Raw genomic sequence first — 134222 nt, forward strand, 5'->3', positions numbered from 1 at the left:
TCAATTCCAAAATCAAAGATGACTGGTGTGTTGAGATGAGTTATGGAGAAGCTGAGGTAGCATGTCTTCTTGATATTCACCTTAAGAGCATTTGCTTCACACCAATGTGGATGCCATCTACTACCTGTTCTCCTCGATGTTGTAACTCCTGATTAGTATCTCCTATAATGAGGAAATTGGCATCGTCGGCGAACATAACACTGCTGGCTCCTTCTATATTGCTTGGGAGATCGTTGATGTATAATGAGAACAATATCGGGGCAATAATTGTTCCCTGCGGCACTCCTCTCTTCAACTTTCCAAATTTAGATCTGTATCTATAATTTTTTACTTGCTGATTTTCTGCTTCAATTTCAACGACCTGTGATCTTTCTGTTATGAATGACCTCAACCAATCAAATGCTGATCCTCTGACCCCATAGTAGTGAATCTTTTCCATTAAGATATTGTGATCCAGGCTATCATAGGCTTTTTGAAGGTCAATGAACAATCCTAACGCCTTTTTATTATCATCTAGAGCCTCATATATTCTAAACAGGAACTCATTTACGGCATCAGTGGTGGATTTTCCTTGCTGAAATCCAAATTGGTATGGAGAAAGAACTTTATTCGATTTAAGGTTCTCTGTTACTGTTCTTTCTGCTAGTTTTTCTAATAACTTTGAGAAGCAACTTGTAATTTGTATTGGTCGGAAGTTGCAAACCTCCTCAATTTCTCCCTTTTTATGGATAGGAATCACTCTGCCAAGTTTCAGTTGGTGAGGAAAGGTTCCTGTGCTGAATGACAAATTTATTAATGTTGTTATAGGTGCACATATTGGGCCAAAGCATTCCTTTAATATCCTACAAGGTACATCATCTAATCTGCTTGTCATTTTGCTCTTTATTTGTTGTACCGCACAAGATACGTCGTGGTCCAAAAATACAGGGAATCTTTCCAATACATTATTGACATGTTCCACATTTGCTAGCTGCTCTTTAAAGGATAGCTGAGAGCTGGGTTGACTATCTGTGACATTTAAGAAGTACTCATTACATTTATTTGTAATATCATGCACTGAATTCATTCTAACTCCATCTACTGCTACTGGGTACTTCTTTTTTGTAGTATTGGCAACCGTTTCCCTTTTTATTAAATTCCATATTGATTTGGATTTATTTTCTGAAGAGGCTAGCATCTTTCCTGCATGAGCTTTTTTTGAGTGATTTATCAAATGACGAATCAGTTGAGACAGGTTAGCAAGTCTATCTTTGATTGCCTTATTGTTTGGAAACATTTTTTTAAACAGTAGGAGGTCTTTTTTGTCATCACAAGCATGTTTCAGTAGAGGAGAAGCCCATTCAATATTTTTCTTCCTTGTCTTTCTTTTCCTGTAAACAATAGGGAAAGATTCATTGAAAGCTTTGCAGTACATCTCGAGAAATTTATCAAACTTTCCATCCAGGGAACCCTCAAAATCGATAGCCTCTGACCAATCCCAATTCTGCAACTTTCTCTGGAATTTCTGTTTAGCATAGTCCGAGAATACTCTTGTTGAAAATAGCTTGCCTTCATTACAATCTGCTTCCGTCATGGTATATTTGATTACCTGGGCGTAATGATCAGATAGTCCCAGCTCTATTACATCCACATCCTTAGTCTCTATCAGTTTTGAAACAAAACATACGTCAATCAAGGTTGACGACGTCTCAGTGACCCTAGTACATTCCCTGACAATGCCTCTCATACCAAAAGCCTCAAACAATGATTCAAGTATCTTTCTTCTGGTTGATTGCTCCATGAAATCCACGTTCAGGTCTCCCATCACCATGTATCCTTCAAATTTGTTTGCCAACCTTGACAAGATCACCTCCAAGTCGTCAATAAAATGGTTAAAATCACTATTAGGTGATCTATATATGCATACTATTGCATATTTCTTGTGCTGCACTAGGGCCACTTCTAAGCTGCCTGTGTCAATTTGTTCGAACTCCAGTATATTCGCCTCTATCCCCTCTCTAGCATAAATCGCCACTCCACCTCCCTCTCTGTTGCTTCTATTGCAAAAGGAAATGAGGTTGAAATTGTGAACTTTAATTGTACTTTCATTTTGGAGCCAAGTTTCTGTCAGGCACAAAAAATCAATCCTGTTATCAAATTCATTCTCTTGAATTTTCTCCAGCTGAATTGCTAACTCATCAGATTTGTTTCTTAGGCTTCTAATATTGAAGTGAACTAAATTGAAGTAATGTTTATTCCTAGGTTTATTTTTGTAATTGTTTATAACAATTAAGTTCTCATAGTTTTGGGCATTCCTACTTCTAAAAAAACGTCATGTCTTCTCTCCATTTCATATCCTTTGGCCGCAATACCTCTTTCTTCAGTTGTTTGTGTCGTGATTGGGAAATTTTCATAATCAGATTCAGTAGTCTATTTCTATGATGTGTTGATTTTTCTGAATTATCATCCCCTACGCATTTTCGAAAACGATTTGATACTTCCAAGTGCTGTTGTTCTTTCATCTCATTCATTACAGTTAAGAAAGTGTTGGGTTCTACTTGTTCTACTATTTCGACATTTCTCTCTCTTAGTTGTTGTATAGTTTCAATTAGTTTTTTCCAAATCCTCTCCGCCCCGCTCTACTCAATTTCAATCCGTGTCTTGTATGCCAGAATCTAGGTACTGTCCACATCTCTATAAAAATAACTCTCTGGTCATATTCTCTGCAAAATGTTCGAATGGCTTTATTGACTGTTTTTATTATTTTGTTTTCTCTGCTGTTTTCTGGAATGTCATATCTATACGGAATAGTTGTTAAGATAAGGTTTGTGTGCGCGCACATTGCTGACAGCTTCATAATAGAACCCAGATATTCGGCAATTGATTCATTATTTGAGCTTGCATTGAAGTTGTCTATTCCCGCACTAACAATAAGACAGTCAGTAGAAGTTAATTTGGATATATCATGCATATTATTTTCAATGACTGATCGAGTTGAAGCACCAGCATAAATACTACCTGTGACTTTCACATTGTAAAGACCCTCATGCAGTGTTTTAATTATTCCCTCACCCTGACTGTCAGAAATAAAGACAACCCTGTCAAATGACTCCGTCAAATTCTCTTCAATATTTCTATTTGTGGCCTCATTTGTTTCAGTCTGCTGAGCTGACAAACTCTGATTATCTGAAGCAGAGAATTTCTTGAGTAGGATGTTATATTCAGTTTCTAAATCCATATATGATCTGGCGCAGCGTGACAGGCGAGGACATCCTGCGGATTGCATCTGGGATCAAGAGTTCTACAAGCAAAGACATTTTAATCGCTTATTTATGAAAGGCCTCATGTCACATTTTCAGCCATTTTTAAAAAGTGACAAAAATCAATTCTCAATGCAAAGCTGCATCGTTTACTTATGAAAGGTCTCTTGTCTCATGTCTGTTTGCTTAGTAACACAGCCGTTAACTCTCACAAATAATAATATCATGAGTTTGTTTGTGAGAGTTCCAAAAGAGGATGCATTGCAGTATCTGAGTTCATTAATGGGATCAATGAAAGACATTTCAATTTATTGAACAATCAATCAGCTGCTGTATCAATGCCCACCAAACAGGCATATGATAACAAGCGGTTAATCAATGAAGAAAAATTGCATGATTAAAAAAAACACTTCAATACATCCCTGTTGAATTCAGACCATTCTATAACAATATACAAAATTGGCCAACGAAAAAAGGCAAAATGCAAGAAGTTTGATTCAACTTTTGTACACTTTGCTAGATTACTTTAATCAGTTCAAATGAAATAGTTTATCAGTATCAATTTGTATTATTCATTATTTCTATTGGATTGTACTATTTCACAGTTCTATTTGCTTTATCTTGTATTTTTGATGGTTGATACAGAAAATTGAAATGTCTTCTATCGATTAAGGAGTGTTATGATTTCACAATGTTGCAATGTCTTGATTTCCAATGATCAATGAACTAAAAATATTTCCAATCTTTTATTGAAATTATGTTTTATAATTATATGAGTGATTATTCAACAAAATATGTGTATTATTCCAACAACAAAACACTTCCAGTTGTGATAAAAAGTTGAGCTTTATTTTTGAAAGGCTCTTATCACACATTAATTTATGAAAGGCCTCATGTCAGTATTTTATATTGTTAATAATTATGTGAGAAACTGATTTGACATTTTGTGAGCAGAATATATGTATGTGAATGTGATTGAAATAATAATTGGAATTGAAAAAACTGGAATTATCAACAATGGATTAATATAAGAGACATTTTTTTAGCTGCTGAAAAATTGACTTTAAGTGACAAGAGGCCTTTCATAAATAAGTGATTCATTTACTTTATGTCCAGTAGGTTTTTAAAAGGTATAATTAAGCTTATTCTAGTTCCCTTGACTCAGTGTATAAACGAGTGTCTGGCTCAGAATATTTTTCCTGAGGAGCTGAAACTGGCAAAAGTTGTGCCAATTCTCAAAAAGGGTTGCAAAATGGACCCCAATAATTATAGGCCCATCTCAATATTGCCTATACTAAGTAAGATTCTGGAAATTGTTATGGCTAGCCAATTGTATGAGTTCTGTGAGCTGAACGGTCTGTTTGCCGCCACCCAGTTTGGTTTCAGGTCGGGGAGGTCGGCTGATGGGGCTGTAGATTTAATTGTTAGAAAAATTTTTGAAAGCTTTGAGAGCGGTGACCTTGCTGGGTTGACCCTCTGTGATCTCAGCAAGGCTTTTGATACCCTCAACCATGAGATTTTACTAACAAAGCTTTCCATGTATGGTATTACTGGTGGTCCCTTGCAGCTTCTCCATTCCTACCTGGAGGGCCGCAGGCAGGCCGTTTTGGCAAACGGGGCCCTGTCACGGGTGAGGTGTGTGGATTGTGGAGTGCCGCAGGGCTCAATTCTGGGTCCTCTGCTTTTCTTGCTCATGATCAATGATGTAGCTCTTTCTAGGGACAGAATGGTGGTGTGTTATGCAGATGACACCTCCCTCCTGGATGTTGGCAGGAGTCTGGATGATGTGAGCACACTAATGCAGGCCTCCATGGAGATGGCGGCTGACTGGTTCTCTGCAAACAGGTTTCTCCTAAATGCAGAAAAGACACAGACGATTGTTTTCAGCCTCAAGAATGGTAAGCAGCACGATTGTCCTCCAGTAAAGCTCCTGGGTTTTATGTTGGATAGGAGACTTTCCTGGGAGGAGCATATTCAAGGTGTCTGTTGCAGGCTGAGCAGGATCCTGTTCCTACTGAAGGGTCTGAAGAGGTGCGTTCCCGCGGCCTATCTACAGATGTGCTATTTTGCTTTCTTCCAGAGTGTGATGGCTTATGGTATCACACTTTGGGGCAGTTCCACCCATGTGAGGAGGGTCCTGCTTTTGCAGAAGAGGGCACTTAGAATCTTATGCAATGCTGAACACCTTGCCCATTGCCGCCAACTGTTTATACAAGAGGGTCTTCTAACTGTTTATGGCCTTTATATTTTCAGATCTGCTGTGAATGCATTTGGTGACCTGGAGGTCCAGCCTGTCAGGGGAGACTCCCATGAGTACGGCACTCGTAACAGATTATGGCTGGATCTCCCATACTGCAGGTTGGGGAGGACGCAATCCAGTGTGGTCTACCTGCCGGGAAAGATTATAAATAAGCTGCCCATTTCAGTGAGGAGTCTACCTGTGGCTGCCCTAAAGCGAAGGTTGAAGCACTTCCTGCAGGAGAATCCTTTCTACTCACTTAACGAATTCTTGAATGTGACAGTGCACTGGTGAGTAGATATTTTTGACTTTTTTGGCGCTGTGATGTCCGCTGCTGGTTTTGCCTTTTTGGCTTTTATGTTTTCTCCTGACTTGTCTCTTGTGAGCATGCCCTGCATGGTCACTTTATGGACAGAAAGTTTATTATTATTATTAACAAATTTATCGCAAAACAAATGAAGGGTTCCATAGTTAACCTAAAATAAATTCAACAACACATCAACAGTCGTCAGTCTTGTTTGTTAAAACAGATAACAGAGTTTTGAAAGCTTGCATAATACGTATAAATATATCGAATATAATGAATATAATTGAAAAAGAACGACAGACCAGGTCCAAAAGTATTCTATTCCCAAATTTTGATAATGAAAAACAAGTCCAAAAAGATCAGCCAAGTTGTTTCTACTGTTTAAAGTTCAAGTCCAATATTTCCATTCAAAATTAATATATAATGAGCTATGAATCACCCTAAGTGGGCTAATTAGTCCATATCATTCCAGAAAATAAGTCAGACTTGAACCATTTCTCAATAACAAACACATTACCAGTACTCCCACTTTGGCACTGATATTCCGAGTTCCATATATTTCCAATTCTGCCATCTGACAAACAAATAATTCGAGTTCCAGATACTCCCAATTCCGCCTAGCAACATATTTCGAGTTCCGGATATTCCAATTCCACTGTCTGACAAATTTTCGGAGTTCCACCCAGCAACAGTTTTCAAGCATAGGACATTTAACATTGACATTTTGAGTTCCAGATATTTCCAATTCCGCGACCCCATTCAAAATGTTGACATAAAATGTAAAAAAAATCGTACCCCCCCTCAAAAATGTTGATGGCGAAAATTGCGCCATGCCCCCCCAATTTTGCTGTAATCTTAACATATTGCCATAATTTGTTAAAAACTTTGAATGACAACTCTAATGTAAAAGCTCAAGTTTCTAGCTTGGCGTTGCGTGACGTCAAGATTGGAGGATTTCGCAGTAGATGTTGGCTTCATCGACTTTCAATATGAATATACAATGGGCCGTGTCTATTCTATAACTGCTCTAAGCTCAACTCTATCAATGACTCAAAACAACAAACATGGCCGAGTTTATAAGAGGTACTGGAATGGTTTTAGCGAAAGAAAAACAAATTCATGGCTCTCCAAGTACTGGAAGCGATGAAGGAGCTGACACAAATAATTTGAACGATGAATTTGATTCATTTTTAGGCGATCAGGATGAACCGGACAGTACAAACACGAATAATGTGGCTGCCCCACCGGAAACGCAGTAAGTTTAAATCATTTATTGATCAATTCAAGTTTTTAAGTAATTTAATTCCTTAAAATTAACAATAGAATATACAACTATCAATATAGAATTCAAACAATTCAATTATTTAGAATTACTTATTATGTTATAGCTTATAAGTACGTACCGTACTACACGCCGAGATTCAACTGTAATGTTTTGTTCGTTCGTTAAAATGTTTTGACTTCTTAAACATCAACAAAACAATTTTAAACGTATGACTCATAATTTGGCCAATTTCCAAACCTTATCTTCTACTACCAGCTTTATGTTTTATTCCAATTTAAAACAAAGCACAATCTTCTAGGCAACTTACACATACAAACTCCCATCATGTAACTTTGCGATAAGAACGAATGGTCATTTTAGTTGTTAGTTATAAGCTATGTATTTTTGACCTCAGTTCCTTATCATCTATTCCGGTAGATTGGTTTAAATATAGACAAAAGTTATCTCCAGTGTCGTTTCTAGATTTGTCAGTAAGCTATGTTCTTTGAATTACGGTAGTGTGCTCTGTTTTCTAGTTTCAGCGCAGCTTGAATTTATTCCTTAAATTATTTTTCAATTGTTGGATATCAAAGTAATCACTACTAAACTGATGATTTTATTCTTATCTTTATATCGAATCTCAGTTTAGATAGCATTAGTAGGCTAATCTTTTTTAATACTTCCATTAGTGGCCGATTCTCTTGCTCTCAAACTTAGTATCCTGTAAATCTACAAATATATTTTTATAGTCTGATCTTCAGTTAAATGAAGCTATGGTCTCTATCATTATGTGTTCCATTTTTCGGCTATATGCACAGTCTACGTTTCACGTTACTCGAGGATTAGGATAAATAGAGCTTTTTGCAATAGCCTATAACTGAATAAACGGTGCAGTAGTCTACAGAATATAAGCTGATGTATTTCCATTCTCAAGTCTTGTTTTAGCTAGCATTTGGTTGTTAAGTGCTTTGGAATATTGAATTGGTGACTACAGTGTCAAATGTAAAAATTAATACCGTTTATTAATATAGATTTTGATTGTCTGAATTTTTACCAACCTTGGAAACTGACTGATTGAAAATGTTTCACAATGTTATGGCCTTTACAACTGATATCGAGTTCTAGAATCCTCTTTATCGAGTTGTATAGGGTAGATGAGTTACTGTTTATGTTAGAGAACAGTAACGTCTAAGTGATTCTGTGCACATGGGAGGAAAATATATGTTTTAGCAGCCTAAGTGAGTTATTACGCCATCTAACTATAGTCAAGTGATGAGAAATGTGTTCAGAAAAGAATAGCTCGTATATAAAGCTTCAAAAGAACAATTCTCCGTAAGTGAACACTGTTATTGATTCTTAACTTGATACAATAAGTTCATGTTAGTTTTACTGCAAATAGACTAATTTATATCGGAAAAATGGGTAGAAATTTCCACGTAAGGTTTCGAGACACATCCAGGCACTAATATCTAAAAATAATACACAAAAGTCGGCATTGTTACTTACTTACTTGTTACTTCTTTTGTTTTCTCCGCAGTCTGCTTGACCGGGGAATCGTCTTTTTCGTCCCATCGTGGGGGTGTCGGTGTTCACCTTTTTCAGGTGTGAGAAGGTGTGGTCATCAATGAATTCTGTAATGCTATAGTATGGTCTGTCCATCAGGTATTGTTTTAGGCTTGTTATGAAGGTGTTGCCATTCACTAGGGATTTTATGTTGCCAGGAAGCAGGTTAAACAGATATGCCCCCGAATAGGCTGGAGATTTACTTTTAAGAGTCGATGCTGGGGGAGGCTTATGTCATCCACGTTGCGTGTTCTATAACTGTGCTTATCTCGTCTTAAAGCCGGACTTTGGTTTACCACTAGGATGATGATGGATTCCAGGATGTATATCGAGATTACTGTGAGGATACCTGTCTGCTTAAAGAGTGGTTTACAGTGTTCTATGTAGTTTTCTCTTAGTAGGATTCGCACTGCCCTCTTTTGTCTCTTTAATATTCTCTCGAGATTTCCCTGTGCTGATGAAACGCAGCTTTAAGCCTAGTTTACACATCGCCAATTGGCGAGACAGTTGTCTTTGGACAATTGTCATCACGTGGTTGCGGATTGTCGGAGGCCAGGCTAGTTAAACGAGAAGATGTTTATACACGGCCAACTATTGGCACGTCAGTTGACAGCTAAACATGTCCGAGTTCTTGTCATATGTTGTGACTGAACAGCTGAACTGGCAAAAACAAGATAGCGCTACTGTCCTACTCCGTTCACACGGCGCCAATTGTCGCGACAACTGAGATTCCGAGTGGTGGGGGGCTCGCTGGGCCCAATTGACTGTCCATAGTCTACTCCCGGAGACAGTTGAATTTTGGGACAGTTAGCAAGACAATTGGCCTGAAGTGTTTATAGGAAGACAATAATTTCATGCCAGTCAGTTGCCTTATGACAATTGTCTCGCCAATTGGCATCGTATAAACTAGGCTTTAGATTTCTATTTTTATTTATATCCAAGAGTACCCCTAACGAAAAAAGACAATTCTCTTTATACATTATTGTAAGCAAAGCTTCAGCTGATGAAAATCTTACGCACAATGGTTATTATATAATTATGTATAGTGAGGTCCATGCTATAATGGCAGTGGAGAAGGTAGGTAACAGCTATGTCGATTCTGTGCCTCACAACTGCCTTCTATTGAGCAAGGTCTATAGAAACAGTTCAAGACACGATCCCATGGTGCATTGCAAAATTGCCATATTGAGTCATCAATCTGCTGTTATTATTGGTTGCGTTCAAAGCCACTGATCAATTCCATCGTGTTTTTTTTTACGTTCAGTAAAAAACCTGATCAAAGATTAGTGATCACAGATGAACCACAGAATGGAAAATCGGCTAGTATCCTGACGCCATAATCCGCCATCTTGAAAGAATGTGTAGCATTGTTTAATATAGCGGTAGTTTTAATTTCCAACAAGATGATGCAGTCATGTGTCGAGGTCTTGGTGCACTCAAGTCTTGGTTAGATTGATACCTTCCATTCTGTATGTAGGCCTATTCTGTGGCTGAACGGTTGCTCATGAGTCATGACTGACAGATGTTTCGTCTTCTGCTTTTATCTGTAAACAAAACTAGAACCTAACCTATCTCATTGTATAATCAATTGAAATGAGAAACCATAAAGTGATTGCAGTTGTTTAAATGCTTTGGATAATATTTTAAATGTTATTGAAATTTGTAATCATGCACTTCTGTGCTCCCAAATACATTATAACGGAGTCCATTATAATTGTAAACAACCTCGTATTCAGCCATGTCTGTTCACGTTCAGCTACTCTGTTTACGTATTTTTCCACCGGTGGAAAAGTATGATGAACTGATCAGTGAACGAACCAGATATGACGTAGGCCTACTTCTTTTTATTATCAGTTAGACCAAAGACCTTGAAGATGTATAAACCCACAATGCCTATGCCTTCCCAATGCTAGCTCTTACTTGAAATTAAAGGCTACCATTGAGGTGATTTAGCGCGAGATATTATATAATATGTTTTTGTTATATTATAGATTAAAAAAATCTTCTCTTAAAGATCTTTAGTATGTAATAATCTTCCAGGTTGTCCTCTCAATTGCCGATTTCAAATTCCAAGTATAGGCTACTAACGCTTCATGTGTGTCTATGCGTCTTGGTCTTTGAGCCACGTTCACTCACCGGTCTCATCGTTTACTCACCGATCAGTGGCTTTGAACGCAACCATTTTAGCTTCAACATAACAAGATGTGTAATTAGAAACTCAGGGTTAAATTCTGTTTTATACCCCTTCGCTCTTGTGCGGGAATTCTACTCCCTCAGAGAGATTACAGACCTTGACAGTTAGTATTCATTAATGAGTAGGCCTACCCAAACAATTTAGTTTGTTTGGACTGTCGGGTGTCTAGTTGATTGATTTATTGATTGATTGCAGGTGGTACCATGGGCGATTGGACAGATGTACGGCGGAAGAGAGACTGTGGTCTGCCGGGGATATGGGCAGTTACCTAGTGAGGGAGAGCGACAGAAAACCCGGCTCATATGTGCTGTCTTACTTGGGACGCACGGGCATCAACCATTTCAGGTGAGTTTCCAATGCATGCAAACTCAGTAAACGAGTCATTCATAAAATAAAAACAGCTTCATTGTAGTATCAATTTGGAAAAAGATCTCTTTGCTCGCCTTTATGAAGGTTACGTTATGGTTTAATTGACCGAAGCGAAGCTGAGGTCTTTGTTCCGACTCGATCGGCTTTTGTCTGTTTGTTTGTACTGCAGTTACAGTCGCAGTTATTGTCCGATTTGGATAAAATTTTATATACAAGTACTTCAAAACAAGGCGCGTCGACGTGTATTTTTCAAGTATAATACAAAAGGAAGAGGTGTCTCCTTCAAAAGCCAATATTACCGTAAAAATCAGACTATAGAATTATTCATTATAAATCAAATGTCGAGTGGATTATTAATTGCATGCAATGACGCATGCATAACTAATACAAAAAAGGAGTCTCCTTCAAACGCCAATATTACCTTAAAAATCACACTACCGGTATAGAATTATTCATCATAAATCAAATGAGTGGATTATTAATTGCATGCTTAACTTGGTGAAAAATCAGCTGTTGTGTGGACTGATAGTTGCATGCAATGACGCTGGCAATTAATAACTGAAAGTATTTTCTCTCGACCTTTCTCTGCTTTCAACTCGGGCTGACCTGTTGCCAGTATGTCTTGAAGGAGATTAGCACTTTTGATACACCAACCACAACAACCATTAGTCGTTTTCACACCGATATCTCGCCGACACGACAGGACAGAATTTACTCTGATGGACAGAGGAGGTTGTGGTTTATAACTGCGCAAGGTCTACTGTTCACAGAACTACTAGTTTGAAGATATCAACTTAATAACAGGGAGAAGACTCGCTTTTCTCGTCTTTGTAAAAGCTACTCTGGTTTTATTTGAATATATCAATTTTATAAGATCCTTTACTCGCGTTTGTGAAGGCTATTTTTGTTTCATCTGCAAAAAAATATAAATTTGAAGAAGTGGTAGGCGGAAGCTCGCTTTGCTGGCCGTTATAGGCCTCCGCTCGATTGTAAGTACTACAAAAACTAAGGAGAATCTGCTAATAATAGTATTTTATGAGTAGTTCTCATCAAGGTCGTTTACCTGAGATCGATAATGGCGTAACAACCGGAACTGGTATCTTGATTTTTGGTAAATCTGTGGTTTGACAATATCTAGTCGTTTTATTCACTAATGATTGTATAGTCTTATGGAAGTGTTGACACAGAAGTACGAATTCTCCTTTGCCTTCTTCTTCTACTGCTTATTCTTCTTATCTCTTTCTCCTATTTCCCAATAGTATTTTTCACTTTAAACTGTCAGCATTATTAATGAAAAACATTAAAGTTTCTCATCAAACTAATACAATTGAAGAGACTTGAGAAAATTGTCAAAAAATCCACTTTATTTTAATAAAAACTATTATTTCAGAGAAGCATGCTTTCATTTGTGTGCTCACACATCATCAGCTGTGAAATAATATTTTTTTTTAAATAAAGTGAATTTTTTGACAATTATTTCGCAAGTCTCTTCAATTATGGAAAAATTACACAACATCAATAATATTCACTCCACAAACGTAATACTCACAATTTCAAATTATCCACACTAGTCCTATATTCATAACATATCCATATTTTTATTCCCCTTCATCTTCTTCTTCTGTCTACTTTTCCCTTTCCCCCTCCCTAATTTCCTTCTTTGTCTTCTTTTTCTCTTCCAGCCATTGAATTATCTAGTTATCTGTTAATGAAAGAACATTTATATTATCCATATTATGTTCTATCTTCATTTTATCCACCTGTATTTATTTCTTGGTTTAATTTATTTTACAAGATAATATATTTATTTTCATTTCATTTATTAATTTAATTGCATGTGTGTGTAAATTTTTGCATTACTTTGAATTTGTAGAACATTTAAATTGAACTTATACATGAAAGAGTTGATGAGTTGCATTACTTTGAATTTGTAGAACATTTAAATTGAACTTATACATTGAAAGAGTTGCTCTGCAGCATCCCTGCCAATTTCTAATAACCATCTACTCAAATGTTGCTTGTAGGTGTTTATACTGTAATTCTCAGACTGTTTTAAATGATTGGAAACGTTTCTATATACAATATATGACAGATGTATTTACTGTTATTTTTAAAGCAGTTATGTAGGAGTCGGGGATGAGCAATACCAAAGTTAATTAGATTTCTTGTATTTTGAGTATGAACCAAATTATTGAAAATGAAGTGTTTGTTGTAGTATTATGTAATTCATTAAAACTCGTATGTAAAGCTGTCTAATATTAAAAACTTGAAACTCTTGAAATAGCATGGGAAGCATCTCTATTTTAGAAACTTACATTGCAAATAGGTTGGAAGGTCCAAGCTCAGATGAGGAAGCATATAGAGAAGTCAGTAAGCCAACTAAATTCAATACCTCAACCATAAATTTGACCAACATATGAAATATGTGTTTGTATGCTAAAATTACATGCTTCATATTGATATACTATAAAACTTATAGGCTAAATATTTTTTAATATTCAATGTTATTCAAAATGCCAGTCAAAGAATATTTCCCATGAACAAATACTAATCAAATTTGGAATGCGAACTTCATCATAGCTGTTGTAGTTATGAGTCGGCCATCATTGTTACAACTTTTGCCGACAGATAGCGCATAGCGCTGTCGGCAGTGAACTGAGCTTACTGCCAGCTGTTTACTTCTTAGGCTATGTTGTAAAACATTGTTACTGGTCACATAAGTTTCTAAAATTATTTTATTTGCAGTTTTTATAAATTTAGGTGGAGGAAAAATGTTGTGTACATCACGAGTGAAAAATTCCTTTTCTCCCTCAGGGAAATTGTTGCCCTCGGAATCGCCTCGAGAATCTTTTCCTCAGGGAGATAAAGTTGTATTTTTCACTCTAGATATACAAATAACATTTTGTAGTCTATTCTATTCCATAAAACGTTAAACGTTGAAAACAACTGCTGTGTGGTTGTCATTAAGTTTATAACTAGTAGTTCTGTGAACAGTAGACCTCACGCAGTATTCTCATCCACAAGTACCTGATTGAAACTATAGACCTTATGGAAATACAGCAATAGACTGGCTTCTCCACACATCTGTGTAATCACTTGTCAGCTGATTTATGACTAGTAGTTCTGTGAACAGTAGACCTCGCGCTCAGTTAGTTACATTGACCTGTTGTTATGTTTTCTCAAAAATTAATAAATAATTCATCAATTAAAAATGTCTAGAAGAAATCCTAAATAAACATAGAGCTTTCTGTCCTATATCATACCGTGACGTGTCGTCCCGGAATGTGAGTGTGAGCGCTGTTATCAGGTCTGGCTGCAACTGTCTACAACGTTGATGGAAAGATACTATTTTCAAGATGTTCGATGTTTTTGAACGGGTAGTATTATAGTCAACTGTCTACTAACGTTAATGGAAAGATACATTTTCAAGATGTTCGATGTTTTTGAATGGGTAGTATTTTAGTTCACTAGACAGCTGATTTATGATGAATAATTCTATAGTCTGATTTTTACTCTAATATTGGCGTATGAAGGAGGCACCTTTTTCCTTTTATATTATCCTTGAAATGCAAAATTTCCAAAAACCTTGTATATACGTCGACGCGCAATTAAAAAAGGAACATACCTGTCAAATTTCATGAAAATCCATTACCGCGTTTCGCCATAAATGCGCAACATATAAACATTTAAACATCAAGAGAAATGCCAAACCGTCGACTTGAATCTTAGACCTCACTACGCTCGGTCAATAAATTTTGTAAGTGTTTTTGTTGCAGGATAACAGCAGTATGTGGAGACTTCTACATAGGCGGCAGGCAATTCGATTCTCTTCCCGATCTGATAGCCTACTACACCAGTTGCTCGGATCTGCTCAAATCAGAGCGTCTCGACAATCCAGTTGCCCCTCCTGAACCAGTCAATGACAAGAAACGAATTGTGGCCATACTGCCTTACACCAAGATGCCTGACACTGATGAGCTCAGGTGAGTGGTTCGGAATACACCTATCACGGGTTTGGTGATGTCAAGTTACTCCTAGTCATTGGGACAAGTGAATGAAAACTAGTCAAGGTTATAGTTAGGCACACGTTATAATGGCGGTGGTGAAAGATAGGAGAACAGTGCTGCTGATTCTCTATAGAATATATTGAGATTTCTATAGAATATTATATTATTGCTGATACTGATATATCTGATGAAATATCAACTGTTCATTCCTGTTGAAATAATAATCTATTATATATTATATTCGTCATGAAAATATATCCAATTTTTCAATGATCAAATTATAAATTTTCATAATAAATTATTGATATTGAATGTTCATATTTCTACATTGTTGAAAAACGATCTGACTATGTTGTAGAGGAAGAAAAGGATAGCACTCTATGCTTTATCGAATGATGATCAAGGATAACAACACCAATGTTAATCAAATATAGTTATTTGTGCAACTAGTGCGCAAAGTGACAGTTTGCTGCACCGAAAGAAACGTTCACGCCCGAGCCGTAGGCTAGGGCGGAATGGTTTCTTGAGTGCAGCAGAGGAACTTTGCGCACGTATTTCACATTTATTTTTTCCTACAGTTACCATTGAATATGATAAGTGGTTGATTGAATGATTATGGGTAAAATGATGGCTGAAATCCATCAAATGTTTGTGTGTGTGTGTGTGTGATGCTGTTATTAATATCAACTTTAATTCATTTAAAAATTAATAATCCAATTGAAGTTGAAAATTCTCAGCCAAAGTTCTCATTTTTATTCATTCAAGAATCAGAAAAAATACAGATGGAACAAAAACTTCACATTCAAAATACACGCAAACAGCTTGTTGGCTGAACCGAGATGCAAGATGGCTGAACTGACAAGCGCGCGACCTAGCGGGAAGAATCGTACCTAAGTTTGTTTCATCCAGCTAAAAATTACTGAAACACGATTCAGAAATTCAGACTTTTGCTCAAATTAACGAGAAAAATGCTCAAAGTAAACTGAAAAATATTTATAAAAATAACATAGACAACAGAGAATATTTATTGTAGTATTGTTATGTTTTTTATTTATATGAATATCGAACGGTAATCATTTAACCTCAAAATTCGAATTATATAATGTATATTTGCTACTTTTCTCATTTCTTGGAGTTGAAATAATAATATTATCAATAGAAAAGAACTATTATTTATTATTTAATGATGAGAATTCGTAAATGATGATTATTTAATTATGATTTAGATGAACATTATTCTTGTTTTGGATTTCTAGATTGGGATTTTATCATAAATGTAGGGTAGCCATTGAAATGATTCTTATCTAAATCTAACCACAGTCATTTTTACCAACTTAATTTTTGTTTTCGTGCACTAATCCTCCATATAAGCCACCAACTATTTTGTGTTGCCATGTTGCAAATCTGGAGTGCAGAAAAATTTTTTCCCGCACTAGAGCGGAAAAGTGAATCTGCGTTCTGTAATCAGTGCAGAAATCGTCACTTTTCAAGGTAACTGTATGAAAATGTCATAACAAGATCTACGCGTACCGTAGTTTTGCCTCCGTGACTTTGAAACGGTATATAGCAAGATGAGGTTCGCGGGGTAATATCATAGAGAAACAATAGCGTAAAGTAGATATTCCATGGTATAGGGCGTTTGTATCGCAACTTTTACTGTTATCTCAACCCGATAGTTCATGTAATTCTTTCCCGTGAAGCTGTGTGAGACTGGTAGTCTCTCATATTGTGCCGTTCATACACTCTCACCCCAACAAAACAATAAAATTCGACAATAATCAACAGTAATCGGCTTGAGATAACAGTAAAAGTTGCGACATAAACGCCCTATACCATGGGATATCTACTTACGCTATTGTTTTTCTATGTTAATATTTTTACTGCTTTGCTAAAACATTAGGCTTCATAAACCCTAGATCCCTAGATGGAGGAAGCTCCCTACACACAGAGATTCTTCATGAATGAGAGAGTTGCAACATATCACCAATGGGAAGAGCATGTTGAACGAATGTCAGCTGATAGGCTTCCAATGAAAATCTCCAAGTATAAGCCGGTAGGCAAAGCTACAGTACCCGCACTGTAAACTTGTGTTGTGCTAAAAACACGTAACTCCAAAAAACTCCTTGTGTATCTTTTCGGTAGGGATGGGTATCGAAAGACAAAACATCGATGTTTTGAACATCGATGTTTTTCTCCTAAACATCGATAAGTGAGAAACATCGAACAGTAAACATCGATGTTTTTAAACATCGACGTGTTGCCGTACATTTTACGGAAGATTATTATTATATCCTTAGAGTAACTCAGATAGTGAAATCAATTTCCTTTTTCATGTACATGTAAAAGAAAGGGACAGAGCTTTTAAAAAGTAGTTAACAATAAAGGAATATTATTGATTGGCAGCAACGAAACTGAAAGTTAATAAATTGTTTGTAGTTGTAGGTAATCAGACTCTACGTTATCAACGGAGATTGCTATTTAATCGAATATAAAAAAGAAAATCCAATAATCTAAAATATTGTTTCATAGATTTGAATATTTGTTTAGTATAAGAGAAATTAAGACGGTATTATTCTTTTGTCCAAATCTCGAAATACTTAAAAATACAAAAAAAACTCCTAAAGTGACTACAATTTTATCTGGAGCTATTGTTTCAATGTTTTAACTGTTACTAATTGGAATTACAGCAATTTTAGACTTGGTATTCAAGTAACAGTCTTTCAAATAATTGAAGTCAGGTTGTGACTAGAAAGATACATCAACTTATTATAGTTCACAAGATTTGTCATCTTCATAGTTGAGTCAGAAACCTCTCGGGATATCCTCGAAGATTCTGTCTTGGGATTTCATCCAAGCTAAATTTTAGCAATCTTTGTTACTCATAATCGTATTCATTCAATACCTGATAGTTTTATTTAGGAAATGAGAATGAATAGAGGTGTTTTTTTATGGCTATCTACACTCCATACTAAACGAGGACCTCTATTCCAGAGCTAGATTATTAATTATTGGTATTAAATGTATGTTGAGGAAAGCACTTGTAATAAGAAAAACTCTTTCTTCCTAAGAAACGAAAAATCCGACCTCTTATTCAATTCTAAATGGGTATCTAACCTTGACAAGGGCTACAGTTACGTAAATCTTCAAGAGTATCCAACAGTCTCACATAAAAATACAGAGAGCCTGATTGAAAAATTTCTTTTTGTTGGGAAAAACATCGAATGACCGATGTCTAGGTAAAACCATCGATAAGTGAAAAACATCGAACAGTAAACATCGATGTTAAAAACATCGATGTTTGATGTTGAAACATCGATGTTTCTAAACATCGATGTATCGATACCCATCCCTACTTTTCGGGTGTAACAGGTTGCTTTTGAGAAGATTCAAAAGAACATCTGTTGCTTATGGAAAGATAGATTTTCCAAATTGTTGTATGTTTTTGTTTGGGTAGTATTGTGGTATAGTGGCCCTCCGCCAATAGGCAAAGCTACAGGACCCGCACTGTACTCCCATACAATCAAATTACATACAATATTCTTGCTAATGATGCAATCTATTTGTTTTGCACAGTTTTCAAAAAGGTGACATCTTCTTCGTGCACAACGATATGGGCGAAGGATGGCTGTGGGTGACTGCCCATCGGACAGGGGAGCAAGGCATGATATTCCGCGACTTGGTCGATGATTTAGATGACTCCATCGACCCTAATACTGTATTCAGCTGGTTCCATCCTAATTGCACCAAGTCAGAAGCTGTGGATCTGCTAGTTAAATGTAAGGGCACTTTGATTTTCTAGTCTTGTAAAGTCCTCACTGAGAAATTGAATAGTAAGTCTTGGACTTCATTAATAGACTAGCAGGTAATCTTGAAAGAATTCAAAGTAGGCCTTTAACCATCCTCGGTAAATGAATAAATTAATAAGGAAAATTTAAAGTTAATCAGTCTAGTAGTTCAGACGTTTATTATTATTTATTCATTTATTCCTTGAAAAAGCATTACAATAATTCACAATTTAGAAATATAACAACAAAATGAATCAATAGGAAATACAAATAAACATAAGGAACTACTTCCCCAAAAGAGCAAGCTCGAGCTTGGGGAAGGAGCAGCCGTACTTTGACTACTTACTTATTATTAATTAACATTACAGTATATACATTAACAACTAAAATCAAATCCTTTCAATAAACAAGATAAATCAGTGATGCTATAATAGATCAATATATTTACATACAATATGTGTTAGGTGCAACAAAATTGTAAATTATAATAAATTATAATAATGACCTGATATTGCCTAGCCCAGTGTATAACATGATATAAGATGTGGTACAAAATGAAATCTATTCAATTGGAATAATTACTATACTAATGTAATCCAGAAATTCTCGGCACTATCCCAGCCATGAGAGCTAACCAGATACTTTTTCAAATGTAGTCCAAAGTTTTTTTGGGCGAGTAAACCTCTCAAATTACTTGGAAGAATATTAAAAAATAATGGAGATAAATATATGAAGCTACGCTGACCAGCAGTAGTCAATAATCTAGGAACAGTAACCAGACCTGACTCCTCCCGTCTTGTAATAGCACAATCCGTTCTATTAATGAAATGAAAAAGTGATAGCTTCTTATAATATAATATGATGTGTTTCAGATATATCTGTCTAATCGGTAGAACTGAAAATTCAAAAAAGCCAATCTTGTTGAATACATTCTATTCTTTTTCAGAATAATTTTTAATATTAAATTTTGTATTGTTTTTACTGGTTTTAGAACATTTGTATATGCACCACCCCAACCCACAATACCATATTGGAGCAATGACTGTGCCAGTGCATAATACACCATCTTCATGACTTTCATAGGCAAAACAGAACGTAATTTCACAAATAAATAAAGCTTTCTAGATCGTGTAGTAAGCTGCGACAAATGTACATCCCACTTTAAATGCTGATCAACCATTACTCCAAGATATCTGATACTGCTAACCTTCTCTATTTTATTACAATTAACTGAACACCCTAAATCTACATGACTAAGACAATTTGGAGAATGCAAAACAAGTGACATATTAACTGGCTGATTCTGTATATTCAAGGAAAAAGAGATGTATTTTGTTTTGGACAAATTCAGAGTCAGTTTTCTTCTATCAAGCCATTTTTTTACTTCTCCCAGTCCCCTAGCAGCTGAGTCATATGTGCTTGCCCAGTTTTCTTCATGAAAAATTAAAACTGCATCGTCTGCAAATGACAATATTTTCCCATTGATTAAATTAAGGTTACAAAAGTCATTAATATAGATCAGGAAGAGGCAAGGTCCAATCACTGTTCCCTGCGGGATTCCCATTTTAACAGATTTATATTCACTAACAGTGTTATTGACTCTAACACATTGTTGCCTATTCTTTAAATAACTGCAAAACCATCCCAGTGCCACATCCTCAAGACCAAGGCTACGGAGACAATCAAGTAGACGATCATGGCAAACTGTATCAAAGGCTTTTGCAAGATCAAGAAAAATAGCTATTTGTCTCCTACCTACATCCAAGTTTAAGATTGTTTCTTGAACAAAAGCAGCAATTGCTTCCTGTGTTCCCATCCCCTCTCTAAAACCAAATTGATTTTTTGACAGAATATTATTCACTTCCAAAAATTTATGTAGCTGTCTCTTTACACATTTTTCAATTATTTTAGCCAAATTCGAAAGTAAACTTATAGGTCTATAGTTGGTAATTTTCCTTTTGTCTTGTGATTTGAATATTGGTTTTACTACAGTTGTTTTAAAAGAATCTGGAAAAATACCTTGTTCAAAACTTGCATTAATAATGTGTTTGAGTGGAGAGGCAACAATACTTTTAACAGATTTCAAAACAGATACAGCAATGCCATCATGACCAGGCCCAGATGCACCTATAAGACTCTCGATCGCCTCCACAACCTCAGTCTCTGATACATATTGAAAAGTAAAATAATCTTGCGGATTGTGGGGATTGTCTGGTTGCAAATCATCACCAGGCTCACTAGGAATATTTTGTACCATTTTCTCTCCTATAGAGATGAAAAAATCGTTAAAAGCATTAGCACATATATTGGGATTATCCCTAGCACTATAGACATTACCATCAATTTCAATTTCTTCCAAACACTCCTTCCTTATTTTACAACCAGCTACCTCCCTAACTACATTCCAAGTCCGTTTTACATCATTTCCAGCCTCCTCAATTTTTCTGCTATAATACAATCGTTTAGCTTCTCTAATAATAATTATAAGCCAAACCTTTACAAAAAACGTTCAAAATTTGCAACGAATTGCTGTAAAAGTAAGTTGATGTAAAAGTTGTAAATCATGTTGTATATTAAGCAGCTGAAATCATGTGTCAGCGCGTGTGATAGCTCCCAAAAAGCCTCAGCTGATGTTATGAATGAATGAATGGAAAACTGTAATAATAGTATGCAATGAATTCTTCAGCTCACTAAGGCCCGTTTGCACAGTGACAGTTTAAACTAAATTTCATTTTAAACTAGATCAAATCCGTTTCAAGTCTCGTTTGTTAAAATTTGTTTCATTTTGCCACCAGCTGACCAAATTCAGTTTAAGCTTTGAATGTGCAAACGGCCCTAAGTGATAAATCACAACATTTTTTTATCCTGCACTTTCAATGATATAAGTTATCCATAGTTTTAAACTATGTTGTATCCAGCTGAAATCATGTGTCAACGCATGAAGGTCTGTCTGTGTCTTAGACCAGTTATAGAATAGACACGCTTCATTGTATATTCACACTGAAAGTCGATGAAGCCAACATCTACTGCCATATTGCCCCATCGTGACGTCAGTATTATATAATATATAATTATCTAATTATAAGTTCTTGATTATATAATTTTAGTTCTTTAATAATATTACTTCCATCTGAAATAGACAATCTGCTATGGAAAACAATGTAAACACACTCTACAGAAAAGTTTTCTATACGATGCTGACGTCACGATGGGGCGATATGACAGTAGATGTTGGCTTCATTGACTTTCAATAAGGGGCGTGTCTATTCTATAGCTGGTCTAAGGTCTGTGTGATAGCTTCCAAAAAGCGTCAGCTGATGTCATGAATGAATGGAAAAACTGTTGTAATCACATGCAATGGCTGACTGAATGAACAAAATTTTTACTTTCCTTGCCCTATTACCATAGGTAAGGAAAGTATCGCTTTCCGAAAAAAATTAAGGTACCCCAATTTCTACATTTCTATACGTTTCAAGGTCCCCTGAGTCCGAAAAAATGGTTTTTGGGTATTGGTCTGTATGTGTGTGTGTGTGTGTGTGTGTGTGTGTTCCTTAAGGCAGTGTTTTTCTTTGACGTCTCCTCTTTGCACTATTGTATTTTTCTGTGTTTTTTATTGATTGTGACGATTCAATGTTGTGAAGCTTGTCTTTAATATGCAACTACTTGAATAAATGAAATTTGATTGATTGATTGATTTGAATAACGGCAAGGAAAGTTGTGTGAGTGCGCCACACCAGAATTTTTTCTTATGTACTTTCAATGTTATTTTTATATCCTGAAAAAGGACGAAGTAGTGAGTCAATTTTGTTTTCCAACGAACTTTACCTGTAAAATGGTTCGAAAAATACGTGTTCAAAATTTGGAGCTGATTGATCAATTCTTACTTAAGTTATTGTTGAACATACAAACAGACGGACAACGACTTTGGCCGTGAGTGAGTCAAAAGTGCGAACTCGCAAACGCTCGTTCAATTAACGTGAGGGAAATGTTTTGTTTGATAACAGCTGGTCCCGGTTCGTTCCTAGTCCGCCCGTCTGACAATTCACCAGGCGACTATTCGCTCTTCTTCCACATCAACAACCAAATCCAGCGATTTCGCATCGAGAAGAAGGGAGTGCGCTATCTGATGGGAGGACGTACCTTCGAGTGCTTGGATGCAGTCATCAACCGATACAGGAAGGAGCAAATCGTTGAAGGCCATTCGCTAATCAGACCCGTTTCCACGGTCAGTCTTGTCTATTGTGGCTCCATCTCTTAGTGAAATTGGTTAATTTCAAGCTTTAAATTGCATAATTATGTTATTCTAAATTTTGGAGATGTGTCAATCATTATGACAACTTTAAAATCAGGTTTTATTTATGTTTTAGAGAAAACAAACAAATACTCGTCACTTGTACAATTACAACACGGTTTAGTAGAGGCTTGAATTGGTGCTTGAAATGTTGATGTCCATTCCAAATTATTCAGTTAGATTAAAATGTATGACTGAATTAAAAAAATAATAATGAGAAGTCAGGTTATGATGACATTTAAATGTAAACAAACACGAAGGAGATGAACTGTTTGAACTTTTTTTTACTTCTTGAAATTTACCAATTTCACTCTTAGATGGAGCCACCATCACCCGCCTCACCAATTTGCGTTTACTATAGTTACATGCTTATAGTCAAATGTCAGTTTATTGTAAAAATTATTTTCTTTTTCATCTCGGTTTTTTGTAAAACTATTTAAGATGGTGGTGCAGAGGAAACGCATGGTTTTTTTTGAACCGCTATTATTCGGCGACGGGAGGAGGTATTGCTCTTGGTAATTCTTTTATTGCATTGTATATAAATAAGTAAATAAGCTTCATTTGTCATAAGGGCCATGCTCCATACAAAGAGTTGCACACTAACAATAAATAATTACAATAACAACATCAACACAATTGATCAACTCCTCTTCGAATTTCGGATAACACTATTGAAATGAAAAATAGTCTCATGTAGACTCCTTAAAAATAACAAGAACACAGATTCAAAGCTATTAAAATATAATTGATTGTATATGGGGAGTAATTTTACATGTCACCGTGACATAAAATACTGTACTAGTAGAACAATAGATGATCTTTCAGATATTGAATATTGACTAAACATTACAACAACAAAAGATAAAACCAATAACCTGCTTTTCAAAAGCTCCAACAACTTTTACTACAACTTTATAAACAACTTGTAAAACAACCCATCAGTTCCAACAATATTAAATTTATGATTAGTAATGAACAATTACAATGATATAAATAAATTAAAAAATAAATAAATAAAAGATCATCCCTTAGTCTTTAAGATGTCTAAAGAATAAAGAAATTTTCAATTCAATGTGCTGGTGTTTTAATTTTTTTCGTGAAAATGCTAGGACTATACTTTTGTTTTTCTTATTATTTGTTTTATTTATATCTAATTTTTCTTGTTGCTAATTAAGGATTCAATCCATGCCAGTGTTATGTATTGCAATATATTTATGTAGTTAGTTGAATTATTTGTTGAACTATGAATGTTTTTTTTGTGATTTTCAAATTTATTATGCAAATTAAAGTGTTAGAATTGCTAATCTGCTATTCACAAATCTATTTTTAAATATAATCGAATGAAAACATGGTATAGCATAAATAATACTCTTTCATTCCTGTGGTTTTCTTGACAAAAATATTTTAAATTTCAATTCAATTAGAATAATTCTCATACTTGGATTATTATCAATGAATAGTGCAACAAAAATATATGAACGATATCAAATATTAAACTTTCCTAAATCACAGGAATCTTTCATTTTAATCTATTCTTAAATATTTTTCTAGAGATATATTAATTTCATAATCTCATCCTTGCTTGAATTGAATTGAAAATTTCTTTATTCATCAAGACAATACAGTCTTTTAGAATCTTGTTTTTTATCAGAATTTTTGACTTCTGTATGTGTAAAGGATGATTTTGTGACGATATTAATAATTCTTTTTGTAATTTGACACTGTTCAGATGTATTTTGTGCATTTTGATGAATAATGAAATTTTCAATTCAATTCAATGTAATTTCGCACGTTAATCGCGCATTGGTCATATATTTGTAAATATCTCTTATTTTATCTGGTGTTACATTTATTGCATCGTATCAAATCGATATTCACATGAAACGTCAATACTTTAATGGAATAAGCCTAGTTTAATGGAAAAGTATTGATTTGTCATGTGAATATCAATTTATGCCCAATAAAAGAAACTAATAACAGGGCTACAGTTTCCACTCTATTGTACGATACTCTTTCTTTTACAAAAACAGTCAACAGTCGACACTGTTGAAGTGAAGAAGAGATACAGGGTGGGTGAAAGTATGAGAATGTATCATTTATAACATGGCCAACTTCATGTTTGAAAAAGAAACTTTCTTTCACAGTAGTGGATCCAAAATCACCGAACAAGTTTTCAAATTTCCGTTCTCATACTTTCCACCTAACTGTAAATACTGAGTGCCGGTTGCACAAAAGCCGGTTAAATTTCAACCGTGATTAATTCCAGAGAAGTCTTTTCAAAAACGCCATCTCTGATTGGTTTTCGTGGAGTTAATCACGGTTAAAATTTAACCGGCTTTTGTGACAATTTAAAATCTGGCAGATCTGAGGAACTCTTGAAAATATATTATAGTCGTCTGTACCTGTTTGCAATAATAATTGGTGATAATATAATATATATATTTTTAGACAAAAATTGAATTTGAACTTTCAAGCAGAACCTTTTGTAAGCGCCCCCAGATGGGGGTAGAAGAGAGATCTCTAAATACTTAATGGGCGAGTCATGGGACTTTATAAACATCAAAATTTGCATTCTATTCAATTTTGAGATTTATTTAATAATTTAGACTACTAGAATTTCAACAACAAATTATTGAAAACATTCTATCACATATTCTATAAGCCGAGTAACAATCTTTAAAATTTTGCTGTTTGTCTGGAATTCTAACGGGTTACGATGGTAGCGTGATCTTTATTCATTTTACTACTACAAAGAATAATTTGGGGACTCGGTCAATTTGGGTTTCTGAAACATGAGCTAGAAAATATAATGTCACTCGCTATCTTTAGAACTATCAATCTCATCACGACTGAAACTTTGAAACTACACTATGTTGTTGATGTTTATTTCACTGACATTCATAATAAACAATTCAAACTACCGTACTTTAAATAATTTTACGAAATCGGATCAAACATTTTGAAAATTTATATACTACTTATATTTTATCACATGTAACACGTTCAATTAGGGCCTTCGACGCCCGAGGCCTCTAGATTTTTATCTGATTCCGGCCGCGGTTTGATTGGAACTGCTCTTTTCCACGCAAATTATGATCCCCTTCCACCAACGAGACATTGGTTCACGTGGAGACGAGCACAATTCAGTGGGAAAGGAAAATAATGCAAGTTTGAAATTTTCCCAAATACTTGTATTTTCCATTGTTAATAGAAATACAGTTCCGTGAGAATACTTCTTCAACCCTGCATAAAATTTGAGTCTTCCCGGGCGCAAGTTAGCAAAATCTTAATGTGAGAAATTTATTTTTCAACAGGAAAATGAATTTCTCAAGATAAAAATTCACACAGCTACAAAATCACTAGAGTCTCATTATTGAATACCTAATTCTAATAAACCCATACTAAATTTATCTCTGAAAACACAAACCCATAATTAATTTATTTCAATAATCATCACCATTACACTATTTTTTGGACATGTTATTTATTATCTAAATTTGGGAATATAATAGTTCTGGGCCAAGCCTGTTGTTTGTTTACGATCATATTTATATGATTTGTAATAATTGCATTCAAAAATAAAAAAATGAATAATAATTTACAATAATTTCCCAGTATTATTGATGTGTCAGTCACAATATTTACAATACTTTCCCAGTATTATTAACGAGTCAGTCACAAGTAGATTGAACTGGAATTGAAATAATTATAAACTGATTTGGGCCAGTATTAATAAATTGTGATTTCAGACGGTGAGTGAGACAGACGGACCTGTGAAATCGAAAGAAGTTCAGCATGCCGAAAAAATTTACGCTACGCTAAGGGAATGCAGGGAACAGTGTGGCATCAAAAAGAACAAAGGTTACTCTTTTTTTGTCTATTTTTTTTAGAATTTTAGTCAAGTTTCAACATGCTTTCAACTTTTTGACTAAGCGAAGCTGAGTAGTTTCGACTCCATCGGTTTTTGTCTGTTTGTTTGTACCGTAGTTATTGTCCGATTTGGATGAAATTTGATATACAAGTATACTAAGTGAAATTTGAAACAAGGTGCGTCGACGTAAATATAAGTTTTTTTTTTGAAATTTTGCATTTTAAGGATAATACAAAAGGAAAAAGTGTCTCCTTAGAACGCTAATATTACTGTGGAAATCAGACTATAGAATTATTCATCATAAATCAGCTGTCGAGTGAATTATTAATTGCATGCAATGACGCATGCAATTAATATCTCAATGTAACTTAGTAAAAAATCAGCTGTTTTGTGGGATATTAGTTGCAAGCAATGACGCATGCAATATGAATGATTTAGTATTTTCTCTCGACCTTTCTCTGCTTTCAATTCGGGCTGATCTGTTGCCGTTATGTCTTGAAGGAGATTAGCATTTTTGATACACCAACCCCTACAGCCATTAGTCGTTTTCACACAGATATCTCGTCGACACGACATGACAGGACAGAATTTACTCTGATGGACAGAGGAGGCTGTGGTTTATAACTGCGCAAGGTCTACTGTTCACAGAACTACTAGTTTATTAATTTGTACAAAATCTCTTAACATGATTTTCAAAAAGGGAAAACAGGTGAAGTTTTTTACAAAATTTTGTTAATTATTTATAAAAAACTGTTGAGTAGAAAATTTTCACTCACTGTTTACTGAGAGTGACGTATGTGGTACTTGAAATTGCTGTCGTATGGGTTTTGAAAAGAAATTTTGAATAAAATATTGTTGTTAAGACAACGATTTTCTGAAAATATTGAAATAATTAATAAATTATTGATAATCAGTAATAAGGAAACCCTATTACTAATTATAATAATAAATAATAAATGTGTATTTCCCAAAAAACTAAAACTACAACATCAATTACAAAAATATTAGATAAATTTCAATATTACATACAATAGTTAGTTACAAAAGATTCTTATAATGTGTTCTCTACTTGTTTAGTTTTTCTGTGTGGAGATCGACCTACTCCACTATGGCGTACCATGTTCTAGAGTAGGTTTTGTTAGTTTTTTTGTGTGTATTATCAATTAGTTAGTGTTTAGTAAGTCATTAGGTGGTTAGTATATCATAATTGCAAATTATTCGGTATTCTCATCTAATGGAATGAATTCAGGAAAAATTCAATCAAACACAATGAATGTTTAGAAATTCATTATTAAAAAAAAGGATTACCACTTCACAAAATATTATATACATGACAATATCCTTATTCTAAATTGATGATGGGCCCATATATTTGTTTAATAAAGTCTTTCATGAATCTCAATGCCGGAAAATATAATTTGATCATCACATTACCTCGGTATCGAGTATTTGGTAATTTTTTTTCAATTCAATTCAATTTATTTATCCTTTTTACAACATAGTTATTGTACAAAGTAGTTATGAAATAAATAACTTAAAACTAAAACAAAATAACTTAAAATAGCAGGTTAACAAAAACACGGAAGGTCCCTGCAAAGGCAAAGCCTGTGCGCAGGGGCCGAGTGTTACAAAAAACTACAGAACCAAAGTGAAAGCATAAAACAAAAATATAAATTATAAGTATGAAATTTGTATAATAAAAAATCTCGAGAATACAGACAATTAACAAGAAATAATGAGCTTATTTAAGAGAAAAAAAGAGTTGAAAGGTGAACAGTTACAAGAAATCGAACAAATCAGTAGAGTTATGCGATGTGATCCATTGACTTATTTCGTTAGAAAGATTTCTGGTCAAATAGTTAGAGATAAAATGATCAGGTATTACGTTAACAAGTTTATGGACAATGTAATTGAACTGCCTTCTACAAATGGATAAAACTGTATGATGAGATTCGAAAGTGATGGATGAGGGACGAAGATTGTACGGTGATAAACGGAGATTGAAAATATTACTATGCTTATTCATGTAGATTATCAAGTTTTTCGTGTGAAGCTGCCTGACAGTCAGCACATTCAGTTCCCTGAAAAGATTGTCACTAGGGAAACGTCTGGGCTTTCCAAGAATTGCCTTTAATAAGGTCTTCTGAATAACAATTATCTTATTCAAGTGATTCATGTAGGCAGCGCCCCAAACGATAATCCCATATTGAAGAAAAGACTGGATGTAAGCACAATAAACCAATCTAGAAACGGCTATGTTACTCAATTTACTGATAGTGTAGAATTTGTTGATCCAGTGTTTAAGCTTATTACAAATGACATTGATGTGGACATCCCACCGAAGATGTTGATCAACAGTGACACCCAGATACTTGAAGAATTTTTCTCTACCTAATTTTGGACAACTACAATCTAATGAATCTGAAAGGTTACAATCAGGACTATGAATATGAATATGAGTGAGATCAAGCGGCAAACCAACAACATTCGGTGAAAAGGCTAAAAATACACTTTTCTTTGCGTTGAGGGTAAGAATATGCTCATCTAACCAGGCTTTAACAGTTCTCAATCCAGATTCAGCCCTACTTTTAACCTCTTCCCATGAATTACCAGTAAATATTAAGGCGGTGTCATCTGCAAAAGCAAGTGTCACACAGTTCTCAATATCAAGTTTGATTAAATCATTAATGTAAATAAGAAAAAGGATAGGAGATAGCACCGTGCCCTGTGGGAGACCAAAATCACTCAAAAGTCTAGAACTAGTTTTATTTTCTAAGGTAAGCTTTTGATGTCTATCACTCAGGTAACTGGTGAATAATCTGAGGGGTACACCACGAATTCCTAATTTCTCCATCTTGTTCAGTAATTTTGAATGAGGAATGGTGTCAAAGGCCTTAGCTAAATCCAGGAAAATGGCTATTGTTTTCTTATTATTAGTGAAGTTATTGGCAATTGTTTGAGTTAAGAGAGTTATAGAATCAATTGTATTTTTGTTAGTCTGAAAGCCATACTGCTGTTTATGAATGACCTCGTGTTTGACTAAGTAACCAATTAATCTAGACTTGATTACTTTTTCCATTATTTTTGAGAAACCACTTAACAGGCTGATTGGGCGGTAATTGGTTGGGTCCTTAGGATCCCCCATCTTATGAAGCGGTATAATATTAGCTAACTTTAAACTAACAGGGAAGTGCCCTTCTAAAAAACAACGGTTTATTATTACTGTTAATGGTTTAACAATGTGTGGAAGTATAATTTTCAATGTTCTATTGCTTATTTTGTCAATTCCCGGAGCAGAGTTATTGTTGAGAGAGTTAATAATAGCTGATATTTCACTTTCGTTTGTGGGTGATAGGAAAAAGGAGCCATGACCATTTACAGAAGAGTTCATGAACAGATTACCATCAGATGCATTGGGATTATTACTTATCAGCTTTTCAGCGAAAGTTTTACCTACTTCAACAAAATGACGATTTAAGATGTCTGCATCAATTTTAGGAACAACCTTTTTACGGCACTTACCCAATAATTCATTCAACGAGTCCCAAACTCTCCTAATATTGTTTTTATTCTGATCAATCTTGTTTTTATAATAGTCGCATTTACACTGTTTTAATAATTTATTAAGCATATTTCTGTAAGAGATGTATTCGGCTTTTAATATTACATTAGAAGGCTGTTTAGAGAGCTTTTTAAAAAGTTTATCGCGTTTAGCAATTGCCACAATAAGTCCCCTGGTGATCCAAGGCTTCAAAGGTTTTAATCTATGTGGAATATGTACTTTAACTGTAGCCTGTTCTACATGGGATGAAATCTTGTCAGTCAGAAAAAGCATTTGATCATCCAAGTGTAAATTAGGGCTTAACACCTCACTCCAATTTTCTTTTTGAATAGAAGACAATAATTTATCATAATCAGCTTTATTGTAATAATTAATAGGTTTGTCAGACCCATCAATATCAGCCGCAAGATCAACGTGAACACTAGTACAAAAATGATCAGTTATATTAGTTTTCATAATAGAGCTGATAACATTATCAGAATTGAACGAAGAGTTCTTGAAAAAATGTGATCGATACATGATTCAGTATTGTTATAAATTCTTGTAGGTTTATTTATGTAGGATTTCAAACCATTTAACGATAATATTTCAAAATATTCACTGGCTAAATTAGTATTTCTATTCAAATGAATATTCATGTCACCAGCGAATATTACGTTAGATTTATTCCTTAGATTTAACAAACAGTCATTCAAGCTGTTCAGAAAAATATCAACATTGGATGAAGGCGATCTATAAACAGCGATAACAGTTATCTTTTCGCTAATTCCTGGCACTTGTACATCCAAACAAACAGAGTTGGCTTCATTAATCTCACAATTCAGCTCATCTACAATCAAGTTACTTTTAAAAAATATACAGATTCCGTTACATTTATTGATTTTTCCTATTTTATTAATTACTGAATAACCATTTAGGTTAAAATTGAATTCATCATCATCGACCACCCAAGTTTCACTAAGAATTATAATATGAAAGTCAATTGAACAATTACTAATTACGTAAGAGAACTGATCGAAGTTTTTTTTCAAACTTCTAATATTTAAGTGGATGACATTAAAAAAAGAGTTGCATTCTCTATTACCAAACAACTCAGTTCGACACTGGAAAATATTCTCAATTTCAATAGTATTGTAACATTCGAGGGAAATATGTTCGTCAACGTCATTGACAAGAACCATACTTAAAAAAAGTAAGAAAGAAGAAAGAAAGAAAGAAGAAAACGGAAAGTTAAGAAGATATGAAAAAGCTTAGAAGAAGCCAACATATGCACGTTGAGTCTCCACAATCTTATCGTAATGATTCATATTAGAGAGAGAAAAAAGATGACCATATCTGATGCAAATAAAATCAATTATAAAATAACGAAACTACCGTAGTTACCTCGGCAAAATATGAAAACTAAACTTAGAAATCCTAATCTCCAACCAGACACTCACGCATCAAGAAATCCTGATTACTAATAATAAATATGCTTTATAATAAAAATAATAGAAGCTTTATAATAATTCAAATTATATTTATTCTATTTTATATTATTCTATTCATAATAATAATAAATAATAATTCTATTTATAATAATTAAAAAGCTTTATAATCAGTAATGATGTTTCATAATTGCTTAAAAGAAAACACAGCTTGGCAATTATTTCCTATCCTCCATATCCGTGCTAACCTGTTCCTCTTATGATGCACTTGGAGTCCCTTGTCTCTTATTCATAATTGTGGATTGATTTAGCATTAACAAGGATCGTTCTTGCATAGTCAGTCGTAAATTAGTTTGCCACAAACATGGACCGCTGTGAAATAAAACAGCCAAGAATAATTTATTTCTAATTCGAACTTAATACTTATCTTTCTAAAAGGAACAATTCAATTATTACATTAGTGTGAACGATTATCTCAAGTACATTCAGACTTTAACCCTTTGAATTGTAACGTAGTCTAATTATACACTCTACTTTTACAGTAATGATCCAGTTATAACGTTTAAGAAAACTATTGATAATTACTTTTCCCAATGGTATATGACATAATATTTATCAAAACAAATTAATAATAACATTTCTATTTTACTTGAGTGAATTACTTTTGAAGTTAGTCAACTCTCAGAATTAACAAGAATTTAAATATTAATTTCGCACATAATCTATGAATGTGCTCTAATGAAAGTAACAATGAAAAGTAACTAAAATATAATAAAGAAGTATAACAAATAGTTTACCTTTAATAGCGGGTTTGAGTATAGCTTATATACAAATATCTTCGTATGTCGAAAAATTCAAAATCACTTAACAAAATAGAAAGAAAGAAACTTGAAGTGTATAATCACATCGTGGAGTTTTTGTTTAACGTAGGGCTGCTTGCCGACAACTGAATAAGGAGAAAATAATTTCTCCCCTCTACCAATACAAGCACTGGCTGAGTAAGCACAAATAAATAAATGCTCTCTTTGTTATTCTTCTTCCTAAATGTTAATATTTATTTGCCATATTATAAAAGAAAGGGAAATGAAATGTGATTCATAATCTAAATTCGTTTCATACTGACATTTTCAAACTCATTATTAGTAAAACTAATACTAAACCTAATACAAAATTAATAAAACTATCATTTTTTGTTTGTTACAGGTATAAAGATGCAAGATTACTTGTATAAGAAGAGCGATAAGCAACAAAAGAAATGGAAGTCGATGTATTTTGTGTTAGTAGTCGATGGAACGGATACTCACCTCATATTCTATGAAAGTCCAAAACGTACAAAACCTAAAGGGCTTATCGACTTATCATGTGCCTATCTCTATCAGGTAATCCAATTCTAAAATGTTTCAAATTACATAATTCAAATGTGTAAATAGTTATTGAATAATCAAATAAATAATCATTTGATTTGTTCTAGTTAAATATGAGACAAATGACTGATTTTCAAAAACGGCTAAATTGATCCATATGAAACTTCCAGAACATGAAGTGGACAATCTATAAATATATAGCTACATTTAACATCAATTTGTAATATGCATGCTAATGCAATAAGTAAGTTCCCTTATTGCTTTTATTTTTCTTTGTTAGTAATGTTTTTGTTTTTTTTGAAAAATAAAGTTCATTTCTTTCTTTCTTTCTTTCAACCTTGCGATGACATCTGATCAGCTGTTCCACTGTATTTCGTAAACATAATCACAAATTGACTCAGTAAACAATGGCGAGTCTGCTTTTACTTTCCTTGCCCTATTACCATAGGTAAGGAAAGTATTGCTTTCCGAAAAAAATTAAGGTACCCCAATTTCTAAATTTCTATACGTTTCAAGGTCCCCTGAGTCCAAAAAAGTGGTTTTTGGGTATTGGTCTGTATGTGTGTGTGTGTATGAGTGTGTGTGCGCGTCTGTGTACACGATATCTCATCTTCCAATTAACGGAATGACTTGAAATTTGGAACTTGAGGTCCTTACACTATAAGGATCCGACACGAACAATTTCGATCAAATGCGATTCAAGATGGCGGCTAAAATGGCGAAAATGTTGTCAAAAACAGGGTTTTTTGCGATTTTCTCGAAAACGGCTCCAACAATTTTGATTAAAGTTATATCTAGAATAGTCATCGATAAGCTCTATCAACTGCCACAAGTCCCATATCTGTAAAAATTTCAGGAGCTCCGCCCCATCTATGCAAAGTTTGATTTTAGATTCTCAATTATCAGGCTTGAGATACAATTTGAACAAAAAATTTCGAGTGGAAAATATTGAGCATGAGAATCTCTACAATTAATGTACAGTAACATTTTCACCTAAAATTAAAAATAAGCTCGAAATTCGAGAAAATGTGATTATCCAATTACAAACTGTTGATTCTATTAAATGATTCACTATGAAGAGATAGCAGACCTCGTGTGTCTCCAGCGTTATTGCCCTGTCACCAGCTGACTCAAATTTCTGAATAGTAGACTTGAGATGCGCGGGAACACTAACGTCAGGTGATCAATTTTCATAACGGCAAGGAAAGTTGTGTGAGTGCGCCACACCAGATTTTTGAGAATTGCTCTGTGGAAGAACAACCTGCCGTGATTAGATTTGACTGTCGTTATGATTCTGGCTCATAGTGGTGGATCAATGTTTCATAACACGTTACAATTCTTTTGAAAAATATTCTCCTTCAGTAGCATACCGATTTTTCAACTGTTGACTGATTTGAAGCCGGGTTTCTTCGTGAGCGTCCGTGAGTTGTCTATGCTCCCATCTTGCAAATGTTTTGTTGCACTGCAGTTTGTTGTGAATAATGTTATGGACAGCTCCAACACTCCAATTTACTTTTCCTACAGTTACGTTGAAAAGTGGCCATTGCTGCACTGATTACAGAACGCAAAGAATCACTTTTCCGCTCTAGTGCGGGAAAAATTTTTCTGCACTCCAGATTTGCAACATGGCAACGCAAAATACTTAGTAGGTTATATGGAGCAACAGTGCAGCAAAATCAAAATGAAGTTGGTAAGAGTGACTGGGCTGCTATAGTGAGCAGAGGTGCAACGAAGCACAACGAGCACAGCATTAAGTAGATATTATAACCAAGGACAACGAGGACTTTAGGATTTTAGGATTAAAATCAATAATAATATTACACAGTAATAATATCAATAATAAAATTATCAATAATAAAATTACACAGAAAAACATTTGATGCATTTCAGGCAATTTTACCCATAATTACCCACTTTTCATATTCAATGGTAACTGTAGGAAAAACTTAATGTGAAATACGTGCGCAAAGTTCCTCTGCTGCACTCAAGAAACCATTCCGCCCTCGCCTACGGCTCGGGCGTAAACGTTTCTTTCGGTGCAGCAAACTGTCACTTTGCGCACTATTTGCACAAATAACTATTTCCACTTATAAATTCAACAGTGATATGCCTATTGTCCCGAATTAACAAATAAATTCGAGATTCGAGAGAGGAAGTCCCAACTTTGACTGGTTGTCCACTGCATTGAATGCCACAAACTTTTTCACAGCCACTGTTTTACCCATTTGTAAACGTTTGAACGTTTCAAACAATGGTCTCCCTACACTTTTAACATTCTTTTGTGGATTTTACTACCTTTCTCACCTTCTGCAACTAAAAATCTGATCACATCACGTTGTTTTTCCATGGTGCAATTCTCAAGCGGACTCGCCATTGTTAACTGAGTCAATTTGTGATTATTTTAAAGAAATACGATGGAACAACTGATCACATGTCATCGCAAGGTTGCCAACTTCATGCTCTGAAAGTTTCATATGGATCAATTTAGCCGTTTTTGAAAATTAGTAAATTGTCTCGTTACTTATTGAATGACCCTCGTAGCTATTTGTAAATCTGGGAACAAAATTACAGCTTTATTCCCCATGGGCGGAAATGCACTTCTGATGTACAATAACAGTTATAAAAATATATCGTTCATTCTTCTCTCATAGTGATGCTGTGGCTCCAAAGCTTGTTCAAACTTCAAACATAACTCAAAACTACAGATAATAGTTGACTATCACTCTAGATTTCTAGATAATTAATTATTTATTTATTTATACGTGGATACAATAACAAATCATATAAATATGATTGGGAAGGAACAACAGACTTGGCCAAAAACTGTTCCATTCCCAGATTTTGATTACATGTCCAAAAAATAGGTTATGTTTCTTCTGTGAGAAGTTCAAGCTCAACTTTCGTCCAAAAATAAATATGAGATGCAAATTTTAAATTTAGAAAAATTAAAACACCAAATTATAGTTAAATATTACACTTAATTATCACAGCACATTGTATTAAGTTATTTTATGAATTTTGAAGCCAAAAATACACACAAATTCTCACTAAGAACAGCTGATGATCTATCAACATGAAATAATTACAACATCTCTATATCTATAAAAGGCTAAGCCCCGACAGACTGAAATCACACCACAGACCAAACTACTGAGCCTAAAAACTTGAAATTTTGCACAATTGTTTATGGTAGCCTCAAAACATCCACTAAGAAAGGATTTTCAGAAATTTGCACCCCTGAGGGAGCTGGGACCCCCCCAAAATTTTGTACTTTTTAACCGTTCATTTCACAGTAAAGTCATAAGGTACTATTTTGTTCAGCTACGAAAAAAAATTATATCTATGCAGAAAAATTCTGATCAGGAGCACAGGGGGGTTCAGGAGAGGGCATTTTTTGAAAATTTTGATGCAAAATCACACTACAGCTCAAACTAATTGGCCTACAGACTTAAAACTTTGCACAAATATTCTTCAAACATGCTAGACGCACACTAAGAACGGATTTTGATATATTTTGCCTCTAAGGGTTTCAAAGGATGAAAAAGGATCCTATTAAGTAAGGTTATAAACATGGTAAAGTGAACGCCATGGAACTGAGATAATTGACGCATAATGTTGTAATCATTGGAAAGCTTAAAATAATTTTGTCAATCAGCTGATCAAATTAATTTTGCGTTGAGAGCGCGAGCGTATTGTATGTGTATATTCGCCACGTGTGTATGTCGTTAACTATCTCTAAAATAAGTTAAGCTGGTTCATACACGTACGGGATAGGAAAATAATGTATGGCGCATCATCACGTCTACTGGACTAATTAACTTGAAATTTTGCATATAGATTCTTAATCAACCAAGGATGGTAATAGGCTATTTTCAATTTTTAATAATTTCATTACGTCAAATTTCAGATTGTCAAGTTTTAAAATAGATCCTTGCGAAGCACGGGTTACTGCTAGTTATTTATAAATCCATTGGTTTCCAACACAGAAGCTTAGGAACATGCCACTACAATTAGGGTCAACATCAATTGGAGTGACGAAGGAAGAGGGTAGCGGGGAAGGCATCTAAGGGCCCCGAAACGGGGCGTAGTCGCAGTTTTTATGATTATCTTTTTTTCTCATTTCTTTAATTGGAAACTGTTTTCCTTGACGGAATGAAACATTCCTAAATAATTCAAAATAGCTGAAACTTTACACTATTTTCTCTATATTTTATTTTGTGTTCAGTTTTCCAGTTTTTCAAAGCTTAATTTGAACGTGAACTGCGACTACGCCCCGTTTCGTAAAGCCAATTTTCTGACTCCAGATGTTTTAAGTCCAGAACTTGGCTAAATTAAATATCGAGCTCGGAAACCGGCCCTTAAAGTATTGGGAATAATACATGTACCTAAATCTTTCCACTTCCCTCTGATTTCGGCGATTCACTATGTCTTGACCCCTAGTATGGTGACTATGTTTTTGAATCATGTATAATATCTAACAGTCTTACGCGTCCCGTCACATTTCATACAGGTTTACGGTATCCTTAATGATGGACCCATTTTTACTTTCCTTGCCCTACTACCATAGGGAAGGAAAGTATTGCTTTCCAAAAAAAATTAAGATACCCCAATTTCAAGTTTTCTATACGTTTCAAGGTCCCCTGAGTCCAAAAACATGATTTTTTAAAATTCATATTTACTCAAGTACTTATCCGAAATGAACAATCTTTATTCTGATTGGAAGAGATAATTTCAAAGTTTTTGTCACAATCAGCGACCTAAGGTGTCTATTAGACCATAGTAAGGTCCATGAATGGGGGTGGAGGAAGATAAGAGAAACGTTTTGCTGATTCCCTGTCATAGGCAGGGTTGCCTTCTATAGGGTAGCTAATGCCGGTATATCTAAAGTAAGCTGTTCATTATAATTTAAAATGTTCATTTAAAAATCTGGTGTGGCGCACTCACACAACTTTCCTTGCCGTTATGAAAATTGCTCACCTGACGTTACGGTAGTGTTCCCGCGCATCTCAAGTCTACTATTCAAAGATTTGAGCCAGCTGGTGACAGGGAAATAACGCTGGAGACACACGAGGTCTGCTATCTCTTCATAGTGAATCATTCAATAGAATCAACAGTTGCCAATAGTTTGCAATTGGATAATCACATTTTCTCGATTATCGAGTTTATTTTTAATTTTAGATGAAAATGTTACTGAACATTAATTGTAGAGATTCTCATGCTCAATCTATTCCACTCGAAATTTTTTTTTAAATTGTATCTGAAGCCTGATAATTGAGAATCTAAAATCAAACTTTGCATAGATGGGGCGGAGCTCCTGAAATTTTTACAGATATGGGACTTGTGCCAGTTCATAGAGTTTATCGATGACTATTTCAGGTATAACTTTAATCAAAATCGTTGGAGCAGTTTTCGAGAAAATCGCGAAAAACCCTGTTTTTGACAACATTTTAGCCGCCATCTTGAATCGCATTTGATCGAAATTGTTCGTGTCGGATCCTTATATTGTAAGGACCTTAAGTTCCAAATTTCAAGTCATTCCGTTAAAATTGGGAGATGAGATATCGTGTACACAGACGCACATACACTCATATACACACACACACACACACACACACACACACACACACACATACACATACAGACCAATACCCAAAAACCACTTTTTTGGACTCAGGGGTCATTGAAACGTATAGAAATTTAGAAATTGGGGTACCTTTATTTTTTTCGGAAAGCAATACTTTCCTTACCTATGGTAATAGGGCAAGGAAAGTAAAAATTCACAAATAAATCAGTTGATAGATAGGGGAAGCTGCTAAAATAATTTACTTAAATTTAAAATAACAAAACTATTAGTAAACATTTATTTTTATAACCTGACGATGGTGTGATCCCCGAAACTAGTAGTTACATTACAATTTGTATTCTTGTTTTTTAATATTTTCTCAATTTTAAAGGGTACTATAATTTTATAAATACAAGAAAGAAGCCCTGAATTCATACATTTTAAAATGTTCATTTAAATTTTATTCGTCAATAAAATATATTTTTCATAAATATTTTCATAATTGAGATTACACAGGGTGTCCCACCAAGGTTGTAACAGTCGATGACCATAGATTCTTTACAACATTTCTGACCAAAAATATTTAGTAAACTTTTTTCCTATCGACCTTAGTTCTCGATATATATATCGATTTTTTGATATTTTCAGAATATGCCTACTTTCGGTCATTAAATACTCAAAAATTCGAAAACTACTGGCCGAATTCCAATTTCAAGGGTATTTTTGGAAAGAGAAAACATTTCAAACAAGAGTAATGTAATTTTATGTGTTGTTAGATATTTTTTAGTTTTTTATTAGGGCTTAGACTTGAAAAAATGCTATTCTTCAAATTCAAAGTCAAATTTCAAACCGATTTTTCTCCGGGTAATTATAGTGGTTTCAATATTTCATAAACTTCTACATTTCATAAGCTTCCGAATGAGTATAAATTCGAAAAGGTAAGTTTCATGATAAAGTGTTCAAAACTGCTTATATCTGCAATGAACACCTTAAAAATGAGGAAATTCACAAACAGCATGTATCAAGTGGTGATCCTAAAAGGATGAAATCACCTGATTATTGTACTATTTTCTGTAGCGCATTGCCTAAATCCTATATAAAATATCATGCATACAATTTTACAAGATCCAAAAAATTTATTCATAGAATAATTCAAAGTAGATGAATGACAGAATTAAAAAAACTGATAGCAATCATTCAGATGGTAATCAAGTTACATATCATGCTCACTGCTTACAGGAATTCAAAATTGCTTCCATTTCTGTTTAATCAACTACTGCTGCGTTTCATCAAGCTTCGAGCTACCTGTCTCACTTCGTTGGGCCGTGTCTTCATTATTTTAAACGTCAATCGAATTCTGGGAATCAGTCCCTCCCTGGTCTCTACAGGTTCTCTGTAAACTTTACTTTTCACTACCCCCAAAAGAAGACGTTTATTGGAGTAAGATCAGGTGAGCGTGGTAGCCAACTTACTGGTCCACCTCGGCCAATCCACCGCCCAGCATAATTTGTTATCAATCCACCCACGGACGTTTCTAGCATAATGAGGGAATGAGGGAGGCAGCCATCCAACTGGAGCCACATATTCTGCCTCAAATTGAGAGGCATGTCTTCCGTCAATTCGTGAAGTTCATTGACCAGAAAGTCCATATAAACTTCACCAATTATTCTTTCTGGGAAAATAAAAGGTTCATGTATGTGTATTGTGAAAATTTACAGCACCAGTTCTTGTGAACGTACTTTTATCTGTGATCTGTCAATAACATTTTGAAACACAATCTTGTGCTAAGATCCAACGGCAAAACTGCATCCTTGAAACAGTATCAGGTTCATTCAACTCTTGAACTGGGTATCATGAAATGGTCGAAAGTTATTAATCTTCAATATTCTTTGAACTATTCTTGAAACATCCAACATCTCAGCTGCCCATCAGATGCTGGATTGAGGATTCTGCTCGAAATACTTTGGAATAAGATTCTCAAAAGCTTCAGAGATTAAGACGGGCCTCTCTTACCTTGAAACTGATCCTAGACCCTTACCATCTTGACATCAGTCAATCTTAAAAACGTGTTATGAGATGGGTGTTCTCGGTCAGGAAAACGTCTCCTGTATACTCTCTCTGCCTCTCTTGAATTGCATCCACACTCTCCATACAACATGTTCAAGTACTAAATTAAGGTAAATTTCATGATAATGAACGCAAACACTTCTCTACTGGACAAAGTTGATACCTATCATGCCAATTAACTGGAAAGCACACTGAAAACTATACTGAAAATAGGCTGAAACATGCACTTCTTGTTATTTTATTCAGGATTTATGGTCAGGAAATAATACAAGTTATTGAAAAAGTCATATCATTGTAGAATGTTGAATTAAATAAATAAATGTTGATTGAAACTTGTTAATATTGTCAGAGATAAATCAGGTGATTTCACCCCTTTAGTTTCACCACTTGATGCATGGTGTTTGTGAATTTCCTAATTCTGAAGGTGCTCATTGCAGATATTAGCAGTTTTGAACACTTTATCATGAAACTTCTCTTTTCGAATTTATACTCATTCGAAAGCTTATGAAATGGAGAAGTTTTTGAAATATTGAAACCACTATAATTACCCGGAGAAAAATCGAGGAAAATCGGTTTGAAATTTGACTTTGAATTTTAAGAATAGCATTTTTTCAAGTCTAAGCCCTAATAAAAAACTACAAAATATCTAAAAACACAAAAAATTACATCAATATTGTTTGAAATGTTTTTCTCTTTCCAACGATACCCTTGAAATCGAAATTCTGCCAGTAGTTTTCGAGTTATTAAGTATTTAATGACCGGAAGTAGGCATATTCTGAAAATATCGAAAAATCTATATAAATCTCGAAGACTAAGGTCGATAGTAAAAAAGTTTACCAAACATTTTTTGTCAGAAATGTTGTGAAGAATCTATGGTCAACGGCTGTTACAACCTTGGTGGGACACTCTGTATATTTTGTTTATTAATTATATGTCTGTTGCAAGGATTGCAACAATTATGTTAATCTAATACTGCCATTATAATGTGGAGCTTCAGGCGGCCAACTTGACAAAATCTCTCTAAGCTAAAATTTTCCTCGTGACTGAACGAACCATCTTTACAATGTGATGTCCCAATTCTAATGTAATACTTTATTAAGATTATTAATTTTCAATCTTTTTCGCAAATCAATTTTTTAATTTTGTTGTACATTTAGGTTCATGACAGTGTGTTCGATCGTCCGAATTGCTTTCAACTGGTGGAACGTGCATTGCCCTGCCTTGCAACAGTTTCCTATCTGTCTGCCAGCTCAGCTGACGCGGCCCAGGTCAGGCATACACCACTTTCCAAATATTAATTTATAGATAAAGGTTGATAGATTACTTATAAATGACACGAGTGCTTCAAATAAAGAACGTTTCTCTGATTGGTTCTCGTGGCATTTAATTGGGATAAAAAGTTAACAGAATTTTGTGCAACACTTAATAAATATTACAACATTGAAAATATACGAGTAGTCTTTTTTGTAAAGTTTTTAGTATAAAATACATATTAAAAAAGCACAAACCCATTTTTTATTTTAAAAAATTCAAAAAAGAGTACTATGATGTTATTTTATAAATAAAAAATAAGTAAAATAAGAATGGCTGAGCCACGAGCTGAACATGGGAAAAGTGAGCACCCTATTGGTTGCTGCAGCTATTTGCCGTCCTTGTCGCCATGTCAAATATATACAACATGGCAATAACTCATCCTCAATCATCATGGCCAAATAGAACACTATCAAACAAACGCAATTTCAGCTACAATAACATAACTAGTGATTGGAGGAGAAAAATAAGAAAAATAATGGAAGTAAAAGGGAAGGAAGAAGGAGAAGATACTTACACTTTTTGTGTAGTTGAGAAGTTGATATTGTGGTAATTATTCATATTGAATGAAAAAGACTGAGAAATTGTCAAAAACCACTGATTTATTGATAGTTAGAAAGACCGGTTTCGGTTATTACACTCTAATAAATAAACTCTTTAGTTTATCAGAGATTGACAATGGTGTAATAACCGAAACCGGTCTTTCTAATTATCAATAAATCAGTGGTTTTTTGACAATTTCTCAGTCTTTTTCATTCAAGAAGATACTTACTTAAGCACTCAGTGCAATCCAATTAGTTTAAAGTAATCGGTTTATCTTGAAAACTGCTTCTATATGTCAACTCCTTCAAAACCGTTTTTTCTCTCCAGTATCTTTTTTTCAATTTCATTTATTAGATTTAATCGAGTTCCTAGTTTGTAATAATTAATTCATCATCTCATTTTAATTTTTTCCCTGTACTGATTATCAATTTATTATTATTTTCATTCATTTCATTGTATTCTTTTTTATTTAAAGATTTATACTCTATATTCTTAATTAGTTTATCATTATGATTTTGATTTTTTAACGTATAAGTTTTTATATCTTTATTATAACATTTGTATTATGTAACTTGTGTTAAGGAGGCAAGTTTTGGGTTTAACCTGTTTGCCTCCACATATTTTTTGTATGTAAATGGATAAATAAATAAATGAATTTAGCTTTTAAATAAAATTATAGGGTACTGAGATTAATATTTTTATTTGAATTAAAAGTAGCCCTAAAGAAAAAAGACAATCAATTTACCTCCTTTGTCATTGAGAGTTCTGGTTATTTAAATGTAAAATCAACATCCAAAACGGTTGTATTTAATTCTATAACACAAATTGAATTTCAACTTACAACTATATACCGTATCATTGTTGCAAAAATGTGCTAAATTTTAATCAAGTCATTCAAGCCCATATGACTGGATATAATCAAATAGACATCAAAAACAAATACATCTTGCTTGAGTCTCCAGACAACAGCGAGGTGATAGGTTATTTGTTTACTATTCCATTAATTTTCAGGATTGGGTAGATGCAATTATTATTTCAATTGTACTTGATTATTTTTTAAATAATTTGGTGGAGGATCAACAGGTACATTCCAAAACTGTTCCTCCCCCGAATTTCGATTCATACTACCACTGGCAGCCATCTGATTTGAGACTCGGTTATGCGTCGCTCACTTGGCATCTATCACAAATCAGATGCCTTTAACAACTGTTTATATCTCGGCTGCCATCTGTTGGATTTCTTTGGAAACTATACCATTCAATCATCCAATTCCATCCATATACCATTCAATTCAGGTTTTTTATTACATGTTGAAAACCAGACCACTCTTATAGTATTGTAACTCGATGCAGTTCTGATTTTGTTGTACCTGTCAGCTGTCAGCTGTGTTTACTAGTGCAATGGTCGCCGCTTGGTTAATAACTGCATAAAATCAAGTAAATTATAAACAGTAATTTATATATTTTTGTATGTTTTATTAGATTTAGATGATGATAATGATTATAGTGATTTTTCAAGTGATAGTTGGGTCAATACTTGGGCTATAATTTAGTATTGAAAGCCAACAGGACTTCCTATTATACTGGACCTGTGCCTACAAAAAAAAATGGCCGCAATATGTGGTGGCCGGCATTGATATTTTAAACTGGAACTAGACGAACTGAGATTTCGACAAACTGAGACGCTCTCTAACAGCTGATTGGTGATTTTTTCTCAGTAGGAATTTCTATAAGACCACCACAATGGCGGCAATTTTTTTTTTTTTTTTTTAGGCTCAGGTCCGGTAGTATATAGGAGGTCCTGCTTATACCCAAACGTTAGAATTTAGGTACATTTGTAGTTAAGAAACTTTTTGGATATAAATATTTTATTATGCAATTTTACAGGCTATGAGTTTACATATTATAAATGCAGATGACTCTTAAGTATTTTAGTAATTTATTCAATTGATAGTTTGGACAATACTATTGAATGCTCTAGACCCAAACGATGAGGGCTATGTGAATTTTTAGTTACCGGTATGGCATATTTTTGAATATGTATCTTATTATGCAATTTTATAGGCAATAAATTTTTATATTATTATAAATGTAGATGACCCTGAGAAGTATTTCAGGTATTCTAAAATCTGTGTAGTGTTCAGTGCAAAAAAACTTATGAGTGATTGAAAATTGAAAAAAAAAAATTCAAATGGATTTCAAATTTCAAATATTGGATCATATGACATAAAATGATTTTTTTGGTGAGTTTTATTCCCACATAATTATTCTGTGGAATTTTCTGAGAAAAATGATGCATGATACATTTATCTTATGTGCTTTGGATGTATTCCTACATGAAATCGACCGCCAGTAGTAGGGTTAAAATTTAAAATAGTCCAGAAAATAGGTTATGTTTAATTGATTGTATATAATATTCAATCAACGCCTGGAAAGCAGCTATGACTGTGATGCCCTGAAAGCTAAGGCCCGTATGCAGATACTCGGTTTAAATGGAGAAATGTCAGTTGTTCGTTTTTAAATCCCGTATGAAACTCATTATGATGAATGCAACCATATCTACAAGTAAACGTGGTTTAGCGTTGAACGTTGTGTTAGCATATGACCCTTAGTGCTACACATTAATCTATGTGACTGTTCACACTAGATCGAGGCGATAGCTTATTTGTTGGTTGATTTTCAGGAATGGATAAATGCAATCAAGCCGTTGTGTATACCTCAACAGAAACGACCGCCGAAAGTTCAACGACTGAGAGAGCTGAGGTGTTTGCAGCTGCACATATTGGATGCCCATCGACTGCCTGTCAAATTGGTTCCAAATCCGTTCTGCATTGTATCGCTCAATCAGGTTCGTTCAATTTTGAGTACTATTCACCAAAAAGTAAAAATCTCCTGAAATACTATTTAAAATTCAATTAAAAATGTTGAAGACCCTCTGGTCTAATAAATAACAATAAATTCATTTATTCCTCCAGTTAATACAGTACATAATATGAAATTATATGAAAAGAAGAGTATATCACAGCAATATTGCAAATTATGAAAATACAAAATGATACAGTTAGACGTTGTACAAAGAAATCACAATAACTCCTCTACATCAATAGAAGAATAAATCATCTCTAGTACCCCGAGGACGAAAAGTTCTGTTTGGGGCAAGATCATATTCTTAATTAAGAAAAAGGAAACAATGAATTATTTTGCTGAATCGGAGCTTGCATAATATGACCGGGTAAAGAATTTCAGTTTCGATAATGAAGGTATATTAACATTTTAATCCACTTTCCCTCATTTAAAAAGAATAACAAAAAGTAGATAGATTTGTTCTGATGAATATATACTGTACTTCTTGAACCTATCGAATAATTAGTTAAACATGGTTTAAGAGCAAAATAGATCCACCTAAAAAACAAGCTACTTTATTCACTCAATAGTTACATTGATATTTAGTTAGAATAACTATAGCTACAGACGTTTACCAATAAATGAAACAATATACAAATCATGTGGACTAGTCTGCTAATAATAATTGGACTATCTGAATATAAAATACACTTTAAATACAAAAGCAAGGCCTTGCATTGGCCTTATAAGTCTTTTCAAACAATATAGCAAAAATGAAAGCAACACTAATAATTAGAAAAGCTAAAACTAGCTTAATAACAACCAATACAATTGATGCACATTTCAAGTAATTAAGCAGACTCATAAATTTCATTTTATGAATTTCCATCCAAACTTATATTTTATTTATTTATTTATTCATGGAGACAACAGGTAAAATTGACCTTGAGAGGTTGTGAATGAAAGTCCTACATAATTTCGCTCCTGGGTTTTGGAAGATTTTGTGTTATAAATAGTCACGGATAAGTACAAATTTTGTGTTTATTTCATTATTAATTGTTTCTTGATCACGTTTTATCATTTTGTTTTAGATTTTAATTCTTAATTCTATTTTAATAAGCCAAACACCGTTTAGAGGTTAGTTTGAGGTTAGGTTTTCGAGATTTAAAAATAAACATAGATAGTTTACTTGACTAAAATTATAACCAAATTAAAATCCTATCATTTATAAATCAATTATTATTATTGCAAGTAATATAATTTCTTAGATAGGAAGATGAGCTCAAGTAGAACACCGAAGGTTAATAATAGAAATGTAAACATAGCGGGAGTACTTACGCGTTCCCAAAACCAAAATTCAAAAACGCCAAAACCAAAAACCCCAGTTCTTCAAACTACTTTAGCCGAAAAAGATGCTCAACTACAAAGTAGCCACACTAATTTAAAAAACCAATTAGAAGTAACTTTAAAAACGTCTGAGGAAGAAAGGTTAGGGATGGTAAAAGAAATTAAATCTTTGGAACTGATTATAAAATTACAAGATGAAGACCATAAAAAAGAAATACTAAATCTAAAAATCAATGTAGTCTAATGTCGGAGGAAATAAAGAAACTAAAATCTAAATTTGATAATACTAAATGTATGATAGAACCTCCGTCCAAATGCAAAAAATAGAATCTAACCTAAATGATGGGAAATGCTCTGAAAATGGTCGAAATAAAACGTACAGTGAGGTTTTGAAGACAGCAACCAAAAATATAGCTGAGGGAAATAAAGATAGGAAAGGGAGAGTTCTGCTACTGACGTCCAGTCATGGACGTGATTGCAGTGATCTCCTTGATAAAAGATTAAAAATAAATTTGATGTCCAATGTTTTTTCAAGCCAAGTGCATCAATTAATGCAGTTGTAGAGTCAGCTAGGGAACAAACTAAAGACTTTGATGAAAATGACTATCTAATTGTACTGGGTGGCTCAAATAATATAAATGAACCTAACTTGAATCATCTTCCTCAAGTAACAGAAAAAATCAAGGAAATTGTGCCACTCAGCAAAAAAACAAACTTAATAATAAGTACTATTCCTAATAGGTTTGATAGGCCAGAATTAAATGAAGCAATCAATTCGACAAACAAATCAATCCATAATACAATCAACAGCCTAAAAAATAAGAATTCTAAACAACTGGGGATTTGTTTTCTAAATGAAAGGCTGAAAAGACATAACTTCACTAATCATGGGTTGCATCTAAATAGATCTGGCAAAGTAATCTTTTGTAATAGATTGGCAGAGCTGATTGAAAGCCGTTTGCAATCCTCTGGTTTAAAAACAGTCAAAAAACAAATAACGATTTTTTAGTAAATTGGCTCAAAACAGGGAAAGGGAAATAGCTACAAATGCTAGAGATAGAGTAGCACAAGATGGTAAGGTTTTTAGTATTTATCATCAAAATATTCAGTATCTTCGCAACAAAATTGACAGATTAGAAGTATTTCTTAAACAGGAGGATCCTGACATTGTTATTTTCACAGAGCATGGCTTAAAAATAAAGGAAATAAATCAAGTTAGGATTCCAGGCTATTCACTGAGATCAGAATTTTGTAGAATAGCTCATAGAAGTGGTGGTGTATGTATATTCACTAGCAATGCTAAACATACCCAAACTTATGAACTGGATTTTGTTAAGAGATTTTCTGTTGAGATGGATTTAGAGGTGACGGGACTAAGGTTAAAAATTGATGATCGATTTGAGGTAGCAGTGTTAGGTATCTATAGGTCACCAAATGGAGACTGGCAAAAATTTTGTGAGCTGCTCCATACACTTTTGGAAATTACAACCGCTCGTTTCACAAATGTTATAGTAGTAGGAGATTTCAATACCGATTTTGCCAGGCAGGATAAAATGACAGAGGATATTAGAGATATTATTAATATGAATAATTTAGAAATTAAGGTCCACGAATATACAAGAGTAACTCGAACTTCACAGACAATTATTGATAATATCCTCACAAATATAGAAGGTTGTAATGTCAGGTTAGGTAGCTCAGATCTATCAGATCATAACTATCAAATTTTAGATGTTAAGTTGCAGGGCCAGAATCCAAGCAGAAAAAAAACTTTTGTGAAAGAAATTCAGCAATATGAGCTAGGAAATATAAATTGTTTGAAGCAGGAACTGCTTCAAGAAAATTGGAGTAGTGTTTATAACAGTTGTAACCTAAATTACAAATATAAGCAATTCATTGATACTCTAAGATTTCACATTAGTGTATGCTGTCCGATAAAAAAAGTCAAAGTAAAAAGTAAATTAAACAAAGTAGATGAATGGATAACTGAAGATATCCTTACTCAAAGAAATATTGTTAGGGAAGCTTATGAGGAATTTAAATTAGTGAGGGATGTTCCGAGTGAGGTCAAATACAAATGTCTAAAGAAAAACTATGCAAAAGAAGTGAGGAAAGCTAAGTGTAAGAAAACAGCTGAAATATTAACAACTAGTACCAATTTTAACTCTGCTGTTTGGGAGGTAATTAATAGAAATAGGAGAGCAGCTCAAAAGATACAGTTACTAATGTCCCTAGGATAATCGATGAACATGGAAATTATATGGATGATAGTATAGACATTTGTAACTTTTTCAATAAATATTATCAACAGGTTGCATATAATCTCCAAAAGTCACTGAACACTAATACTTATAATACAACTACATTAAATGCTGAGCCAATTGAAAAGGTATTTAAATTTCATCCATTATCAAGAGATGAGTTGTCAAGAATAATAAAAATTTGAATAACAAAAAAACAGTAGGATTGGATGGGGTCTCAAGCAAAATTTTAAAAGAATGTGAAAATGAATTACTGGACCCTTTATTGCATCTCCTTAATACTTCACTAGAGCAGGGTATTTTCCCTGATGATCTGAAACAAGGAAAAATTTTGCCAATTTTCAAGAGCGGTGATTCTGAAAGAGTTGAAAATTATAGACCCATTAGTATTCTAAATGTAATAAGTAAAATTTTTGAAAGAGTAGTTTTAAATAGGTTATTGATGCACCTGGAAGAAATTAATTTCATATGTGATGAACAGCATGGGTTCCAGAAAGGGAAATCTACTAAGACTGCAATAGTATCCCTTGTTGAAAGACTAATAGATATAATAGATTCAGGTGAGAAGGCAGCCGCAATATTTCTTGATTTATCCAAAGCTTTTGATTGTGTGAACCATAGAATATTATTGGAAATACTAAAAACTGTAGGTGTGAATGGTATAGAACTAAAATGGTTTGAATCATATCTCATAGGTAGAAACCAGTGTGTTGAGCTTACCAAGGTGGATGGGAATGAAATAGTAAAAATTAAATCTCAAAAACTGGAGGTCCAGGCTGGAGTACCTCAAGGCTCAATTCTGGGTCCCTTACTGTTTCTGTTGTATGTGAACCAATTACCAAAAGAGTTAAAAGATCACAGAGCTCTGTTGTTTGCTGATGACACATCGCTTATCTTTAACAATTATTTATTAGATAGTCTAGAAATAAATGCTTTTACTGGAGTACAGTCAATTGTCCAATTCTTGAAGCAAAGGCAATTAACAATAAATAGTAAGAAATGTCAATTCCTACAATTCAAAAGTAAATATAATTCAGTAGAGGATAGAGAAATAAATGTGTTTGTAGAGGAAAATGAATTAGACCAAGAAGAGAAAGTAGCATTCTTGGGAATTTTATTGGACAGGAAATTAACATGGCATCCTTACATTGAGAGGATATGTAATAAGATATCATCTGGGGTATTTGTCCTGCGGCAGCTTGCTAGGCTGAATGATAAAAAACTACTGTTAACTGCTTACCATGGACTTATACTATCTCATATTAGGTATGCTATTTTAGTATGGGGTAATTCATCTCAACAAAATATGGACAGAGTGTTTAAGATTCAAAAGAAGGCACTCAGATGTATAGAGAAAGTGAATAGGTTAGACTCTTGTAGGCCTTTATTTAAAAAGCTTGGTCTATTAACTGTGCCATCTTTGTATGTATATGAAGTTGTAATGCATGTGAAAACGAGTGGTGTGATCCAGAATTCAGATGTTCATGAGTATAATACGCGAAACAGAGCAGATTATCATATAATGGGTCACAATAGTAGGTTATTTGAACAAAAACCAGATTATATTGGTAGGAAATTTTATAACAAGCTACCTCAAATCTTGAAAAGTAATGATGATTTGAAGATTTTCAAAAAACAAATTAAAAATATTTAGTTGATAAAGCTTTTTATAGTGTACAAGAATTCCTTTCAAACCTAAACTAGGTTGAACTACTTAGTGTTAGAATTATTATGTAATAACATGACTTGTCTTATACTCCATGACTGGAGTCTTTAGGACGTAATCTAAAAAAAAAAACATTTTGCCTCCTCCACACTATACAATAATTTCCAACATAATACAATTTTCAATAAAAAAAAATAGAAAATATGAGAAAATAATAAATCATAAAAATAGCTAATTATAAAACATATAATTATCAACATTATACGAAAACAACTCCTGTATCTTGAATCATTATCCTCACACAATTTCCGAGAGAGAATGAAGACATCATTCATCCAATGAAACCAGCATATTCATAGATACATATCTATTCTAGTCTTGAAAATAAACTCTCAACATCATTTTGTAATAGAAGCCAGGCTTTTACTTTATTTTAAAAATGTTTTCTGTTATTGATTTGCTTCAATTTTGCAGGTAAGTTGTTGAATGGTCTTATTAAAGTATCCACACAGCTGCCGACTGTTATAAATGAAAAGTATCATTGTTTTATTTTATCACAAGGTACACACGTAGTCCTACTGCAAGAAAATGAATATGGGAATGTTCACACAAAGGTAGATTGAGATTGTATGAAGACCATAAGAGCTTATGGTATTCTCATTCTGAAATTATTATAAGATGTTCACCTACTGCTTGTTAAATTGGTTTCAATTCAATATTGTATTAATAGGTTAGGATAGGTTGGATTGGGTTAGTGAACAGGAATCGTCTTATAGTTGCTAGTTTCATCTATACTGTAATAGAGGAAAGAAATGGCTTATACACGTATGGGATAGGAAAATTATGTTTGACGCATCATCACGTCTTGTTGACTGAACTTGAAATTTTGCATATAGATTCTTGAATATCGGGGGACCGAGCTTCGCTCTGGAGTACAAAAGCATACACATTTTATAACGAAAGAGAACATTTTAATATATTTCATAGTTTATAGAATGATATGTTTGCTACAATATTTATTAATTTATCATTTACTATTCTAAACTAATAGCATCTAGTTACTATTTTGGACTTTTTAGAGTAAAAATTTAGCCCAACATTCACAACTATATAATGAAGTTTTCACTTGAGAATTACTTCTATTAATTAATTGTATTAATTATTAGAAATAATTTACTATCCAAAAAAGGAATGCTATTCATACACTATGAACACTGGTCATTGCTAATACTATGTCACATCACTTTATAAACAAAATACTACATGCAAAGGCCAACCAACAGCTGTGTGCATATCTGCTAAAAAAAGTTTTAGTGTTGAAGAATTTTAAGGCGAATTCAACTATTTGATGAATTTGAAAACATCACAAAAATATGTTTCTATTTTGAATATGATTATTATTTTTCATTAATAATAATTAATTTCACCTTTCAAACCCTCAAGGTGTCTTCATCGTTTAGGTCGTGTTTATATTTTTACAGTTTAATCAAAGTACGTATTCTGTAGCAATATTTTTCAACTTTTTACACTACTATTAGATGGAACGCAAAATACGGCTATTTTGTCAATATTTTCACTATAATAACTCAAATTTCCTATTTTTTGTTTTATATTTGAAAAGTGAGTAATATCGGTTGAATTTTGCATTTGAATAAAACATCATGTTTGATAAACGACTCACATTTATTCAAACAGTCGGGCATGTATGGTACACTATTTTTCAGTTTTAATCCTTGCCTGATAATTTTGAAAGCCTCTAGAACTTCTTGATCTGACGGATTCTTCTCCTCAGGTTCGTCACAGTCATCATCATCATCATCATAGTCAGTTCAAAGAATTGAAATGTGTGACAAAAGCAAGAATGGGAAAAAAGTCCAGTCGTTCACCTGCTTGGTCTACAATAATGAACCCATCGACAAAAGACAAAGAAGAATGGCGCAAATTGATACGGAGAGCCCACCACAAATGACATGGGAAAATGATGATGAAACACTTTATGAACTATTAAAGGGAATTGGATAAAATATTAATTTTATTTCAACTTGAAAGCTTTTAGAATTCAATTTCCAGTAGCTTGCATTCAATTTCCGACATGTGTTTCACCCTCTATTGCTCTATTGACTGTCTACCACTATCTTCTTCCTTCTTCCTACCTGAATTGCCATTATTTTTAGTCTATTGACCTTTCTGCTGAAACTAAAAAATTCCTTAAAAATGACCGTCTGCTTCCTATACACACTACACTTTGTATGTTGAAGTCAAGAGAAAACTTTGTTGTTGAGAGGTCCGAAATTCGTTAAATAGAGGTAAATAAGCAGCAAAAACTAAAATGTCATGGGACCAGGTAAAAATTCGTTGTCTAGAGGATTTCGTTAAGTGGAGGTTCGTTATAGAGAGGTTCGACTGTATACTAGTACTCTATCAGCAACCTTGAACATTTCCCGAAAATACTAATCTTGAAGAAAAGATAGAATACGAATATATCCGTTGGTGTAGGGCGTTGATGTTGCAAATGTCAATTATGACGTGGACCCGACTATGTTTCAGACGGTGAAGGTGGCCCGCACCAAGGTGAAGACAGGCAGTAGTGATGTGGTGTGGGACGAGGAGTTCACCCTGGACGACGTGCCTCCCGATGTTCTCACATTCACCATCACACTCTACAACAAGGCGAAACGCAGCAAGGACACTGAGGTGGCTGAGTGCACTGTCGAACTGGCATCGCTCACCAATGGCGGTGATGAGGTACCTATACTATACTATACCTTATTCATTCATTCATTCAATCAATCATCTACGAACCCGCGCTTCGCAAGGCGGGTAGTCCGGGCGCAAATGTCATTCCGTCGTCATTTTTGGGTAACTTCGTTAGGTCTAGCATAATAAGGATCGTGATGATGATAAGTCGAAATCACAGGCAAACACCTCGGAAACAAGATGGCCGCCAAAATTTTCAGGGTGTTGCTATATCGCTTGTATTTCAATAACCATTCAAGATATTCAACCATTTTTCAAGACGAAAATATTTTTAAAATCTTCCTCTACAATTTTTGCTTCATCAAATTTTCCTCTAAAACGCATACTTTTCTAGTTACAACCTTCAAAAGCCCAAAAAAACTTCTTTTTCAATTGTTTTTAAAAATGTCATTCCAATATAACTTTTTTGTGCAAGAAATTCACAAAATGCATATTCTCAAAATATGAGAAAAATTTTAATCTATGAAATTTCGAGCGTTTTTTCTACTTTGGAACGATATATCTTCATGCGCTGTACGTCAAAAAATGAGACCTCCAGCGCCCTCCAAAGAAAACCCTGCATGATTTCTGGTGCGTGAGGTAACAAGCTAGAACTATAAAATCGATTTTTCATGGCTACTTTAAGATAGAGACTTGCAAATGGTCTCAATCTCTTCGTTACAACAAGCCGGATAAGAATATTGATTATGGAAACAAAGAAAATATTCGACATCGTTTAAAAATTCAAGATGGCGGTCATTATTCACAGGAATTTTTATATCGCTTGCTATTCAGTTATTGTGAGAGATATCGTATTAGTTTTATCACCAAAGTGTTTAGAATACCAAACTATGATGTTCGAGAGTATCGTCTCATTTCGACCACTCTTTTCATGATTTATTCAACTTCAAAAACTTGAAACATACATTTTTCGGGGACAATATTTCACTTTCCACTCAGTAAATGTATTCGCAGTAGAGATACACTAGTGTTATTGGTACACTGTTTTAGAATATTTCCAAGTAGTCATGAAAAAATCGATTTTATAGTTCTAGGTTGTTACCCCATGCATATGGAAAAACGCACCAGAAATCATGCAGGGCTTTCTTTGGAGGGCGCTGGAGAACTCATTTTTTGACGTACAGCGCATGAAGATATATCGTTCCAAAGTTGAAAAACCTCTCTAAATTTCATAGATTTAAAATTTCTCTGTATCTCTTGCACAAAAAAAGTTATAATGTAATGAAATTTGAACAAATGTGGAAAAAAGGTTTTTTTGGGCTTTTGATGGTTATAACTAAAAAAAAATATGCGTTTTAGGGGAAAATTTTATGAAACAAAAATTGTAGAGGAAGATTTAAAAAATATTTTCGTCTGAAAAAACGGTTGAATATCTTCAACGGTTATTGTACTACGGGACGCGTACTATACAAGTGGTGATTGAGTGGAATATTTCTTATTAATTCATTAATCTAAGCCATCTAAATCCAAAATTTATAGTTTCTATGTTTATTTTGGACTAAAATTGTAACCTTATCTTGGATTGGTGTCATCACCTATACATTTTGAAGAGAAATAGCACAAGGATTACCTTATTATTTTATCTACCAATGTTATTACATCAGTGTTATTTGTAAAGTACTCAGAAGTTGAGTAGACGCTCCTTGGTACATCAGGAACTGTGATCTCCACCGCGACCTGGGAGTGGCGAAATCATCAGTCAAATCCAAAGATTTGCAGAAAAACATGAGGAAATACTTGATCAACATGTGAACGTGGAAGCAATCCAGCTGCTCAACATGCATGGAGTTAGAAGACTTCAACGCAGAAAGCCACACCAATTAGTTTAGTGCTAAAGTGTTCAAATGGAAGTGCAAAGGCAGAATACTGTATCCTTTTATGCTAAAAATAATCTTCAATTTAATCCTTGACCTATATAGAAGGCTAAACCAATGGGTTTTCAATTCTCAATTTATTCACAACACACAAAAATACAATGATTAAAAGCAATGTACAACAAAACAATAACAATAACAATGATATTAGTACATTAAAAGACAATATTGCTAAAATGATGTGTGCTGGGAGAAAGAGGGGGAAAATACCTTGCCAACTATGGTTTCCCATGTAATAGGCATGTAAGGCATAACTGAAAGGGAAGGGTGTGTGATAGGGAAGTGGAAAAAGGTAGGTAGATAGGCATGGCTGAGGGAAGGGAAGATAGGATGTGAATTAACGCTCCAGGAAACGGTTACAATAATTTAAAGATTGAAAAAATAATTGATTTTTATCCAATTAATAATAATAATAATAATAATATCGAGTGACCTGGCTGGCTCAGGTCTGGTGTCAGAGGTGTTTGGATGACCTTGAGGTTGTGAATGAAAGTCATACATAATTTCGCTCCTTGGTTTTGGAAGATTTAGTGTTATAAATAGTCACGGATAAGTACAAATTTTGTATTAATTTCATTATTAATTGTTTCTTGATCACGTTTTATCATTTTGTTTTAGATTTTAATTCTTAATTCTATTTTATAAGCCAAAAATCGTTTAGAGGTTATTTTGAGGTTAGGTTTTCGAGATTTAAAAATAAACATAGATAGTTTACTTGACTAAAATTATAACCAAATTAAAATCCTATCATTTATAAATCAATTATTATTATTGCAAGTAATATAATTTCTTAGATAAGAAGATGAGCTCAAGTAGAACACCGAAGGTTAATAATAGAAATGTAAACATAGCGGGAGTACTTACGCGTTCCCAAAACCAAAATTCAAAAACGCCAAAACCAAAAACCCCAGTTCTTCAAACTACTTTAGCCGAAAAAGTTGCTCAACTACAAAGTAGCCACACTAATTTAAAAAACCAATTAGAAGTAACTCTAAAAACGTCTGAGGAAGAAAGGTTAGGGATGGTAGAAGAAATTAAATCTTTGGAACTGATTATAAAATTACAAGATGAAGACCATAAAAAAGAAATACTAAATCTAAAAAATCAATGTAATCTAATGTCGGAGGAAATAAAGAAACTAAAATCTAAATTTGATAATACTAAATGTATGATAGAACCTCCGTCCAAATGCAAAAAAATAGAATCTAACCTAAATGCTCTGAAAATGGTCGAAATAAAACGTACAGTGAGGTTTTGAAGACAGCAACCAAAAATATAGCTGAGGGAAATAAAGATAGGAAAGGGAGAGTTCTGCTACTGACGTCCAGTCATGGACGTGATTGCAGTGATCTCCTTGATAAAAGATTGAAAAATAAATTTGATGTCCAATGTTTTTTCAAGCCAAGTGCATCAATTAATGCAGTTGTAGAGTCAGCTAGGGAACAAACTAAAGACTTTGATGAAAATGACTATCTAATTGTACTGGGTGGCTCAAATAATATAAATGAACCTAACTTGAATCATCTTCCTCAAGTAACAGAAAAAATCAAGGAAATTGTGCCACTCAGCAAAAAAACAAACTTAATAATAAGTACTATTCCTAATAGGCCAGAATTAAATGAAGCAATCAATTCGACAAACAAATCAATCCATAATACAATCAACAGCCTAAAAAATAAGAATTCTAAACAACTGGGGATTTGTTTTCTAAATGAAAGGCTGAAAAGACATAACTTCACTAATCATGGGTTGCATCTAAATCGATCTGGCAAAGTAATCTTTTGTAATAGATTGGCAGAGCTGATTGAAAGCCGTTTGCAATCCTCTGGTTTAAAAACAGTCAAAAAAACAAATAACGATTTTTTAGTAAATTGGCTCAAAACAGGGAAAGGGAAATAGCTACAAATGCTAGAGATAGAGTAGCACAAGATGGTAAGGTTTTTAGTATTTATCATCAAAATATTCAGTATCTTCGCAACAAAATTGACAGATTAGAAGTATTTCTTAAACAGGAGGATCCTGACATTGTTATTTTCACAGAGCATGGCTTAAAAATAAAGGAAATAAATCAAGTTAGGATTCCAGGCTATTCACTGAGATCAGAATTTTGTAGAATAGCTCATAGAAGTGGTGGTGTATGTATATTCACTAGCAATGCTAAACATACCCAAACTTATGAACTGGATTTTGTTAAGAGATTTTCTGTTGAGATGGATTTAGAGGTGACGGGACTAAGGTTAAAAATTGATGATCGATTTGAGGTAGCAGTGTTAGGTATCTATAGGTCACCAAATGGAGACTGGCAAAAATTTTGTGAGCTGCTCCATACACTTTTGGAAATTACAACCGCTCGTTTCACAAATGTTATAGTAGTAGGAGATTTCAATACCGATTTTGCCAGGCAGGATAAAATGACAGAGGATATTAGAGATATTATTAATATGAATAATTTAGAAATTAAGGTCCACGAATATACAAGAGTAACTCGAACTTCACAGACAATTATTGATAATATCCTCACAAATATAGAAGGTTGTAATGTCAGGTTAGGTAGCTCAGATCTATCAGATCATAACTATCAAATTTTAGATGTTAAGTTGCAGGGCCAGAATCCAAGCAGAAAAAAAACTTTTGTGAAAGAAATTCAGCAATATGAGCTAGGAAATATAAATTGTTTGAAGCAGGAACTGCTTCAAGAAAATTGGAGTAGTGTTTATAACAGTTGTAACCTAAATTACAAATATAAGCAATTCATTGATACTCTAAGATTTCACATTAGTGTATGCTGTCCAATAAAAAAAGTCAAAGTAAAAAGTAAATTAACAAAGTAGATGAATGGATAACTGAAGATATTCTTACTCAAGAAATATTGTTAGGGAAGCTTATGAGGAATTTAAATTAGTGAGGGATGTTCCGAGTGAAGTCAAATACAAATGTCTAAAGAAAAACTATGCAAAAGAAGTGAGGAAAGCTAAGTGTAAGAAAACAGCTGAAATATTAACAACTAGTACCAATTTTAACTCTGCTGTTTGGGAGGTAATTAATAGAAATAGGAGAGCAGCTCAAAAAGATACAGTTACTAATGTCCCTAGGATAATCGATGAACATGGAAATTATATGGATGATAGTATAGACATTTGTAACTTTTTCAATAAGTATTATCAACAGGTTGCATATAATCTCCAAAAGTCACTGAACACTAATACTTATAATACAACTACATTAAATGCTGAGCCAATTGAAAAGGTATTTAAATTTCATCCATTATCAAGAGATGAGTTGTCAAGAATAATAAAAAATTTGAATAACAAAAAAACAGTAGGATTGGATGGGGTCTCAAGCAAAATTTTAAAAGAATGTGAAAATGAATTACTGGACCCTTTATTGCATCTCCTTAATACTTCACTAGAGCAGGGTATTTTCCCTGATGATCTGAAACAAGGAAAAATTTTGCCAATTTTCAAGAGCGGTGATTCTGAAAGAGTTGAAAATTATAGACCCATTAGTATTCTAAATGTAATAAGTAAAATCTTTGAAAGAGTAGTTTTAAATAGGTTATTGATGCACCTGGAAGAAATTAATTTCATATGTGATGAACAGCATGGGTTCCAGAAAGGGAAATCTACTAAGACTGCAATAGTATCCCTTGTTGAAAGACTAATAGATATAATAGATTCAGGTGAGAAGGCAGCCGCAATTTTTCTTGATTTATCCAAAGCTTTTGATTGTGTGAACCATAGAATATTATTGGAAATACTAAAAACTGTAGGTGTGAATGGTATAGAACTAAAATGGTTTGAATCATATCTCATAGGTAGAAACCAGTGTGTTGAGCTTACCAAGGTGGATGGGAATGAAATAGTAAAAATTAAATCTCAAAAACTGGAGGTCCAGGCTGGAGTACCTCAAGGCTCAATTCTGGGTCCCTTACTGTTTCTGTTGTATGTGAACCAATTACCAAAAGAGTTAAAAGATCACAGAGCTCTGTTGTTTGCTGATGACACATCGCTTATCTTTAACAATTATTTATTAGATAGTCTAGAAATAAATGCTTTTACTGGAGTACAGTCAATTGTCCAATTCTTGAAGCAAAGGCAATTAACAATAAATAGTAAGAAATGTCAATTCCTACAATTCAAAAGTAAATATAATTCAGTAGAGGATAGAGAAATAAATGTGTTTGTAGAGGAAAATGAATTAGACCAAGAAGAGAAAGTAGCATTCTTGGGAATTTTATTGGACAGGAATTAACATGGCATCCTTACATTGAGAGGATATGTAATAAGATATCATCTGGGGTATTTGTCCTGCGGCAGCTTGCTAGGCTGAATGACAAAAAACTACTGTTAACTGCTTACCATGGACTTATACTATCTCATATTAGGTATGCTATTTTAGTATGGGGTAATTCATCTCAACAAAATATGGACAGGGTGTTTAAGATTCAAAAGAAGGCACTCAGATGTATAGAGAAAGTGAATAGGTTAGACTCTTGTAGGCCTTTATTTAAAAAGCTTGGTCTATTAACTGTGCCATCTTTGTATGTATATGAAGTTGTAATGCATGTGAAAACGAGTGGTGTGATCCAGAATTCAGATGTTCATGAGTATAATACGCGAAACAGAGCAGATTATCATATAATGGGTCACAATAGTAGGTTATTTGAACAAAAACCAGATTATATTGGTAGGAAATTTTATAACAAGCTACCTCAAATCTTGAAAAGTAATGATGATTTGAAGATTTTCAAAAAACAAATTAAAAAATATTTAGTTGATAGAGCTTTTTATAGTGTACAAGAATTCCTTTCAAACCTAAACTAGGTTGAACTAAACTACTTAGTGTTAGAATTATTATGTAATAACATGACTTGTCTTATACTCCATGACTGGAGTCTTTAGGATTCTTTAGTTAGAATCTTTAGTTTTCAGGTCGCAACTGATCAATTTCAGGGCCTCTGACATGACCTAACGACTGCTTTTTAGGCAGCCGGGACCGACGGCTTAACGTGTCCATCCGAAACACGGGAGTGGCCTGAGATAAATATCTTGCCCGGGCCGGGATTTGAACCCGGGCCTCTGAATCATAAAGCCAGCATCTGATCCACTCGACTACGGCCACTCCTTTAATGATTTCTTTCTTCATTTTCTTTGCAATTTTAGCATTGTTGAGATGATGATCCGGAATTTTATTGATTACTAGCAGGAACCCGTGCTTCGCAAGGATCTATTTTCAAACTTGATAATCTGAAAACTTGACGTAATGAAATTTTAAAGAACTTAAAAATGGGCCTATAACCATCCTTGGTTAATTAAGAATCTAGCCTATAAGCAAAATTTCAAGTTAATTAGTCCAGTAGTTCAGACGTGGTGATGCGTCAAACATAATTTTCCTATCCCATACGTGTATAAGCCAACTCTTTATTTTATTATAGATATGGTTAACGACTGCAAGAGATAGGAGTGTGGAACAGAATAGTTGTGAAACTATGATAGCGCCAGAAGTGTCTCAAACACAATAGTAGGTACTACATGAACTTTTTGAAAGTGATTTAAAAAAAAAAGTTAAAACAACAGAACTGAAAATTGTCAACCTTATCATTCTACCTCCATTTAGAGAGGCTTTTGTTTGAGCCGAATGAAATCTTCTATCTTCTATATATATAAAAAAATGTCTGTTTGTGTGTTTGCTCCCTATGACTTGAAAAATACTTTACATAACGGCATGAAACTTTGGAAATATGTTGTGTGAATATTGGGAATGGTTTCTGACCAGAAATTTCAATAGGGCTTTCGAAATTGTCGGCCTAGCGGCTACCGAAGAACGGAAAGATGATCATGATTCAAGATTATATTGAGATAATATGATTTAGCATCTAAAGTTACCAGATGTAATAAACACGTCACCCTATGATAAATTGTGTAGGCTACTGGTATTACAACGGTAGTTTTGAGTTGAAGTGTAGTTGATTGGTACCAGCTGTAGATAATAGCTCCTTAGAAGACCTATACAAATAATTATCACTCCCCTATCATTGAGTAACTGGAAAATGTTGAAAAAATTATTTGCCTTATTTAGCTTATTTATTATACCTTATTTAGCTTAGCTTATTTTCATCCTGAAAATCCTAAAATGGAAGATGGAAAGAATATGTAATTCCTGGTGATGATTCATCGTACATCGCATATTTCCTGGACCATCTATTGACAATCAACAACTATGAAAACATTGAACTCATCTTTGAAAAACTAATTTATCCTATCTATTTTTTTTTAATTCAACACTTTACTGTGTTAATATTTTAACAACCAATTGAACCAATTGATGTTAATATCATCAACCAATTGATTGAGAAGAATATGTTTTGGGAATAATGAATGCTGCAATACTAATAAGCACATAGGAAGTCCGATGTGAATGAAAATATTGATTGTCAGATAAATTTCATGATTCACCAAATAAAGTGAAGTGTACATTGACTTTCGGCGGTGCAAAGTTCGCCAGGTAAGCTAGTTGTAAATAAAGCTTTATTATTAAAAGTCAACACTGAAAAAAGACAGGCTCAATCACCAGGAATACTATAAATTCTGTGAAGGACCAGTAAGCCATTAATTTTGATTAGTTTAATCACTTACATTATGGACAATCAATACGTATGACATTTATTAGCCACAAAATAAAAAACTTTAATTGAAGTGACCCCGACTACTACAATATGAATAACCATTTAGATCAAATAAAATATATTACTCACATCTCTCATCAACTCGTACTTCTTGTTCACAAAATATTAACACAAAAATATAAGTTATATTGAATGAACTCACGGCTAGTACTCAAGTTTGTCTTTTTCTGGCCATGCTACAGATGAATATAGGTTTATGTTTGACATCTTGTTTTTTTAATCTTGTTGTCTATTAAGAAATTTTTCAATGTGATTTTTTTTTGCAATAAAATTTGAAAAAAAGAATTATTATCAACAAACTCCTAACCAAAGAAAATATCTGTGCTCTGTTGTAATCGGAATGTATGAGACTCATACAACAATGGAACAAACACGTGGCAAGCTAGCGCTTTCGATTCATGGAAAATTAAATTCGATCAGCTGATTGATGAAATTATTTTAAGCTTTCCAATGATTATAACATTATGTTAGAATATCATGTGTCAATTATCTCGGTTCCATATGGCATTCACCTTACCATGTTCATAACCTTACTAAATATGATCCTTTTTCATCCTTTGAAACCCTTAGAGGCAAAATATCTCAAAATCCGTTCTTAGTGCGCGTCTAGCATGTTTGAAGAATATTTGTGCAAAGTTTCAAGTCTGTAGGACAATTAGTTTGAGCTGTAGTGTGATTTTACATTAAAATTTTCGAAAAATGCCCTCTCCTGACCCCCCTGTGCTCCTCATCGAAATTTTTCTGCATAGATCTAATTTTTTTTCGTAGCTGAACAAAAAAGTTCCTCATGACTTTGCTGTGCAATGAGCGGTTTAAAAGTACAAAATTTTGGGGGGGGCCCAGCTCCCTCAGGGGGGAAAATTTCTGAAAATCCTTTCTTAGTGGATGTTTTCAGGCTACCATAAACAATCGTGCAAAATTTCAAGTTTTTAGGCTCAGTAGTTTGGGCTGTGGTGTGATTTCAGTCTGTCGGGGCTTAGCCTTTTATAAGTATAGAGATTATAGTACTTCTTAGATAAATAAGTTGCCGTCTAATTGTTTCAATATTAGTATTATATATCAAATACTTATTTCAAGTAGGTCTCAAGCGGTAATGTCTATTTAATGAGTTGTTAGTGCATGGAAAATTGGTTCTATTTTTTTATATATTTAATTACATTTTCAACATAACTGTCTAACTGTCAAAACCTTGTATTCCTCGATTAGGTCAGTCGGGAAAAATCTGGGTTTATTTAAAATAGATTTAATTATTAATTTGTGCATTATGAACAGTTGTTCCAAATGGGAATTATAACACCCTCCCCCCCCCCCATACTGCTACTCCGTATTGCATTATCGACTGTGCTATAGCAAAATAAAGCATTTTAAGATGAGTCGGATTCAGAATTTTCTAGCTGCATAAAATTTGTAAGAGAGGTATTTCATCCTTCTGCAGATGAATTTAATATGGAATAAATATTTTATATTTTTTACCTTCACAAACAATATTCTTATGAATTTAAGTCAAAGTAAAATAACTTATTAGTCTTTAACTAGCTGCTATAAAAATAGGGGGAAAAGAAAAAAAAGGGTTATTTGTATCGTAAATGAATAAGATTTAATTATAGTTTACTATTCTTTCTATAGTGAGGTCCACGTTATCATGGCAGTGTTTGATTAGCAATGGTATTGCTATCCTTGTCTATCATTCAACAAAGCGGATGGAGCTATCTCTTTCTCGCTTTGCTCTGTTGCCAGATCGTATTTTAACAATGTGAAATTAATAATTAACAAAAAAATTATCTTAATTATAAAAGTTCATTATGAAATTATTGAAAAATATAATTTCTTGCTTAATAAAATATAACTGATTATTATAAACGAGAATGAACCGTTAAATAAACCTGTATCAGCCACCGTCTACAGAAGGCATTGACAAAACAGAGGATCGGCAACGTTTTTCTCTTATCTTTCTCCACTGCCATTATAACGTGGACCTCACTAAAGGGCCACTGATTATTGAACACAATGAAAAACTTCAAAAGTAGCACTAGAATACAACTAAAAAATCTGCCTTTGCTGAACATTTAATAGAATGATAATAATAATTATGTAGATATAAATTCTAATCTATACTATAATAAAGGAAAGAACTGCCTTATACACGGGATACGAAAATTATGTTTGATGCATCATCACGTCTGAACTACTGGACTGATTAACTTGAAATTTTGCACATAGATTCTTTATTAACCGAGGATGGGTTATAGACTTATTTTAAATTTTTCAAGATTTTATTACGTCAAGTTTTATAATAGACCCTTGCGGAGCACGGGTTACCTGCTAGTATAGAAATAAATAATAACTGCTTTAAATCTGTTTGGTTTTTGGATGAAAAACTACTATTTGGAACGAATTGATCAATTGTATTGTTTACCCCAATGTACAGTCATAGCTCAACAAAACCAAGATTCTATTGCTATAAAAACACCAACCTACCAGTCAGTTTACCGAGTACTAGTGTTATTCTATAGGGTAGCCTACTAAAATATAATATAAAAAACGTCTATCTATCTATCTCTATAATTATATAAAAATGAATGTCTGTTTGTGTGTTAGTATGTTTGTTTGTTCCCTATAGACTCGAAAACTACTTGACAGAACGGCATGAAACTTTGGGAATATGTTGTGTGAATATTGGTGATAATTCCTGATCAGAAATTTTAATAGGGGGGCTAATAATAATTATTTATTAATTCATTTTACAGAACTATGTTTTCGAAATTTTCGGCCGAGCGGCTACCTATGATTTAGCATCTAAAGTTACCAGCTGTATAATAAACACGTCACCTTGTGATAAATCGTGTACTGGTATTAAAACGGTAGTTTGGAGTTGAAAGTTAGTGTAGTTGATTGGTACCAGCTGTAGATAATCGTTCCTTAGAAGACCTATACAAATAATTATCACTCCCCTATCATTGAGAAACTGGAAAATGTTGGAAAAAAATTATTCACCTCATGGAAGAGAGTTGTTCATATTGCATTCATTAATTACTTAAAAATGTCAGACTAATTTACAATTTTTTTTTAATTCAGCTCAGCTTATATTCATCCTAAAATGGAAGATGGAAAGAATATTTTTATGGAATTCTGAATATTCTTTCTTTATTCTTTATTGATTGATATAATAAGTATACATCATATAAATGATAGGGAGAGGAAAAATAAGGTAACCTTGTGCTATTCCTCTCCCCAATTTAGATATGGCTACACATAGTCCGAAATAGGTTAAGTCTTGTAGCTCTTCACTTCACAAAATTTTCAGACCACTAATATGTTCACAAAGTAAATTTTCAAATTTAGATGCTTCAAAACAAAAAATAGAACAGATATTTCGCATTATTATCACTTGAATAGAGAAGATTAATATATTAAAGAAATAATTTTGAAAAAGAACAGAAAAACAAACTTAATTCTAGAAGCACAGCTGATCAACTTACAATATCAACTTACATATTTTTTAGAAATGTAGATGCCATATGCCGGATTTCCCAGTGATTAAGAAATTAGCATGCTAAAGCTGGGTTTACACCAAAGTTATTAACAAAATGTTGATAACACTTAATCCTTATAGATTCTATTAGGTTGAACGGAACTTGACAAACACATAATTATGTTCATCATTTGTATGATAAGTTATGTTCAATCTAATAGGTAGAATCTATAAGGATTAAGTTATTAACATTTTGTTAATAACTTTGATAAACGCAGCTTTATAGTTATATGGAATATATAATTCATCGTACATCGCATATTTCCTATTATGTCTATTCCTATGATATCTATTGACAATCAACAACTATGAAAACATAAATTTCATCTTTGAAACACTGATTTAACCTATCTATTTTTTTTAATTCAACACTTTACTCATAGATATTACTACCAATTGATTGAGAAGAATATGTTTTCGGAATAATAAATGCTGCATGACTAAGCACATAGGAAGTCCGTATTGAGATGTAAATGAAAATATTGATTGTCAGATAAATTTCATGATTCACCAAATAAAGTCAAGTGTAACATGGGATATTACCTAATTCAGGTAAACAATAAATGTTTAAATTTAGTTGAACGTTTTATAAATGATTCAAATACTATTATAGAGGACTGGACAGCAGCCAACTCACTTAGTCTGAACAGCAACAAAACCCAAACGATGAAATTTTCCTTGGCTAATTATTCAGGAAATGAGAAGGTGAAGTTTTAGGGTGTGACGTTGGAGGCAAACATGAAATGGGGCATACACATTGAAAATATCTGTAAAAAACTTGCTAGGGGTGTATTTCTCATCAGGAAATTTAGACCTTTTGTCAATGTTGATGTATTGCTGTCAATTTACTATGTACACATTCAAATTCATTTGTCATATGGCATAGTGGTTTGGGGACACTCGTCTGAAATGAAAAAGCTCATGATTTTACAAAAAAGAGCTGTAACAGCTATTTTAATGTCCACTGTAGAACTCATTGTAAACCTTTGATCAGAGAGCTACAAATACTGACGGTACCATCTCTTTTTATTTTTGAGTGTCTGTTGTATGTAAAAAGTTACATGCATGAAATGCAGACAAATAATTACATTCACAATTATGGAACACGCCAGAACACATTGTTGCATAGAAGTCAATGTAACTCACAACTAACTCTGGACAGTTTTCATGAATTTGGTAAAAAAATTTATAACTTGTTGCCAGCGGACGTCAGAGCATTAAATATGAGCAGTTTTAAAGAACGCATGAAAGATATGTTGTGTAAGCTTTGTGTCTACAGTGTTGAAGAGTTTGTAGAATGTTTGACACCAACTTATAACGCATCTATAGACATATAGAATATTATTGTTGTCCTGTTTCTATTATTGTTGATTTGTTATTATTCCTTATTATTATTATTGTTAGTGTGTAAAAAACGTTACCATACTTATTCCTGTATTGATGAATGAAGAATGTTATAAATTGTAAATGTACCTGACCTTGTTATACAATTTGTTTTGTAATGACAATAAACAATTTTGATTTGATTTGATTATATTGACTTTTTGGCGGTACGAAGTTCGCCGGGTAAGCTTGTTGAATATATAAGATACCCTAAGGAGGCTGCTTGACAAGGTACCATATACAAAACATGTAAATTCAATTATAAATATATAGGTATATCAGTGAGCGTTATTTTTACAAGAATATACTCAACAGTTAATATTATTTGTGTAATAATTGAATGAATAATAATTTGTTGTCAGATCGAAGGCTGGTACAACTTGGTGGGCGTGACGCCGATGGGAGAATGGGGCTCTCTGCGTCTGCGCATGCGCTATGTGCATGACCTGATGATGCCTGAGGACGAATACTCACCGCTGCAACAGCTCATCCTCGACCCATCACTCGAAGCAGTTCGCGCCCTCGCCGATCTCTGTCACATGGACCGCATGCCTCTCGCCACCTCACTACTCAGGATATTCAGGTCACTCATTATTACTGTGAACAGTATACATAGCGCAGTCGCAAAAACTACAGCCTCTCCTAATACTGTCAACTGGTCAGCCCGAGTTGGAAGCAGAGACAAAATTGTGGGGATATTTACGATCATTGTGTTAACAAGTTGAACTTTTGCTAACTTGGGATCGTGAACACCCAATCTTGAATTATGTTCGACTAACGTTCTCTTGAATTAAAGTGCGGTCCTGACCGTAAGACAGCTCTTCATTAAAAACATTTTAACAGATTTATTTTCAAACTAGCCGTCAGGCTCGCTTCGCTCGCCATATCCGTCTAGCCAGGGGGCTCCGCCCCCTGGACCCCCGACTGGATCGTCCAAGAATGAGATCAGCAGGCTCGCTTCGCTCGCCTGCATTTTTCATTTGAGCATTTGTATCATATGTTAGGACAATCCAGTCGGGGGTCCAGACTAAACGTCTGGCTAAACGGATATGGCGAGCGAAGCGAGCCTGACGGCTAGAAATATAATATTCCCAGGATTGAAGTAGCAGTGCCCAATCAATTTTTCAGCGATAAATGCATTTAAATCTTCAACTTGGTGCCAACCTAACAAAGTCAACTCAACTTAATGCCAACCTGACAAAATTATTAATTTAGTTGCCAGTTAACAACTGTTTCGAAGAGGTACTCTATCTAGATTATAGTTCTATAGTAACATATGATATGGAAATTTCAATTATAATTGAGAGATTGGGAGAAGAAGAATATACATGCTAAAAGACGAACTTTAAACCCTTGAAAACAACCCTTAGAGTTGAAATATTGCCAAAAGATTTCTTAGTGCGCCTCTAAAGGGCCAACTGAACATACCTACCAAATTTGAACGTTTTTGGTCCGGTAGGTTTTTAGTTATGCGAGTGAGTGAGTCAGTCAGTCAGTCAGTCAGTGAGTGCCATTTCGCTTTTATATAGATATGATCTTTCTTAGGCCCATTTATTTATGCATCTAACGCGGTATGCTTTAAACATTGGTTTTACAGCTATACTCTTCCAGAGATCTCTTACACAAACCAATTCCCTCTAGATCTCACATCTTCTGTATCGTAACGTGGTTCGTCACTTCCCACATCAGATAACATTTCAGAACGTCTCAAAATTCTTATTTAAATTAAAATTAAAGAAATTTCTAATACAGCTTGGAGTGGACAATGCAGAAAACATTATCCAAAACAAATTACAATACCCACCTTGATCGATTAATTCGCTGGTGTGTGGCATCCTGTCTACTCTTTTTACTTTCCTTGCCCTATTACCATAGGTAAGGAAAGTATTGCTTTCCAAAAAAAATTAAGGTATCCCAATTTCTAAATTTCTATACGGTTGAAGGTCCCCTTAGTCCAAAAGAGTGGTTATAGGGTAATGGTCTGTATGTGTGTCTGTGTACAAGATATATCATCTCCCAATTAACGGAATGACTTGAAATTTGGAACTTAAGCTCCTTACAATATAAGGATCCGACACGAACAATTTCGATCAAATGCAATTCAAGATGACGCCTAAAATGGCGAAAATGTTGTCAAAAACAGGATTTTTCGCGATTTAAAACGACTCCAACGATTTTGATCAAATTTATACCTGAAATAATCATTTGAAAAGCTCTATCAACTGCCACAAGTGCCATATCTGTAAAATTTTCAGGAGCTCCGCCCCATCTATGCAAAGTTTGATTTTAGATTCCTAATTATCAGGCTTCAGACACAATTTAATAAAAAAAAATCAAGTGGAAAAGATTGAGCATGAAAATCTCTACAATGAATGTTCAGTAACATTTTCAACTTAAATTGAAAATAAGCTCGAAATTCGAGAAAATGTGATTATTCAATTGCAAACTAAGCAAAGCAGGAACTCGTTTTGGTTCATTTCCATCATTAAAGAGCATAGGTACTCTGCGAACACTGTAAAAAGATAACATAGAACAGCGTTTTTCCCCGACTCAGATCTATCTATCGGCAGGTTAGCCGAGTTGACCTTGGTGTTGGACCCTCCAGTCTTCTAGCGCTACGTTGTCGTGGGTTCGAACCCCACCGGTAGACAAGGACGTATGATCATTCCATCAAATCATCCACTACTCACTATTAAATACGTGCAAGCTAGCGCTAGAAGACTGAAGGGTTCAACGCCTTAGTCATGTGGACATCATCCACAATAAAGATGTTATAGAAAAATGGATGGACGGACAGCTCGAATGTTTGTTCACTCTAAGACATGATCAGACACAATACTTCACATAGTTGCTTATTAAATCATGTCTAATTGCAATGACTAATCAGTGTGTGTTGCGTCATAAGCAACTATGTGAAGTATTGTGACTGATCATGTCTTGTCTTGTCTTGACTAACTAGTGTGTGCCTAGCCTAAGACTAGTTACACACATACACATCGATTTTCGGGCGTTTGATGTTTCGCCTTCCTTATAAATTATATTAGATTGGACATAACTTGGCAAACGCATCATGTGTATCTGCACACATCATGTGCTTGCCAAGTTCCGTTAAATCTGGTAGAATTCATAAGGACGAAATTTATCAGTTCTGTTGAATCTGGTAGAATCTATAAGTACGGAATTTATCAGTTCTGTTCAATCTGGTAGAATTTATAAGTACGGAATTTATCAGTTCTGTTCAATCTGGTAGAATTTATAAGGATGGAATTTATCAGTTCTGTTCAATCTGGTACAATTTATAAGGACGGAATTTATCAGTTCTGTTCAATCTGGTAGAATTTATAAGTACGGAATTTATCAGTTCTGTTCAATCAAGTGGAATTCATAAGGACGGAAAAAGTATCGGAAGTCCAAAAATCGTGGTGTATGCAACGGCCCCAAGTCAGAGGCTGTGAATTCCCTTATTATTCATCGAACTATTTATTCATTCATTGAATCACAGTCATTACAATAACAAAATTGATTTGTTTTTTATACAGACATGAACGAAAAGAAGCCGACTTGTTGAGAACACTGAATGATGCCGAAATCGCGAGGGAGGGAGAAACGTCGACTTTGTTCAGGGCAGCCTCCCTGACCACCACACTCATGGATCTCTACATGAAGTCGGTTTGCACCGGCTTCCTGCAGGCTGCCATCCAGGATACCATACAGAAATTGTTGGATACGAAACAGTCGTGCGAGGTAACCTGCTATTTTAACCTAAACACATAGCCTATTGTACGAAGGCTACATTTACATTGTACGTAGCCTATTGTTCTCATGAGGATAATTAATTGACCGAGCGAAGTGAGGTCTAAGATTCAAGTCGACGGGTTTGCATTTCTGTTTATGTTTAAATGTTTATATGTTGCGCATTTACGGCGAAACGAAGCAATAGATTTTTATGAAATTTGACAGGTATGTTCCTTTTTAAATTGCGCGTCGACGTATATACAAGGTTTTTAGAAATTTTGAATTTCAAGGATAATATAAAAGGAAAAGGAGCCTCCTTCATACGCCAATATTAGAGTAAAAGTCAGACTATATAATTATTCATCATAAATCAGCTGTCGAGTGGATTATAAATTGCATGCCATGACGCATGCAATTCAATATCTCAATGTAACCTGGCTGCTGTGATAATGTAAAAATCAGCTATTAATGGCATGCCTCATTGAATGCAATTTTATGCACTATTAAATGAACTATTGATTGCATGCAATTAATAACTAAAATAACATAGTATTGTCTCTCGACCTTTCTCTGCTTTCAACTCGGGCTGTCTTGTTGCCAGTATGTTTTGAAGGAGATTAGCTTTTGATGTATGCATTTTTGATACACCAACCCCAACAGCCATTAGCCGTTTTCACACCGATATCTCGCCGACAAGACATACAGACAGAATTCACTCTGATGGACAGTATAAGAGGAGGCTGTGGTTTATAACTGCGCAAGGTCTACTGTTCACAGAACTACTAGTAGTATTCATTCGAAGTTGATATTCCACTATATAGGTACATTCTATTTGTTTGCTTTACCCAATAAATTGAGTAATATTTTTCGTTTAATTTCAGTTAAATCCGACTAAAATGGAGTCGCCCGACGACGCATGCGCAAATGCCGAATTTCTGCTACAGATTTTGGACGAAGTCACACATTCCATTTTTATGTCGGCTGACGCTTGTCCCAAGTAAGTAGAATAGAATAGAATACAGTGCGTTTCAAAATGAATAGCGGGGTTTTATCATGTTATAATATTATTACCTACTTATTCATTTAATAATAGTCAACATTATAATTTAATATAATTATGGATATTCATTTATTAAACCCCGCTATTCATTTTGAAACACTCTGTAGAATATAATATTTATTTCGCCAAAATACATAAGTTGAATGTAAATTGTAATAAATAGTAGGAAGTATCTTGAGTATGTACCAATTATTTTCTAAATAAATATAATTTTATTGTCATTCAACTGATCATAGTTACAGACAACGTCATATTCCAATTCTAATTCAACACACAACAAATTCGATATTCAAATTCAATACCAAACACACTTACACACATACATCTAAAGATATAAAGTGAAGTCAGTAAGACCTAGTAATGGGTTGAAACATGACCCTGTCTAAATTTACATAATTAAGCTATAATAAGGTAACATTAAAATATGAAAAATATTAAGTTCATATCTAATAAAAATCACAAGTTAATTTAATTAATTCAATTTTAATCTAGCCACATATAATTTCAGGTTAAATTTTCATAATTTATTCAACATAAATCACACTAACCTAACAATATTACGTCGACAATTAAATTATTTAAGCACAAAATTAATTAATTTAATCCCAAATGGTATGCAATTTTTAACTGAGGATAGACATGGGGCACAGATAAATAAATGGATAATTGAGACATTTTTCTTTACTCTCGATAATATTTTATAATATACATTTTTTTTGTTTTAATATACCTTATTTTGTTTGTTTACTTACGTGATTCTAAAATTTTGCCATATTTATTTTTATTTATAATAATAAAATAATATTTGATATAATAATATTGAACTGATGCTCACGCCCAGCGGACAGGTTTTTCCTTGCTGGGTTGTTGCCTTAATGAATAGATTTGATTTAAATATATTTAATTTATAATTTTTGTTTTGATTGTAAGCTATGTTTTATTTTTATTTCTATGAATTTCTTGAATAATTTATTGTAAATTGTATTGATGGCAAATAAAAAGAATTGAATTGAATTGAAATTGAAATTATCTAATTCAAAGACAACAGTTTTCCTCAACTTATAATGTATAATAGTTGAAAAATCAGGCGAGATAAGTAGGTTGTAAATAGGTTGTTAATTGAAAGTAATGTTTTCAAGCATTTTTTTTACAATTCTCATACTCTGTTAAGAGTCTCTGGGAAGATATTAAAAACAAACAAACAAACATAAAGTTAACCAGTGAATTGTTAACATTTTGATATGCATTTTTGTCACATTCTATAATATGTCAGCGAATGTATATCTCAAGTAAGTAAATGTTCGGGCTGAACAGCTTGCCCTCCTCACAAAACACTCTGTGATCGGTATGGCCAGATCGTCAATTGTGGTCGAGTTGAAGACCCAGATACGTGGCCGTCTCAATTAACTCTCACCGAAGTACGTACTAGTTGCGTAGCGCTATTTGTTTTTGCAAGAAATCCACTGAAGAATGAGTCAAATCTTATGAGTGATGATGTGTGTGAATGGTGTCGAACAATTTAAAGACGTCACTTGTGATGACTTGCGGAATCGTTGTGATCCATGACAACTCGTCCTCACATGGTTCTGGCCGCGACACCACACCTCCATGTGGGCACCTGCTTTTCGCATAGGTATACTCATCGGCACTGCCAAGTATCGCAGAGGAGTTTAGCCTGCATTGAGTGGAACCACCACTGTGCAGTTCCGGCGGTACGTGGGCCTGCCTGGCCTGGTCCTATCCTCTAACTCGTCTACAGGCCAGGAAAAATACTCGAGGTTCCCAATTGTATACGTCTACAGGTTGGGCGCTTGCACGTCCACCACACAGGCGCCCAAAAGGGGCTCGCGTCCCGACCGTTTCGGAAAGAAACACCTGTGAGAGGGGTTTTTCGAATTACTATAATGCTACTTCCAGAGACGGAATTACCCTGATTCCCAGTCTGACCTCTCACTGGCTAACCCCGGACAGCCTTCACTGTGCCCAGCTATTCCCAGAGACGGAGAATTCAGTGACTCGGTCAAACCATGAACCTCCCATAGTCTGGAGCCTTCACCCAACCGTTGCCATAACTGCCAGACTACTCCCAGGGACGGAGTCACACAGTCATCACGTGTGCTATGGTCCCCCCTGGTTGGCGGTTTCCCCTTCACCATGAGAACCAGCGCCAGCAACTGGGGAAAACAGTACTTCTTGAGACGGGGCGAGGAACGAACTCCAATGGAGCTCAAGCTCCAGCCTGATCCTTCAGGGCCAAACTAGTCCTCACCGTGCTATGCAGCCAAACGGCTTAAAATAAAAAATGCTTATCTCCGCTTCTACAGCTAATCAAATGAGATAATCTTTTTTGTGTAGTTGAGAAGTTGATATTGTGGTATATTCATATTGAATGAAAAAAGACTAAGAAATTGTCACTTAGTCTTTTTTCATTCAAAATGAGATAATCTCGATCACCCGCCATACAAACCTGACTTGGCCAATAGTAACTCAACACAGCACTTGGAGGGCAGCGCTTCCATTTTATTATGGAACTCTGAAAGAATGACTTAGCCCACTTGAACTCATTTGGTGGTAGCATTTTAAGAGCAGGGGTTTGCTATAGTGAGGTCCATGTTATAATGGCAGTGTAGGAAGATAGGAGAAATCGGTTGCCAGATCTCAGCCTTGCCCGAAACCTAGCTCCGCAGTGCAGGCTGGTTGCTTGGCTGAATCGGACTAGGCGCTGAGACAGCAAGTTATAGCAGCGTTGGTGGGAATGCGAGCGGCCGCAGTAACGTCTTCCACCCAGCAATGGTCGGCGTAGTTCCGCCTAGCGGACAGACGAAAGATCAAACCAGTCGGTTATTTGATCCCTCCAGCCAGGCTCAGCCAAGCAGCCGAGGCAATAGAACAATAGAGGAGGCAATAGAGGAGTGGCGGTCTTATTCGCGTTCATCAGCAGTTTTCTTTCTCACGATTATTTTTATTTTTGTGTTGCCTATAAACTCCAGTCACCAGTAAAAAGTTTCCAGAAACGTGGTGTACTACCATATTAATGACTTTTCATGATGATTTTTAATTATTTAAAAACATTGTTGACATTCTGAGCCTTTAGGCTAAACTTGGGGTCGCTGAGAACGAATCTGCAATCAGAATTTCTCTATCACAAAAATAACGAAAAAAATCCAGCTGTTGATCTTCCGGCAACCGTTAACAGACATCCTGCAATGCGGCCGAAACACTTCCAAGCCAGACACCCATCTCGAATGACAACAACGCCAAGCTGTAAGAAACCATCCTGCACTGCGGTGCTAGGTTAACAGCTGATACTGGTATATCTGATGAATTTAACTGTTCATTATTGTTGAAAATAGTTAATCATAATTTATTTTTCAAGAAAATATATTTTTTAAAGATGTAATAATAAATTTTCATGATTGAGATAAAATATTATGTCAATTAGTTGAATTTCTACATTGTTGATAAACGATGTGGCAACATCGCAATGCGTGAAAGAGATACTGCAATATGCTTTGTTGAACGATAGACAAGGATAGCAACACCATTGTAAATCACACACTGCCATTATAACATGGACCTCACTATAGGCTGGTCCACTGGTATTACAAATTCCTCTTCTCAGCGATTATGTTTAAGAATAATTGTTTATGTTTAATAATAATAAGAATAATTCTGTGCCGGTTGCACAGAAGCCGGTTAAATTTCCATCGTGATTAATTCCACGAGAACCGATTAGAGAAGCCGTCTTTTCAAATAAGCCTTATCTGATTGGTTCTCGTGAAATTAATCACTACCCAAGTGACTTTATGTGTATTCCTCTTTCATTTATGGCCAATCGGAAAAAGGTCATTCGAAAAAATTAAACTCTTAGTTATTAGACTCATTCAAAAATCAATTATAGTATGGTCCACGTTATTATGGTAATATTTGATTAGCATTGGTGTTGCTATCCTTGTCTATCAATCATTCGACAATGCAGATAGCGCTATCTTTCTCTAGCTCCGCAACTTTGCCAGATTGTTTCTTAGCAATGTAGAAATATAATTAATTAACAAATTATTTAATCTCAGTTACAAAAAATCATTGAAAAATATATTCTCTTGAGTAATATATAATTGATAATTTTGAACAGGAATGAACCGTTGATCATATTATACCGATGTCAGCTATCTTCAACAGAAGGCAGAGAATCGGTAACACTGTTCTCCTATATTTCTCCACTGCCATTATGGACCTCCACCATAGTAGACCAATGAAGTTTATATATTTTTTGATTGTTTGTATTTGTATTTCAGAACTGTGAGATACATTTGCGGTTGTCTGCAGAGGGCCGTGATGGGTAAGTGGCCGCATGAGAGACTTGTCAGGACAAGGGTAGTGAGCGGATTCATTTTTCTACGTCTGCTGTGTCCTGCCATTTTGAATCCGCGACAGTTCAACCTGATATCAGGTAAAATTCATTTATTTTCCATAAGAAGTAAATACAATTAATATGACTAATTAATAATAAATAATAAATGAATTTATTCCTTTAAAAAATACAAACAACAATTGAAAACATAAAAAGTACAAAATATCTAAAATACAATTCAGTAGGTCTATAAAAAATATGGAATTCAATTCTATTGGAAATTATTACAGCTGTGATAAGTTCTAAATAGTGTGTTTGTCTTTTCGGTCTCAAAATTTTATAGTTTTTTCAAAGTTTGGAATTTTCTAATTAATTGTAATTGATTTAATTCAATTTTGAAGTATTTTGAATTTAAAAATAATTTTTGTGTGTTTTGAATTGTAAATTGAGTGTGTAATAGGAGAATGAGTGACACATAACCTAGCTACATTTGGACTGTTGTATAAATTAGAATTGGAACCGTTTTGGGCGTAAGCCTGTGGTACTCTTCTGAAAGTTGTGTAATTCTAAATGATTGATTGATTGAATTAACCTACTCAACTATGGGAAATCCATGTACTAGAGTAGGTGTTAGTAGTAGTAATAGATTCTGGGTGAGGGTGCAAACTGCAAATACGTTGGGTAAGTGAGCTCACATATTGTTTGAGATTATGTTTTCCATATGATTTCTTCCAGTTGAAATAATCCAGTTCTTAGCGGCAGTTTTGAATCTTCTTGGGTTTTCTATTGTCTTGATTTGTGCAGGAAGTAGATTGTGGAGTTCTGGAGTTTGGAGGTGGTTGAAGTGTCGTTGATATATTGCCTTCCTAGTCACGTTCGTAATAAGAAGGTTTCTGTTCCTTGTGTTATGACTGTGGTTCCTTTGATGAAAGCTTTCCGGGTTTTTTGTTGTCTGCAAATTATTTCCAAGGAGTAGAGCTGTCTTATGTCCATCACACTAAACTCATTGTAGAGCTGGTCTGACAGATAACGAGGTGGCCTCTGCTTGATGATCTTCATTATTCGTTTTTGCACTTTTAAGAGGGGGTTAAGGTGCACGAAGTTTGTTCCCCCCCCATCCTACAATCCCATAGGTAAGCAGAGACTGAACTAAGGAATAGTAGACCATCTTCATGCAATTCTCATCAATTAATGTTCTCAGCATTTTAAACTTGTAAATGGTCTTTCTCAACTTCTTGCAGAGGTTATATATATGATGGTCCCACCGTAGAAAAGAATCCAGTATAATTCCAAGATATTTATTTGTCGGTTTTCTGTGGATAATGAATGCAGTACTGTTGGAAAGGTGACTTTTAAGAGGTTTTCTGTCGGCTGTCCATGCTGTGTTGCTGAGAAAGTTAGAAAGTTGGTTTTTTCATAGTTTAGGGTGAGCAGATTCTTATTGTGTCAATGTGAGATTTTCTCTAGTCCCATTTCAGCCTTATTCCATGTCATCGTCCACGTTGGCGCCGAAAACAAGAGAACTGTGTCATCGGCAAAGGTTGGTGATATTTCCTCCAATTTCCATACTGCATAGAGGATTTATATAAATCAAGAAGAGTATAGGGCCAAGGAAGGTTCCTCGACTTCCAGGTTGCTGCTTGTCTGTCCATTCACTCTGACACTGTGGGTCCGGTTTTACAAGTAACTCTTAAATAGTTCCCACACACACACACACACACACACACACACACACACACACACACACACACACACACACACAGACACGTTTAATACGGAGCAATCACAATGGCATGGGATATATCCATGAGAAAAGGGTCTTCACTTGACAGTCTGTTGACAAAGAGAGAAAGGGGGAAAGAAAGAGGAAATTAGGTAGGCCAATTTAGTGTTGGTAGGCAGATTGTAGCAGCCGCTCACATTGATCTACATCCAGAGTCTTCAGCCAGTTTAAGACGTTTTTTTTGTATTTGGATATTTTATATGTGCCCGGCTGACTAATTTCATGAGGAATATTATTCATAATGGTGTGACACAGAAATGATATATTCCTGTCGCAAACTGAGCGTAAGTTACGCGGGAGACCCGAGTGATGAAATCGCGCATGCCTAGTAAAATGAGGGTGATTAGACTCTGAATTGAAGTATATTTTATTCTTAAACATGTACAAAAGAACTGCCTTGATGAAGAGTTGCCTAATTCTGAAAACATCAAAAGTCAGGAACAACTGATCAGATGGAAATCTTCTGCAAAGGCCAAGGCCAGCTTTTATAATTGTTTTCTGGGTGACTGATAATTCATCTAATAAGGTTTTGGGCGCACCTCCCCATAAAACAATACCATAGGACAAGACAGACTGGACATATGCAAAATAAACGGTTCTCAGGTGATTTATACTTAAGATTCCCCTCAGCTGGCTGAACACATAAATCATCTTCCTCAACCTACTATTGAGATATCTAACATGAGTGCTCCATGTCAGTCGACTATCTATGCATATACCTAGGTATTTGTAATCATACACGGTTTCTATCACATCACAGCTGCAATCGTCACACCAATCAGCACCGCATGTATGAACCCTCAGTTTAATGTTGGTAGGAGGAGCACGGCTGTCACGTAGAAAAATAGGCAAACATTTGGTCTTTTTAGTGTTCATACTGAGTATATTTGTATTGAACCAACTTTTCAATTGCCTCAGCTCACTTGAAGCAATTCTGTAGACATGCTCCCAGCTGTCCCCCTCAAAATAGATTGCGGTGTCGTCAGCAAAAAGCATCATTTTCCCAGACATATTTTCCTGAATGATATTATTGATGTAAACCAGGAATAGAATCGGACCAAGGGTGCTACCTTGGACCACACCATATCTAATGTCTTGTACGTTGCTTTCTACTTCTCCAATGGATACCAATTGGCGGCGGTTCGACAGAAAACTTTTGACCCAATCATGTGCTACACCAGTAATTCCTATGGCCGTTAGTTTATTTATCAGCAAATCATGATCAAATTTATTTATTTATTTATTTATTTGAAAATTTACATATTTGAGGGCACCAGGAACTGAATCCCATTATTGCCCTCATAACACACATTGAGCATACTGTAATACAATTTGAAAATACAATACATTAAAATGAAAATAGAATAACTTAACTAATATACTATTGAGTTTTAGAAAAAACAAAATACAACAAAAAATAATAGAAAACCTTGCAAATATGAAACTTATAGTATAACAGATAAAAGAAGAAGAACTAAGTATGTAACTAATACTGAAAAATTCAAGAAGAAAAGAAAAAAGAAATAAGAAAAGAGAATTATGGAAACTTTGCAAATATGAAACTTATAAATAAAAACACTAATAAATTATGTAATACATAGGAAAGAAAAAAAAAAAAAAACTCAACAAACATAAATCTTATTCAAGTCCCTCCTGAACACACTGTCTGAATCAAAAAAATCTAATGCATTATTAAGCCTATTATATAATCGAAGAGACCTAAACAGGGGAGCATTGTAACCACTGACCGTTCTACATCTGATAATATCAAAGGTGGGATGATCTCTGGAATTGAACGCAGGAACATGGAACCTGATCAATGAGAGCAGCGAAGGAGAAGAAAATCGACCCCTTAACAGACCATGCACGAAAATCAATGAGTCTCTCTCCCGTCGTAATCTCAATGATACAAAGTGAAAGGTACTTCTCAAACGGTCTGTAGGAAAACCCAAGGACAGGATTGGCCGAAGCGCTTGTAATAGAGAAACCTCAAAAACTTATTCTGAACTACCTCAAGACCATGAGTACACAAATCAGTATAAGGGTTCCAAATCACAGAGCAATATTCCAACACACTCCGGACCAATGACACATAAACAGTACATATTGCATCAAGGTTATTGAAGTTAGCTGTATTCCTCATAACAAAACCTAGCATTTTATTGGCTCTAGCTATGCTATAGTCCATGTGCACTGAGAACCTGAGACAGCTATCAAAGATTACACCCAAATCCTTACATGTATCGACTCTTTCCAGATTCATACCATGTACTTCATAAGAAAAGTTCATCTTCAAATTTTTTCTAGAGAATGAGATACACTTACACTTCCTAACATTCAAGTCAAGTCCATTGATAGAAGACCATCTAGCCAATCTGTCAAGATCTTGCTGCAACAAATTACAATCATTGGAGTTAGTAATCTCCATGTAGAGCTTTACATCATCAGCAAAGATCAAACATTTTGCTTTCTTTAACTGGAGAGGCAGTTCATTGATCAATAGAAGGAATAAAAGAGGACCGAGTACACTCCCCTGTGGAACTCCTGAAGTGCTGAAAAAGGGAGTTGATCTAGAACACCTGACCATAACATAATTGGTACGATGGAATAAGTAACTTCTGAAAAGATTCACAAGTTGCACACAAAAACCCAAATCATCAAGTCTCCTCAACAGTGCTCCCTGATCAACACGATCAAATGCTTTTGCATAGTCTGTGTAAATGACATCAACCTCACCTCCAGAATCCATTACCCTCGAAACATCCATAGTGAACTCCATCAAATTGGTGACCACAGACCTTCCAGGGAGAAACCCATGTTGACAGTCCGATATCAGAGGACGGGAGTAGTAACACAAAATCTCACCATACAAAACACGCTCAAAAACCTTTGCGAAGACTGAAAGCAGGGAGATCGGACGATAGTTATCAATTAGATCCTTTCTGCCAGACTTGAAAATGGGTATTACCTTGGAAATCTTCCACCTTGTAGGAAATAAACCTTTCGCCAAAGATAAATCGAATATATATTTCAATGGGTCAACCAACACATCTCTGCAACCTTTCACTATGAATGCAGGAACCTCATCCTCACCAGGAGTAGTGAGTGGCTTCATTCTGTTAATTGCCCTCCTTATGCTCTCAACAGAAACTGATGAAACAGCTAATGAACTGGAAGCCAAATCCCTTCTAATTCCATTTTCCTCACTAATCTGATTCACGTTATCACTAAAGGTGCAAGTAATTGGAGTATAAACCGACTTGAAGTACTCAGCAAAACCATCGGGCAATTCAGATCCCACAAAGGCCCTATCACCGAGCTCCATTCTCTGACAGATCCCCTTAGCCTCACGCTTACTATTCACAAACTTCCAGAACTCCTTCGACTCACCCTTGATATTCCTCTGTACCCTAGTCATATACTCATCATGAGAACGGGATATAAGATTTTTCAGCTCTCTTCTAATATCGTTGAACCGATTTCTATGATAGGCCGAAAAATTTTTCTTCCGTGCGAGTTTGTTTTTCCTCTTAATCATCTGTATGATATTCCGATTAAACCAAGGAGGATACTTCGAGTTAATTGCATTGACACGTTTTTTTGGGATGGTGAGATCAAAACATGAATAAATGATTGAATAAAAAAGATCTACCGCTGAATCAACATCTTTAATACTATAAAGAACCTGCCAATTATAATCTCTAAGGATATTGTAAAGAGAAAGATAGTCCGCTCTCCTGAAATCATACTTCAACTCCCCATCAGATTGATGCTGATGACTCCCCCGACTCAACTGGACACCCGTCAGCAATTCCATGCTCAGAGCTGGGTGATGTTCAACATCTTCATGGACCAAAGGCAAAGACTCATGTTTGAGCCCTTCAATCTGCATACTAGACATTACCAAATCAAGTGTACGGCCATTGGCATTTTTAACATTATTATAAGATTGAAGATCAAAAAATCCTGAGAAATTGTTTAACTTTTTTGCACACATAGTACCATTCATTAAATCAAAATCCTTGTCAGTTATTTCAGGTAAGTTGAAATCACAATATGAACAATTTATCTTTAATTATATGAGAGTATGATTCGATGTGATCAAAATATGATTCAAAGTCACCTATGAGAGCATTATTACAAAAGTAGACAATGTTAATATATATAGGACAAGTGGGTAATAGAATACGAATCATCAGATTCTCTGAATTTCTGAGATTATGAGACGAATTAATATCAAAACATTCCTCCGAGGGTCCCTACGAACAGCAATCAGCACACCTCCACCACGACAAGAGTCGCTACCAGGTCTGTCTCTACGATAAACAGTGTATCTCTCATCAAAAAGTTCAGAATCAACAAAACTAGAATTGAGCCAAGTTTCCGTTATCAAAATCATATCATAATCACAGGCAAGCACCGATTGAAGGAAACCATGAGTCTTCGTTCTGAGACCCCTTACATTTTGATAATAAACTTTCAAGGAATTAATGCAATAGTTCATTGAGAAATTGAGAATCGTAAGATCATCTTACCAGCCGCTCATCAAATAGAATAATTCAGTTACAGTCAGGAATATAAGTACATAATATCAGTTTTCTCTAATCTTAGACATGATAAGCTTGAAAAAAACAATCGTAACAGTATTTAATTTATACATTACCAGCCAACCATCATATCAGCATGCATGGTAATTGGGTGATAACAACCAATTATATGATTCCACATAAAGCAATGTAAACTTCTTTAAATTATCATTTATTTAGTGAGATATTATTTTAGTGAGAGATTTCACTTACTTGATTGGGCTTGGCAGAAATGAAAGAAGAAAGCATAATAAACAAATGGATTGGTTGCGGAATTCAGAAAGCTATAGGACTATCAGTTGAAAAGATAAAACTGCTTTTAAAACAGAATAACAGTGTATATAGTCAATTCAGTAGAATGCGTTGTACCGTGGAACTGTACAGATATACATTAACAAGATAATTTCAATACTGTACTGCCTTCATTGATAAGAGAGATCAACTTGCCAGATAGTTTCGACTACAAGATGTTTAGTCATAGTAGAATAGATCATTTCCACAACTAACTTACTAGTGTCAGTAATAATTATGAGTGCAAATCATAGCAATAATCATTCAAAAACCCAATCAACTAATACCAATCGGTTAAAAAAAATGTAAATATCCTATCAATTCTTGGAGAAGAATCAATCCAAGAATGCGCACCGACCACTCATTACACATATATCTATAATCATAAAAAATATAATACTGTAATCAATTCTGAAACAAGAAGTATAAATAAAGAAAACCTGCTATTCAAATCAGCAAAGACAAACATGACTTCAATTAAAAAGCCTACTTGAAAGAAATGTAATTTTGGGGTAGCCTATATAGAGAAAATAAGTATAAATAATGGTATGATCAGATATAGATAATGGTAAGTTAAAATTAAAATATGATAAAAAAGAAGTTCATATTGAAGTGAGTTCATAATTCATAAACTAATTCATCAGTATTCCATTTATTACCTATTATTCATCCATAATGTCCTGTAAGTCTTTCTCAGAGTAAATCCTAATCACCTTATCACCCTCACTAAACTTCATCTTCACATTACCTGTCATATCGATCCAGACGAATTTAAACCCTTTTGCTCGCTGTACCTTTTTCGCCCTAGCAAACAGTAACCTCCTTTTGGCTGTCAAGGACCTGTTAATATACACCGGCTTAGCGTCACCGATGAAGCCCATATGTTGAGTGTTCAGATCACCTTTCATTTTTCTTCTCTGAAGAAGGGTTTCAACATCGCTCCTGCGCACAAAACGGACCGCGATTCCCGCAGTTGGTCGATTCTCTCTTTTCGGAGACGATGACACGCATCAATAGAGTCCTTGTTGACGTCCATATTCAGTGTTTTACACACCTGAAGAACAACTTCAGCAACATCCTCATCAGCTACCGATGGAACTCCGTAGATCTCAACAGTATTACGTCTAGAGTACTGCTCCAGATCATCCATCTGATAAGAAATGTCCTCTACCCTTTGACGCAGTTCCCTATTTTCATTAGAAAGTTTTTTTATTGTGGACTGTTGTTCACTAATCATATCAGCTTGCTTCGCCAGCGTCTCACAGGTTCTGTCAATTTTTTCTGTACAAACGCGTATAGCATTGGATAAGTCCTCATTCAGCTTAGTTTGACTATCAGATATTAATTTCTTAAGCTCCTCCATCGATCTATTAAAAGTTTCAAGATCAATGAACGATTTTGTTGCACTTAAAGATGGATTCACTCTCACTGGTGTTGAGTCCGAATTACTTCGTTGTATACGCAATTTAGTTGTACATTTAGTACAATACCATGCACGGTTAGCGAGTTCCTCAATTTCTGCTTCCCCCAATCCCACACATTTACCATGGAATAAGCACTTGCACTGTTCACAGACAATCTTCTCCTTCGCGTTTCTATTCACCGATAGATTACAAACACTGCACGTACTCATTATTTGTGCCAAAACAAACTGATCGACAAAGTAATGCGAAATTTGACTTTATCACAGATAATCTCACGAGTGTAATAGCGGCTGGATAGATGAACAGAATATTCAGCAAGACATGGGAGAGAATAGAATTAATAGTAAGGTTAGATTCAAGATTCAACTCAATTCACAGTAGAAAAATCAGATAACAGAGCTCAAAACAAAAATCATCCGTTCACTGCCGTGGCTGATAGCTGACTGTGAGTCAATATCAATAGAGTCAAATGCCTTTGCCAGGTCAATAAATTGTAATAGGATATATTTGTTATTATTTATGCCCTGTCTCAAATAATCAAAGTAAAAATACTCAAAATAATAATACTGTCTCAAATAATAATACTAAGGAATAGTAGACCATCTTCATGCAATCCTCATCATTCAATGTGACACTCTGGGTCCGATTTTACAAGTAACTCTTGAATAGTTCTTATGCTACTCCTCTGATTCCATAATTGTGGAGTCTCTCTAGCAGAATATCATGTGACACCGTATCAAATGCTTTTTTCAAGTCCAAAGGTTTCTCCTCACAGTTGATTTTCTCTGTTATTTGTGAAATGACATTGTGGACTGCGTCGTTGGTACTACAGTCTGATTTGAAGCCATATTGATCTGGTGATAGAATATTATTCCTTTTAAGGAAGTTAATAAGTCTTGATTTGATACATTTCTCAAAAATTTTTGCTATGATATTTGAAAGTTATATTGGCCTATAACAGTTCAAATCTTTCGTGTCCCCTGCTTTAAAAAATGGACATATAACAGCTTCCTTCAAACACTGAAGAAAGACATCATCTCCTAGGATTTTGTTGGCTATCATTGTCAATGGTCCAGCAAGAGCTATACTGTTGTGTTTGAAGAGCTCTGGTCTGAAGTTGTCTGGGCCTGGTGCACTGTCTGATTTGAGACTGCTGATTATTATTTTTATTTCTTCTTCATCTACTGGTGTGAAAAATATTGATTCACATACTCTAACATTAGTAAATGTAGGTTCATATGCAGGATGTTGCTTGTTCAATATATTCTGTGCCAGTTCAGATCCAATATTTTTGAAGAATTCGTTGAAACATTTTGCAAGCTCTTCATCATCCTCTCCCAGTTTCAACTCTCTTCCTTGTACATTTAGTTGTTTAATCTGCGTTTTTGGTCTCTGAACTTCAGTTATTTCTCTTATCACCTTCCATGTCTGTTTGGCATCTCTCAAATCTCCAAGCATGTGAAAAAAAATATTGTTTTTTTTTGCTTCTTCAATGACTCTAGCTAGTAGATTTCTGAATTTTCGGTAGTATTGATGTAGTTGCAAATTTGATGTACTATTTCTACATTGTTTGTGAAGTTTATCTCGTCTCCTTATAGATGTTATTATCCCCAATGATATCCATGGCTTGATTTTCTTTCCTCTTTCTATGTGGAACACTGTAAGCTCTCTTACATTCTTCCATATGCTTATTCATTATAGTCACGAACTCCTTCAATGCCGTCTCAGCACTATCCTGCATGTGAATGGAGTCCCAGTGTGCTTTGCATGTGAATTGCAATATGGTGCTACCAGTAAAGAACAACTTATGCGCCGGAAGTGAGTTCGAACAACTATGATAAAAATAGAGCTTATTATAAACAACTAAACTAAATAAAACTACGGTGAACCCTAGGTCACATCCCAATCATTACAAACGATAAGTTAAAAAGTCAGAACAATAGGAGGCTAGGACGAAGCTAGAATATTTATAACAGAAGACTCATCAACTAAAACACTTCATAATAACTGTTTGTTATTGGGTCTGAGGACGAAAAAATAATAATGTTTTTAGAGCACAGTATAATGACTTGAATACGGTAGTAAAATTATGAATTAAATTTCCGAAGGACCAGCTTGACATCAGTTCAAGCAATGAGAGATTTAATAAAACAAAGGGATATTAAAAATTGAACATAAAATAATAATCATTGTTCACAGTGCCTTGAGTCATTGTTGAAGTTCGATGGTTTTCGATGAGTTACCTGAATTATTCGCGTCCATGGCAATGGAAAGAATATGCATAGTTCACGAGCACTGGATACTTTAACTGCTAATACTTGTCTTGAGGTGTAAACGAAAATAACTAGGTCTAAACTAAATGAGGTTTTTTAACAAATAAGAAAATACTGTGTAGCGACTTTGGGAGAGAGGTTTGAACGAAGCATTACAAGAGGTAGGGTGTGACCGAGTGCATCTAGCAGATGCGAGCAAGCGACTGTTGTATTAGGCCTAGCTACCCCGGGCAGAGGTTCATCCCGGGCAGAGGCTCTACGACTAGAGCCCCGGAATGATAGTACCGCGCAGGCGTGCTATATAGGTTATGATGACATTACAATAATAATTATACTATATTGTTGGCGGGCGTCTGGCGCTAAAATATGAAACTAATACAAAATAAGTAATGAGCTATTAATTCAGTATGATTATTACTTAACAAGAACAGTTGATAATTGAAAATTAACATTTCTTATATTTGGATTGGGATTCATATTGGATTTTGTAATTTTATTCTTAGGGCCGGTTTCCGAGCTCGGGATCTATAAGTTCTGGACTTACAGAGTCCAGGACTAAAGCGCTCGGGTCTAAATCGACTTTCTGAGTCACAGATTTATCTTCTAAACTCCGTGGTCTATTGAGTTCTCGACTTATTTGAGTCCAGGACTTCAATGCAGTAATCATGAGGAAAATTCACAGTATTATATTGTTATTTTGGCAATGGGAGACAGCTGATTGAAGCGGGCTAATTCAAATGAGCATGCTCTCCAAACTATTTTGTAATAGTATATTTCGCACCTAGGGCCGAAAATGAGACTTTTCCGGCTCGAAATCGGTTTTCAAGTCCGAGGCCGTAGGCCGAGGACTAGAAAAGATTGAGAGCCGGAAAAACATTTTTGCCCATGGTGAGAACGTTATTTTTCGCCACACAGAAAAATAAACAATATAAATATGAGAATAATTGTTTATCAGGCACTTCCGAAAGCAAAACAGGAAGGTCATAGCTCTAGCAAATCTGAGGTAATCTGAATATCAGGAAATTGTCCAAGTATTTTTATTTTTTATTCTGATTTGTCTAAAAGATTATGTTCAATTATGTAAGAGGTTGATTTTATACTTTTTATTCTTCCAGATGACAATAAGATGATTTTATTATAAATGTTTTGATTCTTGAATAATAAACACAAATAATGAAACGTTTTTTGATCAGATTAGCACACTTGAAATTTGGCCAATCTGAATGTCAACGTCAACAATGCTTGTTGTCATCAACTTAGGAAGTTTAGGTTAGAAGTTCTATCCTACTCTGAAAATCGGATTTGAAAAGTTTATAATATAAATCCTAAGCCTATCTGTATTACATTCATCCAAATAAAATGATAGTATCTTATTCCAAAATACTTCATTCAATTCTAGAAGCATAAACTGATTCAGTTTCATAAACTATTTTGTAAACACGTTCACATCAAATCAGAATCAGCTGACTTCAAGGTTATTTTATTGCCCTAGGACCGTAAAAATTTTACCGGCCTGGTCAGAAAACAATCACTTTCGGCCTCCATATGACACACGTAAACCAGCTCATTACATTGGTCTTACAGTAGCGCTCGTAGAGTAAACATCTTAGTAGTTTAGTTTCACCGTAGTGATAGTTTTCAAAACAATCATCGTTCATCAATAAGTGGGTCACTGGAACATAACCATACAGCAGCTATCTTCATACGTCATCGTCGTCGGATAGATGAGGTCACCAACCAAACCACCGGATGGACTGATCCCGCAATTCGAGGAGGAGGAAGAAGAGGATAACTTTCCAGGGAACCAAGGACTCAAAGTACGAGAACAACCAGGTAAAATGGAAACTGTTGAACAATTATTGCTGAGTGAATTCAACACAGACAATCTCTTCGGAATTCAAGGAATGGGCTTCGTCAGAATTTAAAAAAAAAAAACAAGGTTTCCAGAGCCGAATATGATAATTTCTTAGAATTAGTCCAAAAATTAGCATTGGTAATCGTGAAAGTAGAAACGAGAGCAGTTACTATTAGCCAAATAAGTGATTCTTTAGGGCATCCGAAAATTCATGACTCATTACAGGACATAAGCAAATCTGTTCAGGAAATTAAAAATAAAGACAGGCCTATTACTTACGCAGACATGATACAACTACCGAAAAAAGCTACTTCAAGCGATCCCCAGTCCAATAATCAAGTCAGGAAAATCCTTCCAAAAGAACAGGTAGTCTTAATTAAACCCTCAAATTCCACCGGTAATGAGAAACAAGACAGTGAAAAAATAAAAGGAACACTGAAAACCAACATCGCGAGAAAGGATAACATTAAAATAAAAAAGACAGTACCCGTTAGAGGAGGAGGTTTACTCATTGTTCTGGATTCTCTAGAGGACAAAAAGAAATTATTGAAGAATAAAGCTGTAAATAATGATCAAATCAAGATAACTGAGCCCCAAAATAAAAAACCCAGGATAATTGTTTATGATGTTCCATCTGATCTCACTAACAAAGAGGTAACTGAAGAAATATATAACAAAAATTTTGTCAATTCAGGAATAGAAAAACAAAAATTTGAAGAAGGTTGCAAGCCATCATTCAAATTAGGGCCGAAAAACAAGGATTGCGTGCATTGGGTAGTAGAATGTGAACCCGAAATTAGGAAAGCAATAATTAATAAGAAAAAAATATTTATAGATATGACATCATGTAGAGTTAATGATTACCATGCAGTGCAAAGGTGCTATAAATGTCAAGTCTATGGGCACATCACAAAACATTGTAAAAAGGAAGAAGATATCTGTGGTCATTGCTCCATCACAGGACACAACATCAAAACCTGCCCTTCAATCGATAAACCTCCAGTATGTTTTAACTGCAAAAGAGCTGATAAACCCTCAGACCACAAAGTAAGCTATCTAAAGTGTCCCAGCTATGTGAAAGCATTGCAACAATCAATTGATCGAACAAATTATGGAAGTGCTTAAAAAGATTAAAAATAGAATTTTCAGCACAAAATCATCAAATAAATTCACAGCATCAAATATAAAAATAGATATTCAAGATTTCCTATCATCTATTAAAAAAACAGAATTAATAAAACAGTCAGCGAAAAGTAGGACGTCTTTGATTTTCAGCTTTGGTCAATATACAGATTTTAATTTATCATTAGCTCGCTGGAATAAAAATAGTTTACGTATTTCAGAAGGCGTTGCACATTCAATCAAGAAGAAAACGCTGAGTCAAGATGAATACAATAGCTTACCTACTGTTTATTTACGGAACGTAAATAATAGCTCAATTCGTTTTCATCTTGTTAAAAATTCATTGACATTGATATTAGCGCAAAATAATAACAATGAGGCTCAATTAGGTATCCGTGACCTCTTACTGGTAATAGACGAATATGCATCGATAAATAAATACAACATTACGATTGGAATAGATTCTTTTGATATTGACTCCGAGTTTACATGCTTGGACATTTTAAGTTTAGTAATTAAAACTAAAAACCTGAATTATGTATTCTATTACAGAGGAATAAACAATCTAAAGTTCTTGGATATACCACATGAAAACGATGGCTCTGAAGATTGTCCAAAAGGATACCTACCGTATGATTCTATTCTTTATGCTTATTTGAACAGTATGATAGAACTCAGGAACTTTATTCAACAGTATGATGTTCTGAATGCGGATTTATATAGGGGAGTACTATCATCACTGAATAGTAATATCTCTTCTTCAGCAGCATGAGATAAGGCGAAACGAGATGAACATCTACGACAATCGACTTAAGACTTTCCTGTGGCCGACATCCACTACATATCGAATGGGCTTCTGTTATGAAAATGAAGGAAAATACGTACCCTACAATGAAACAACAAAGTCATTCTTAACTAAGGAAAAGTATATTCTAGTCAGTAGAGACACCCAAATCATGCTGAATGCTGAGCTACTGAAGAATATTCTAAAAGTTGACATCACAAATTGTAAGATGCCAAAAATAACTTGGATGGATGGAGTTCCAGGGTGTGGTAAAACTCACTTTATCCTTCAGCAACATACACCAGGTAAAGATCTCATTTTGTGTCAGACAAGAGCTGGAATAAATGAAATTAGGCAAGAGGTGAGAAGAATTCACAAAAATAAATATGAAAGAATAATTAAACAGGATTATAGAACAGTTTCATCTTTTATAATAAACGGATCAAAAAAGCAGTACAAACGTGTTTTCATAGATGAAGCAGTATTAATGCATGCAGGTTTCGTGGGATTTGTCTCATCTCTCGCTGGTGCTTCTGAGATTATTCTGCTAGGAGATTCAAACCAAATACCTTACATAGAGAGAAGTAAATTAACAGCTGAATGGTCACACATTTCATCTCTCTGTGAGAAGAGAATCCATCAAACAGTAACTAGAAGGTGTCCAATAGACGTCTGCTACATCCTTTCCAGCTACTACCAGGACATTGGTACGAAAAATGAGGTCCTGTTATCCGTCAGACCTCCAATAACAAATGGAGAACTTGGACCACTTGAACCTAACACTCTGATTCTTACATTCACTCAGCTCGAGAAGAAAACAGTGCTAGAAGAGCTGCAATCAAAACTTCACCCTTCAATTAAAGTCCATACAATTTATGAAGCACAGGGCTTAACTCACAAGAATGTAGTTCTGATAAGGAACAATAAAAAACAACTTGGAATATATAACAGCACACAACATGTAATAGTAGCAATGAGCAGACACACACAAACCTTCAGATATATCACAACAGGGCAAGAAGATTTAGTGCTGACCCTAATTCGAAAACTAAAGGATGTTAGTGAAGAGTTTCTCTTAAGCTGGAATGAAAGAAACATGGAAGGGATTAATGAGAGTTTAAATAATGAGTAACAACAACTTATCAAATTTGCTCAGCTTCGAGGATCTTGATTATTTTGAAGAAATAAACGATGAAGTGATCAACAACAGTCAACAACTTTGTGCAGCATTGAGTTCTTGTGATTTGAGCATCTTCTGTCTCAATATAAGGAGTATCAGAAGAAATTTTGATGAGCTGATGATTCAATTGTGCGACATTAATTTTTCTTTTGATGTTATTATTCTAACCGAATGCTGGATTAGGACTGAATTTGTACTCCAGTCCATTCGAGGATATGATGTATTTTCCACCATAAACAACCCATTACAAAATGATGGTGTAGTTGTTTATGTTAAAGATAGTATAAATGTACAATGTGTTGAGCTACATATTAACCAGGCAAATGTCCTACATATTCGGTTGGATGCAGCAGACAAAAAGTGGAACATCCTTGCAATATACAGATCACCGTCCTTCAATGATATTACAGATTTCCTGAGTGACTTAGAATCGATCCTGAATGAACTAAGAGGGCAACAAGTCATATGTGCCGGAGACATGAATATTAACACCCTTCAAATTCGTCCACATCATCAATTGAATGACTACTGCGATCTTCTAAGCGAGCATGGGCTCAGACTCTGCATTAAGCAAGCAACCAGAACTACAACAGAAACTGCTTCTTGCATAGATCACATTGCTACCAACTCCAGAGATAATCTTTTTCCAATCATTTATGAATCAACAATAACTGACCACTTCACCACAATTCTAGGAGTGCAACATATTTCGAGAAATAGTGCAAATGAAACTGGAACACATGAAATAAACGAGAAAATAGACATTAATAGCTTGAAGAATGAACTACTGAATGAGGAGTGGATTCATGTTTTAGAAGATAATAATCCAGATACATCTTATGACACCTTCTTATCAACTCTGAGACAACATATACGAAATAATATCAAGCAGCATCGGCGGCAGAAGAAGTACAAACCCATCAAACCATGGATCACCAGAGGTATAGTAGCAGCAATAAGAACCAGAAATCTACTCAACAAAAGAAGAAAGGAAGACCCAAACAACATTAACTTAACCAACTTCTATCGTCGGTATAGGAATACACTCACAGCTTTAATTCATGAAACAAAGGACCAATACTATAGAGAGAAATTGTATGAAGCTGGAAAGGATAATAAAAAAATGTGGAAAGTAATCAAAGATGCTACTGACTCTAAATCAAAAACAAAAATGAAATTGAATGCTATTAAAATAGATGATAGGATTTTCAATCTAAAGGAAAATCCAGAAACTGTGCTCAACCACATGAATAACTTTTTCACAAATGTAGGTGAAGAAATGGCGGAGACAATAATAGATTCCTTAAGAAAACCACTAGACCAAATCATATCCCAATATAAACCTGTTACAAGAACTCTACACTCCATCTACTTTCACCCAGTAACTGAAGATGAGCTTCTTGAAGCTATTAGTAGTTTGCGAAATGACAGTGCTCCAGGACTTGATGGAATCAATAATAGAACATTGAAGTCGATAAAAAATGTAATTGTAAAACCATTAATTCACATATTTAATTTAAGTCTGTCAAAAGGAATTTTTCCAAAAGCTATGAAAGAGACATGTGTTAGACCATTACATAAAGGAGGCGACAAAACAAATGCCACCAATTACAGGCCTATTTCACTTATAAGCAATATTTCTAAGATTTTGGAAAAACTGGTAAAGAAACGTCTTGTGAATTACATGGAAAAAAACAACTTACTATCTAGGAATCAATTTGGTTTTCGTGAGGGGAGGAGTACAGAAGATGCGGTATTAGAATTGTCAAATTTTGTCACAGATAAGCTAGAAAATAACAAAAAATGTGCAGCAGTGTTCCTGGACCTAGCAAAAGCTTTTGACACTGTTAATCACAGTTTGCTGCTGAAGAAATTAGAAGCCATGGGAATTAGAGGAGTTCCTCTAGCATGGTTTAGATCATACCTCTGTGACCGGCGTCAAAAAGTCAAAGTTGAAGAACATCTCAGTTCAGAGGAAACGATGAAGTTTGGGATTCCCCAAGGAACAGTTCTTGGGCCAATTCTGTATTTGGCATATGCAAATGAGCTATGTTCAATTAAGATAAGAGGAAGAGTAATAGCTTTTGCTGATGATACGTGTATACTATTTGAAGGAAACACCTGGGAGGAAGTTTTTAATCTGGCACAGGAAGAATTGATGAAAGTCGATAAATGGTTAAGAGAAAATTTGCTTACAGTAAATGCAACAAAAACGAAATTTTTAGCCTTTTCTCTGACAGAACGGACGAGACCACCGGATTCTTCAATAATCCTGCATCACTGTGGAAGCACCAACAACCCGTGTGATTGCCCTTCAATTCAACAAGTCAATGAAATAAAATATTTAGGAACAATAGTGGACAACAAATTCAAATGGGACAAGCACATTAATCTATCAATTACCCGGATCAGGAAGCTTCTCTACAAATTCTATCAACTCCGTAAAATCCTCAACTATGAGACATTAAAAACTGTTTATTTTTCTTTAGTGCAATCAATTTTAAGATACGTCATAATTATCTGGGGAGCTACGAATTTTACACATGTTGAACCTCTCTATAAACTTCAAAAACGAATACTAAAAATAATAGGCTTCAAGGAGAATCAATTCCCCACGAACATTCTTTTCAAGGACAGTAAAGTACTGAGTGTAAGACAACTCTACATCCAGGCTATCATCACGCGAATGAGGAGAAACAACGAACACATAAGACTGGCAGATCATAACCATCAAACAAGGCAGAGAAACACGTATTCAATAGTACCAAGGATGAACACTGCATTTGGGCAAAGAAACTACACATATTTGGGACCAAAAATTTATAATTCAATACCAAGTTACATTAGGGAAGAATTCAATAGACACAGGTTCAAGAAAAGTTTATTTTCCTGGTTGGTTGATATTGGAGTGGAAAATTGTGAAAATTTAGTTAGACTGTAAATATTGAAACTATTTATTCTTCATTCCACTCTTTACTGTTTTTCATTTTTCTAAAAATAACCTTTCTTATTATTATCCTTAATAGAACATTAATATTTATTTACTAATTCCATAATTTTGTTTGTTTGTATTATACATTTTTACTAATTTTATTATAAAAAACTTTAATCCCATATCAGTGAATGAAGTTTGTAAATAGTAATTATTACACGCAATAAGCAACTAATTACTTATACCCCAACACATATAATATATAGTGGGGTGTATATTTATTCATTGAAATTATCATTTATTCATTGTTGAAACACCGCTGATTTATGTAGTTATATTACAATACTATATTATCAATATTCTAATGTTGCATTCAATCTTCATTGTAATTAATAAGTTTTCATAATATGTGAAATTTGTTGCATAATTGGCTGTTGTACTGTAATTTATTGTAGATTCGTGTATGAACCAGAATGTATTGTAACTTACTTGAATAAATTTGAAATTGAAATTTGAAATCCAAGTGGGGCGAAAAATTATTTTGTTAAAATACGTTTTGATTTCTTTGTAGGCCTATTCAAAGTAAAACCTAACCTTTTGAAACATGAATGAATAAACATTTAATTTTTCGTTGTGCTATTATTGATTATTGATCCTTGCCATTATTGATTTTGGAATAAACATTTTAGTAGGCTATTGGTTTGGAAAACGTATTTGTTTTGAAAAAAATGGAATAATGATTCATTATTGTTATACATATTATTATTAATATGTTGAATATGACATTGATTAATAACATTCAGATTGGAAGATAAAATTTCAAGGCAATCCTTGTATTATTTTTATTGGACATTTTTAGGTTATGTCAAAGTCGTAAAATAAGATTTGTTTTTCAAGCATAATATTCTGATACAACTTTATTCCAAGATATACTTGCAAACTACAAATTATATGAATTTAGATGAACTAATCCAGATAATTATTTAGGTATTCCATGACATCTATTTGGCTATAATTGATCTACTCCAAAAAAATAACTGAATCGTGTTTGGTCAGTTAAGTCTAGAACTAAAATTTAAACCCTACCCCAGTCGAGGGTTTAAAATCACGCTGTTTAAAGTTTTGGACATGACAATTTGTGATAAACCATCGTCTCTGAAAAAGATGAGAATCTAATTCAAGTCCTGGAATTATAAATCCTTCACTCAGAAAGCAAAATTATAAACTCCAGAGTCGAACGTAATCTCTTAACTCCAGGATGATCTATTCAAGTCCTCGACTACGTTAAAGCCACGACTCGGAAAGCCAATTTTCTGACTCCAGAGTTTAAAGCCGGTTAAAGTCTAGAACTTAGCTGAATCCCGAGCTCGGAAACCGACCCTTAATAAGCCTAACCGTAACTATAATTATTATGCTCCTATGAGTACATTAGTAGGTGAGGCAAGAGGACGATTCCTTGTGCGCCAGTGTCAGTCATAAAATCTGTAATATTACAAAATAATGCCTAAAAATCGAATCTTCGATTCGATACTCAAGATTGATAAAAGTCGATAGTCAAAATCAAAACATATAATCGATATGGTTAATACATGATATCGATTGTCAGTCGATTATCCGGGTTTAGTTTTATAGGGGGTTCGCAGATTCCTATACCAACAATGTTAAAATTTCCAATATTCAGGTACATTTTTCTCAACAACCAGTAAAGATATAGCTAGGTATGCATTTTCATTTATTCCACTTTTATTTATCTATTCTAAGACACAGGCATTTTCCAGTATTTGAACATTTTCAAATTTTTTTTTTAAAAACATCCAAAACTTTACATAATTTTTGATCGAAATAATTTTTCAGTGCGGAGGTCTCAAAAATTAATTTTTATTCGTCTGAAAAAAGCTCAAACAGCTGCATATTATATATCACTGTTATCAGAAAGACCGGGAGAATTCAAAAATGTAAAAAACAGAAATCCAATTTTTTACTAAAAATTAATTTGGCGAACCCCCTAAATTTTCTTTCTCAATTGATAAACATTCTAACAGGGGACGACAAAGGTTAAATATAATAAAAGCAAATTAAAAATAAAGTTTTATTGAAAATATTAAATGATATGAAATGTAACTTGATATTTTAAAATGTTAATTTTGTGTTAGTAATACAGATGACTTAGTCTTTCATGGGCGTTGTTATTTACCAAGCCGATACCAAGTCCTTTACCGGTTAAAGTCTAGAACTTCGCTAAATCCCGAGATCGGTAACCGGCCCGGTGAATCGAGTTGGAACTTTATTTATAAACAAATAGCAATTATATTCAAACTGACGTCTACATACAATTATACTGATAAAGTCAATAATTTGGGGGGACCGAGCTTCGCTCTGGAGTGAAAAAGCATAGAAAATTTGTAACGAAAGATTGAATTTATAGTTTATATTTATTTATTCTCAGTCGTACAATTATTTTTACAGTTATATGAGGAGGCACAACAGGCTTATGCCCAAAACTGCCCCTTTTCAAATTTATACTACAGTCCAAATCAAAATCTAGGTTAAGCTAATATCACTCATAAAAATAACAATTTATTCACACTTCAAAAAACAAACACATCATCAAATAGATATACTATGAATTCTGTTTAGAATGATATACTATGTTTGCTACAATATCCTATTATATTAGTAGAAAATATCCAAAATCAAATAACTTGCTCATATCTTTAGAACCAGTTACAGAAAAAGAGATAATTGAATTAGTTAAAAAAATAAATTTATCTAAAACACCTGGCTGGGATGAATTTCCTCCATTCCTGCTCAGAATTTGTGTGTTATCATTAGCAAAGCCAATGGTGTCTCTGATTAATTCTTCATTTAGAAGTGGAGTGTTTCCGGACTTTCTAAAATATTCAACCGTGATACCAATATTTAAAACGGGAGATGAAAGCGAATTCAGTAATTACAGACCAATTGCTATTTTATCAGCATTTTCTAAAATTTATGGAATGGCAGCTGCTTCCAGATTAATTAAATTTTGTGACATGAACAACTCACTTCACACGGATCAGTACGGTTTCCGTAAGGGCAGGAATACAACTGGGGCCATTTATGAATTCATATCAAGTCTCTCATTGGCTGTTGATGGATCGCAGTTTGTTGCCGGCATCTTCTGAGATTTATCAAAGGCATTCGAATGTGTGAATCATACTATTTTGTTGGAAAAGCTTCGCTGTTATGGTGTAGTTGGGACAGCCCTCAATTGGTTTAGCTCTTACTTGAATAATAGACAACAATGTGTGAAAGATAAAGAATCACTTAGGTCATCTTCCTTTTCAAAAATAACGAATGGAGTGCCTCAATGATCAATACTTGGGCCTCTATAATTCATCATCTATGTAAACGATTTCCCTGAGTCATTTCCCAATCAAGACTTATAATGTTTGCTGATGACACGACCGCATTAATATCAGACAAAAATCACAAAACTCTAGCTGGTAACATAAAAAAGACCTGGAAAACATAACTGATTGGCTCAAAGCAAATGGCCTCTCTCTCAACTACAGTAAAACTTATCAGATGGAATTTAGTTACAGAAGAACCAACTTGAGAAGTTTTCTCCCTCTTTATGATAATGGACTAAAAACAGCTAAATCTTTAAAATTCCTAGGAGTTACAATAGATGAGGGACTAAATTGGAAAGAACATATAAAAAATCTCACGACGAAGTTGAACCGTGCATATTATGTTATTCTCAAGCTATCTCATTCAGTTGATAGAAATACACTAATCACCGTATACTATGCCTACGTCTATTCCCACCTATGCTATGGAAATATTTTCTGGGGAAACTCGACTGACAGCTATAAAATATTTTTAATACAAAAAAAGATCATTAGGGTGGTTTTTGGTTTAAGAGCTAGAGATAAATGCAAATCTATTTTTCGGGAATCGAAGATCCTCACTCTGCCTGCCATCTACATATTTCATTTGTTAATATTCATAAAGAGTAATATCCATAAATTTAATCTTTGCACAGACAGACATAAGTATTCTACGCGTAATCAGAGCTTGATATTATACCCTATTCACAGACATGCCTCTTACGAAAGAAACCCTTCTTATTCAGGAATAAAATTGTATAATAAGTTACCCGAGGCCATCCGTAAAATTGATTCATTGCCGCTGTTCAAAAAAACTATCAAGTCAATGTTAACTGAGAGAGTCTACTACTCAGTGGCAGAGTTTATTGTTGATAGATTTTGAGGTGAAATTTATTCTATTATTATGAATAGTTCTATAACTGTGACTTGAAATGTTATTGATTTTATTTATGATTCTATCATATATGTTATTGTACATTCTTATGTACCTATATATTATTATATCTGACAATTTAAGTATCAAACAGGAATATTCCCGGACATGATGCTATGTAATGATGATTAATAAATAAAATAAATAAATAAGCGAGCAATTTCTGTATATCTGTTTATATTTTTCTATTTTTATCTGGTTATATGGATATTTATGTTCAACGGATCTCGAAAACGGCTCTAACGATTTTCACGAAATTTGGAATGTAGTAGGTTTATGATATCAAAATTCGATTGCACTAGGTCTCATCCCTGGGAAAACTCGCTGAAGGACATGAAAAGGATAATTCATCCTTGGAAAAACAGATGATGATTCCGTCGTCTGTCGATAACAGAAGATGCGTGTGCCTGTGTGGGAGATCAGCTGTGTAATCAATTAGCTTACCGTATCTCGCGAGAAATCTAGAAATTTTAATTGACTCGATCAAAATACAGTAATCTGATTTGTTGACATGAGATGGTATCCTATTATATTAAGCGAGTAATTCCTGTATTTATATATCTGGTTATTTTTATATCTAGTTATTTTTATATCTGGTTATTTTTATAACTGGTTATTTATATTTAACGGATCTCGAAAACGGCTCTAACGATTTTCACGAAATTTGGAACATAGTAGGTTTATGATATGAAGATTCGATTGCACTAGGTCTCATCCTTGAGAAAACTCGCTGAACGACATTAAAAGGAGAATTCATCCTTGGCTGAAACAGCTGTGGATAGTAAAAAAGTGAGTATGTGGAAAATCAAAATATCGCATCCCCGAAATTCATAAGATGACGTATAGCCAGCTGTGAAATATAAACACGATCATTTTAGAGAATTGTGTTCTGTTTATCAATAAATAAAGATAACGAGCAGAGCTCGGTGCCCCAATATTTAATTCTTAATACACTATGTACTATTCTACAGCATCTAGTTACAATTTTGGACTTTCTGAAGTGAACATGTTTTCTAAAAAAAAGAGAAATAAACGAAAATAAGTTTTTCTTGCTTAATTTTTCTTCTCGTGATATCAGCTGAATGATCCCACTCATGCACTCGTTCACTCACTTCCATCACGCATTACGGTATAGACAGACGACAAAATTTCCAGCTGGTTTTCCAAGGACGTATTTATCCTTTTAATGTCCTTCAGCGAGTTATCCCGGGGTTGAGACCCAGTGGAATCGAATTTTCATATCATAAACCTACTTTGTTCCAAATTTCGTGGGAATCGTTGGAGCCGTTTTCGAGATCCGTTGAACATAAATAACCAGATATAAAAATATAAACAGATATACAGAAATTGCTCGCTTAATATAATAGGATTTTTGGGATTACTGTAGTGTAACATATTAAATCAATTGAAACCGAAAAATTGGTGAAAGGTAAGGGGGCTCATCCTCACAGTATTAAATTACACCACTTTTGTTGATGACACAACATATTATAATGAAAGACGAACATGTGCGTTCACACTGTGGTGCAACAAAAAAGAGGGGAGGATTGATTGATTGATCAATCTTTATTAACGTGAATGTTTACAAAAATCTGAATCATTCCTCAGAATCTTCCAAACGTATTGGCAAGCCGAAGAACTAGTCTTCACACACAGACCTTAGGTCCATGTGAAGATCATTCCTGAATTAAAGCACTGTCGGTTCACGACTCTTCCCTGATGAGTTATGAATCTCAATCATGAATAAAATACTAGAATGAAGATTTTTCGAGGACCACTTTCTATTTGAATTAATTTTAATTTTTTTTGTGTTTTTTATTGTACAAAAATATTATCCTTATGTATGAGTTCTTGTAAGAGTATGTAGAACTGACAGCAGATTTTAAATCATATTGTTTTGTTTTTTATGAGGAATAAAGAAATTTTGAATTGAATTGATTGGGGTAAGAAGGGGGAATGCAACATGTGTGTTCACACAATCATGTTCAACACACTTTTCCGGTCGTTAGTGGCCAGCCCAAATAAAAGTACCTAAATTCTATTTATTTTCATTATGATTTTCAAATTTCAGAACCTCCTCCAACCATGGCCTCTCGTTCACTGATTATGGTGGCAAAATGTCTGCAAAATTTGGCCAATTTGGTGGAATTTGGAGGCAAAGAACCCTACATGGAAGTTGTGAATCCGTTCATTCTGAAAAACAAGGAGCGGATGGTCGTCTTCCTTGACCAGCTGTCGGTGAGTATTTATACTATAATAAATTATAATATAAATAAATGAATAAAAGCTATAAATAATAAAATCTTTTCATCAAGCTGCGTTCACACCAAAGTTGTCAACTAAATGTTGTTCACAAATAGTTTTTAACATGAAAGTTTTTTTGTAGAAAACATGTTGCTGTTCTCAAATGTAGAGCAACACATGTTGTCAATTTTCTCAGTGTCTGACAATGCCACACTGAGTGGGCAACAAAAATTTTGTTTGAAACAAAGGGTGAGGGTACAAAATTATTTCTCTACGGTTTTGGAGGGTACAAAAATGTTACAATGATATGGTATAGTCGAATTTCATTTCTGATGTGGGGGGGGAGCGTCCACCTGTTCAACCCTCTTATTTTGCTTATACAGGGTGATTCATAATTATGGTAAAATATTTTAATACGTGATAGTAGAGGTAAAAATAAGAAAAAATGTTCATATAAACATATATCCATAAACGCTTCATTAGCGAGCAATACAGGGTGAAAGATTTCGCCCGGAATTCAGTTCCTCTGGTGAAATACACCGATGCTGAATTGTTTGGGGACTAGTTTTGGAAGAACTTATACTGGATTCATATGGAATAATATCTGAAAAATTGAATAAAACTAGTCTGGAAGCTGTAGTGTGAGTAGTTTTTGAGAAAATGCTACTTTCATGAAAAAAAAACCTTTTCATAAAAACCGAATATTCTATTTGCAATCAGCTACAACCTATGAGTTATTAGTTCTCTCCTCATAAAACAGCAAATTTTTGTGGTGTAATGTACTACATAAGAATACATTTTATTCAACTTTTATTCGAATTTAGTTTACACAGCTTACATAATTCTTTTCAGAATTAAATTCTCTACAATTTTTATTGCGAGGAATTATTTGTTTACTGGTCATTAAAGAATGTTATTGGGCATCAAACGTAGAAGCCTGTGTTTTTCTACTTAGATTTTTTGCATATTTCAACTTTTTTCTCAAAAACTACTCACACTACAGCTTCCAGACTAGTTTTTTCAATTTTTCAGATATTTTTCCATATGAATCCAGCATAAGTTCTTCCAAAACTAGTCCCCAAACAATTCAGATCGGTGTATTTCACCAGAGGAATTGAATTCCAGGCGAAATCTTTCACTCTGTATAGCTCGCTAATGAAGCGTTTATGGATATATGTTTATATGAACATTTTTTCTCATTTTTACCTCTACTATCACGTATTAAAATATTTTACCATAATTATGAATCACCCTGTATATCGGTTATGGTTGAGGTACAAAAATTTTTGTTGGTACAAAAAGGTACAAAAATATGGTATTTCCACAAGTTAACCACACAATGTTGCTTTGCTTTTTTAGAAACTAGCAACAAATTGCGGCAAGTTAATGTTATTATACTATACCATATTAGATACTCCACTCCCCCTTGTTACCCCAATCAATCCCCTCCTCATTTTTGTTGCACCACAGTTTGTGATTTAGTATATTATCATGTTTGTAGTTATTTTATTTGCATGTAGGCTGTTCATGTATGCTTGTATTGCATCATTATGTGTAAATGAATTAATAATTAAATGGATGGATACTTTTTTATTCACCATTGAGCAACATATCAGAATTTAAAGTAAATCACAGAATGGTAAATATAATTTTCCTCTATATTATCCTTAAAATGCCTAACACATACATCGACGCGTAATTCAAATGGATACCGAAGTTATAAACATAGAAAAAGAGCCATAGAGGCATTGCTAAACTAAAATTAATTCCAATCATTGACTTTTATATAATAATCTATTTCACATTATAAATTTCTTGTTGAACACTGCATACTCTAATTGATGTAAGTTATTATCCTACTCTGATTTGGCGTACTATAAAATTTGTCCTTCAGGTTTGATAGTTTTACAACCTGTTCCTAATGGTAAAGTTATTGGTTCCTATGCTTTAATATATTGATGTAACTTATGAATTGGGTCACTATTTCTAATAATAAAAAGTCCGATCTAGAGCAAATCAAATTATAATTTCATTAAACTTGATCAGTTGAAACGCAATAATACAAACAGAATCATTGATACAAAAATGCGATTTTCTTACAAGCTAAGTACTTATCTGTTTTTATAATCATCATATTGATTTATATGCATTCAGGCTTATCAGAAGCATTTACTTTATAAAAGAGAACACAATAATAAAGTCATTATGAAAATTTTAAAGTCAGAGCTAATCTTTCATACACCATAATTATCACAAAGCCATCCTTTTTTGCAGAGAAAGCTTGGTAAAGAACAACGCCCTTAAAAGACTAAGTCATCTGTATTACTAACACAAAATTAACATTTTAAAATATCAAGTTACATTTCATATCATTTAATATTTTCAATAGAACTTTATTTTTAATTTGTTTTTATTATATTTAACCTTTGTCGTCCCCTGTTAGAATGTTTATTAATTGAGAAAGAAAATTTAGGGGGTTCGCCAAATTAATTTTTAGTAAAAAATTGGATTTCTGTTTTTTACATTTTTGAATTCTCCCGGTCTTTCTGATAACAGTGATATATAATATGCAGCTGTTTGAGCTTTGTTTAGACGAATAAAAAATAATTTTTGAGACCTTCGCACTGAAAAATTATTTTGATCAAAAATTATGTAAAGTTTTGGATGTTTTAAAAAAAAAAATTTTTAAATATTCAAATACTGGAAATTGCCTGTGTCTTAGAATAGATAAATAAAAGTGGAATAAAAGAAAATGCATACCTAGCTATATCTTTACTGGTTGTTGAGAAAAATGTACCTGAATATTGGAAATTTTAACATTGTTGGTATAGGAATCTGCGAACCCCCTATAAAACTAAACCCGGATAATCGACTGACAATCGATATCATGTATTAACCATATCGATTATATGTTTTGATTTTGACTATCAACTTTTATCAATCTTGAGTATCGAATCGAAGATTCGATTTTTAGGCATTATTTTGTAATATTAAGCTGCGTACACATATACGCGCTTCCAACCCGCACCGAGCACGCTCCGCCCTCGTACCGCCCTCGTTCCTCCATCGTACCGCAGTCGCTCCGCCTCCGCTCTGCAGTCGCACCCATCATGAACGTTACGGAAGATGTTAGCTCTTCTCGCGTTCCCCGGTCGAACCACTCTTGCTCGCCGGTCGATCATCAATCGCTCTGCTCGAGTGACGTTCGGTTGCGGAGCAGAGCGAAAGTCTGTACGCACCTTTACAGATTTTATGACTGACACTGGCGCACAAGGATTCGTCCTCTTGCCTCACCTACCAATGTACTCATAGGAGCATAATAATTATAGTTACGGTTAGGATTATTAAGGGCCGGATCCGAGCTCGGCATTTAGCGAAGTTCCAGACTTTAACCGGCTTTAAACTCTGGAGTCAGAAAATTGGCTTTCCGAGTCGTGGCTTTAACGTAGTCGAGGACTTGAATAGATCATCCTGGAGTTAAGAGATTACGTTCGACTCTGGAGTTTATAATTTCGCTGTCTGAATGAAGGGCTTTTAAGTCCAGGACTTTAATTAGATTCTCGCCTCTTCCCGAGTCAAGGATTTATCAAGAGTCGATGGTTTATCAAAAATTGTCATGTCCAGAATTTAAAACAGCGTTATTTCAAACCCTCAATGACTAGGGGTAGGGTTTAGATTTAAATTTAAGTTCTAGACTTAGCTGACCAAACACAGTTCAGTTATTGTTTTGGAGTAGATCAATAGCCAAATAGATGTCAGGAATATCTAAATTATTTGAATTAATCCATCTAAATTCATAATTTATTGTTTGCAAATTTATTTTGGAATAATGTTTATTATTTTTAGTATTTTGGAATAATCAGAATATTATGTGTAAAAAACTAACCTCATTTTATGACTGTGACATATCCTAAAAATGTTCAAGAAAAATAAAGCAAGGATTGCCTTGGAATTTCATATTCCAATCTGAATGTTATTAATCAATGTCATATTCAACATAATAATAATAATAATAATATAATAATAATAATAATAGATTATTATTCCAGTTTTTTTTAACAAATACTTTTTCCAAATCAATAGCATACTAAAATTTTTATTCCAAAATTAATAATGGCAAGGATCAATAATAGCATAACGCAAAATGAAATGTTTATTCATTCATGCTTCAAAAGTTTAGGTTTTACTTTGAATAGGCCTACAAAGAAATCGAAACGTATTTCAAGGTGCATTTTCGTTTATGCGTAAACTTCCGCAGTCGACGACTACAAGCATTGTTGACATTCATATTTTCCAAATTTCAAGTGTGCTAAAACAGCTGATCAAATAACTTATCATTATTTGTGATTATTATTCAAGAATCAAAACATTTTTAATAGTATAAACATAAACATTTGCCATTTAAAAGTATAAAAAAGTATAAGCTCAACCTCTCTCATTAAAGCACAATTGAACATAATATTTTAGGTTATTTAGACAAATTGAAATCTTCCCAATCTGAGATCCTCGCCCTGTCGTGGTCGACTACGGCATTTACGCACAAAGGAAAATCCAGCTTTAACAAAATAGTTTGGAGAGCATGCTCATTTGGATTAGCCCGCTTCAATTAGCTGTCTACCATTGCTAAAATAACAACAATATATTGTGAATTTCCCTCATGTTTACTGCGTTAAAGTCCTGGACTCAAAAAGTCGAGAACTCAATAGACCCCGGAGTTTAGAAGATAAACCCGTGACTCAGAAAGTCGATTTAGGCTTATGAAGTCTAGAACTTATAGATCCCGAGCTCGGAAACTGGCCCTAAAATTTAATAATTATTAACTCTAATATTTAGTGTGAAGAATTTGTTAATCAGTTTGTGGATGTTAGTTATGATTAGTGTTGTGCGCTAGTTTACCAGAAATGGATAGCCTACCATGCAATCAAAAATTTGAAATTGAACAAAAAATTAGTTCATTCAATATTTTGAAAAATCTGTAAAATTATGAACATTTTTTATTTTAAATTCAAAAATCTGCCAATATTTTAGTAGAATCTCAAATATTAAAAGTTCATAGGCTAACTATTTTTATATTCTTTTACATTTTCATCCATAATATCAGTGATTTCTTATCAAATGTTCAGAATTCTCTAATTTGAATGATTTCTTCTTAATCACCATCTATAATCAGCCCCCTCCTCCGCAATACCCTCTATATTTCGTACCCTCAACAATTCGTAGTAAACGCTAGGTCCCGTCAACTACTAATTATAGAAGCTCTACTGTATTTGTGTTTTTTTCTGGTATTCTTTGTAATCTGATTGATTGTGTCCTTTTTTGTTAGAATTTGGTTGAAAAACCCGAATCAGAAAGCGATCCTGGTTTGAAGGGAGACCCAGCAAGGGACTTGGGTACTATCCACCATATTTGCGTGTCTCATCTCAGGGAACTGCAACATCTCACTAAGTCACAGGTCAGTTGAATTTATTTATTTATTCAAGTTCCAACGGTACAACACCAATTTTACAGAAAAAAACATAGTTTTTTGAATTCGGTAGGCAAAATATCGCATTCCCGAAAATCATACGGTGATGTACAGCCAAACTATATAACCCAAACATGTTCTAACATGCAAGCTTCCTGTTTCTGCTTTACAATTATCAAAACATTTGAATAATATACGCATTTTGCCATTTAAAAGCAAAAACCTAACCCCCTAACCTACCCTTTCACCTTTCAAATCATTAAGGTTTCTTCATCTTTTAGGTCGTGCTTATACTCTACAGTCTGGCTATACGTCAACTTGTGAATTTCGTGGATGAGATATTTTGATTTTCGAGTGGTTAAGGTTTCAATGTTATTGAGACGATGAAGGCAAGCCATCCACACTCTCGCACTTGTCGTTATTTGTACGCATTTGGCCTGAGTGTGGAAACGGCATTAAACGTAAATTGTGCACATTTGTCTAGGAACCCTTCCAACTATCGTATCTGAATAAGGCCTGGTTACGTGCGTCAAACTATGATCAACCGCTGATTAAAAACATCATTCGCTTCTCTCATTAGTTCTCTTAGCATTTAATCGTTGTTAAATTTAGCATACGTACGTACAACCGGGATTCAACAGGTATGTTGAGGCAACTGGCCGGTAAGAGATTCAACAGGCCTGTTATTTAACAGGCCATTATCAAGGATCAAGTTCAGCTGTATTTGCGTTTCCTTTTAGGCTACTACAATTTTTAGATTGAAATAAAAATGTTCAAGTACTGTTCCTTTTTTCATGTTTTATTAACTTGTAGTGGATTTATAAAACATGAAAAAAGTTTTGAGGTTGAGTGATAGAGAGGACTTAAAAGTCCTAACTCCGCCTAATAAAGAATTTTTTGATTTCATTTCAAAAAGTTGCTTGAGATTTTTTATTTCATCCTAATGAATTCAAAATACTAGCTGATACATTATATATGAATTAGTATGTCTACTCAATGATATTTTCAAAACCTTGAAATTTCATCTCAATTATAAAATCGGCATGACTCATAGCTTATTTTCGGTTTTTATGTTGCAGGCAAGCCTAAAGAAACTGGTGACAGTCACTGAGATGCTGAGTAAGCACAAACAGAAATACTTGGAAATGATCAGGTAGTAGGAGAGCAGGCTACCTCCTCTTCCTCCCAGAAATCCGCGTAAAAAAGCTGACTCGTCAAAAATCGGCCAGGCTTTGGCCAATCTGCGAATGGTTAATGTGTTCAAGTGAGATTCGCTTCAAACTTCCAGCATCTGGTTTTATGGTGAGTATTGATGTTGTTTATGAGGATTACTGACACTTAGAAGCTCACCTGATAAGTAACTGATAGGTATCTTATAAGTACTAGCTCACCTGTAAGTAACTTATAAGTACTTATAGGTATCTTTTACTTAGACCTTTTGAGTACCAACATAGTCACCTCTAATACAAGGTCCTGGCCTACGTCGACAGTGTAGGCCTAGAATCTAAAGCCTAGTTTATACGATGCCAATTGGCGAGACAATTGTCATAAGGCATGAAATTATTATCTTCGTATAAACACATCAGGCCAATTGTCTTGCCAACTGTCCCGACAATTGGCCCGAAATTCAACTGTCTCCGGGAGTAGAATGAGGACAAGAGGCTGGGCCCAGCGAGCCCTCGGAATCTCAATTGTCTCGCCATTTGGCGTAGTCTTGTTTCTGGCCAGTTCAGTCAAAACAATTCATTGTGCGAGACGTATTCTAGGTTAGGTTGGACGTCTTCTAGAGCTCCAACGAAAATTGCACCTAAATGGGGGACGATATTAATATTAAATTTCCTGAGATTTATAAAGATCAGAGATGTTTATGGGATCAGCCTCTACATATATTTCATGTAAATAAATAAATATGTCTTAGACTGAAAACGTTGGGCGCGTTTATTATAAAACAGCTCAACAATTCCAATAAAACCTCCATAGATTATTAATATTTGAAGCTGATAAGGTGAATGATCCATCATGTACATATACATGCGTCCAACGTTTTTATTCTTTAGACATTCTACAATAATAATATAATTGGTGACAGAATATATTTAAAATTCAATACATATTATAATAAAGAGATTCCAAGACAGGCAGAAAATGTATTTATACTTTTTTTTCTTAGTCGGATTTGAAAACTTTGGTTTAAAAATTGATGAATAAAAGTCCAAAACAATACACAGTTGTTATGCTATTTTTATTTTATTTTGATTCTTGCAAGACTCACTGATAAATTCCTTGCATAGCTGGTTTAAAATTCGTTTTAAGTCCTCACGGGACAACAGACGACGAGCGAGCATTCGGCCATGTTTTCGCCTTAGACCAGTTATAGGATAGACACGCCCCATACTGAAAGTCGATGAAGCCAAGATCTACTGCCATATCGCCCCATCGTGACGTCAGCATCGTATAGAAAACTTTTCTGTAGAGTTTGTTTACATAGTTTTCCATAGCAGATTGTGTCTATTTCAGATAGAATTTGTAATTGAATAATTGAATTTGTAATTGAATAAGAAATAGTTTAATAAAGTAAAGAAATATGTCACTTGCTTACGAAACTCCACATATACATACAAATACATATTTTTACAATACAATATAAATAACATTGATTGTAACTCAAGTGCATCAATATTATCACTGTAATACTTGGCACTGCCAACATAAGATGACCTTGTGTGTTGGCAGTGAGTTGCAGATGTAAGTAGATTATTAAAGAACTAAAATTATATGATTGTATATTAAGAATTATAATTATTTTTAAAGAACTTGCTGCTGGCGATCTATTTTAAATTTCTAGTTTAACTCTAGTTTCATTTTGTAGGGTTGCTTGTCTTAGATTTTTTGGCAAATGAATTGAACAAAATACCTTAGTATGAATATAATCATAAAACATGTATATTTTGTACAGCATATAAGATATCTGTTAATAGTTCGAACAGATAATTAGTAGTTTTTGTTTTCAAAATTGTATGACGACGTATATACAAGGTTTTAGGAAATTTTGCATTTCAAGGATAATATAGAAGGAAAAATGAGCCTCCTTCATACGCCAATATCACCGTAAAAATCAGACTATAGAATTATTCACCATAAATCAGCTGTCTAGTGGACTATAATACCACAGTATACATACAGTACGGAAACTTGGCTAGTACCCTGACGCTAAAATCCGCCATCTTGTTAGGAAGCGCCGCATTGTAATAGTATTGATGGTAGGTTCGGATCACTTCAATGATCCGGATCAATTGATCTCGTTCACTGCTACGAGCCAATCAGAAGACCAGGATTGGAACTTCCCAAGGTCACATGACGTGTTTAGTATTGGCGTCATGTAAAAAGCATTGGTTAGATAGGCGATTGATTACAAGTTTCCATTCTGTATTTTCTGTGATAATACTACCCGTTCAAAAACATAGAACATCTTGAAAATGTATCTTTCCATCAACATTAGTAGACAGTTGACTATAATACTACCCGTTCAAAAACATCAAACATCTTGAAAATGTATCTTTCCATCAACGTTGTAGACAGTTGCAGCCAGACCTGATAACAGCGCTCACACTCAACCGTGATGACACGTTACGGTACGATAGGACAGAAAGATCTATGTTTATTTAGGATTTTTTCTACACATTTTAAATTGATAAATTATGTATCAATGTTTGAGAAAACATATATAAAACAACAGTTCAATGTAACTTACCAGCGCGAGGTCTACTGTTCACAGAACTACTAGTGTATTAGTTTGTAGGCCTTCACTGCGACGTTGCAATATCGTAGGCCAGGGCCTTGTATTAGAGGTGGCTCTGGTACTAGTCGTTGATTCAGTATTCTTAATGAAAAAAACATCATTGCTTCACATTCAACAAAAGCTGACAGTATATAATATTATAGTGTGATTCATTTCAAACTGACAGGATTCCGTTTGAATAATATCAATATTTCCCATATAAACAATACTATCATTATACAGAATGTCTAGCAGTCAGGGAATTAGTATGGAAATGAAATAAGGTTGGGAAAAGTCGGGAATTATCCTGGTATTTCAAGTCAAATCGGGAAAATTCATAGATTAAAAAGTAGTTAATTTTTTCCATACCGAAGAGTTTTGCTAGCATGATTATCAGTCATTGACCGAATTCTTGTCGTAAAAGAGAAAGCTGAGTGAGTATTGACTTGAGTTATTTTCATATTGGACGGGCCTGAACTAGTGTTTGGTATCAAACATCGATTTTTTGCAAATATCAATGTTTTTGGACCGATTCGATATTTTTGACATTGATGGCGAGACATAAATTTGCATAATTAATCTATTTTACATTAAAATTAAGCATTGATTCTAAGATCAACAAAAAACAGTCTTTTAAAATCATACGACGAGTTGCAACGTTCAAAAACGCATAGAGAAACTCCAACTTGTAAGTCTTTGAATTTCGTTCATACAAATTGCTAGACTCCCTTATTATAGTACAGTGGAATTTACTTCAAATTGTGAGTATTCCCTAAAAATGAAAATGAATGAATCAATATTCATGTAAGTAAACTTATTTGATCAGGTAATAATGCTTTTATAAAAGAAAGGATTCAAGCAGCTAATAGGGCCTACTATGCCAATGTTAGATTATTTAAAAGTAAGTTGGTCGGCAGGAGCACCAAGATAACAATATATAGAACATTGGTGCGTCCAGTGGCAACATATGCGGCAGAAACTTGGGTGATGAATATGGCTGACGAAAATGCATTAAAAATCTTTGAAAGATCCATACTAAGAAGAATTTACGGTCCCGTTCAGATTAATGAGCAGCAATGGCGAATAAGAAAAAATGAGGAAATAGAAGCATTAATAAAAGGAGAAAATATAGTACGCTTCATTAAAGCCCAAAGAATAAGGTGGTTGGGGCATGTGATGAGGATGAGTGAGGCTAGAATGCCGAAAATAGTTTTTAATAGCAAGTTGCACAGCAGAAGAAAGAAAGGTAGGCCAAGGAACAGGTGGGTGGACCAAGTGATGGATGACCTGAGAAAGATGGGGGTAAGAGGATGGAAGGAAAGAGCCATGAACAGGGAAGAATGGAGGTGTGTTGTGAAGGAGGCCAGAGCTCACCTAGGGCTGTAGCGCCGGATAAAGAAAGAAACTTATTTGATATTTTTTTATCAACCTATACTAGTAGTTCTGTGAACAGTAGACCTCACGCAGTTTTCTCATTCATAAGTATCTGGTGTCACCAGTTCACCGGCTTCTCCAGACATCTAGGCCTACTTCTCCAGGCCGAGACTATTTAGGACTATAAGGTGGGGTTTCAATATTTTTTATGATGTGTGCCCATTAGTATCAATATTCTCACATTCTCACTCAGCGGACAGGATTTTTCCTTTGCTGGGTGATGCCAATAGTGTATTTAAATTGTTTTTTTTTTTAATTTTCTTTTGTTTCAAATTTGATTTCCATTATCGAATCATCTCTAAGGTATTAATAGAATGATTTTATCTATTATGAAGTGCTAACATGTATTAATTTTGGAAATAAAAATTATTATTCAAATTCAAATGTATTTATTTCCATCTTTATACAACATGCAAGTTTCATTGACCTGTTGTTTTATTTATTTTTTCTCAAAATTTAATACATAATTTATCAATTTATTATTTGAAAAACAAATCTAATAGGTGATTGAAAATGAAATAGAAAATGATTAATTGAACTAAATAATTCTGAAGAAATTGTAATATTCTTGATTGAAAAAATTGACTCTTAAGTACAGGGTGCGTCAGAGAAATACAGAGTTGAGAAATATTTTATCAGATGGAAAGATTATCACGGAACTGGATAATTTATCATATGGGATACAAATTCAAACGTGAACTGAGTTTATTAACATAAGTGAGTTTTTGATCTTGGAGAAAACACATAACAGTTTTTAAGAGTAAATTATTATTCAACTGAATCAACTAGAACAGGTGACATCACATACTTGTGGATGTGAAAACTGCGTGAAGTCTACTGTTCACAGAACTACTAGTCCTATCTTCAGAGTAGAAGATATCCTGTATAGTGATATGGAAGAAATTCCTTTTCCTTTCATATTATCCTTAAAATGCAAAATTTTAAAAAAAACCTTGTGTATACATCGACGCGCAGTTAAAAAGGAATATTCCTGCCAAATCTCATACAATTCTATCAACGCGTTCGGCTGTAAATGCGTTACATACAGACAAAAGAAAACCCGAGCTAAAACATAGACCTCACTGCGTTCGGTCAAAAATGTGTTCAATAATTTATGCCCGGTATGTGTTATTTATAAGAAATTCTGGCAGTTTGAAATTAATCTTACCATACATGTACATGATAGTATTAGTAGATGAAGTGAGTTACATTCAGATTTTGAACATATAACACCAATTCTCTGTCTATTTTTATCTAAAATTAATTTGATTGAAATTATACTTTTACAAATATTCGATTTTGTGACAGTATTTCAATCAAATTAAGGCAGGGCCTTAAGCCCCGCGTTCCAATCTATTTATGCTCTGGTGTGCAAAGAAAATCATTGTTCCTGATGGGCGTGACAAATAGGTCGACTATAATTTTCAGAGAACCTCATCAATTCTTATCGGACTATTAATGCATAGGCTGGTCATTATTGGCAAAAATACCACTGGCTCTTAAAGCAGTCTTTGTATAGGATTGATGAAAAATATGGAAACAGATAAATATTTCTTTCACAAGGGAAATCTGATGTTGGGGATCCTATTCGAATTAAAAATCTACTTTTCTGTCTCAACATTTTTGTCCGCCATGTTTGAATTCAACTCCATTTAGTCAAATGGGAAGGTAGTTCCATATTTTACATGATTTCGATACTGAATTTCAAGAGAAATTGGACGGTGGGACGGAACATGGTTATCTAATACCGTTTTAGAGTTATTCACATTCAAAGGTACTAATAAATCATACAAAAATGTAATTATTCAGAATATTAAGAATCAGACAGATCAAACTTTCCTGTTAAAAGTGTTGAAAATGTGATGTTACTGTAAGTTTACTAACGCTTAAAAGTGAAAAGTGAAATCTGATAGATTTTTTTATTATTATTCTGTTTCTTTTCTTTATATAAATTCTGTTTAAATTCTTCCATGTATTCCATTCATATCAATTTTGTATGATTTATAAGTATCTTTAAATGTTAATAACTTTGAAACGGTTTGAGATATTGTTTTGCAGTTTTCGTCATTCATTTTTTCTCTTGTAATTCTGTTTCAAAATAAAGTATCATATGACCACCTTATTTCAAAAAAATTAAGTTAGATTCAAGATGGCGGAAAAAAGTTTTGAAGCGACATAAAAGTAGTTTTCCTACAGTTACCTTGAAAAGTGACCATTCCTGCACTGATTACAAAACGCAAAGAATCACTTTTCCGCTCTAGTGCGCAAAGTATTACTTTGCGTACTCTTAATACTTTGCATATTATCTTGCAGCCATCCCAATCAGCTGTTGACATTGTTGGCATGTATTTTGAATGTGAATTTGTTCTATCGATATATTTTTTTTATTTTCAAATAAATAAAAATGAGAACTCATTCAAATTATACATTTTGAATATTATTAATTATTCATTATTTCAAATAATATTTTTTTCATTCATAAATTGATTGGTTGAAAAATCATTTAGAAATTAAGATTTACTCAAAATTATTCAAATTTTCAAATTAATTGGATTAATTCATTTTTTAATTTGAATAAATTATTGATTATTAATTTTCAATTGGATTATCAAGTTTAAAATAAATTAAAGTTGCTATTAATAACAAAATTATACAGACAAACATTTGATGGATTTCAGTCATCATTTTACCCATAATCAACCACTTCTTATATCCAATGGTAACTGTAGGAAAAAGTTAATGTGAAATACGTGCGCAAAGTTCCTCTGCTGCACTCAAGAAATAATCCCGCCCTCGCCTACGGCTCGTGCGTAAACGTTTCTTTCGGTGCAGCAAACTGTCACTTTGCGCACTAGTTGTACAAATAACTATTTTTAAATTCGAAAAGGATATCCTATCAGACCTATCGTAAAATTTTCCTTGTAAAAGAAAAAAAATCAGCTGTTTCCATACTTCTCAACAACTGTATGTAGGCCAAACACGTTTTAAGTCGGCCTGTGTGTGAAGACACCTGTAAGGAACAATGGTATTCTTTCCCTGGACAAATTTTCTGTGTGTGAACACTCACATAGAACCAATGCTATTGTTTCAGCGCTTAAGAATTAGGACTACTTACCAACCTCCATCAGACCATTAACAGTGAGTTGAACTCATTGTGAACAAGAATATCTTGAGTAAGATTCGTTTTAAACTGTGATTATTCCTCATCAATAACATTGATCATTTCCATTCACCCAATGGCGAAAGTCTGAAGTGAATATGAATACTATACTGGCATTCAGCTTTGGTTCAATGGAAAGCATTGAGTTCCATGGACTGCTCAAAGTTTTTTGAGAAATTATCTCTCGATAGAAACATCTATTTACGAACAAATAGTTCTTGATAGTAAAAAATGACTGATCAATACTTCACTAATAAGAACACATTTTCAACTACTATTGTAATATAAAGACAATGTAATTATAGTTTTAGTCTTAGTAAGTTATAGTTAATATAACTTATTAATATAAGTTATTCATTATTATCGTTAATATAATAATAGCCTACGTGTTCATAGGTGTAATTACAATCTAGTGTAAATATTCTATTATAATATTCAGTTTAATTTATATAAATTACATGATTTTGAAATTAGATTATTATTACATCATTATCATGCTCTACATTTAACGAATTGGCTAAAAAAATGTTATTAATTAAATTATGTTATTTTAATGTTTCTTCTGAAACCCCGGTATTGATTTTTTATAATGACTGTTCTAAAGATTTTTATGATTTTTTTTTTCATTTATTTATCAGTCTTTTCAATAAATTTGAGAAACAGCATAGGCCTACTATTGATTCTTGAAGGATTATTCACATGAAGCAACTTTTATCAGAAAGAGAATGCCAATTTAGTTTTTCTCATGAAAATCAGAAAAGCATTAGTTTACACATACGCTGAATTATAATACATTCGAAGACAGCTTATGTGTGAAAGCTGCAATGACAATGAATGGTATTCTATTTCAGGTCAAAGTTGCCTTGTGTTAATACTGTCATAATAGGTAATTGGTATTCATTTTCTGATAAACTTTCAATTTATCAGAAAGCAAAGCTTTATAGAATGATTTTTTTCTCATGTGATCCGTGGTCTAGTGGATAGAGTGCTTGCTTAGCAGCATAGAGATCCCGGGTTCAAACCCCACTGAGAGCCAAAAGTTTTTTAAACAGATCACTCCCGTGTTATCGGATGGGCACGTTAAACTGTCGGTCCCGGCTGAAGTATGACAGTCGTAAGGCCCATTGACGGCTTAAATTATATATTCAGGCGGTGGGACCTTCCCGCAAGGGACTCCCCACCAACAAAAGCCATACGAATTTACTTTTTTACTTTTACTTTTTTTCTCATTTTTGAATATACAATTGCCTTTATTCGTTTGCTATTATTACTATATTTATATTGTATTATAGAGCATTCAACTATCTACTACTTAAGATAATTGGTTGATTAAGATGATGTAATGTTGTACATTTTTGTAATATTTTACATTTACTTTGTAATTGTATTTTCTATGTATTTAAACAAGAGTGCCAAGTCTTTAGAGTAAGCTAGTATAATCTCATTACTTGCCTACTCATATTCTCAAGCATTTCAAATTGATTTCTGCCTTACTGGGCAACAAAAATACTGTTGGTACTTAAGACAGTGTTTACACCAGGCAACTATGACTATTAGTTTATTAGCGAGTATTCACCATAGGACAACTTTTAATACATTTGAAGTCGGCCAATGTGTGACTACTCGTATAAAACTAATGATATTGTCTATCTAGTCATAGTTGCTTGGTGTGAACACTCCCATAAGAACAAATAGTAATTTTTGTTTGCCAAGCAGAGCAGAAATTCCTTGAAAAGCAAAACCGTAGTTGTTAATAATTTGAGCTCAATTTTTGTTTGTACGTATTATTTATGTAATTATTTTGGTGCTAATTTTCTATCGATTGTATCATGAGCAACCAACGATAATAATGTAATGTTTTGTGAGGTTTAATACTTTTGTGTGTTAAAATGTGAACTTGAGGTTTAACTTGAGCAAAGACAGTGACTAACAATAATTTTTCGACCTATCAGTTGCTCAAGCATGACTTTTTTCGTTATTTTGGAAGTAATGATTTATATCAACGAACAAACTACTTTTAATTAAATTATTTATTCATATTTCAAATTCCCTCAAATATTTGATTTGATTTATCTACTGAAAATTATAATTCTTTAAAGTTCCAAGTTGTATTTCAAGTGAAGTCCAGTTCTCCAGTCAATTTATGTCTTGTAGGACAGAAAAATAACACCATTAGAGAGTTTACATATTTGTGCAAAAAATCCCAACGTTTCTCATTTTATACCAGATACTCATTCTCAAGTCTCATTTCAGCTATTCATCATCTCTATTGATCCATTCATGAAATCATCACAAATTGAAACGTTTGAACTGTAATATTCTGAATATCTTATATTCATCCCCTCATCATAACCTGGGCTTAAAATACTTGTGGAAAGTTGCCTTTGTAAATAAATAAATCAGTAGAATTATGTTTCTGTCTAGCTGAGCACAAATACATTGGAAAGCTGGCTTGAAGAACAAATTTTGTTTGAAAAATTCAACTCAAAAAATTATAAGTGTAAAACAACAAAAAAATTCTATATTACTTTTAGAAGTGTAATTCTTGTATCAAAAGTTTTCTTGTAAATCAAGATTATTCTGTACTTTGAAATTGAAATTAAAAATCGTTCGTTTTCATGTGCTTCTACTTCTTCTAATATCTCATTCTTAGAGCCTGTTCACATGACAGCGATTTACGCTCGGTTGTCGCGCGATCACTCGGTTTTAGTAGTCGCCGGCGAATCGCGGCGGTTGTAAACTCAGACTTAACCGAGGGCAAATCGCTCATGAATCGCTGTCATGTGTACGAGACTGGCAAATCGAGGATTTGCCAACCGCGCGACAACCGAGCATATAGTAAGTCGCTGTCATGTGAACAAGCTCTTAAGCTGCGTTTACACCAGAGTTATTAACAAAATTTTAATAACTAATCCTTATAGACTCTATTAGATTGATCATAACTTTGATCATGATCTAACACATTGATGAACATGTGTTTGTCAAGTTCCGTTCAATCTGATATAATCTATTAGGATTAAGTTATTAACATTTTATTAATAACTTGGGTTTAAACGCAGCTTTATACTATTACCATAGAGAAGAGATAGCATGAGAAGCTAATCATCCCATAGTATAGGGCGTTTATGTTGCAAATTTCAGTGTCAACTTAAGCCGATAGTCCTGGTAGTTGTTTTTCAAAAAGCCAAGGTCTATAAATACTGACAGGTGATGACACAATCCCTTGATGCATTGCAAAATGGCCATTTTGTGGGGTTCTATTTCACCAATTCTCAAATTCATTTTTAGCTGTTATCATTGTAGATTGTCATTAGTAATTGGAATTGTAAAACAATATTTCAACAGAATTATAGTATTTAAGAAAATACTAGAAACTGAATTGTTGATTTTTAGATTTAATTCATTGGAAACTTTAAACTCTTTTTGAAGTTGGCCCCGCATATTTCTGTCTTGTCCCAATGCCTTAATGAATCATAATCCATAAGTTACAAGAACAAGAACAATTTTTAATAATAAATAAATCATTCATTGAACTATTTAGAAATTTCATTATTAAAAAATTGAAAACCTGAATTTAAATATTATAATATATAACTAGAACATTGTTTTTAAAATGCATAATGCATGATTTTGTTATGATCAAATTGAATTAGATTGGATTTTCAAATGTGCCGCCATAAAAACAGCACAAGATGGCCGCTCCATGAGGAACACGGGTGTCTTGACCTGGTTTTTATAAACCTTGGATAAAGCTATGTCACGCTGGTAGAGTCTCTCATACTGTGCCGTTCTTACACTCTCACCCAACAAAACACATAATAGACAGTATCGACAAAAACATAATATGACAAAGCACATAATAGACGGTAATCGACAGTGATCGGCTCGAGTTAACAAAAATCGGCTTGAAATTTGGCACATAAATAACCTATACCATATGATACCTTCTTATGCTATATTTTACTTTCCTTGCCCTATTACCATAGGTGAGGAAAGTATTGCTTTCCGAAAAAAATTAAGGTACCCCAATTTCTAAATTTCTATACGTTTCAAGGTCCCCTGAGTCCAAAAAACTGGTTTTTGGGTATTGGCCTGTATGTGTGTGTGTGTGTGTATGAGTATGTGCGTCTGTGTACACGATATCTCATCTCCCAATTAACGGAATGACTTGAAATTTGGAACTTAAAGGTCCTTTCACTATAAGGATCCGACACGAACCATTTCGATCAAATGCAATTCAAGATGGCGGCTAAAATGGCGAAAATGTTGTCGAAAACAGGGTTTTTCGTGATTTTCTCGGAAACGGCTCCAACGATTTTGATCGAATTCATACCTAAAATAGTCATTGATAAGCTCGATCAACTGCCACAAGTCCCATATCTGTAAAAATTTCAGGAGCTCCGCCCCATCAATGCCGATAGATTCCCAATTATCAGGCTTCTGATACAATTGAAACAAAAAAAATCAAGTGGAGTAGATTGAGCATGAAAATCTCTACAATTAATGTTCAGTAACATTTTCACCTAAAATTGAAAATAAGCTTTAAATTCGAGAAAATGTGATTATTCAATCGCAAATTATTGTTGATTCTATTAAATCATTCACTATGAAGAGATAGCAGACCTCATGTGTGTCTCCAGTGTTATTGCCCTGTCACCAGCTGGCTCAAAACTTTGAATAGTAGACTTGAGATGCGCGGGAACACTAGGTGATCAATTTTCATAACGGCAAGGAAAGTTGTGTGAGTGCGCCACACCAGATTTTTCTCTTTGCTTTTACATTCTTATATTCTGGATTACTGACTTCTCAGTTTTAATATTGAAACATCTGCTCCTAATCAAGTTTACAGCTACTAGTCTATGGTTTCACATCAAACAGTCATCATTGATTTAATGGAAAGATTGCATGCTCTTGATATTTAATGCTGACAGTTGAAAGTCCATCTAACTATAGGAACTTCTGGCTAGATGCAATCACAAATTTTCGTGATCATGAATTTTTGGATAATTACTCTCACCCCCCCCCCCCCACTTCTGAGATATCTCAGTGTAGGTTCAAATGGTACCAACATGTGAATAGGATGGATGAAGTCAGGCTACCAAAATTGGTGCTCAACTACGAGGCAAGAGAGACCGAGGCCGTCCAAGGAAAAGATGGGAGATATGAGGTTCGGAACACAGGTAGAGATGCCTAAACCCTGAAAGGAAGACAAAAAACTCCGACTACTTTGGCACTTGACAGTGGGGAAACAAAAGCACCCACGTTTTCGCTCTGTATTGAATAGTAGTTCCATCAATAGCCACCTGGTGCGACATTGTGATGCCGCAAATTAGCTACAAACATGTGCAAAATATTATTTTATAATTATTAGCAATCCAAATGTGATCTAATATAAAATGTCATAATTAGCTCATTTCTAATCAACAAAATCAGCATGTGAATAATACCATAGAGTAATGATAGCACAAGAAGATATGTCATGTTCCAATTGTCAATGTTAACTCTAGCCGATTGTCTTGAATGTTTTTTTTTTTTGGAAGCTATAATCCCGATGCTGGTAATCTCTCATACTGTAACATTCCTACACTTCTCCCCGGCCAAAACAGTAATAATAGACATTAGTGGACAGTAACCGGCTTGAGTTGACAAAAAGTCGGCTTGAAATTTAGGACATAAACGACCTATACTATGCGATATCTTGATCTTCCTATGCTATCTTCGAATATGCTATCTTCCTCTGCTATCTTCCTATGAAGCTTCGAGACAGCAGAATTTATCATGTGCTGATGCTCCTCCACAAGGTTCTGGCAACTGGGTCTCCTCTCTACTTGAGTCAGAAATTTCAATTCCTCGCAGGAATCAACAGAAGAGATACGAGGCATGGTGCGAGCCTGTTGAGCATTCCCATCCATCGCACTGTCACATATAATAGGTCGTTCTGTGTGACCGCTTGCAGACTGTGGAATAGCTTACCCGCATCTTTGAGGAGTGTGGAAAGGCGGACACTGTTCGGCGCGGAGGTCTTGGCGTGGCTGAGGGAGGGCGATCGGGGCATAGGATGAGGAGGTGTGTATGCGTGGTGTGTTTGCTTGTGTGGAAGGTGTGTGTTTGCGTGAAATTTTCTTGTTTCTTACTTGAAAATTAAAAAAAAAAAATCCTATAACTCTATTTTCTAACTTTTTTTTTATTTTCTTTCAGTCTAAAATATATTCTACTAAATTGAATGAAATTGTTTTTATTTTCGTTTTTTTTTCAATTATTGATTTATATTATATATATATATATATTTCTATCATATTACTTATTAACTTATTATTATATTTAAGAGATTATTTCATTATGTTTTGATGTAGATGCATTAGAATTGTATAGGAGGGTTAAGTGGGAGAGAGGGCCGGCTGCGCCCTAACTTCGCCCTCCAGGTTAAAATAAAATAAAGGCAGCCTATCTATCTATCTATCTATCTATCTATCTTTTATCTATGATACCTTTAAATTGGCGAAAAAGTTTTACAGTCGCGCAAAGTCGCTATTGATTATCACTTACTCACTATTCAATACCATTATATGGTATTATAATACTATGGAACTATTCAATACTCACTCTGTATTGTAGCAAAAGAATCATTATCATGTCAAATTATTTATTAGGTCGAGCTGTACCCATAGCCCAAATTTCAAGCAAATCTAAGAGCCGTTTTCCGAGCTCGGGATTTAGCTAACTTCTAGACTCTAAACAGCTGGAGTCAGAAAATTGGCTTTCCGAAACGGGGCGTAGTCGAAGTCCACGTTCAAATCAAATTTCGAAAAACTAGAAAATTGAACACAAAAAAATAAATTAAAATTTATAGAAAATAGTGTAAAGTTTCAGATATTTTGTATTATTTAGGAATGTTTTATTTCGTCAAGGAAAAACGTTTCCAATTATAAAAATAAGAAAATTAAGATTATCATAAAAACTACGACTATGCCCCGTTTCGGAAAGCCAATTTTCAGACTCCAACGGCTGCTTAAACTACGACTACGGGGTGTGACACTATTGTCTCTTTATCTTATTTTGTGTTGAATTTTCTAGTTTTTAGAAATTTAATTTAAACATGGACTACGACTACGCCACGTTTTGGAAAGCCAATTTTCTGACTCCAGCTGTTTAAAGTCTAGAAGTTAGCTAGATCCCGAGCTCGGAAACCGGCCCTAACATACTTTTGGTTTTGGCAGAATAACATGACATTTTGCCAAACTGCTTATACTGATCTATTGATAGGAATAAGGTACGAGTTGGGAAGAGCATGAATTTATCTTCAGGAAAAATTACTTGAAACTAAGGACATTTCAAGCCTTGCTTTCCAATGAGTTCCTTCTCTGCTGGAAAGAAAAAGAATACAATCTAAGTCCGAACTCCTAAAAAAGAATTTTCTCATTCACAATCGTTTTGTATTAGAGTGTTCACACATGCCAGCAATGTGTCAACATTCTCATGAGAATCAAAATAAGGCTAACCTTTTCCTGGCAAAATATGTCTTTTGACTACTAATGTGTGAACACGGCCTAGAGAGCAAAACTTTTTCCTGACCAGCATGGCACAAATTCATTATAGTACAGTACTTTCATATAAAAGGAAATGATCGGCAAATAATATCCATGGCTTTTTAGTAAAATTTATTTCTTACATCAACACAACAAACTCTTGGAACTGAAAACATTATTCCAACCTCGAATCTCAGTACAATTTTCAGTAGAATGTAAGCTCAAGAAACTTGATAACTCTCTATCATAAATTTAAAAATTTTTCTTCAGAATACAATATAACACACTACACACAATGTATAAATCATTCTAAATACAAGCAATAATGTATGGGTAATTTAAAGATTCAAATCAATTCTGCCCATAAATTTTTGGTGGTTACTTACTTAATCATTCTTTACTCAAGATTTGATTCATGAATACAAATTCTATTCATACATCGTTAGTTGTTATAGGCCTATATCTGATAACAAAACTCAACCAATTATATAATTTTCCCACACAAAACACATTGCATCTCAAAAAAATACAATAATGTTGAATAATTCAAAAATAAAACTATGAATAACAATGTTTAAACTTATACCGGTAATATGATTTATAAGATTTGTGATTTATTACGCAAGTTTTTGCAACATTAGAGTCGTTTCTTGCACCCCCTCCGCCATCTCGGTATTGTTGATTGTATTATTTTGTTATATTTATTATTTATCCTTTTTATTTCACTATATTATTATAAATGATCATGTGGTACCGTATTATTATACTATGTCACTCATTATAATGAAATCATGTCATGCAACATTTAAAAATATTTGTAAAATTATAAATATTATTGTAACCATGTTACCAAAGGCGACAAGCCTAGTAACAATAATTGAAGAATAAAGTATATCTATTTATCTCAACTTATCTCTCAGATTTGTGATTAAATACATAAATCATTATATTAAGTAGTCAGTATCACTACTTTATCAAATTAGAATAAATAATGTATCATCAATTTAAAATCCTCAAACATGTCTCATAATATCAATTTGATTACAGAATACTGAACATTAAAATATGCTATTATATTGATTATCAAACAGTGCTCTTAACACAGACTATGATATTCAGTTTAAGCGGTCAGCATTTCGCTTAGATAAAGCCTTAGCCTTAAATATAATCAATGCTGACAGTTATAAATGAATCTCACTAAAGTGCTTTTATAGTACATTTATATATCCAAACAACAACAAACACATTATTACCTATTATAATAGCTCTTTCAAAAACTATTAAATCAATTATATTCATTTATTAGTCTTCAACAATTTTAGATTATTAAAATATATTTGATAATTTTTTATAAATTAATCAATTAATGATGAAATCATACTTGTGCTACCCATTCACAAATTCTGATCAGTTTTTCTTATGTATGTTGAATTTTTAATCTAGAAAAATAATTATGTTCGGAATTAGGAAAAGTAAGTATAAAATCTCAATTTGGACTGGATTCTGTTTATAAAATTCAGTAGAAAATATTTTTTTTTCAATGAGTCTATTGTTTCTCTCCAAACAAGATTCTATTAATGATAAAAATGGAACATGAATAAACAGAAATTTTTCAAGGAAAATCAGTAGCTACTGTAATAAACTTGCTCTCAAAATTAGCCCTGATAAAATGTATCAAAAAATGGTCCGTCATTATTCTATTTTGCGATCTTTAATTATGTTGCCACATACCGTTTTTATAATCTTGAATATTATATTATATCTCAATATCTACCGTACGTTATAACACTATGGCCGGGTGCACAAAAGGCGGTTAAATTTTAATTGTGATTAATTTTCACTTTTTATATCGTGAAATTAATCACAATTAAAATTTAACCGGCTTTTGTGCAACAGGCACTATGTTTCTTTCTGATAGCTCATACTAAACTTCCATTAATACAGAAAAGAACTACCTACCTATTTTAGGGGTGACCCCCTCAAAAAATCAGCTGCTACCCCCTAGATTGGAAACCCAAAAAATGTCGTCAGTAGTCATTCTAAACACTGCTGACCCTTTTTTGGTACCTAAACCACCTCCCAAGAATTTCAAAAACGCAGTCTGCATCCAAATAAACCCCCCCATCACCATGGGCACTCTTTTAATTAATGACGTGGCATAGTTTGCACTAGGCTACTGTATGGATAGATAATTATTAACTTATCATCTTTTTTAAAATCTGTTTGGATAGTCCATATTTTGAAATCTGAAATGGAATGTGTTTGAATTTTCGTTATCAGAATTTTAGAACTTCAAAGTCCTCTCCACCATTCAACCAATGAACAGTCAGTTTTCTAAAGTTATCTCTCAAATATTCGAATCCCCACCTATTTCTTCTCCTCTAAACACCATTATTCTTTTCTTAAGCCGTGTCCTCACTGAACAAATGTTTGACATACATGTTCGGCAAACATGTTTGTTCAGGGGCTCAGGAACAAACATTTTAAAAAGTTTGGACAATCATTGTTTGTCAAACAAAAAACTACTGTTTTCCCAAACATTTTGTAAAGCATAAAAACCTGTTCTCCCCACTATATTTCGTTTGGTGACCTGGCCACGGGCAAATAGGGTTTGTCAAACATAATTAAATTTGCCCAAACTTTTTCAACAAACATTTTCGTCGAACATTTGTTCAGTGGACCTGGTTTCAAGATGCGTACAGATTTATGCGCAGCAAACACGAGCAGTTCACTTTTAATCAGCTGATGTCAAGCTTTTTATATCTCTATCTTACCGTTTCTGTTTACAGATACTATAAGCTGATGAAATAGTAATTTATATAATCTAGAATGAAAAGTACTGTTTTTTCTCCCTGAGGGAAAAGTTTGAAGCCCGAGGCGAAGCTGAGGGCAACAATTTTCCTGAGGGAGAAAAAACATTTTTCACTTGTGATGTACACAACATTTTTCCTCCACCTACATTTTTATAAAAACTACAAATAAAATAATTTTTAAAAACTTACGTGACCAGTAAAATGTGTTATAACAAAACCTAAAAATTAAACAGCTGGCTTGTAATCACACAGTTAACCGCCGACAGCGCTACGCGCCATCTGTCGGCAAAAGTTGTAACAACAATGGCCGAGGTTGACTACAACTATGATTAAGTTCCAGTTTCAAATTTGTTTAGTCAATGAGGAATATTCGTTGGCTAGTATTTTGAATAACATAGAATATAAAAAATATATACATTTTTATAGCATACTGATATGAAGTTTGTAATAATTTTAGCATGAAACATATTATGTTTCATATATTGATCACATGTCTGGTTGAGGTATTTAATTTAGTTGGTTCAATGACTACTCTTTATATGCTTCCTCATCTGAGCTTAGACCTTCTAACCTATTTCAAATGTAAGTTTTTAAAATAGAGATGCTTCCCATGTTATTTAAATGGAATTACTTTTACGCTCTAGGGAGTTTTTTCCTCCCGAGAGCGAAAAAGTGACACTTTAGTATTATGTCTCAGGGAGTAAAGTAGGCTCTTTAGACAGTAGGTGGAGGAAAAGTGAATTGTTCGTATTTGCGGCGCGTAAATCTGTACGCACCTTAAAGCAGTTTGAAGTAATTTCTTTTGTTTAATTGAAATCCCCATCAACAACTCTGTAACTTCCCTCCATTTTCTGACTGGTTGAATCCTTCCTGTTTTTGTCTAGAACTGATGGAACGCCATCAGAGCCATTATTAACATGAAAACGTTTATAAAGAGAGCGGCAAAGAAGCAAATCGATCTGAACATTCTGACATGCAAGAACAGCTGTGCAACTGTATGCAGGATTCGGAAAACGAAGAAAATTCTGAACAACATCAAAGCTATCATCACATTGGGGTTGGATGCTGTGTAGAACAAGCCACTCAGAATGAAGGCGGGAATGTTCTCCAGGTTGTTGAGGTGGACTCTGAAAAATAAGAAGAAATGCGTCAATTGGCATGAGAGAGTTCACACACTGCAACTCCAACAACAGAAATAGAATACTGAATATCATTAAAGGTCGGAACACATATAACCGCACCGAGCCCGTGTCGAGGTATGACCGAGCTACGCCCGCGACCCGGTGATGGTGCTAGGAGAACACTCATATCCGAGCGGCAGCAGTGTCTCAGTTCTGTAGTGCTACTGTGGTCTCATTTCTGAATGTGTTAAACTATTATTAATAATATAACACTATTAAAGCTTGCTACATCCGATTTGAATTCATATTTTTCAATTTCAAACTAATTACCTGTAGACACAGAAGATGAGAATCATAGTGCTGGTATAGCCTATATTTCGATGCATAACAATACTACAATCAGTCATGTATCGTAATTATATATCAGCAATAAAATTGTTATCTCCTGCCTTATGTATCTAAACGTAATTAGTTTTAAATTTATAATTTAAGACACAGTCACCGGTTCCTTCTTTATACTTTTTGTTGTTTATTTTATTATTTATTATAATACGTCTATTTAGCTTAACTTATTATTTTGAATAAGATTTTGTTCAGTGAATTTGATGTTAAAACTATACGATACTATAGTTATATCTTAGTTGCATAACAAATTACAGTTTTAAATACGAGCATAATTTTATTTCCCTCTAGCCGATGACATAAATTATAATCTTAGACCTAATACAATAAGAAAATATGAAATATATAACACCAACTCAGCTCTTCTTAGAAGGCAACATTACTACATTAGCAGTAAATTCATAAATATACTAGAAAGTGAATTTCCACTTGATAATTTCCGAAATAATAAACACAGAAAAAGAGCCATAGAGGCATGGCTAAACTTGAATTATTTCCAATCGTTGACTTTTATACAATAATCAACTTCATATTATAAATTATATTTTTCGAACACTTCATACGCTAAATTCAAGTTTATATATTACATCCCTGATTAAGCTGATTTACGACTCACACTGGCGCACAAGGAATCTTCCTTTTGCCGGTGTTTTTGCCTCACCTACTGTACTTATGCATGTGATCATAAATTGAATCTTCATTTTAAAACTATTGTTTGTAATGTAAAGGATATCATTTCGTTATTATATCTAATTAAATAAATGTATGTATCTTGGTTTAAGTGCAGTAGCATATACTTATATTTATTTTTTGTAAAGCTTTTTTGTATTTTGTTTTTGGCAAATAAATTCATTCATTTCATTTCATTTGTTTATACTTTTACTTTTGGTTTAACTTATTTTTCCGTTCAACCATATTTCTCATCACTTTTATCGTACAAAACTGGAAAATTCCTTATCTCTTCAATAAGGTTTTCCCTCTCTATGTTAAACGAGGCCGCACCGTCACCGTCAAAAAGTAAAACTGAACTATTCGGTGACGGCTCGGGCAACAAACACGGTGACGCGGTGCGGCAGTATGTGTCCCCACACGTTTGAAAGCATTTGTTTTCTCACTCGCCGTACTACGTCCGATACTCGGCCGTACCGCGGCGCGGGTTCGGTGCGGATATAATTATGTGTCCCGGTCATAATTCTTAATAATTATTATTAAACGAAACTTGAAATTAAATGCTGTAGATCTCCCCGAAGACTTCTGCTGTACTACAAATATGGATTCCATCTAGATGTTTAACCTGTTGTCAATATTTGCAGTAGCAGATCTTCGGGGTGATTTACAGCATTTAATTTCGATTCTCGATAAATAATAATTATTAATTCAAATAAAATATCTCAGTAATTTCCATCGATTATTATTCTTAAGGCTTGCACACATCAGCTTACATTGAAAATCGTGACAATCATAATCATGTTTTTTACTACAATCAGTTTTTTCTCATGCAAGTAGGCCTATAAATAGTGGAGCCTCAATATAGTGCACCCCGTTATATTACCTAAATATTTCCTGCAGTCCCTTGAAACGTCAATATAGAAAGGTAAACGTGAACAAGTCCCTTGAAAACAATGAATTTCCTGAAAATTTAAAGCTTTCTCTGTTCATCCACTGAACAGTCTCCTCTCCCAATAGAGTTGAATATTTCAGAGCATTCAGTTTTCGAGCTCGGTATTTAGCTAAGTTCTAGACTTTAAACAGCTGGAGTAAGAAAATTGGCTTTCCGAAACGGGGCGTAGTCTTGGTCATAGTCAAAGTCACGTTCAAATTAAATTTCGAAAAACTAGAAAATTGAACACAAAATAAAATAGAGAGAAAATAGTGGTGTAAATTTTCAGCTATTTTGAATTATTTAGGAATGTTTCATTTCGTCAAGGAAAAACGATTCCAATTATAGAAATGAGAAAAAAAAATTATTTTGCTGCAACTATTTACTGTGACTACGCCCCATTTTGGAAAGCCAATTTTCTGACTCCAGCTGTTTATAGTCAAGAACTTACCTAAATCCCGAGCTTGGCCCTTAGTATTCTAACTGCTCTATCAAAAATACTTGAAAGAACTGTTCATTCACAAGTAGTAGAGATCCTCGAGGCCAATAGCATGGAATAAGGAAGTTAGTGTTCTTTACTCCGTGCCAATAGTAAACTACACAATTTCCAAACTGGATTCAGAAAATCTTTTTCCACTGAAGCCGCCCTCTTGCATGTTACTGATGATATCAGGTTAGCAATGGATCAAAGAAAGTGTACTGTTCTCAGTCTTTTTGATTTCTCAAAAGCATTCGACACTATTCTAACTGCTCTATCAAAAATACTTGAAAGAACTGTTCATTCACAAGTAGTAGAGATCCTCGAGGCCAATAGCATGGAATAAGGAAGTTAGTGTTCTTTACTCCGTGCCAATAGTAAACTACACAATTTCCAAACTGGATTCAGAAAATCTTTTTCCACTGAAGCCGACCTCTTGCATGTTACTGATGATATCAGGTTAGCAATGGATCAAAAAAAGTGTACTGTTCTCAGTCTTTTGATTTCTCAAAAGCATTCGACACTGATGTAGATCATGCAATTCTTTTGAATTTATTTTTTTACAAACCTATGCACTCTCTCCACATCAGGGTCGTTGTGCTTCACCTCTACTCCCACAGAGGCCGCATCTTCCGGGTTCGCAAATGCCTGAAAATTTAAATGATTTTAATTAAAAACATGATTCCAGCAACTGAATCAAATCACAATCCAAAACTACACTGTATCAAACTACATAAACTACTCTATATAAAAAAATTTAGGTTCAGCAAACAGAAACTTTTCAAATAAAATTACTATTTGATAAAATTATTATATTGTGATGATGTCATAATGTGCCTGAAATAACTTCAAACTGTCAGCATTCCTTATGAATAGCATCAATGTTTCCCATTCAAATAATTCTGACAGTTTCAAATGAAACTAGTTTAAAGGTGGGTTTTCGTTTGTGCGTATCCGCGTTCGGCTGCGTAAGCGATTAGTCAAAATAGCAATTTCCTCAAACAATAAATCCTATTCACTCAGTTCATATCGTACGTTATTTCATTCAATACTAGCAGATAACCCGTGCTTCGCAAGGATCTATTTTAAAACTTGACGTATTGAAATCTAGAAGAATTGAAAATAGGCTTATAAGAATCCTCGGTTGATTAAGATTTTTCATGCAGCATTTCAAGTAAATGAGCCCAGTAGTTCAGACGTGATGATGCGTCAAACATAATTTTCCTATCCTTTACACCTGTATACGTGTATAATCCAGTTATTTCCTTTATTATAGTATAGAAGATGATAGATGGATGGATGATCATTGTTATTATACTAAAAGATAGAATAAGTTGAATAGTTTTCCTTTCAGAGGAAGTTTTGACAACCCACAAAACTCATTTTTCATTTGAAGATATAACGAAAAGGTGCACTATGATCTTATTTTTTTGCTCAGCTTGCTAAAATACCCCTCATTCCAATATTAAAATTTTCGACTGACTGTACAGTGAGTCAGTCATTCTATCAGGACTCGAATAATTTTGAAATTTTAATCAAATAAAAATAGAAGAGAATAATTTCTTTATGTAAATATCAACACCTTTATCCAAAGACATATTAACTGCATGCTTTTTCATATTGCCGATACAGCATTGATGAAGCTGTAGACCTTTATTTAGCACTTTGTCTCAAAACACTGTTCTAGCTGAAATATTAATAATCCATGCCACGTGTAGGCCTATACATTGCATCAGGAAAACGAAGTTTCAAAACTATCCCACAGTTGCACGTAAGTCGGTTAACATTTAATCACGATAAAATTCTATACTTTAGTCGAGATTAGCGCTAACTGATGCATTTTGGTTTCACAAAACAGAAATTTCAAGTGATAACGCCGATTAAACTAACCGGTGTAAAAAATTCAAATTCTGATTAGTTGGCACCATTTTAACGGCGATTAGCTGAAACGAAGAAAATTTGGTTGCACAAAGGTAAAAATAACGCCGGTTAAACTAATTGACGTAAAAGATTTCAACAGGTCATTCACGGGGAATTAAATCCAACTAACGCCGACTAGGTACCTACTGATAGCTGATTAATATTATCAAAACAATACTATTATTATATTTATAATGAAAATATTATCATTATTATTGAAAATATCTATCAATATTATCAAAACAATTATTATTAAGGTTAAGTGGTATCAGGTAGAAAGCAATAATAGAACAGATGTTCCTTTTTTAATTCCGATCATAAATGATTTGGTGATTTTTTAATGTAATTGTATGTACCATTGATGAAATTTGAACATTAATTCTGAAAAATCTAGAAGGAAAATTGGAATTTGGGCTTCGATGTGCACTAGATTGATATTTTTAGAATCTATGTGCAAAATTTGGAGATCTTAATCATTCCCGTTTTTCCGGTATGCAATCCACAAGTTGACATGTTTTGATGCGAACAAACGAACAAACACAACCATACTCTCTCTTATTATATAGATGATATTCATCAACCAAACACAAAAAGAGGTCAATTGCAGACTCAAGGCCATACCCAGTGGTGGGGGGTCACAGGGGTTGAAACCCCCCTACCACTGAAATTTTCCCAAAAATAAAAATTTTCATGTACATAGGAACTAAATTTCTCAAGTAGGCTATTATTTAATTATTTTCATAGGTAAATAAAGAAGATTTCAAAGTTCAAGACAATTTCTAGTAAAAAGTATGCTACGTACACCATTTTGTGGTGCATTAAACGATGCTAAATCTATTTGTATTGTCTAACTTTTTATTTTCCTATTCACCACTGACCACATAACGGGGAAATTTATATTAAAGTTATCTTTCATATACGTAGTTTATTTAAGACTGTTCGGTATACTTTTTTTAAATTGGATAATCTTTTTCAATATAATTGTTAGGATCATTATAAGAGTGAGAAAAAGTGGCGACTGACATTTTTAAGTGGTCTAATAAGCGAGTTATGGGTTGTTGAAGTGCTAAACTCCCATTTTCTTTCCAGATCATAAACGGTTTCGGATTTTCCATTGGAGTCTTTTTAATACATTCAGTATATCATTGGATTACTTCTATTTTTCGCGATTTATCCCAAAATAAACAAGTTATCGAATTTACAAGAAATGTTACTCTTTTATTCATGAGCGTTATGGGGAATATAATGTTTCAGTTTAGAAAGATACATTTTTAGAATTTTTAAGAGAATTCTGTTAATATAGTCGAAACCGTTTATGATCTGAAAAGAAAACGGATTTAGCAATTCAACGACCCATAACTCGCTTATTAGACACTTAAAAATTTCTGTTGCCACTTTTTCTCACTCTTACAATCTCACAATTATATTGAGAAATATTATCCAATTTGAATAAAAAAAGTGTACCTAACAGACTTAATGTCATGAGCACCTTTTTGAGCCAGCCAGAGAGAACAACAAACGACTCTGTATGGAAATGGTCCAAGCGGCAAGCCCATCAAAGCTTCGTTTTGTCAATAGAAATATAATGGTTTGTAAAATAATTTGACAATTTTAAAAAGGTTTAATTGGGCCCTCCGGACCCCGCCTGGTATCACAACCCCCCCCCCCTCCCGAAATTTTTTTCTGGGTAAGGCCTTGATTGCTGTAGTATTTACAAGTCTTCCTACAATATTGTACCAAGGATTTGAATAATTTATAATCTATTCATGATTTCAATGACCTCTATTATTGATCTATTCTGTAGGGAGATCCACCCTAGACTGGCAGCGTTGGTTGTATGGTAAGCATTTGTGCTATTTATAAGGAATGCTGACAACGGTCTGAAGACAGTGAGAACACACTATATTCTTCATAGAATAATGATTGACCTCAATCTCACATTTTTAAGCCTACAGTAGCAAAACTACCAAAGCTTCCGTTCCAACCAATGCTTCAAGTCTCAAGTAAATAATTAATTTATATATTCAAATAGATGTATATTATAATAATACTGTGAAAACAAATCAAGTTCATTCACTTCAAAAAGAAATAGTTTACAAAATAATCTATAATAAAGGAAATAACTGACTCATACACCTACGGGATAGGAAAATTATGTTTGACGCATCATCATGTCTCAACTACTGGACTGATTAACTTCGAATTTTGCTTATAGATTCTTAATATATTAACCGAGGATGGTTGTAGGCCTATTTTCAATTCTTCAAGATTTCATTACGGCAAGTTTCCAGTTATGATGATAGCCTACTTCACGATATAATCACGGAGTAAAGAAATGTGTAGGTTCTCTCTACTGTTATATTATAGCCTTGTATATATTACTTAATTAGCGTTTCATCTTCTTATAGTTCAATAACATAATCTGCAGTACATAATTTATGTAATAGACGTTGTCTAATGTTTCATGTGATCAAATTTAGCCTAAGCAACTTTAGCTCTCTCTCTCTCAAAGCCAAACACTTTGGCCTTGAGTGAGTAAAAAGTGAGAACTCGCTGACGCTCGTTCAATGAAAGAGATGTTGTCAGTTCCACATAATTCTTTTAAGCCAAATATGTAGTTTCAATGCACTTGAGGCATCATCATCAGTGGTCTTTTTCAGTTATCAGTCTAACCGTCTAACCAAAAGAAAAAACTGCTGATGACGTCTCAAGTGCATTGAAACTATAGTTTAGCTGAAATAAATAATGTGGAAGTGACGACACCTACTTTCAGCAAAACATTTTTCCTACAGTTACGTTGAAAAGTGGCCATTGCTGCACTGATTACAGAACGCAAAGAATCACTTTTCCGCTCTAGTGCGGGAAAAATTTTTCTGCACTCCAGATTTGCAACATGGCAACGCAAAATACTTAGTAGGTTATATGGAGCAACAGTGCAGCAAAATGAAAATGAAGTTGGTAACAGTGACTGCTGTGGCTGCTATAGTGAGCAGAGGTGCAACGAAGCACAACGCGCTAATTATTAGTATTAGATATTATAACCAAAGACAACATTTTTATTCAATTTGACAATAAATTAAGGTTTTTATCGATAATAAAATTACACAGAAAAACATTTGATGCATTTCAGGCAATTTTACCCATAATTACCCACTTTTCATATTCAATGGTAACTGTAGGAAAAACTTAATGTGAAATACGTGCGCAAAGTTCCTCTGCTGCACTCAAGAAACCATTCCGCCCTCGCCTACGGCTCGGGCGTAAACGTTTCTTTCGGTGCAGCAAAC

General features: G+C 34.1%; 2 protein-coding genes across 4 annotated transcripts in view; one reads left to right on the plus strand and one right to left on the minus strand.

The window, feature by feature from the left end:
- The first annotated feature begins 6820 nt into the window (after positions 1 to 6820).
- On the plus strand, positions 6821 to 108378 carry LOC111057429 (ras GTPase-activating protein 1). Of its 2 annotated transcripts, none has more exons than XM_039435631.1 (17): positions 6821 to 7040; positions 11002 to 11151; positions 14952 to 15158; positions 18756 to 18958; positions 22972 to 23192; positions 27008 to 27119; positions 33322 to 33497; positions 42270 to 42380; positions 45649 to 45813; positions 53631 to 53828; positions 67677 to 67897; positions 70854 to 71058; positions 71931 to 72046; positions 76405 to 76559; positions 101067 to 101233; positions 106563 to 106691; positions 107783 to 108378. In XM_039435631.1, the coding sequence occupies exons 1-17, from the start codon at positions 6850 to 6852 to the stop codon at positions 107858 to 107860; spliced, it is 2805 nt and encodes a 934-aa protein (XP_039291565.1). In that variant the 5' UTR covers positions 6821 to 6849; the 3' UTR covers positions 107861 to 108378. The 2 variants fall into 2 exon arrangements, with proteins under 2 accessions (XP_039291565.1, XP_039291566.1); XM_039435632.1 differs by lacking the exon at positions 6821 to 7040 and adding an exon at positions 8311 to 8381.
- A 16431-nt stretch (positions 108379 to 124809) lies between these two features.
- The window catches only part of LOC111050798 (prostaglandin E synthase-like), a 126996-nt gene continuing 117583 nt past the window's right edge, over positions 124810 to 134222 (minus strand). The window contains exons 3-4 of one of the 2 annotated variants that reach the window (XM_022337158.2): positions 129584 to 129663; positions 124810 to 126541 (exon numbers count right to left, since the gene is read on the minus strand). In XM_022337158.2, the coding sequence (XP_022192850.2) occupies positions 126295 to 126541; positions 129584 to 129663 (327 nt within the window). In that variant the 3' untranslated portion in view covers positions 124810 to 126294. The remainder of the gene's footprint in view (positions 126542 to 129583; positions 129664 to 134222) is intronic. The other variant, XM_039435634.1, reaches the window with a different exon arrangement.

The sequence above is a fragment of the Nilaparvata lugens genome, chromosome 9, assembly GCF_014356525.2.
Source record: "Nilaparvata lugens isolate BPH chromosome 9, ASM1435652v1, whole genome shotgun sequence".
NCBI lineage: Eukaryota > Metazoa > Arthropoda > Insecta > Hemiptera > Delphacidae > Nilaparvata > Nilaparvata lugens.

Coding starts and splice junctions, on each gene's coding strand:
- LOC111057429 (XM_039435631.1), top strand. CDS start 6,850: ATGGCCGAGTTTATAAGAGGTACTGGAATGGTTTTAGCGAAAGAAAAA. Junction 71,059..71,930: donor ATACGAAACAGTCGTGCGAG/GTAACCTGCTAT, acceptor GTTTAATTTCAG/TTAAATCCGACTAAAATGGA. Junction 106,692..107,782: donor AACATCTCACTAAGTCACAG/GTCAGTTGAATT, acceptor TTTATGTTGCAG/GCAAGCCTAAAGAAACTGGT.